Here is a 121,896-nt window from a genome sequence, read left to right on the forward strand (position 1 = left end):
GTTCAAGTTTCCAAGGAGCAATGCGGTCTGGGACACAGCTGTCAGAATACTTTGAGATTCAAGAAAGTCCATCATAATGAAAGTGTGCTGAGAGGTCCTGGGGAGGCAGGCTGGTTTGTGCAAAACCTGCACTTTGAAGTTCTGACAGTAAGAGGAGTTAGCAGTTCATGCACCCCTCCTGTCTTCTCACATCGATTTGTGCATTGCCGTCTTGTCATAAGAATCACAAATACAGATGTTTTTGTCAGATCCCAAAGCCTTAAGGTTCTATATCTGACCTAACTCCAATAGACTTCCAGCAAGTTAAGTTCTGTTGATCAGTCAGTCCAGTTGATCAGACTCTCATGGCTGGCATCATCCTCCGGACTTCGCCTGGAATAGCAGATTGGAACTTATTCAGAGCTTTGTGATGATAGTAACTTGTTCACAAGCAGACCTTATGTTTGCTAGTAAGATTCTCAACGTTTTTTTAAGCTCCACAGTTCCAATCTCACCAGCTAGATTCCTCTCCTTTCTTACCACTTTGAGATTAGGTCAAGTCTGTTTTGATCAATGCAAGCAAGTAATCCCATCCATTCAACCATTTGTTCATGAAGTCATCCATCCATTTAATTCCCCATTCATCTGCCAACTGTCACACACTCATTTTCAATCCATCTATTTCTCCATCCATCCATTTTTTTTTTTTTTTTTTTTGTGACACAGAGTCTCACTCTGTCACCCAGGCTGGAGTGCAGTGGCACAATCTTGGCTCACTGCAACCTCCGCCTCCCTGGTTCAAATGATTCTTGTGCTTCAGCCTCCTGAGTAGCTGGGATTATAGGCACATGCCACCGCACCCAGCTAATTTTTGTCTTTTTAGTAGAGATGGGGTTTCACCATGTTGGCCAGGGTGGTCTCAAACTCCTGACCTCAAGTGATCCACCTGCCTCGGCCTCCCAAAGTGCTGGGATTATAGGTGTGAGCCACTGCGCTAGGCCATCCATTCGTTTTTATCTATCTGTTTACTCATCCATCTAATCATCTCCCTGCTCACTCACTCTTCAGCTACATTCAAGTTCCTAGTCCCCAAAGAGCTTGTTTGATATTTTTATTGTTATCCCATGGACATGGACTCACTACATGGTAGCTATTTTATGATTACTTAATCAGTTGAATCATTATTTGCCAAGATTTGGGGGCTTTCTCTGTGCGGGTATTACTGAGGATACAGTAATTAGCCTGAATTGAATCTTGAAGTTTGAGTAAGCGTTTTACAGGTGAAGAAATTACAGTTGATTCTTGAATAACACAGCACTGAACTGTGCAGGTCTACTTATAGGAGGATTTTCTTCTGCCTCTGCCACCTCTGAGACAGCAAGACCAAGCCCCTGCTTCCTCCTCCTCCTCAGCCTATTCAATGTGAAAATCACAAGGATGAAGACCTTTATGATGATACATTTTCACTTAATGAATAGTAGGTATATTTTTTCTCTTATTTATTTATTTTTTTTCCAAACAGGGTTTTGCTCTGTCACCCAGGCTGGAGTGCTGTGGTGTGATCATGGCTCACTGCAGTCTCCATCTCCTGGGCTCAAGTGATTCGATCATCCTACCTCAGCCTCCTGAGTAGCTGGGATTAGAAACATATGGCACCGTGCTTGACTAATTTTGTAATTTTTGTAGTGACAGGGTCTCGCTGTGTTACCCAAGCTGGTTTTGAACTCCTGGACTCAAGGGATCTGCCCACCTTGGCCTCCAAAATTGCTGGGATTGTAGGCATGAGCCACCATCCCCAGTGGCTCATGCCACCCAGTGGGTGGGTGGATAGATAGATAATTGTTTTTCTAACTTTATTGTAAGAATACAGTATATAATGCACATAACCTACAAAATATGTGTTAATCAACTATGTTATCAGAAAGGCTTCTGGCCAACAGTAGGCTATTAGTAATTAAGTTTTGAGGGAGTCAGAATTTTTGTGGATTTTTGACTATGTGGGGTTGTGGGAGAGGTTGGCACTTGTAACTCCTGTGTTGTTCAAGGGTCAACTGTAGAGCTAAGTGTGAGAAAAAGCCTTCCAGGCACAAGGAATAGCTAGTGCAAAGTCTTGGAGGTGAGAGCAAGTGTGGCTTATGGGAAGCTGTGGGTAGCTTCTAATGTCAGGGTAGAAGGATGGGAGGCAGAGAGCCTCCGGCAATCAAGGCTGGAGAGATGAGAGAAGGCCAGTTGATAAAGGGTGTTGTGTGTCATGCCCAGAAGTCTAGAGCTGTTGGAGGAATTTCAGCTTGCAGCTGCATCTGAAATTGACTTGACTTCTTTGTTCAAAACCAGAAATGGCTGATCTCTCCAGGTTCAGTCGATGGAAGATCTCAGAGACACATTTCATAGACTGGGCCTGGGAACCAGGACTGCCGGACTGCGGGGCCAGTGTTTTCTTCTACCACCCTGTGCTTCCACCCCTCCTTCTGACTCATTCTCCTTTTCCCCATATCTAATCTCTTTCATCCCTCAGTTTCTAAGACAGGTCTGTAAATCCAGTCAGAGCTCAATAAATGTTTGTTGAATGACTCACTGATTCCTGTGGAAGACATGTACATGTATGTGTGCACGCACCTGGAAGGCCTCTTTGAATTTCTTCCACCATTCCAGGCCCACTTAGAGCTGCACTGGTAGAAAGGGAATGGATTAGCAACTGAAAAAATCAGGCTGTGGGCTCTGGGTCTCTCACTGACAGGTCATGTCTCTTGGCCAAGTCTCCACATACTCTCCAGGCCTCTGCTGCTGCACATCTGTGAGATGGAATTGGTGGCCTCTGACCTGGGGTAGTTGGGAGCTGTGGATAAGTCCATGCTGAGAAAAGCCTTTGTTGCTGTAGAGTGCTGTACATTCACAAGGTAATCTTCCCACTCCTCTCCTAGTTTAGGAGACTGTCATGTTGTATTTGTTTTGTTCTTGTTTTGTTTTGTTTTTAGACTGAGTCGCTCTGTTGCCCAGGCTGGAGTGCAGTGGCGCAATCTCGGTTCACTGCAACCTCCGTCTCCCAGGTTCAAGCAATTCTTATGCCTCAGCCTCCCTAGTAGCTGGGATTACAGGGGCCGCCACCACACCTGGCTAATGTTTTTGTATCTTTAGCAGAGACGGGGTTTCACTATGTTCACCAGGCTGGTCTTGAACTCCTGACCTCAAGTGATCTGCCTGCCTTGGCCTCCCAAAGTGCTGGGATTACAGGTGTGAGCCACCGCGCCTCATATTGTATTTGGATAATGAAAAACCTCCTCCATGCTGCTGTATCAGTCATGGTCCCAGCAGGGTACAGAGGATACCTTTGGGGGTATTTAATAAAGCAACTTTTATGGAGGGTTAGTAGGGTTTGGGAAAACCAAAAAGCAGTACTTTGAGACTGATAACAGAGGGCACCTCATCCACTCCCCCTGGCTTGAAGGGTCAAGAGGAAGGAGAGAGGGAGAGCAGGGGATATACATACCAGCCTTTCTCCTCACCTCCCATCTCCTGCCAGTGTCTTCCACAGGCAGAACCTGACCAGAAACCAAGGTCAAGGTTATCATGAATGTAGTCCATGAAGTTCAACTGCCTGGGGCACAGAGCAAAGTGCTGAAATGTACAGAGTGGATCTGGGGGTCAGATGAGAGGTGTCCAGCACCCCATCCTACTCACATTTGTTCTCCCTCCCCTCCAAAGATGTTCCCATTGCTATAAGTGCCTTCACAGCCCCCTCTTTATCTGGCTCACTCCTACCTGTCAGCCTTTCAGTCAGGTCTGCCTCCTCCAAAAAACCCTCCTGGAGCTCCTTTCCATCTGGGTTTTTTTTTTTTTTTTTTTTGAGACAGAGTCTCACTCTGTCACCCAGGCTAGAGTGCAGAGGCCTGATCTCGGCTCACTGCAACCTCCAACTCCTGAATTCAAGCAATTCTCCTGCCTCAGCCTCCCAAATAGCTGGGACTACAGGCACGTGCCACCATGCCCAGCTAATTTTTGTATTTTTAGTAGAGACAGGGTTTCACCATGTTGGCCAGGCTGGTCTCGAACTCCTGACCTCAGGTGATCTGCCTGCCTCTGCCTCCCAAAGTGCTAGGGTTATGGGCATGAGCCACCCCGCCTGGCCCCATCACTGTATTTGTCATACTGTGGGGATTGTTTGTTCTCTGGGAACAGGAACTCGATCTTTCTTTCGCCACCTCAAGCCTGTGCCTAGCACAAGATCCATGTGAAGCAAACCCTAGAAAGTGTTTGTTGCTCCGAGATGAACTCTGTGACCTTGAAGCACAGTGCCCGGTGGGTTTCTCCTCTCCTACAAAACTTTTGGCGGTTCCCCATTTTCTGCAAGTCATAAAAATCCCAAACCCCTTTCTCTGCTGTCTAAGGAGCCTCACCATCTGCCCTCATTGTCACATCTCTGACCGCCAGCGCCCGAGACAACCAGTGGGCTAAGTTCAGGGATTCCTGTCTTCCGTTACCATGTGTTGGATTGCTTGTGATTCATTCCCACTTGGCTTGTTTTGGAAATTAGCATTTCTCGGTGATGCACCTGATACAGGGTCACTTAGGCAACTCTGATAGTTTGGGAGAATCAGAATTGACAACACAACAGTACTTTAAACACACATTCTCCTCCCCATCCAAACACACTTATCTCTTCTATTACCCAGATAATGGGCAGTCCTTTCCAGTTCCGTGCTGATAAGCTGCTAATAAGTCTCTGCCTGACTAGTTGTCTTGCGTGGGGTATTGGACAGGCAAGAGAGAGGTCTGTGGATTCATTGGTTACTTCTTTCAGTAGCTGTGACCTCATATGAGAACCTTTGCTTCCTACTTTTTAAAAATTATTTTTTTGGGGCTAGGCATGGTGGCTCACGCCTGTAATTCCCAGCACTTGGAAAGGCCAAGGCAGGAGGATCTCTTGAGCCCAGGAGTTCAAGGCCACCTGAGCAACATAGTGATACCCCATTCCTACAAAAAAAATTTAAAAATGGGGCAGGAGGATCATTTGAGCCTGGGAGATGGAGGCTGCAATGAGCTGTGATTGTGTCACTGCACTCCTGCCTGGGTAACAGTGAAATTCTGTCTCCAAAACCAAAAAAATTTTTTAAAATTTTCTTTTCTTGTATTATAGAGGACTAAATGTTACCTATTTTTTCAAGAAAAGAGTCATATTACCCTCTTTCTGGGCAATCCTGGAGACCCCATGAGGATTTTATGCAGACACTTTAAATGGAATAGCCTTAAGGAAATGGAGTCCTTGCTGTACTGGAGGCATCCCACTTTTTTTTTTTTTGAGATGAGTCTTGGTCTGTTGCCCAGGCTGGAGTGCAGTGGCATGAACTCAGCTCGCTGCAACCTGGGTTCAAGCGATTCTCCTGCCTCAGCCTCCTGAGTAGGTGGTACTACTGGCATGTGCCACCATGCCCAGCTAACTTTTGTATTTTTAGCAGAGATGAGGTTTCACCATGTTGGCCAAGCTGTTCTCCAACTCCTGACCTCAAGTGATCTGCCTAGTTCAACCTCCCAAAGTGCTGGCATTACAGGCATGAGCAATTGCGCCCAGCCTCCATTTTGCATTGCCATTAATTTTCTTTTCTTCTTCTTCTTTTTTTTTTTCTTTTGAGACAGGGTCTCACTCTGTTGCCCAGGCTGGAGTGAAGTGGTGCAAACAGAGCTCACTGCAGTCTCAACCTCCTAGGCTCAAGCTATCCAGCCACTTCAGCCTCCCAAGGAGCTGGGACCACAGGCATGCATCATCACACCTGGCTACCTAAAAAACTTTTTTTTTTTATAGACAGGGTCTTCCTATGTGGCCCAGGCTGGTCTCAAACTTCTGGGCTCAAGCAAGCCTGCCTCAGTCTCACAAAGTGCTGGCGTCACAGGCATGAGCCACCACACCTGATACATTTATTTTCTTAATTATTTATTTATTTTTGAGTTTTGTTTGTTTGTTTGTTTGTTTCTTTTAGACTGGAGTCTCATTATGTTGTCCAGAATAGTCTTGAACCCCTGGGCTCAAGTGATCCACCTGCTTTGGCCTCCCAATGTGCCGGGATTATAGGTGTGAGCCATTGCATCTTGTCCTATTTCTCAAAGGCAGTAGATTCCATTTCATTTTGTCTCTGCTAATGTGGGGCAACCGTGTGTGCATATGTTATGTGTGTTGTATATGCAAATTTGTATTTAATATCAAATGAAAGTAATAGTAGATTTCCCAAGTATCATTTATGCTCATTTCTATGACTTAGAAATTAGACTTACCATCAGATCTTGTTATTTAATGCAATAACAAAGACGCCTATGCTATAATATCACAAATTTGGTTTTGAGTATTTTGATGGTTGGATTTTTACACAACCTTTTCTTTGTCATCTTTTTTTTTTTTTTTTTTTTTTGAGACAGGGTCTCACTCCGTCGCCCAGGATGGAGTGTAGTGGCGTGATCTCAGCTCACCATAACCTCCGCCTCCCGGGTTCAAGCGATTCTCTTGCCTCAGCCTCCAGAGTAGCTGGGACTACAGGTGCCCGCCATCAAGCCCAGTTAATTTTTTTATTTTTAGTAGAGATGGGGTTTCATCATGTTGGCCAAGCTAGTGTTGAACTCCTGACCTCAGGTGATCCGCCCACCTCAGCATCCCAAAGTGCTGGGATTACAGGTGTGAGCCACTGCGCCCAGCTTCCTTTTTTTTTTTTTTTTTTTTTTTTCAGGTGCAGACTCGCTCTGTTGCCCAGGCTAGAGTGCGATGGCGTGATCTCAGCTCACTGCAACCTCTGCCTCCCAGGTTTAAACAATTCTCCTGCCTCAGCCTTATGAGTAGCTGGGATTACAGACGCCCGCCACCATGCCCAGCTATTTTTTGTATTTTTAGTAGAGACAGGGTTTCACCAGGTTGGCCAGGCTGGTCTCGAACTCCTGGCCTCGTGATTCGCCCATCTCAGCCTCCCAAAATGCTGGGATTACAGGCGTGAGCCAACGCACCCGGCCGCAGCCTCATTTTTCATATATTTTAAATTACACATACTATTATCATTGTTGCTTTTGTAGAGTCAATATTCACTTATGTTTGCCCTTTTCCTTGCATTTCCATTATTTCATATGGAATTATTTTTCTTCTGCCCGAAGAATCTTATTTTACCTTCATTTTAAAAGCCTGTTTCCTTTTTTTTTTCTTTCTTCTTTTCTTTTTTTTTTTTTTTGAGACAGGGTCTAACTCTGTCCCAGGCTGAAGTGCAGTGGTTGGTATGATCTCAGCTCATTGCAACCTCAGCCCACTGCAACCTCAGCCTCCTGGGCTCCAGCAATCCTCCCACCTCAGCCTTTCAGAGTAGCTGGGACCACAGACGCGTGCCACCACGCCTGGCTAATTTAAAAAATATTTTCAGTAGAGACAGAGTTTTGCCATGTTGCCCAGGCTGGTCTCAAACTCCTGGGCTCAAGCAATCTTCCTGCCTCAGCCTCCCAAAGTGCTGGGATTACAGTCGTGAGCCACTGGGCCTGGCCAAAAACTGTTTTCACTGGGTATGGAATTTTAGATTGGCAGTGTTTTCTGCCCTCGTCCCTTACTCCCAGCCTTTAAAAGATGCTAATATGTTGTCTAAACACATTATTTTGAAAGAGGTACACCGAAAAACACAGACACACAAACTCTAAAATCCCTTAAGAATCCAGTCTCAGATTGGAGAAACACCCTCAGGGGAAACAGCTAGAACCCAAGTTTCTGATTACTGTTAACCACAGATGCTCCAGGAAAATCAGGAAGAAGTTTAGAAATGCAAAGCAGGGGAAATTACATAAATATATACATATATATACATATACACATGAATATAATAAAACAAATTTAGAGAAGCAGAGGAAGGAGAGGAAGAGCTTTGGGGCTTAAATCCCGTCTGCCTTTGGCTCGTCCTGTGATTTTGAACAAATTCCTTCACCTCTTTGAACCGTAGTATCATCTGTGAAATAGAGATAATAGTACCCGCCTTGTGAGATGTAGTAATGGTGACAGGAAAGAAATATGGCTGGGCATGGTGGCTCACACCCAACATTTTGAGAGGCCAAGGGGGAAGAATTGCTTGAGTCTAGGAGCCCAAGACCTGCCTGGACATCACAGTGAGACCCATTTTTTTTTTTTTTTTTTTTTTAGATAGAATCTTGCTCTGTCACTCAGGCTGGAGTGTAGTGGCATGATCTCGGCTCACTGCAACCTCTGTCTCCCAGCTTCCAGAGATTCTCCTGCGTCAGCCTCCTGAGTAGCTGGGATTACAGACACGCACTGCCACATCCGTCTACTTTTTTATTATTAGTAGAGACAGGGTTTCACCATGTTGGCCAGGCTGGTCTCAAATTCCTGACCTTAGGTAATCCGCCTGCCTCGGCCTCCCAAAGTGCTTGGATTACAGGCGTGAGCCACTGCACCCAGCCATGAGACCCCATTTTTACAACAAAATTAAAAAATTGGCCCTCTGGTGGAGCACACCTGTAGTTCTAGCTACTCAGGAGGCTGAGGCAGGAGGATTGCTTGAGCCCAGGAGTCTGAGCCTGCAGTGAGCTATGATTATATCACTGAATGCCAACAAGACTATCTCTAAAAAAAAAAATAAAATGGCGGGTGCTGTGGATCACACCTGTAATCCCAACACTTTGGGAGGCCGAGGCAGGAGGATCACTTGAGGTGAGAAGTTTGAGACCAGCCTGGACAATATAGCAAGACCCCATTGTTTACAAAAATAGTTTTTTAAAAATTAGCTGAGTGTAGTGGTGTACTCGTAGTCCCAGCTACTCAGGAGGCAACATGGCAAAACCCCATCTCTACAAAATACAAAAAAATTAGCTGGGCATAGTGGTATGGGCCTATAGTTCCAGCTACTTGGGGGGCTGAGGTGGGGGGTTGTTTGAGCCCAGAAGTTCGAGGCTGCAGTGAGTTAAGATCGTGCCACTGTGCTCCTGCCTGGGCAACAAGTGAGACCCTGTCTTTAATAAAAAAGATATATGTGATGTGCCTTCTGCTGAGCCTGACCCTGCCTGACACAGCCAGGCCAGCTCATGAAAAAGGAAAAGAGGGAAGGAGGAGAGTGAGCTTTGTGCCTTCTGGGAAGTCAGAGGGGTAGGAAGTCACTTAACCTCCACACATGACAACCTAGGGACAGTCCCCATGAGCCTGAGAGGATGCTGACCACCAGGAGTCTAGAATGCTCAGAGCTGGCACGGGGGGTCTGAACAACTGAGAAAAATCTGCTTGCTTGAGTGCCAAGACCTGGGCTCTTCAAAGGATCCTGGTGCCCTGTGGTGGTCAGACTCCATGAGGCACTGAGGTTAGACTTAGTCTGCTTCTTCTCCACTTAAGGGAAAACAGGCCGTTAATGGGGCTGCAGTGGTCGGGCCTGGAATTTCAAGGTCGTGTGGGCATCTTGTCCTCGTCTCACCTGGGCCTGCCTGAGGCTGAGGCCCTGGAGATCCCCAGGCAGCAGGCTCAGACAGGGGTCACACTGGATGATCCTACGTGCTTTGCCGGTGGTCACTGCCAAAGGACTCCTAGGGTGCACAGTTTTTAAGAAGGCTCGCTCTCTCAGGGGGACCATCCCGCACTTGCATGCCCTTGAGAATGAGGTCCTCCTTAAATATTCACTCTGGTTCTTCTCCTGCCTCGCTCAAGTCCAGGCCCTGGGTCAAGAAGTGAGAGGTGAACTCACAAGCCAGCTGTTCCCAGATTTGGCTTCATACTGAACCACCTGAAAAGCTTGTGAAAATGCAGAATTCCTCTTGAATCTGAATCTCTGCAGGTAGGGCCTCGGAATCTGTATATATCAATATCCTCTTGGGTCGTTATCACAAGGCCAACCCCAGGCAGATCCAGGGATGGCCCTTGCAGAGCACTGAGATTTAGGTAAATTCTGCAGATCTTTGCAGTTTACGAATCACTTTTCCATGCACAGAACTTATTTGATTTTCACAACATCTAGGGCATTTTTCAAAGAGGAAAATCACATCAGTTATCATGTTGCAGAGCCAGAAGCAGCACTCATTTATTCAATCAGTCATTCCCATTTTGCAAACATAGCTTAAGTGTCTACTGAGCCACCAACAAGGAAATTGTCACTTAGTAGTGAATACACACACATACACACATAGACTACTTAAAATACAATGGCTGACCGGCGCAGTGGCTCACGCCTGTAATCCCAGCACTTTGGGAGGCCGAGATGGGTGGATCACCTGAGGTCAGGAGTTCAAGACCAGCCTGGCCAACATGGTGAAACCCCGTCTCCACTAAAAATACAAAAATTAGCCAGGTGTGGTGGCGGGCGCCTGTAATCCCAGCTACTCAGGAGGCTGAGGCAGGAGAATTGCTTGAACCCGGGAGGCGGAGGTTGCAGTGAGCCGAGATGGCACCATTGCACTCCAGCCTGGGGGACAAGAGTGAGACTGCATCTCAAACAAAACAAAACAAACAAACAAACAAAACTAGGGCTGTGGAGCTCACAGGAAGGAGAAGTAGGGAGTGTGTTGGGAGGAGACCAAGCAGGTTTCTTGGAGGAGTACTTGGATCAGGTTTTTTTTGTTTTTGAAACTAGGTCTCACTTTGTTACTCAGGCTGGAGTGCAGTGGCTGGATCTTGGCTCACTGCAGCCTCGACTTCCTGGGCTCAAGCGATCCTCCAGCCTCAGCCCCCACAAGTAGCTGGGACTACAGGCCCGTGCCACCATGCCCAGCTAATTTTTTTTGTATTTTTGTAGAGATGGGGTTTTGCCATGGTGCCCAGGCTGGTCTTGAACTCCTGAGTTCAAGCGATCTGCCCACCTCAGCCTCCCAAAGTGCTAGGATTACAGGTGTGAGCCATTGCGCCTGGCCTGGGTTGGGTTTTGAAGGTTGAGCGTGATTTCCCCATTTGTGGAAAGGCATTCTTGCAGCGGGAACTGCACATACAAAGTTGCGCTTTGTTGGGCTTGAGAAAGCCTTAATGTATTCAAGGAATGATAAATAGGTGAAACAGGGTCTCGCTATGTTGTCCAGGCTGGTCTCAAACTCTTGGGCTCAAGCAATTCTCTCGCCTTGGCCTCCCAAAGTGCTGGGGTTACAGGTGTGAGCCACCGCGCCCGGCCCCCAGTGCTTCTTAAACACAGTGTGCAAGTAGATTACCTGGGGATCTTGTTAAAATGCAGATTCTGATTTCATATGTCTGGGATGGGGCATTCTGCATTTTTAACAAGTTCCCAGGGGTATGCAGAGGCTACCGGTCCCTGGATTATACTTGACGTAGAAAGATTTTAGGTAGCTATACTTAAAGTCAGTGTGGAAGATCGGCTGAGGAGGGAAAAGACTAGACACAGGAAAAATATCAAACAAGGCACTGGGGGTGGTGGCTTCTTAAGAACACTGTTGCTTCTCCCGTTACTTTTGGAAGCAGCCCCCATCAGCCCTGGGTTATGTCATCCCCTGTATTTTTCCCTCCCAGAACAGGGCAGGGGATGGGAGGGGTCAGAACTCAGCTGTGCGCACGTCTGTACAGCTGGTGAATGTCGGCAACTGACATCACAATGCTTCTGGGGGATCGTCACAACCTATTGATATTCACTCCATCACAGGACTTGGAACAGTTTTGCTAGCAGAAAATACGACTCTCTTCTATGCTGTGGTAAAATAGTACAACCACAAGGCCAGGATCCATAGAATGTGACCAGCTGTTTCAGTGGTTTTCTGTTACTATTTGTGAAGTCTTCATTCTTGTCATCTCTAGCAGAAGAGTGGTGCCAGTTGCCAGAGGTTTGAGGAAAAAGAAGTCATGGGAGAATTTACATTTCAGAAAATTCCATTCATTGACTTAATTATTTCTGGGAATTCAGAAAAGACCACCATGATCCTTTAGCCGCGAAAACACTTGGGCCAGTTTTGGAAATGCTAGAATCCTGCAGGAGAAGCTTTTGAGAAATTCAGTACTGTGCAGTGTTGTAACCCGAATACTTTGCTGGTATGTGAAGTTTTTGAAATATTGAACAGTGCTATAGCAACACAAGGTGAAATTAACACAGAGAGTGAAAATAATTACAACCAGAGAGACAGTTATCAATCTCGCAGTCATCACCTTGCCACACTTACTATACATGTCAATATTTTATTTTATTTTATTTTTTTGGTTTTGTTTTGCTTTCCTGGTCCTTATCCTTAGGCAGATTTATTATTATTATTATTATTCTGAGGCACTGGCAATAACATTCAATTCTGTGTTCTGCTTTTTCTGCTTAACATTGCAGCATAACTGTTTTTCCATGCTGTTACCCAGACCCCATTAGAAAGTTCATGGGCTGTATAATTCACTGGCTAGATGTATCATAGTTTATGTAAACCTTGCTATTGGCCATTTCAGTCATATGATGCCATTAAAAATGGAATAAGCAACATCGTCAGTGGGAGTGTGAAATGGTACAACTCTTTTGGGAAAGCGATTTGGCAATCTGTATCACAGGCCTGAAATATGTTCATTGCCTTAGAGCTCGTCATTCCACTTCTGGGAATCTGTCATAAGGAAATAATCCAAAGTGCAGACTTGGATTCATGCACCGAGATTAAAACTTTATATATAATAGAGAAAAGCTTGAAATAACCTAAGTGTTTGAATATAGGAGTAGCATTATGTAAATGATTATATACTGCTCAATGGAATATTATGCAGCCATTAAAAATGTTTATGAAAAGTTTATAAATGAAAAATGCTTACATTATGATTGAAGTAAGCAGGATGTAATATTTTATGCTATGGTCCCAGCTGTGTAAATACAGGCTACTAAGTAGGCAGAGAAAAAGTTTGCAAGGAAACACACCAAAATATTAATAGTAGGTGTTGGGAATAGGAATGATTTTATTTTTCTTTCAACTTCTCATGGCTTAAGAAAAACCAAAATAACCTTTATTTTGTTCGGATAAAAAGTTAATGCTTTCATTGAATAAAATTGCAAGCATTAAAGAAATATGTCATGTAGAAAGTTAACCCTTATTCATTGCCCTGTTTGCATTTCTCTAACACATTTTCAAAATTAATTTATTATGAGAATATCAGACCAGACTATTTTTGAAGAAGTTGTACATATTCTTTTTGTCTTGTAGAATTCTTTTGCTTTTTTTTAAATACATGTATCCTAAAACAAATTAAGTTCTATATAATGCAATTGTAGTCAGCATTACGATATCTAGACTTTTCTTTATAAGAAAGAAGAGGAGAACAAGTTCAGCTACTAGGAAAACAGACCTGATTTTGCTTGATATCAAATAGGCATTACTATCAAGTCTGGAATTTCTTTTTTTTTTTTTTTGAGACAGAGTCTTGCTCGGTCACCCAGGCTGGAGTTCAGTGATGCGATTTCAGCTCACTGCAACCTCCGTCTTCCAGGTTCAAGTGATTCTCCTGCCTCACTCAGCCTTCCAAGTAGCTGGAATTACAGGCGTGTGCCACCACGCCTGGCTAATCTTTGTATTTTTGGTAGAGACGGGGATTTCACCATGTTGCCCAGGCTAGTCTCGAACTCCTGACCTCAGGTGATCCACCCACCTCGGCCTCCCAAAGTGCTGGGATTACAGGCGTGAGCCACCATGCCTGGCCAAGTCTGGAATTTCTTAGATGTGGAGTAAAGTCAGTCTGTTAACCAGGTCCTTGTTATTCTAGATAATTCTTATTGATTCCAAAATTGTTTTTTCTGAGAGTTCCTTCAGAACGAGGTCATACGAGCTTTACATTTCTCTTTCTCCCATATCACACGGGGCTCGCTAAGTAGTAGGCACACAATTAAACTTTGCAAAAGGACTGAAAGTTTGACACATGATTCTTTCTTCTCCAGGAGAAAGGGTTACTGAGAGATCATATTCACAAATCAACGTGCAATAGTGAAAAAAGATGGCAACACTGAAGAACCTTACTGAATAACCCAGTATGGACCACGTATTGTAATAGGCACTTAATTTCTCTCAATCCTTTCGATATCTCCTTGAAATAGGTACTATTAGCCCTCAATTTACAGATAAGAAAACTGAGGCTGAGGTTTACACAGCCAGTGAGTGGGGCAGACAGGCTTTTAATCTATTAGTATATCTGTCTGACTCCACAACCTCTGACCTTTCCACGGGGCAGGAGAGGCGCCAGATGAATGACTCAGGAAATAGGGTCATAGGTTTCCCTCTCTGAGGCAAGTGTACTTTCATGCCAGGCAGCTAATCAAAGGTCCCTGTTTTATTTATTATTGTCTGGCTATCTTCTGTTCTGCATTCCATGAGCCAGTAAGCTCGTAAAGGGTAAGGCATTTTCTTTCTTTCTTCTAATAACAGTACATTGGCACCTCTCTGCCCAATTAGAGGATTGAGTTCTATTCCTTAGTCTACATGCTGATGTCTGTGCCTGACCAACATAATCCCTCCCCTGAACAATATAAAACAGACCAGGGGCTGGGCGCCATGGCTCAAGCCTGTAATCCCAGCACTTTAGAAGCCCAAGGTGGGCCTGATTGCTTAAGCCCAGGAGTTCGGGACAACCTGGGCAACGTGGTGAAACCCCATCTCTACAAATAATATAAAAATTACCCAGGCATGGTGGCACACACCTGTAGTCCCAGCTACTCAGGAGACTGAGGTCAGAGGATCTCTTGATCCTGAGAGGTGGAGGCTGCAATGAGCCGTGATTGTACCACTGCACTCCAGCCTGGGTGACAGAGTCCAACCCCGTGTCAAAAAAAAATAAAATAAAGCAAAAAACAAAAAGCAGACCGAGATGCTTCCCTACCAAAGAGCACTGAGAAATGATTAGCTTCCCCATCCTTGTCTTTCCTGAGCATATCTGCTTCATGTCACCAGGTAGTGACTGTCCATTCGAAAGACAGGAGAGGAGCAAGCGCAGAGAGCTAGATTCGTGGAAAGAGTAACACATTCAAAGGGCATAACTCTGAACTCATTTACTTAAAAAATTTACGGCCGATTTTCATTATTTGTGGCAGCTGTTTTCTGTAAAGTTGCAATGAACGCTGAATTACTGAATACTAAACGGTAGCTCCCAGGGGATATACTGGGTAAGGTCCCTTTGAATCTCTGGTCCCAATGTTTTCACCCACCAATCAATATGTAACTGTGTCGTATGTGTGCTTCTGTTTAAAGACACCTTATTTAGGCTGGGCGTGGTGGCTCAGGCTTGTAATCCCAGCACTTTGGGAGGCTGAGGTGGGCAGATCCCCTGAGGTCAGGAGTTGAAGACCAGCCTGGTCAACATGGTGAAACCCTGTCACTACTAAAAATACAAAAATTAGCCAGGTGTGGTGGCACATGCCTGTAATCCCAGCTACTCGGGAGGCTGAGGCAGGAGAATAACTTAAACTCCAGGAGATGGATGTTGCAGTGAGCTGAGATCGCACCACTGCACCCTAGCCTGGGTGACAGAGCGAGACTCTGTCTCAAAAAACAAACAAAAAAAATAAAATAAAGGCACCTTATTTAATATATCTTGTTGATTCATTAACATTGAATTCACAGCCTACAGCAATATAACGAATGCCTAAATAAAGCTTATTTATAACGCACATCACAGCCTTCTTAGGCTTGGGAACACCAGACAGCACTTCAGCACTGTTCCTGGAGACCACGTTAAACAGCCAAATTACCAACAAAAAGCAGAAACAGCTGGGCGCAGTGGCTCATGTCTGTAATCCCAGCACTTTGGGAGGCTAAGGTGGGCAGATCACCTGAGGTCAGGAGTTCGAGACCAGCCTGGCCAACATGGTGAAACCCATCTCTACTAAAAACACAAAAATTAGCCAGGCGTGGTCGTTTGTACCTGTAATCCCAGGTACATGGGAGTCTGACGCAGGAGAATCGCTTGACCCCAGGAGGCAGAGGTTGCAGTGAGCTGAGATCGTGCCACTGCACTCCAGCCTGGGGGACAGAGCGAGACTCCATCTCAAAACAAAACAAACAAAAAGACAAGACAAAACAAAACAAAAAGCACAAACATATGAAAAATGTGTGTGGCACTAAATGGGTTGCAAAAAGGACACATATATAGTTGGGGAACTGAAACAAGAAGACAGAGTACCACCTTGCTAACGTCAGCTGGGAAGGTATGTGGGTGACTCAGATGTTTCATTCCTTCTCCCATGTCTGTGAATGGCCATGAAAGTGCAATAAGTTTTGATTTTGGGGTTACAAATACATTTTAGTAAGGAGGCAAATTCATAAATATGGAATCTTTAAATGAGGATTGACTGTAATTGCATCAGTGACAATTGCTGAATTAGACATCTGGTGGGCTATTGCATTTTTTTGATATTTGCAAGGCTGGTATAAGATAAACCTTAAACTCTTAAGATGACAACTTTTTTTTTTTTTTTTTTTGAGACAGGGTCTCGCTCTGTCACCCAGGCTGGAGTGCAATGATGTGATCTCGGCTCACTGCAACCTCCACCTCTGGGGTTCAAGAGATTCTCCTGCCTCAGCCTCTCAAGTAGCTGGGATTACAGGTGCGTACCACCACACCCAGCTAATATTCGTATTTTTAGTAGACACAAGGTTTCACCATGTTGGCCAGGCTGATCTTGATCTCTTGACCTCGTGATCTGCCTGCCTCGGCCTCTCAAAGTGCTGGGATTACAGGCGTGGAGCCACCGCACCCGGCTGGAGATGGGGTTTCACCACATTGGCCAGGCTGGTCTTGAACTCCTGACCTCAGGTGATCCGCCCGCCTTGGCCTCCCAAAGTGCAGGGATTAGAGGCATAAGCCACCGTGCCCTGCCTAAGATGATAATTTTCCCTCCAATTCCCTAGATATGGACTGAGATCCAAAGTCTGGGTAAATAAGAGAAAGAGGACAGGAACTTTCTTCCTCTCAGTAGCCTCCTCCCATTCCCTCTTTCCTGAATTCTTTTCTTTGAGAGAAATCATATTTAGGTTAAGACAAAAAGAACAATAGTGCGTGTAAAGCTTCTGACCTCACCCAAAAACATTATAAAATGAGCTATAAATCCAGGGAACACAATGTCTGCACATTCTGCAGCTTTCCAGAAAATCTAGGCCAGGCAACTGGAGGGGATAGGATGGGAAAGTGGGGGCTGGAGAATAATTTCTCACTCCTCCAGTGCTAATAGTCTCTGCAATAGGATCCTATTTATTTTCTTATTCAGTTCCCAAGAGCCTGTGGAGTGGGCACACAGCAATTATTGGAGTTAAGCAGAAGGTTGAGCTACATAAAATCATCTGGCTACTTAGCAGCCAGCATCAGAATCCGGGTCTTCAGATCCCACAAACTTGTTTTGTTTCTTTGAGTTTTGAGTTGGAACCAATTGAATCAGTCCCAGATGTTGATATCAGTGCATCTGTAGTTGAGAAGATAAACAATTCTTTCTAGGCCTTGAGAAATTTGCAAAATATTTTACTTTTCTACACTTGTTTCTTGAACACCTACTATATGCAAGAGGTGGGCACTGGAGTCCAAAGGTGAGTGAACTCTGACCTCCACCATGGTGGAATTCTTACTGCCCAATAAAAAGACAATGTCGGCCATAGACATCATGCACCGTCTAATGGCAATTTAGTCAATGACTGACCGCGTGCACGATGGTGGTCCCATCAAATTATCATTGTATTTTTACTACACCTTTTCTTTTCTTTTCTTTTGAGATGGAGTCTTGCTCTGTCGCCCAGGCTGGAGTGCAGTGGCGTGATCTCAGCTCACTGCAAACTTCGCCTCCCACATTCAAGTGATTCTCCTGTCCAGCCTCCCGAGTAGCTGGGATTACAGCCGCCCACCACCACGTCTGGGTATTTTTAGTAGAGACAGGGTTTTACCATATTGGCCAGGCTGGTCTCGAACTTCTGACCTCAGATGATCCGCCTGCCTCAGCCTCCCAAAGTGCCGGGATTACAGGCCTGAGCCACTGTGCTGGGCCCCATTTTTACTATACCTTTTCTATGTTTAGATGTGTGTAGACACACAGATACTTAGCATTGTGTTATAATTGCCCACAGTATTCAGTACAGCAACATGCTGTTTAGGTTTGTAGCCTAGGAGCAAGAGTTTATGTTATACAGTTTAGGTGTATAGTAGGCTCTACAATCTAGGTTTGTGCAAGTATACACTATGATGTCCGCACAATGATGAAATCACCTAACAACATATTTCTCAGACGTATCTGTCATTAAGCAGCAAATGGCTGTATGTAGTTTTCAATTATCTAGTTGCCACAATAGAACTGAAAAGAAACAGGTGAAATTAATTTAATACTATATTCCTTTAACCCAATATATCTAAAATATCATTTTCACATTTAATCAAAATGGAAATTATTTTACTTTTTTGAGACAGGGTCTTTCTTTGTCACCCAGGCTGGAGGGCAGTGGCCTGATCATAGCTCACTGTAACCTCAAACTCTGGGGCCAAGCGATCCTCCTGCCCCAGCCTCCCAAGTAGCTAGGACTACAGGCCTGCATGACCACACATGGCTAGTTTTTTTTTTTTTTTGAGACTGAGTCTCGCTCTGTCACCCAGGCTGGAGTGCAGTGGTGTGATCTCAGCTCACTGCAGCGTCTGCCTCCCGGGTGCAAACAATACTTCTGCCTCAGCCTCCAGAGTAGCTGGGATTACAGGCGCCTGCCACCATGCCTGGCTAATTTGTATTTTTAGTAGAGACTGGGTTTTGCCATGTTGACCAGGCTGGCCTCAAACTCCTGATCTCAGGTGATCCACCTGCCTCCGCCTCTTAAAATGTTGGGATTACAGGCTTGAGCTACCACGCCTGGCCCCAGCTAATTATTTTTATTTTTATTTTTGTAGAGATAGGGTCTTGCTTGTGCAGGCTGGTCTCAAACTCCTGGCCTCAAGCAATCCTCCTGCCTCGGCCTCCCAAAGTGTTGGAATTACTGACGTGAGCCACTGCATCTGGCCTAAAAATGAAAATTCATAATTAGATATTTTACATTTTTAAAAATCTGTACTTGCAAAATTCAGTATGGATATTACACTTCACAGCATATCTCAATTTCTACTAGCCCCTCTGGTGGGGCCCCGTGGCCACATGCGGCTAGTGGCTACCATATTGGGTGGCAAATATCTAGAGGGGAGATATTTCTAAATGTATTTGAAAACCACTATGGGCTCCTGGCCATAGCGAAAACCTGCACCTGTAGCACCGGGAAGGGAGAAGTTCATCCTACCTGGAAATTGTTTCTCAAAGCTTTCCAGAGGAGGGGGCTTTTGAGTTGGACTTGATTGCACTCAGAAGAGCAGGTCATCCTTGGAAAGGTAGGATCACCCATCTGGTGGCTGGTACAGGTGGATGGCGGTGGTGGGGGCTCTTTCTTGAGCCAGTTTGGTTCTGACATTCTTAAGATTGGCTTGAGTTTTGCAGCAGGATTGAGTCCTAGGAGGGGCAATCAATTTTCAGTTCTAATGCATTTGCCCAGGGCTGCATATTAGAGCTGAGTAAGCCAATCGCTGCTATCTAGATGCTCCTTTCAGAGTAGTGCTTCTTTTTTTTTTTTTTGAGACAGAGTCTCGCTCTGTTGCCCAGGCTGGAGTGCAGTGGCGCAATCTTGGCCCACTGTGAGTTCCGCCTCCCGGGTTCATGCCACTCTCCAGCCTCAGCCTCCGGAGTAGCTGGGACTATAGGCGCCCACCACCACGCCCGGCTAATTTTTTTTGTATTTTTAGTAGAGACAGGGTTTCACCGTGTTAGCCAGGATGGTCTCAATCTCCTGACTTCGTGATCCACCCGCCTCGGCCTCCCAAAGTGCTAGGATTACAGGTGTGAGCCACCGCGCCCGGCCTTCAGAGTAGTGCTTCTTAAACTCAAGCAGCACCTGCACCTGGCAGGCTTGTTGAAACACTGATTCCTGGAGCCAATCCCCAGAGTTTCTGATTCAGCAGCCCCAGAGTGGGGCCTGAGAATGTGCATTTCCAACAGGTTTCCAGGGATGCTGATGCTGACAGTTAGGGAACCAGTCTTTGTGACCATTGATTGAGCAGATGAGTAAAGTCATCAAACATTCATTCAACAAACATTTTAAAATTAGTAGTCTGTGAGAGGTATTGCTTCAGCATTGGGGATACAGCAGTGAACAAGACAAGTGAAGGCCCCTCCTTCAGTGAAGCTTCCAGCATGGACATAAATAACGGACATGGTGGGTGACTCAGGGATCTGAAGCTGACCTGATCAATAATATCCCACTGTCAGCTCTGCGATTTTGATAGCTACAGAGATTACCATCTTTTGGCATCCCAAATTATTTCTATTCCCTAAAAGAAAAATCTGTCCAAAGGGATATGCCATTTAATGAGAACCTACTATGTGATAGAATTTGTGCCAAGGGTTTTGCAAATATATTTGCATTGCATTCTGACAACATGAGAAGCACCACTGCCTGCTTTTTTATAGCAGAGGTGACTGAGTTTCAGAGAGGCTGGTTAAATACCTTGCCCATATTTCTACAAACTAGTTTATGGTGCAGCTATGATTTATCCATGGTCTTTTTGTTGGTTCATGGTATTTCCTCGATCTGGTCCTCTTAGCAACATTCCCCTACTCCTCCATTTTTTCTAATTAACTCCTCTTAATCACTCTTTGGATTCCTAAACAAGTATTGATTTTTCAGGAAAGGATTTCTTGACTTTCTGGGTAAGTTTCAGTGGTATACTGATCTCTTATTTAATTTGCAGCGAAGGTCATATGATAGCTGCTTAATAAAATTTGCTGATCGAATGAAGGAGCTAATGAATTCAATAAAATCAGGGAAGGCTTCTTGGAGGAGGAGCACCTTGCTCCAGTGGGCTGAGAAGACATTCCATGAGACCAGAGCAAGGAGAGGAGTGGCCTGGCAGCTGAAGCCAGAGACAGACTTGAACCTGGAGGTATGAAAGCCTGTGTGGGGGATCAGGTAGTCTGTACAATCTTGGGGCTTGGTAGGTTTCAAGTGGAGGCCACACTGCGGGGAGATTGTAGGGGTTGACAGGGAATTCTGATTAAGCTATTTCAGGAAATAGCCCCGGAATATTTGAGGGCAGCCAAACCACATGTATTATTTGTTTCTGTTTCAGAGGAAAAGCTCAACAATTTAGGGTTCTGTGATAGGTGCATGGGGAAGGGGGTAGGGAGGAGGAAACATTGTTAAGGTTCAAGCTCCAAAACTGTATTCCTGGGACCTAGAGTCCTAGCTCTGCCCCTTCAGAGCATGTGATTAAGGCCAGGCATGGTGACTCATGCCTGTAATCCCAGCACTTTGGGAGGCCGAGGCAGGTGGATCACAAGGTCAGGAGTTCGAGACCAGCCTGGCTAACACGGTGAAGCCCCGTCTCTACTAAAAATACAAAAAAATTTAGCCGGGTGTGGTGGTGGGCACCTGTAGTCCCAGCTACTCGGGAGGCTGAGGCAGGAGAATGGCGTGAACCCGGGTGGCGGAGCTTGCAGTGAGCTGAGATCGCGCCACTGCACTCCAGCCTGGGTGAGTAAGCAAGATTCCGTCTCAAAAAAAAAAAAAAAAAAAAAAAAAAAGAGCACGTGATGATGGGAAAGTCACCTAACCACTCTGAAACTCAATTTCCTTCTATGAAAAATAGATTTTTAAAAATCACTAATTTATTGCATTTTGGTGAGGATTAAATGAGATAATATAGCATTGATGTACCCAGGATGACGTCTGGCACCTGACAAGCATGACAAATAGTAGCTATTGCCATGAAGATGAGTTTCCTCTTGTCTCTCCTTTCCTTCTCTCTTCTCTCCCTCTTCTTCCTTTCTTCACACATGCCCATGAGAAGATTTATAAGGGGTTCTGAGCAGAGCCCTGGAACTGGTTCTTGGCATCTACGCAGATGGGACATCACAGAGGGGCTAAAGGACGGAGCCTAGGGCAGCAGGGTGAGGCTCAAGGTAAAGCCGGTCATAGCCCGGGGCATCCAGATCATTCACCTTTTGGCATCCCAGTTTCTGCATCCGCATCAGGGTCACCATAATCCCAGCTGATCATTATTGCTACTATTATTGTCTCACTGCCTCAAATTCCTAATCTCCTCCCAGGAAATAATGTAGCAACTACTGAGGCCAGCAAGGGGCTGAGTCCAAATCAGATGAATACCATAGAACATGCTAATCTGAAGGGAAGTTCCTGCCTGGAGTAGAGGCCGCATTGCACTCACCTCCACACGAAACCAAAACAAAAAAATCAAGAGAAACAAATGATGCTTAAAACAGGAAAATCTTTCAGAGTTCACTTGGCTGCAGAGTCTTGTAGGGGACAGAATTACGGTAAATCTAAAAATAATGCCTTGTGTGCTTTTTCATTAAATGCACAAAAGTTTTCTCTTTTCTACTTGCCCAGGGAACAATATAATCCAACAAGCATACTTTGCCTGGTTTCTTTGCGTAGGACCCAGAAAAGCTCAGGGGAGAAAGAGTTCCTGAGATTGTAGTTTGTTGCTTGAAGATCAAACCCAGAGAAAGTTATTTTTATACCTAGTCTTTTTTTTTTTTCCTTCTCCTTTCAACTGTGTGGTATTTATCCTAGAATTAGGGGGTTGGTCTTGTTAAACAAAATATTTTTTTCCTTGATTTTAAAAGGAGTACATGTTCATTATAGAAAATTAGAGACTACTAAAAAAAAAGAAGAAAATGACATCTGTCACTCAAAGCTAGCCATGGTTAATGCTTCATGACTTTTTTTCTTCTAGACTTTTTTTTTTTTTACTATGCTTCTTTCATTTATTTTTATTTTTGAGATGGAGTCTCACTCTGTCACCCAGGCTGGAGTGCAGTGGCATGATCTAGGCTCACTGTAACCTCCGCCCCAATGGGCTCAAGTGATTCTCATGCCTTAGTCTCCCGAGTAGCTGGGATTACAGGTGTGCGCCACCATGCCTGGCTAATTTTTGTATTTTTAGTAGAGACGGGATTTCACCGTGTTGGCCAGGCTGGTCTGGAACTCCTGACCTCAGGTAATTCGCCCACCTTGGCCTCCCAAAGTGCTGGGATTACAGGCGTGAGCCACTGCACCTGGCCAATGCTGAGTATTGTCAGACTTGTCAATTTTTGCCTTTCTGGTGGATGAAAATGATATATCTTTATTTTAGTTTTCATTTTCTTGATTTGTTAATAAAGTTGAATGCCTTTTTAAAAAATCTTTTGCTATTTAAATTTTCCCCTTTTTTGAAATGTCTCTAGTGTCTTTTGCCCATTTTTCTGGCAGGCTGTTTATCTTTTTTTTTTAGGAATTCTTTATGTACTCCATGTATTATTCCTCAGTCAGTATTGTCAGTATTTTCTATCAGTTTTGGCCTTGTTTTTTCACTTTTCTTTTTTTTTTTTTTTTTAAAAAATACAACTTTATTTCTTTTACAGATGAGGTCTTGCTCCATCACCCAGGCTGGAGTGCAGTGGTATGATCATAGCTCGCTGCAGCCTCCAACTCCTAGGCTCAAGCAATCCTCCCACCTCAGCCTCCTGAGTAGCTAGGACTACAGGTGCATGTCACCATGCCTGGCTAATTTTTTTTTTTTTTGGTAGAGATAGGGTCTTGCCATGTTGCCCAGGCTGGTCTCAAACTCCTGGGCTCAAGTGACCTGCCTGCCTCGGCCTCCCAAAGTGCTGAAATTACAGGCTTGAGCCACTGCACTGAATCACATTTTTGAATTTATTAGTTTGATGAAGGTTTATGCTTTTTTGGAGTGTCTTATTTAAGAAATCTTTCCTTACCCTGAAGTTATCAATATCTTCTATATTTTTCCCCCAAATTTAAAGTTATGCTTTTTATTTCAGTCACTATAATACCTGAACCTGATGTGTGTTTGTGTGTTTGTGTGTGTGTGTGTGTGTGTGTGTATGTCTGTGTTGATAAAGTAGGGATCAAAATTTTATTATATCTTCCATCTGAATAACTGGTTGTCCATAACCATTTATTGAATAGTCCATCTTTAACCACCACCAACACACAATGCAAACTCTTTCCTATCATAGATATTTATAAATGCATGGGTCCATGGATCTGTTTCTGGGCTTAATTCTCCCCCAATTAGTGTATATCTCTCTCCACATATCAATACTATACTATCTTAGTATTTATAATTTTATAACAAATTTTGATATTTCACAGAGCAAGTTTACCTACTTTGTTATTCTCCCTCAAAATTGTCTAAATTACAATCACAATTTATATTGATTGTTTAAATTATTTGCCATTTGCTCTTGATCATTCATTTCAAATTAGGTGTTCAAGTTCCTTGGAAAACTCTGCTGATATTTTCATTTCAATTGGATTGAATTTGCAGATCAGTCTAGGAACAGTTGACATCTATATACCAAAACTTCCTATTCATGAACAGAGTTCCTCTCTCTTCTTCCATTTGTGTCTTTAAAAATGTCATTTAACAAGTTTTATAATTTTCTCCACAGAGGTCTTGCACATTTTTTACTAGAATTATTTTTGTTGCCATAATAAGTTTTTGGTTTTTTTTGTTTGTTTGTTTTGTTTTTTGATACAGAGTCTTGCTCTGTCACTCAAGCTGGAGTTGCAGTGGTGTGACCTGGGCTCGATGCAACCTCTGCCTCCTGGGTTCGAGCAATTCCTATGCCTCAGTCTCCCAAGTAGCTAGAATTACATGCGTGTGCCACCATGTCCGGCTAATTTTTGTATTTTTTTTTTTTTTTTAGTAGAGACAGCATTTTACCATGTTATCCAGGCTAGTCTCAAACTCCTAGCCTCAAATGATCTGCCTGCCTCGGCCTTCCAGAGTGCTGGGATTACAGGCTTGAGCCACTGCGCCTGGCTAGTAAGTTGTATTTTTAAAATTACACTTTTAACTGATGGTTATTTGGTTGTAAAAACGTAATTGAGTTTCATTTACTGATAACAATCTTGTTAATTTTCTTATTCTTTCTAAGCATTTACAGTTTTTATTGGTATTTGAATATTGTCTGTAGACAATCATAATTTGGGAATAAAGAATTTTTGTACCTTTCTTTTATATGCTGACTATTAGGGAAATTTTTCTAATTATTCACCATTAAGTATAATATTTATTTTGGATTTTTGCAAATATTCTTCTTCTAGTTAAGGACATTCCTTTTTATTTCTTTACTTCTTTTTCTTTCTTTTTTTTTTTTTTTGAGATGGAGTTTTGCTCTTGTTGCCCAGGCTGGAGTGCAATAGCTTAATCTTGGCTCACCGCAACCTCTGCCTCCTGGGTTCAAGCGATTCTCCTGCCTCAGCCTCCTGAGTAGCTGGGATTACAGGCATGCGACACCATGCCTGGCTAATTTTGTATTTTCAGTAGAGACGGGGTTTCTCCATGTTGGTCAGGCTGATCTTGAACTTCCAACCTCAGGTGATCTGCCCACCTCTGCCTTCCAAAGTGCTGAGATTACAGGCGTGAGCCACTGCGCTCGGCCCTACGTGATTTTTTTTTTTTTTAAAAAAAAGCTTAGCAAACTGAAGTAGAAAGAAATGGCGGGGTAGTGAGCCCCGTATGGAGGCTGCAGTGAGCCGAGATTGCGCCACTGCACTCCAGCCTGGGCAACAGACCAAGACTCCATCTCAAAAAAAAAAAAAAAAAAATCATCTATGAGTGTTGAATTTTAAATAGCTTTTTGTGTGACAGCTCATATGATCTTGTCATTTATCTCCCTTAATATGTTAAAATGATGAATGCCCAAAATGCATACCTAATTTAAGCCAAATTTGGTCATGTGAACTATCTTTTTTTTTTTTTTCATGATTGCTGGCTTTGATTTACTAAAATTTTGTTTGGGGACTGTCTAAGTTCACGTGAAATATTGACTAATGATTTTTCATTTTTATATTACTTTGCCCTATTTCAATAGCAAAGCTGTACTTTTCTCATCAAATGAGTGGGAAATTTATTCTCCTCTTTCTGTTCCCTGCAAGAGTCTGAAGTGATATGTAATTACCTGTTCCTTGACATTTAGTTGGAATTTGCTTTAAGAACTACTGGGCCTGGGCTGGGTGCAGTGGCTCATGCCTATAATCCCAGCACTTTGGGAGGCTGAGGCGGGCCGATCACTTGAGGTCAGGAGTTCGAGACCAGCCTGACCATCATGGTAAAACCCTGTTTCTACTAAAAATACAAAAGTTAGTTGGGCATGGTGGCACTTGCCTGTAGTCCCAGCTACTTGGGAGGTTGAGGCAGGAGAATCACTTGAGTCTGGGAGGTGGAGGTTGCAGTGAGTTGAGGTAGGGCCACTGCACTCCAGCCTGGGTGATAGAACGAGACTCCGTCTAAAAAAAGAACAAAACGAAAAACCAACCTCCCCTGCCAAAAAAAAAGACGACTAACTGCTGGGCCTGGAAGTTATTTATGGAATAGTTTTATAGATTTAATTTATAATAAAATATATTTTTTAAATTGACATATGGCTGTGTGCGGTGGCTCACACCTGTAATCCCAGCACTTTGGAAGGCCGAGGTGGGAGAATCACTTGAGCACACGAGTTTGAGACCAGCCTGGGCAACATGGCGAGATTCTGTCTCTATCTATTAAAAAAAAGTTGATATACAATATTTTTTTTGATAGATTTAATTACTTTAATGGTTAAAGGAAGACTCAAGTTTTCTAATTATTTTTTAGTCAGTTCTGGTAGAATTCTTTTCTAGGAATTTTTCCATTTTATCTAAGTTTTAAAATTTATTGGCATAAAGTCATTCATAGTATGTTTTATTATCTTTTAAATCTTTGCTCTATCTGTAATTGTTCATTCCTTTTATTATTTGTAATGTTATTTTTTGAGCCTCACATAATTTTCTTATTGATCATTCTCACCTAAAATTTATCAATTTTATTAGACTTCATAAAGAACCAACTTCATTAAAGCTCTCTATTTTATTTTTGTTTTCTATTTTACCAATTTCCGTTCTCATTTTCTTATTTTCTTATGTCTACTTTCCTTGGGTTTATCCTGTGGTTATTTTCTTTTTTTTTTTTGACACAGAGTCTCTCACTCTGTCACCCAGGCTGGAGTGCAGTGGTGTTATCTCGGCTCACTGCAACCTCTGCCTCCTGGGTTCAAGTGAGTCTCCTGCCTCAGCCTCTGGAATAGCTGAGATTACAGGTGCGCATTGCCACACTGGGCTAATTTTTTTGTATTTTTAGTAGAGACGGTGTTTCACCATGTTGGCCCGGCTGGTCTCAAACTTCCGACCTCAGGTGATCCACCCACCTCAGCTTCCCAAAGTGATGGGATTACAGGCGTGAGCCACTGTGCCCGGTCCTATCCTGTGGTTATTTTCTAATTCCTTAAGTTGGATGTTTAGTTTATTACATTTCAGCATTTCTTGTTTTTCTAATCTAAGTTTTTTTGTTTGTTTGTTTGTTTGTTTTTGCTTGATTGATTGATTAAGACCAGGTCTTGCTCTGTCACCCAGGCTAAACTGCAGTGGCACAAACATGGCTCACTTGAAGCCTCAACCTCCTAGGCTCATGTGGTCTTCCTGCTTCAGCCTCCCAAGTGTCTGGGACTACAGTCATGAGCCACCACATCCTGCTAATTTTTTTATTTTTTGCAGAGACGGGGGTCTTACCATGTTGCCTGGGCTGGTTTTGAACTCCTGGGCTCAAGAAATCTGCCCATTTTGGCCTCCCAGAGTGCTGGGATTACAGGTGTGAGCCGCTGCACCTGGCCATCTAAGCATTTACAGTTACAGATTTCCCTCTCCGGTGTTGATTTAGTTGTGTTCCATACATTTTGACGTACAGTATTTTCACTGACATTCAGTTCTAGATATGTTATAATTTCCACTTTCATTGCTTCTTTGATTTTTGACTTATTTAGCTATAAGCTCATAAATTTTCAAAAGCATAAGGTTCTCTTTGTTATCTTTTTGTTATTTATTTCCAGCTGAATTGCTCTGTGGTTAAACACTGCATATATGCAATGTTTCTGAATTTTGCTGGATTTGCTTTATAGACTGGTAGACAAGATTTCATGTGTTCACGGAAAACCATATGGATGACACTATATATACATTATCCTGACTCCTCAAGAATTCCCAAATACACAATAATATTTATTAAACAAATGAGGAAACTGAGGCCAAGAGGGGCAAATAGAGAAGGCAGGTGTTAATTCAGGTTGATTTAACTCAAGCAGTTTTTTTTACTTATGTAACTGCTTAATCAGTCATTTGGAAAATAAGATAAAAGAATCTGGGATTATTGGTAAATATGAATTTAAGGGCTGTCTGGGGATTTGCTCTTGTGATATTAGTGCTAGCTCTTTATTTATTTATTTATTTATCCATTCATGATATCTATTGAGGGCTCCCTGAGCTGGACTCTGGACCAGGACAGGAATCAGGCATTTATCCTTGTGAACTTCATGTGTCTTGACCTGCTTCTTAGCATTATGAGATTATTTATTTATTTATTTATTCTTTTTTTTGTGACAGAGTTTCACTCTTGTTGTCCAGGCTGGAGTGCAATGGCGTGATCTCAGCTCACTGCAACCTCCGCCTCCCAGGTTCAAGTGATTCTTCTGCCTCAGCCTCCCAAGTAGCTGAGATTACAGGCATGTGCCACCACACCTGGCTGATTTTGTATTTTTAGTAGATACGGTTTCACTATGTTGGCCAGGCTAGTCTCGAACCCCTAACCTCAGGTGATCCACCTGCCTCAGCCTCCCAAAATGCTGGAATTACAGGCATGAGCCACTGTGTCCGGCCGATTATTTACTCTTTTAGTGAGATACAAAAAGAATCTCCTAGCAGTCATGTGGAGGAAACTGTTGAATAAATAGAAGTTGCAAATGCCAGTAATGACCAGGAGCTAATTTCACTCTCTGATTGTTGTGGTGACATTTCTATTATTGCTGGTCATTGTTGCATATTTTTGGCCTCTGCCTCTTCCAAGTCTCTCTCCCTACCTCCTGGTCCTAGCTACCGCTCTGGTTTCCATCTCCAACTCTTTTTTGGAAAAGTTCACCTGATCCCATCACTGTGGTTTTCTCATGAGCTAATGAAGAAATGCCTCGCACCTGATGAACACTGGCTGTTAATCAGCAGCAGTGCAATTACTCTCACACCATCGTCCTTACTACAAATGCCTTCACTGCCTTCTCATTGTCCTCAAATTAAAGGCCAAGCACCTTAGCATGACTCATGGAAACCAGGCCCTGCTTTCTCTCGGCCTCAATTCTCACCACTTTCCCACCCTCCCTAGTCCAGCCACAGAAGCTCTTGCAAGTTCCCAAATGCTCCATGCTCTCTCGACCACAGCTCTTTGCACAGGCTGCTTTCTCTGCTAAGAATGCCCTTCTAGGAATCCAGGCACTGCATCCCAGGACCCAGGCATTCACAGACGACAAACCCAGAGAGGCAACTTTAAAGGGGCTTGGTTCTCAGAAGTTTATCCCAGTTGGGCAGAGTGTGTGTGAGTCGAATGCTGGCTGCTGGCTGCCTGTGAGCTGCGTCTCTAGCCCTAATTTTGCCTCTATTTCTTATCTTAACTGACCCTCGACTCTCTGCTGAGGATACCGTTTGCCCTTGGCCTTTGAGAGTTAAGGTTTTAAAAAATTCCTGACTCCAGATGTGGAGGCAGAGGCTGCCTTCTCCTGCTTTTCATTGCCACTTCCAGATCCTTGCACACCTGCCACTGTTCAGCCTCCCTCTCCTCTCCAAACCTTCACTCACATTTCATGCAGTGACTCTGCCTCTAGGACCAGGCAGTGGCTGGGTGCTTTCTCATGTGGTAGGTGTCTCAACACATCTTCCCAAACCACCTTGCAGGAAAGTTATGCTTACCCCTGCTTTACAGATGGAGAAATTAGAAGCTTAAAGAGGTGAACTTTGCTCAAAGTCTTGGCCAGGGTTGCAAACTCACACCTGCTTCTGAGTCTGTGTTCTTTCCCCTATTCTGTGGTCTTGGAAAGTTTAAGGTTATGTCACTGCTGATACTAAGTGGTGACCACGGGCAAGTCACTGGCCTTTTATGGACCACAATTCTTTCATTTTAAAGCTGGGGAGACCCATATCTATCTTCCCCTTTCATGGGGTTGTTGGATATTTCAAAGCCACTAGAAAGCTCTTTCTAGAAGACACATGAACTTTAAAAGGCCAGTTGAAAGGTCCAACCCTCTGGCTCACTCACTGTCCAAAATGGGATACACCTCTGAGAGACGAGCCCATTTAAGGTCGCCTCTCTGCATTTGTCGTCTGTGAATGCCTGGGTCCTGGGATGCAGTGCCTGGATTCCTGGAAGGGCATTCTTAGAGAAAGCAGCCTGTGCAAAGAGCTGAGGTTGAGAGAGCACGTAGCATTTGGGAAACTGCAAGGGCTTCTATGGCTGGACTAGGGAGGGTGGGAAAGTGGTGAGAATTGAGGCTGAGAGAGAGCAGGGCCTGGTTTCATTTATTTATTTATCCATTCGTGATATCTATTGAGGGCTCTCTGAGCTGGACTCTGGACCAGGACAGGAATCAGGCTCTTGTCCTTGTGAACTCCATGTGTCTTGACATGCTAAAGTGCTTGGGCTTTAATGTGAGGACAATGAGAAGGCAGTGAAGGCATTTCTAGTAAGGACGATGCTGATGAGACTAATTTCCCTGCTGCTGCTAACAGCCAGTGTTCATCAGGTGCAAGGCATTTCTTCATTAACTCATAATGCACTCAACAGCCATTGTAAGTGGGATAGATGTTATTCTCATTTTAAGGTGAAGAAGCCATGAGAAGACTAAGTTCGGCGATGTTAAGTAACTGACCCAAAGTATACACAGGTGGTCTGTTGTTGACCCAGACTTCAACCCAGGCTATCTGACTCTAGGGGCCACTCTCTTAACCCCGCCCTTCTCCTCAGTGGTCGGAGCTGAAGTATTATCTTGCTTGATTTTTCAGTTTACCTTTTTGAGAGTTAAATCTGTGTGGAGGAGGAAAGGAGGAGAGACTAGAAGCGGAGAGGCCCTTTGGAGGCTCTGGTTCAGGCAAAAAAGGATGGTGAGTTTAATCTTGGGAGGGGGGGTGACTTTGAAATTTGGCAAGTTCAAGAGGCTTTAGGAAATTAGAATGAATAGTACATTGATCCATTCACTCAGCAGCTACTATCTGTCTGTTTAGAGGCAGGATCTTGCTCTGTCATCCAGGCTGGAGTGCAGTGGTACAATTATGGTTCACTATAACCTCAATTTCCTGGGTGCAAGTGATCCTCCTGCCTCAGCCTCCCAAGTAGCTGGGAATACAGTGCGTGTCACTACTAAAAATTTTTATAGAGATGGGTTCTGTCTATGTTGCCCAGGCTGGTCTTGAACTCCTGGCTTCAAGTGATTCTCCTGCCTTGGCCTCCCAAAGTGTTGGGATTACAGGTATAAGCCGCCATGCCTAGCCATCTGTTTATTGAGCAGCTAAGATGTGCCAGGCCCAGAAATGGCCAGGCCTGGGTTGGGGGGTGGCCCAGAAAGATTGCTGGTCTGTGAGTGAGAGGGGTGAGTCAAAAGTGACCTCACCAGATAAGGAGAGTTCTTCCTGAAATGAAGGTGCAGCCCACACCACTGCCTGAGGCAGAAGGAGTTAAGGGGAGCCTCCTGGAAGGGTCCCATCCTGCAGGTGAGAAGCGAGGGCCATCTGCAAGTGGGGCCGCCTGTAGTTTCCACCTGGCTGTGATGGGTTCCTTTTTGGCTCAAGTTGAGGTTTGCTTTGGCATGATTCCTCATTAATTACCCTTGGAGGTAATTCTGCAAATGCCAGTAATGACCAGTAGTTAATCTCTCTCTCTCCTGCTTGCCTCGCTTCTTCACTTGTTTTTTTCTTTAATGGGCCATCCAACCTTGTTGGAATGTTTACCAAAGCAGGATAGTTAGAGATGTAAATAAATGAATTTACCTTGTCTAAAGGATCTGGAGATAGAATTAAGGTGAGAGGAGTAATTTACAGGTGAATAATTACTTGGAAACCTCAGCAGAGAGACTGCTGGCGTTCTCTAATTATTTCTCTTCTCCCAATTTTCTCTTCTTTGAACTGCCAGCACGGGGGTGTACAGGGGTGGCATGGGGGGCTGGAGATGTTATTCTGGATTTCCCCTTGTGATTGTGAAATTCCTTCTGGGGAGGGCCTTGCCAGGATGTAGGGTTGTGACTTGCATGGCACTTTCACACCATGACTTCATTCAGATCCTCTGTGAGCGCTCTAGGTGGATGGTATGGCTAGCCACATTTATGGATGGAGAAATTGAGGTTCCTATATGTGAAGTCATTCCCCACAAGCCACACCACGGATCAGTTGCGTATTGTGGCTCAGACCCAGGTTTCTGACACTCCCCCCGCCCTACAGCTGCCTATAGGGCTTCCTCACCTGCCAGGCTGCCTTCTCCCTTCCCCAGGCAGACCCTTGACCCCTCCCAAACACCCCAGGCCGCGTGGAGCCAAAACGTTCTTTGGCGAACAACCTGCTCCGTCTTCCCTGTAAGCTAGTGGCCGCGCCCCTTCCTTACGCAGCTCATTTTCCATTTTAAGATTTCCTGTTTGAACTAAAGGGCAAAGATCTCAGCAGTATCAGCCTGGAGCCGGGCTTCTGTGTGTATAAAGGGGAGCCCTGGTCCCTGCCCTCTGTTTGTCCACTGGCCTTATCGACGGAGCCCAAGTCCCAAGTTCAGAGGCTTCAGTTCCTTCCCGATTTGCTGGGTAAAGTCCGGCCCTTCCGTGCGGGCGGCCAGGGCGGGTGGCCAGCCTGGAGCCAGCGGTCATTTATGGCCGGGCAGCGCTTCCGTCCTGCCTGGCAAGCCACTGGCTGCCGCTGACAGACGGACGGACGATGGAGAGACAAGGGCTCTTGGGGGTGCTTTCTCTTTCCCGTCCTTCCCTTTGTCCTCGGCTGAGGGCTGAACTCCTCTGGGGCTCTGCTGGCCTGGCAGCCATATGTCCCTGTAAATAGGGACAGACAGGGAGGAGGTCTGGGTTCCCTGAAGCCTCCTTGAAATTACATCTTCTTATGGGGTCGATTTGGCTCTCCAGGCCAGCATATACACTCACACTCACACACATATTCATGCTCAAGCACACACTCCCGGATAAAAACCGAGGCTCTCTATAGCTGAGTCCTTTCTCAGAGACACTGAGCTGGTGCCATTTTTATGGGGGATAATAAGAACTGTATCTTGGGAAGAACAGCACGTTAGTTCCAAGGTCCTTTCATCTCCTATGTCTCATCTGATCTGGAGGAAAATCAGGAGTCATCCAGATAGTTATCACCTGCATTTTACAGATGAGAGAAACTGAGAATCGGTGCCTTCATTTAATCATCCCTTTATTCAACGGGAGTTCCTAGGGAGCTTGCATCCACCAGGTGCTAAGGATTAAGAGGTGAAGTAGGTACAGTCCCTCTTCAGGTTGCTCAGGAAGTCAGTGATTGCAAGGCGGGGCACCAAATGCCCGAAGCAGCACCCTGGGGTGCCATGGGAGGCGGGAGTCAGGGCATGGGTTGGGGCTGGGGAAATGCTCCCATAAGGTTTGTCCAAAACCCCTGTGAAGCACAAGGAGACCCGGAGAAGGGCTGTAGCTCTTGATGGTGTGCACAGGACACATCCTACCTTTGAGTCTAGGCACAAATTGTGCATGAGGCTCTCTCTGTAGTGAAAGTCAGCCCTAGAGACACAGTGGAGAGGCTTCCTCTATTTGTGAACTGCTTTATCTCCAGGGCCTTAAATGGAGCACTCGATAAATATTTGCTGTTGAATGGACGCATACTACATACACACGTGCACACACAGTGCATGCCACTCTATCTCAGAGCTATAGAACCTACAACCTGAAGGAAGCTTCTAGAATAGTGCAGATTGATGGCTGGGGGCAGATCCAGAGTCAGAGCCATGGTGACCTGATTCTGGATCTCATATGCATGCCCTGAAGACCATGGGACTAGGTATTGAGGCACCCAAGTTCTGGTCTCCTTTACAATAGCTTTCAACTTTGTGTGACCTAATTTTTTTCCATTGCAAAGTAAGGAGGCCCTGTTGGCTGACCTCAGAAAGCCCCTTTTTCTGCTCTAACATTTGGTTAGTCTGGGAATGGGCAAATGGTACTAGGCAGGAATTTCTCCAAGCTGAGGAGAGTCCTTCTCTTTCCAGCCTGATATAGCAGGCTTCTGTCTGTTCTCCCTTGCCAACCCTCGTTGCCAGAAAAATGTAGGCCCCGTGGTCACTGCTGCTGGCCCTCTGGGCTCCTGTCTGCCTTCCCTGCTGCCTGCTGGCATGCAGGGGTGAGGGGCTATCATGTGGCTATTCTCCCACCCCCAGGCCCAGCCTCCCCATTCACTTCATCAGAACAAGGTGTCTGGGAACTGAGGAGTCTAGGGGTGACAGGGTGTCACTAGGCTCTTCCAGGCTGTGGTCAGCCCAGAGCCCCACAGCCCCAGAGCCTGTGCAGAGTCCTGCCTGGGGACTGTCCCATCTGGCCTGCCCTTCCGCCTTCCCTCTCATGGCTGCCGATGTGTGGTCTGCAGTAAATTTCTCTTGAGGCTCAGAGACTTCAGCAATGGCTATGAAAGATGTGGAGTCCCCAGTGTGCCCTCAGCCTGCAGCCATCATCTTTTCTGGGAAGTGGCACTTCAAGAGGTCATGGGGAAAAACTGTCTCCATCAGACCTCCCCACCGGGCAGCCTCTCCCACTTTGAGCCTTTCCCAATGGCATCCATGCCCCTTCCACATGATTTACCTCCCCTCCCCCACGGTGTTGTCCTTTTCTATCCCCTCTCTCTGGGAGGGAACACGGGACAGTGGAACTTGAAGTTGGAAAGACCGGGGAGTCTTTAAATCCCAGCCCTGCTGCAAATCAGCAGTATGACTTGAGCCTCAGGTTTTTCATCTATAAAATAATTACTTTTTCCCAGGCTTGTTAGGAAGATTCTATGAGATTATAGTGCATTAAAGCTCCAGGCAGGTAATAGTAGTGAACAATACTGTAGAATTAGCTGTGTACTAGGCACTGTTCCAAGCATTCCTCAACCCTAGGAGGAAAGGACTATTTACTCCCATGTTACAGGGAGGTTAAGTCATGGCCCAAGGTCAGGTAGCTTGTAGGTGGCAGAGCTGGGGTCATGAATCTAGAAGACTGGCTTGTTTTTGTTTTTTGAGACAAGGTCACTCTCTGTTGCCCAGCCTGGAGTGCAGTGTAATGGCACAATCATGGCTCACTGCAGCCTCGACCTCCCTGGGCTCAGGTGATCCTCCTACCTCAGCCCCCTAAGTAGCTGGAACCACAGGTGTCTGCCACCACACCTGGCTAATTTTTGTACTTTTTATAGAGACAGGGTTTCACTATGTTGCCCAGGCTGGTCTCCAACTCTTGGGCTGTTCTCTAACTCTTGGGCTGAAGCAATCTACCAGTCTTGGCCTTCCAGAGTGCTGAGATTACAGGTGTGAGCCACTGCGTCCAGCAGTCTGACTCTTAAACAGTTCTTCACAACCTCAAGATGCGTGTGCTTGCTGAATGTTTCTTGGGTCCAGTTGCTCCCAACTAATTTGGGAGCTGCGAGCATTTGCACTGATGAGACTGATTCGTTTTTTTTTTTTGGGGGACAGAGTTTCGCTCTTGCCGCCCAGGTGGGAGTGTAGTGTCGCGAACTCAGCTCGCTGCAACCTCCACCTCCCGGGTTCAAGTGATTCTCCCACCTCAGCCTCCTGAGTAGCTAGGGTTACAGGTGCCCGCCACCACACCTGGCTAATTTTTGTATTTTTAGTAGAGACGGGGTTTCGCCATGTTGGCCAGGCTGGTCTGGAGCTCCTGACCTCAGGTGATCCACCCACCTAGGCCTCCCAAAGTGTTGGGATCACAGGCATGAGCCACCGTGCCTGGCCAGATGAGACTGCTTCTTAAGCCATCTTGGGCGTTTCATTCACCCCTTTTCTCCCTTTGTTACCTTCCCACATCCTGTCCACACATCAAGGGCTGGGATCTGGCTCCATTTTCTAGTTCTGTACCCAGGAATGGGAGCAAAGCACCTTAGGCCAAAGTTTTAAGAGGCATAAACTGAAGCAGCGTTTGTTTTTGGGGTCTGCCATTTAAAAGGAGGCCAGAAAATGACCTCTGAGTGATTCAATTCAGCAGACACTAACATGACAGGGTAGAGGCTGCTGCCACAGAACTTACAGCCGGTGGTGTTGCTGGCAGGATCCCCCCAACCCAGGCTAGGCTGTCAGGAGCAAGAGGGATGCGTGTCTTAGCTTTAGCACCTGCAAGCACCAGAGGCCAGTCTGGAAGGGAACTGGGAAACCAGATCAGAGAGGAAGAGGCTGTGCCCATTTCACAGAGAGGAAGGGTAAGGTTTAAGGCCCAGACCCAGCACTCTTGACTTGGTGATTTCTTTGACTCCTTTCTTCCTTTTACATTTTGTCTCTATTTTTTTTAATTTTAATTTTTAATTTTATTTTTTATTTCCATAGGTGTTTGGGAAACAGGTGGTATTTGATTACAAGAGTCATCCTTTAGTGGTACACTCATCACTGAGTAGTATACACTAAACCCAATTTGTAGTCTTTTATCCCTCACCCCCACCCCACCCTTTTCTCCAAGTCCCCAAAGTCCATTGTATCATTCTTATGCCTTTGCATCTTCATAGCTTAGCTCCCACATATGAGTGAGAACATACGAAGTTTTTTCCATTTCCTGAGTTACTTCACTTGGAATAATAGTCTCCAGTTCCATCCAGGTTGCTGCGAATGCCATTAGTTCATTTCTTTTTATGACTGCATTATCTCTCTTTTCAAAACTTCAGGAGAGAGAAGAAGGCCCCAGCAACCCATGATGGGTGGAAGTCCCACATGTAGATAGGGGCCCTGGACGGAGGTTGTTGCCTGTTCTGTGAAGGAGCATGAGGAAGGGTGAGGATGAGGGAGTTTTAGCAGCAGGAGAGGAGATGAAGTGACTTGCTCAGGGACACAGAACTTTTCTGCTTCCAGGAAGACAGTATCACTGTATCACTTCTCATCTGGCAAGCTGAAGGCTCCTTCTTTTTGAGACAGAGTCTTACTCTGTCTCCCAGGCTGAAGTGCAGTGGTACGATAACAGCTCACTGCAGCCTTTACTTCCCAGGCTCAAGTGATCCTCCTACCTCAGCCTCCCGAGTAGCTGGGACCACAGCTGTGCACCACTGTGCCCAGCTAATTTTTAATTTTTTTTTTGTAGAGACAGGATCTCACTGTGTTGCCCAGGTTTGAGAGGGCCTTCTGAGCAGAGAGTTTGAGGCAACAAACTAGAAGCAGCACAGTGAGAAGCACTTGTTCTGGGAACGCAGAGCCTTGAGTTTGCGGCTCTGCCACAAAGTCACTGCATGGTCTGGAGTGTGGTTCTTCCTGTCTGGACTCACCTGTCCCAGCTGCATAAAGACACCCCTTCCACTGACCACACGTCTCCAGGCAGATCCAGGCTCAGGCTCAGTCAACCATTCTCATGTTTTTTTTTTTTTCCTTGAGACAGGGTCTTGCTCTGTTGCCCAGGCTGGAGTGCGATGTAGCAGCGTGGTCACGGCTCACTGCAGCCTTGATTTGCTGGGCTTAAATGATCCTCCCACCTCATCCACTAGAGTAGCTGGGACTACCAGCACACACCACCACATCTGGGTAATTTGTAAAAATTTTTTGTAGAGACGAGGTCTCACGATATTGCCCAGGCTTATTCCCGTGTTCTTGCATTAGGGATCAGGGTACAGGAGTAGTTACAGGCTGGGGAAGAGAAAATCTTTATTTTCTATTTTCCAATCATTTAATTCTTCTGTGAGTCTGCTCCTGTAACATCTACTGCAGGTGAGAGAGTTTCCTTTTAGTTTCTAACAAGAAATGCATAGTTTTCTTCCTGTGACTTGAAATAGAAAAAAGAAGACAGGGGTAGTGATAGAATGCCTTAGCTAGGACAGGGGTGAGATTGAAAGGGGAACCTCAATTCTAAGGCAACATTGGTTGTAGGTCACATTTTTAATTCAATACTCGCCTTTACGGGACGGGGAAGGAAGATGCATTGTCACCATGAGCATCTGTGGTAAGTTGTAACCAGACTTCAGAAATGGCCAAATGTGAGAAAAAAAAAAAAATAGGTGTGTTAGGATGGAGGAAATATGATATTTACTTAGAAATGAAAATTGATTGCCTTTAACTTACGATAAGATAATTATGTTCCTCTGAGTCATTGTCATGCATTTGTGTTCATAAACCTCCCTCATTAAGTAGTAAGGGTACGCATTTTATCTTAATTCGTTTTTTATAGGGCTGTGAATTCCTGCATTTATCTACCTTTGTTTTCCTGTGTAGACACAAGGCTGCCTGGCCTCTCAGAGGTGAGATAACTTATTATCTAGCAACTATTTCCCTGGAGCCCAGCCTGAGCTGAAGTGGGCTTTCATTTCTCCTCTTACTGCCTTGCAGTGTAACTTTGGGTACACTTTATCTGCCTGCCTCTGTTTTCTGGTCTGGGTGAAGTTAATATATTAAGTCTCTCATAGGGCTATTGAAAGGATTAAATGAGATATGGTTATATCACTTCTATGAAGGAGGAGCTGATGCTGCCTAAAGCCCATGCATCAACTCAGCCATTCCTCTCTACTGTCTCAGTTAACAAGAATGGCCCATGTAAACATGAATTGGTGTTGGGCTGATAATGTGGTCTCCTGAGAAGGGGCAGGAGAAAGTCTCTGAGAATGGAGCCAATTCCGATGGAGGCTCAGAGATCGCATTGCCTGGGTTCAAATCCTTGCTTGACAACTCACCAGCTGCATGACGTTGAACATACCATCATGTAACTCTTTAGGTCTCAGTTTTTTCATCTGCAAAATGGGAGTAGTAATAGTATGTACGCGATAGAACAGCTGTGAGGATTCAATGGGAATATCAAATGTGTGTATAGAATTTAGTGCAATCAAATAGAGCTCTATTAATTTTTAATCAAGATATGTGCCAGACCTTGTACTAGACACTTTACATATATTAGCAGCTGACACCAGCAGGTTCCCCTAAAAGCTTGAATCACCTCTCCTGGGTCTGATCTTTGTGGAGGATCCTGGGTTAAGATGGGAGCTTTGGTGATTGCTGGAGAGCTCCACAGGGCAGTGGCTCAGCATTGTCAATCTCTCCTTGGGCAAACCCTACCTTTGTGTCTGAAAAAGTCACTTCTAATAGCAGAGTCCCTTTGAAACGCCTTAAGTTTAAGGGAGACAGGCCAGTACCACTTGTTGGATAATCTCTAGGTTCCCAGCATCTCAAAATACTTCATATACTTCAGCTCAGTCGGTCCTTGTGAAAACTCCACAATGCCAATGTTATTGTCCCATTTTGCAGCTGAGGGACATCATAGTGTGCGGTTGTTAAAGACCACGGGCTCTGGAGCTATACTCCTTGGATTCAAATCCAGGCTCTTCCATCAACTAACTGTATGACCATGGGTACTTGACGTCTAAGATCTGTGCCTCTGTTTACTTTTCTGTTAAATGGGAATAGCAGCCAAATTTCACAGGTGATAGTGGGAATTCCATTAGCTATTTAATGATTCCCCATAAATGGTAGCAGGAGGCTGATGCTGCTGGTGAAAAATGATCAGAAAGGAGAAGTCCCAACCAGGCGCAGTGGCTCACACCTGTAATCCTAGCACTTTTGGACACCGAGGCAGGTGGACCACCTAAGGTCAGGAGTTTGAGACCAGCCTGGCCAACATGGTAAAACCCCGTATCTATCTACTAAAAATACAGAAATTAGCTGGGTGTGGTGGTGCACCCCTGTAATCCCAGCTACTTGGGAGGCTGAGGAAGGAGAATCACTTGAACCTGGGAGGTGGAGGTTGCAGTGAGCTGAGATCACGCCATTGCACTCCAGCCTGTGGGACAGGAGAAAGACTCCCTCTTAAAAAAAAAAAAAAAAAAGGAGAAGTCCTACATCTAGGGTACTTAGCCAGGAAGAAGTAGAAGTAAGTCTGCAGCCTGGAATCCAGATAGGCTTGACTCTAAAGCTTATGCCCTGATCAACAGTATTGTGTTTTCCTCCTTAGCTGAGCTTTCCTAATCAAATTAGTTCTAGACAGAGCCCAGAGGCTGCTGAAAGGCCACCTTTATAGGTGGAAGGCAACAGTAGCCGCTCTTATGGAGCTACTTCTCAATAAGGACCTAGCACAGACCTAATGACTCACACTTGATCAAGGAAAACAGTTCACAGACCATCACAGGCTAATTCTTCTGGTCCATGCAGTGCAGGCATTCAGGGATAATGTGTCTGGCTTGTACCACTGATGAGAGAATTATGTGGCACATTTGCTCTTTTTTTTTTTTTTTTTGAGATGGAGTCTAACATTGTCACCCAGGCTGGAGTATAGTGGCGAGATCTCAGCTCACTGCAACCTCCGACTCCCAGGTTCAAGTGATTCTCCTGCCTCGGCCTCCTGAATAGCTGGGATTACAGGCGCCTGCCACCATGCTTGGCTGATTTTTGCAGTTTTGGTAGAGACGGGGTTTCACCACATTGGTCAGACTGGTCTCGAACTCCTGACCTCAAGTGATCCGCCCACCTCAGACTCCCTAAGTGCTGGGATTACGGGCGTGAGCCACCGTGCCCGGTCACGTTTTCTATTATTATTATTATTATTATTATTATTATTATTATTATTATTATTATTATTTTGTCACCCAGGCTGGAGTGCAGTGGTGTGATCTCAGCTCATTGCAACCTCAACCTCCTGGGCTCAAGCAATCCTCCCACCTCAGCCTCCTGAGTAGTGAGATGACAGGTGCATGCCACCATGCCCAGCTAATTTTTTGCATTTTTTGGAGAGATGGGGTTTTGCCATTTTGTCCAGGCTGGTTTTGAACTCCTGAGCTCAAGTGATCTGCCCACCTTGGCCTCCCAAAGTACTGGGATTACAGGTGTGAGACACTGCACCTAGCCTGCACATTTGCTATTTTTGTAGACTCTTTTAGGGGATGTCTGTCCTTTTAGAGAGAGAGAGGAAGAATATGCAATCCAGGATGGAGGAATAGACTGCAGCCAGCATGTCAGGAGGGGATAGATGGAGAGGGCGAGGAATGATATTTGGGTACCTGCTCTATGTCCAGCACAGAGCCAGGTGCTTCCCTGATTGGATAGGTACTGTCTCCCCACTACCCCGCAGAATAACTCAGGGAGCTGCAGGGCCTTGTATAAGGTCACACACAAAGAAGTGGTGGAGTGACTGTTTCAGTCCTCCTGGTCTGATTTCAGTGTCTTTAACACCCCAAGACCTTTTTCACCCATGCCCTGAGCACATGCTGGTCTCTGCCTGGAATTTCTCCCATTCTGGGCATACTGCTACATTCTAAAAAATTCTTTCTTTAAGCTCTACGTTTGCTTCACAGTTTCACCACACATGCAATTATTTATTTATTTGCCTTTAAGCTTGGGGGGTGCGTGGCGGACAGATTTCCACAATGAAATGTAAATGACAAGAGAGCAAGGCATTGTCTGCCTTGTTCATCCTATGGCCCCAGCACCTAAAACAATGCTTGGCCCTTAGTAGGTATTTAATATTTCCTTAATAAAAAAAAATAAGAGCAAAGAATCTGACTCAGAGTCCAGGTTTATTAAAGATATAATTTACTGGCCGGGTGCGGTGGCTCATGCCTGTAATGCCAGCACTTTGGGAGGCCGAGGTGGGTGGATTACCTGATGTCGAGAGTTCGAGACCAGCCTGGCCAACATGGTGAAACCCCATCTCTACTAAAATCACAAAATTAGCTGGGCGTGGTGGCGCATGCCTGTAATCCCAGCTACTCAGGAGGCTGAGGCAGGAGGATTGCTTGAACCCAGGAGGCAGAGGTTGCAGTGAGCCAAGATCGTGCCATTGCACTCCAGCCTGGGCAACAAGAGCAAAACTCCTCAAAAAAAAAAAAAAGAGAAAAGAAAAGATATAATTCACTGACCACAGAATTCACCTAACAGTGTATAATTAAATGGTTTTTTAGTGTATTCACAAAGTTGTACATTTTCGTCACCCCAAAAGAAAACCTTGCATTCATCAGCAGTCACTCCTTATTCCCCTTCTCCCCCAGTCCCTGGCAACCTTGATCTACTTTCTGTCTGTATGGATTTGCCTGTTCTGCACCTTTCACATTAAATGGAATCCTATTATATGCCCATCAGTTGATGGGGATGTGGGTTCTTTCCATTTTTCGGCAATTGTGGATAATGCTACTATGAACATTCGCATACATGTGTTTGTGTGGACATGTGTTTGCATTTCTGTTGGGTATATCCCTTCATCCTGCTGCTTCTTTTATTTATTTATTTATTTATTTTTTGAGACAGATTCTTGCTCTGTCACCCAGACTGGAGTGCAGTGGCGTGATCTCAGCTCACTGCAACCTCTGCCTCCCGGGTTCAAGCAATTCTCCTGCCTCACCCTCCTGAGTAGCTGGGATTACAGGTGTGTACCACCACACCTGGCTAATTTTTGTATTTTTTAGTAGAGTCGGGGTTTTGCCATGTTGGTCAGGCTGGCCTCAAACTCCTAACCTCAGGTGATCTGCCCGCCTCCTCCACTCAAAGTGCTGGGATTACAGGTATGAGTCACTGCGCCCAGCCTACCACCTTGCTTCTTAACTCTCTTTTGACAGCCAATGATAGAAGCCTCTCATTTGAATGGGCACAGCCTGGCTTTCTGGGAGGAGCTAATCTGCCTTTCCTCCTATTCCAACTGCGTCTACTCAGGATTTACCCTCCAAGGACATCTCCAAAAATGCTGGGGCTGGGGGAATCTGAAGCCTTCCCATCCGTGTGGCCTGGCAGGCATGCTAGCCTCTTGGCTTGGAGTCACCACTTAGCACCTCACCTTTCCTCTTTATAGAGGGAGAACAAAGATCGAAATGCCTCGTCCCCAGACAAAAACAGACACAGCATTTTAATGATTAACACTGTAACCGTGTTATTGGCCTGCGCAGGCCTCTTGCCATCAGTGAGGCAGGAACAGCCCTGCTGCCTCTTGCTCTAAACCCCAGGGGGAAGGGTAATTTAATAAAGATTCAGTGCTTCCCTGTGAAAGTCCCAGGACATACTTCCTCCTGCCATTGAGAGGTTGCTTGGTAGGTTCTGGGCATTTCTGAAACTCTCCACTGTGACCCACAGTGTATGAGCCTTTTTTACCTGCCCCCAGGTGCTCTGCTGGGTACTTTTCATCTATTATCTCATTTTTTATTCTCCCAGTCACCCAGCCAAGCAGCTGGACCTATCTCCATTTTACAGTTGTGGAAGATGAATCCAAGCTTTAATCTTTCATTCCCCTGCTAGACCAAGGAATGCAGAAATACCTAAAGAAACATCTGGAAGTAAAAGATGCTGCCACAAAGAAGTTCAACTACTTCTTTGTCTCTTCCTTTTGGGGTGATTTTTCTTTCACTTTACTTGTTCTTGTAAAGAATCTTCCTACCTTTCCATTGCCCCTTCCCTCCCACCCACTCTACCCCTGTCATTCTCCTTAGTTGATCTGGAGTGGATGCAGAGGGACCTACATTTGTTTCAGCATAATTCACTCGTCAGCCTTTTATTCAGGTGCTGACTTATCCGGTTGTAAATTCAGTCATTCATTCCATGCTCATTTCCTGTTCTCCTTCTATGTTCAACACCAAGCTCCATGCTGTGGATTCAAAGGTGGTCGTGGTGTGGTCCAGATCTTCAAAGCCCTCATAATCTAGTGGGGAAAGAAGAGATGCAAGCAAGCAGTTTCTAATTAACATGATGAGAGCTCCTAGAGAGGGACTTACACTGTGTTGCAAGAACATAAGGAACAAAAATCAACCTGAAGATAGGCCAGGCACAGTGGCTCACATCTGTGATACCAGCACTTTAGGAGGCCGAGGCAGGTGGATCACTTGAGGTCAGGAGTTTGAGACCAGCCTGGCCAACATGGCGAAACCCCATCTCTACTAAAAATACAAAAAAATTAGCTGGCCATGGTGGTGCCTGTCTGTAGTTCCAGCTACTTGGAAGGCTGAGGCAGGAGAATTGCTGGAACCCGGGAGGCAGAGGTTGCAGTGAGCCAAGATTGTGCCACTGTACTCCAGCCTGGGTGACAGAGCAAGACTCTGTCTCAAAAAAAGAAAACAAAAACAAAAACTAACCTGAAGAAATCATGGAAGACCTCCTAGAGAAAGTGTCACGAGAGTTGGGAACTGAAGCAAAAATAGGAGTTTATTAATTTCTCTTTAATTCCTTTAAAGACCATATCAGTGGTCTAGACCCACCTGCTTCCAGTCTCCTGCATTTAAGCAGACATTCTCCATGTCACATACCTGGCCTTTCCTGACAATAGCTGTTGAGACCAGAGATTGACCTCAGGCCCCAAGTAAGCTAATTCTTAGATAGGCTGGAGATCATTGATTAGTGGCCTGACTTGAAAAGTTGAGCTCAGCCAATCAGATTCCTTCTTCGGGAAGTTAGACTTGGGAAGAGAGGGATGGATCTAGTTGGTGCTGGTGCTGCATTTGCAAATATGCAAGGTAGAATTGGGAAGCCACAATGATTGTCTACCAGTGAAGGTGTAGGGACACTAAAGCAACAAGGAAACAGGAGACGCCTAGGGAGAAAGCAGAGATGTAGCGAGGGCTAGAGAGTCCAGTGACTTCAGAAACAGAAAAAACATTAGGAGCTGCCGGGGGTGACAATGTTTCTCAGTCCCCACTGTGGCCCTTCCTGTCCTGGAATGTCTGCATGAGACCACTGAACAGCCCCACATACATTCCCCGTCCTTTAAAAATGAGCTTAAATGAGCCTTGGTTCTTGAAACCCAGGGTCTTAGCTATAACAATATTCCAAAAATGTTTTCATGGAGAGCAGGGCTTTTCTAGTTGAGTAAGAAGAAGAGAGAGGTGATAGTGGAACATTCTAAAATAACCAACGTTAGCTCTGAGAGGGTGGGAGGTTCAGTTTGGCTGGGCCTAGAGTCAGTGATGGGGCTGGTAAAATCTGGAGCCAGACTGGAAGGGCTTTGAGAAGACACCTTCGTCTTCGTAATTTATGGTGAAATTGTAGTAACAACAAGTCAGTTCTACAAGTAACACTAGTAAATCAGGATGCACAAGACAGGGCTTTGCCAGGAATGAGCCCATCCATTTCCCTTTTATTCCTGGCCTCACTTTATAGGTAGTTCTCATCAGAGGCATTTTATCTTGGCTGAACTTTTGGCAATGGCAAAGCTGAGGGAAATGCTTTTTTTTTTTTTTTTTTTAAACAAGCCTCCACCTTTTTACAGGCCCCTCTTGCCAGCACTTTCTGTTATCAGGAGCTGGGAGATTTCATAGTTCTCATTTGTCATTGAACTAGAGTGTTTTCCTGTCCTGCCTCTTCCCAGGGGTGTTGACCTTGGAAAAGTGACTCAGTCTCCTTGAATCTCATTTTCTTTACTTGTAAATGAGGGTAATTATATTTACCCAGCTGAATTCTAGGGTGGTGCTTTTCCAACTTTCTCTGGGGAACCACCAGGGATTTTTTTTTTTTAATTCATTTATTTATCTTTTTTTTTTTTTTTTTTTTTTTTTTTTTTTGAGACAGGGTCTTGCTCTGTCACCCAGGCTGGAGTACAGTGATGTGATCTTGGCTCACTGCAACCTCCACCTCCCAGGTTCAAGTGATTCTCCTCCCTCAGCCTCCCGAGTAGCTGGGACTATAGGTGCACGCCACCACACCTAGCTAATTTTTGTATTTTTAGTAGAGACGGGGTTTCACCATGTTGACCAGGCTCGTCTTGAACTGCTGACCTAAAGTGATCCACCTGCCTGGGTCTCCCAAAGTGCTGGGATTACAAGCTTGAGCCACCACACCCGGCCTATTTATTTTAATTTTTTATTTTTCAATCCGTGATGAACCAGTACAAGCATGCAGCTTGGGCCATATGCAACCTGAGTTCAACAGCACCCAAACTAGTCTAGACCCCATTCCAGAAGACAAGTCTGCTAGTCACATGCTTGAATGTTATTGCACTGTTAAAACACTAGAGAGGTTTCTAACATGTTGCTTTCAATTCTGTGTTTATTATTGTGAACTGGAAACGCGTAGTTCGCAGACTAGCATCAGTCCATGGACCAGATTCGAGCGACACTGCCTTAGTAGTCTTACGAAATCCAATCAAGGCAACTTATGGGGTAGGGCTTTGGGACTGAGGGTGTGCTTTATATGTAACTTGCATATGTGAACCGTGTTTATGGGATCATAATGTAATGCCGATCTCATGTTTCCTGAATGTTTGTAACTCTTTCTTTGTCTTCTCTGGTTATATTCTTGGGCTGACAATGTTTTCTGGTATGTCCTTTTCTCTTTGCTTGTGACTTGGCATTCTATTCTGCACTGGAACACAGTATGTCCGCATACAAAGGCTGCAGGTTTTAGAGTCAGGGTTGGAGCTAGAATTTGGGCTCTGATACTTTCTAGTGATGAGATGTTGGACAAATTGTTTGATTGTCCCTCAACTTCTGCATTAATTTAATTTAACTTAATTAATTTATTTTTTTGAGACAGGGTCTGGCTCTATCACCCAGGCTGGAGTGCAGTCATGATAACTTGGCTCACTGCAACCTCCACCTCCTGGGCTCAAGCCATCCTCCTACCTCAGCCTCCTGAGTAGCTGGGACTACAGATGTGTACCGCCACACCTGGGTAATTTAAAAATTTTTTTAGAGATGGGGTTTCACTTTGTTGCTCAGGCTGGTCTCCAACTCCTGAGCTCAAGTGATCAACCCACCTAGGCCTCCCAAAGTGCTGGGATCACAGGCTTGAGCCACTGCCCTCTTTTCTATTAACAGAGTGCTGATAATACCTAGCTGGTGGCTATTGTGAGAATTAAATGATTTAATGTGAAAAACCATGTCTTGTGTCTAGTAGGTACCCAGTAAAGCAGCTTGCTTTGCTCTTGTACTCTGATGACATTTTTGTCTGTCTTACATTCTGTGTGATTTGGAGGCTCAGGAAGTGGCACAGGCAGGCTAATAAACCATGGTGGCGGCAGCATCATAGATCGTGATGTCAGCATAGCCCCCATACTTTGCTGTTGCCCCAAGAGGAGCCAGAATCAAACACTATGGGTGAGCTAAGTGCTGAATCCCTTCTCTTTAATAGTGTCTCTACCTCAAGGGACCCCTGGAGCCCACACAGCCACAGAGTCCCAAAAGGTCCCTGCTGATGGGGCTCGGGCTATTGGGCACAGATGCTGTTCGGTGCCTGTCCTTTGCTTAGGGCATTCTTCCCAGCTGACAGAGCCCTGGTTTAGTCATGGAAGGTGTCTCTGTCTCCAGCTCAGGGGTGAATCTTGATTAGTTTAACCAGTAACTGCAATCCCATGTTCCCTTATCAGTAATGAATTTTGGGGTGGGTGTGTCTCTCAGTACGGCCTGAGACTTAAAGTCAAACTCCTAGGCTCAAGTGATCCTCCTTCCTCAGCCTCCTGAGTCGCTGGGACTACAGGCACACGGCACCACACCTGGCTGATTAAAAACAAAAAAAAAAGCCCGGGTGCGGTGGCTCACACCTGTAATCCTAGCACTTTGGGAGGCCCAGGTGGGCAGATCACGAGGTCAGGAGTTCGAGACCAGCCTGACCAACATGGCGAAACCCTGTCTCTACTAAAAATACGAAAATTAGCTGGGTATGGTGGCATGCGCCTGTAATCCCAGTTACTCAGGAGGCTGAGGCAGGAGAATCACTTGAACCCAGGAGGTGGAGATTGCAGTGAGCTGAGATTGTGCCACCGCACTCCAGGCTGGTGACAAGCTAAAACTCCATTTCAAAAAAAAAAAAAAATTAAAGCAGGGAGCTGATGGGAGGCACCTGGAAAAGGTTTCTTCTACTCTTACCACTAGAAGATTCAGGCTTTTTCTGCCTCTGGATGTTTTTCAATCCAGATGTGAGGTCTAGAACTGTGGCAGCCCTCTTGGGACCATGAGGGGAGCCAGTCTAAGAACAAAGTTGATATGTTGAGACATGGAAAAAACATGGATCCTAGATGAAGTTATTGAATCAGCTCTGAAGTCACTCCACCTCTGGCCTTTATGGTGTATAAATTGGACAAAATGAACTTGTAATCATTGTGCTAGCACTCCGTATCAAAATCCTCAAATAAAATGTGAGGAAATGGCTTTGCCGGTACTGTGCAATGCTGAAGGCAGAGTGATGTTTGAGAATTCCTGGGCATGGACTCTGCTTTCTTTCTGCAGTTGAGGAAATGGACTCATTCATGTTGTGTTTAAACATTCCCTTGAATAGAAGCCATAGATGTTAGAGTAAATTCTATTCTAGTGACATGAGCAACGAGTAAAAAAGAGCAGTGACATAGCCCTTTGAATCTCATTAGAAGCCTCACTAAGATGTGTGCTGTGATCTGCACCTGACTGACTGACGTGTTATTCTGAATTCAATAATATTCTCTACCTTTGAATAATTAAAACGGGGACTTACTATAATGGGTAAGGATGTGTAGGGGTGTGTGTGTGTGTGTGTGTGTGAGTGTGTGTGTGCCTCTTCTGTAACTCACCTGAAATCCCTGTAGTTGTTCTATTTGAGGTAATACATTTCCTAATAATTCTTCTTCTTTCTTCTTTCTTCTTTTTTGAGACAGGATCTTACTCTGTCACCCAGGCTAGAGTGCAGTGGTGCAATCATAGCTCACTGCAGCCTCAAACTCCTAGGCTCAAGTGATCCTCCCTCCTTAGCTTCCTGAGTTGCTGGGACTACAGGCACACGTCACCACACCCAGCTAATTAAAAAAATAAAAACACTTTGTGTGTGTGTGTGTGTGTTTAGAGCTGGGGTCTTGCAATGTTGCTCAGGCTGTCTCAAACTTCTATACTTTAGTGATTCCCCACCTCAGCCTCCCGAAGTGGTGGGATTGCAAGTGTGAGCCACCATGCCTGGCCTAAATTTCCTAATTCTTTAAGTCGCTTTAAGTTGAGTGGCTTATTCTTTGCTCTTGAAAACACCTTAATTGATATATGTTCCAACTGTGAGTGTTTGGCCAGTGGGTTCAGGGGTAACACTGGGGTTAGGGACACAAAAGCATATGCTTTCTAAATTTTGCTCTAAGTTTTCACAGTGAATCTGAGAGATCATGTTTGAAATAATCCAGTCCATTCTGCCCTTCATTCATTTGTTTGTTTGAACCTGTTGAGTGCTTCTCATGTGTCAACCACTGTGCCTGGCACTGGGAATGCATTGGAGAAGCGGTCTTGCCTTGGGAACATCATGATCTAATTGACAAACACTTTGGTGGCTCTGCCTGCTAAACTCTCTTACAGGATTCTCAATATCTTGGAAACCATTTATGTGTCCCTTCAAGATTTTTTTTTTTTTTTTTTTTTTTTTAGACAGAGTCTCACTCTGTTGCTTAGGCTGGAGTGCAGTGGCGCAATTGCGGCTTATTGCAACCTCTGCCTCCCGGGTTCAAGCGATTCTCCTGCCTCAGCCTCCCAAGTAACTGGGATTACAGGCACCTGCCACCACGCCCAGCTAATTTTTTGTATCTTTAGTAGAGATGGGGTTTCATCATGTTGGGCAGGCTGGTCTCGAACTCCTGACCTCAGGTGATCCACCTGCTTTGGCCTCCCAAAGTGCTGGAATTACAGGCATGAGCCACCGTGCCCGGCCCACTTCAAGATTTTTAATCCATCTGAGATGTGCCAGGGAAGGAGAGACTTGTTTCTGTTGTCATTAGAAAACCCAGGTTTGTGTGGCGCTGGTTTCAATAAATGTGTCCATCATGTTGGTCAGCAAGAACATCACGTTGGGAAGTGTAATAGCCATAGCTTTTCTTTACATGCTAAAACACAATAAATATTTACATTGGAGGCAGAAAGTAACCACATATTAAATATCTGGGTCTCAGATCATGGGTTATTGGTTTTCAAATGGGCATTTTTTTCAGCTTTATGATCCACCCTAGTGACAGTGGTGATACTTCTCTATACTTCTGTGCAGGTCCTGATGTGTATTCACTGGCTCTTGTGTCCTTATCTTATCTAAAGCATTGTAGAAGAGAACAAATACATCTAATCTTCAGGACAGTGCCTTTGCAGGTGGACAGGGATAGCATATCAAGCACTGAACACTTTGAGCCGGGGAGGCTTTGAGCTTGTGATGTCTTCAGGGAAATGAACATGTGACATGGGGGAATAAGTCTGTTTTTTTTTTAATTAATTAATTAATTAATTTTTTTTTGAGATGGAGTTTTGCTTTTGTCACCCAGGCTGGAGTGTAATGGCGCGATCTTGGATCACCACAACATCCGCCTCCCAGGTTCAACCGATTCTCCTGCCTCAGCCTCCCGAGTAGCTGGGATTACAGGCATGCACCAACACGCCCAGCTAATTATGTATTTTTAGTAGAGACGGGGTTTCTCCATGTTGGTCAGGCTGGTCTTGAGCTTCCGACCTCAGGTGATCCACCCACCTCGGCCTCCCAAAGTGCTGGAATTACAGGCGTGAGCCACCATGCCCGGCATAAGTCTGTTTTTTATACAACAAACGAATGACTAGCATCTCTGTGATAGCAGTAAGTCCCAGAACATGGGTCTTCTTCTTTTTTTTTTTTTTTTTTTTTGAGATGGAGTTTTGCTGTTGTTGCCCAGCTGGAGTGCAATGGCACGATCTCAACTCACTGCAACCTCCGCCTCCCGGGTTCAGGCGATTCTCCTGCCTCAGCCTCCCAAGTAGTTGGGATTATAGGTATGCACTACCATGCCTGGCTAATTTTTTATTTTTATTTTTTTTTAGTAGAGACAGGGTTTCACCATGTTGGTCAGGCTGGTCTTGAACTCTTGACCTCAGGTGATCTGCCCACCTCAGCCTTCCAAAGTCCTAGGATTACAGGCGTGAGCCACTGCACCCGGCCCAGTCTTCTTTTTCATCTCTCTGAAACTCGTGCTTTTGCTTCTTAGAGGAGAGCCCCACTTAGGACCTGGCCCTTTTTTCTCATCCTGCATGTTGCCCCTCAGAAAAGAATAATTGAACCAGGCACAAGAGAGAAGGGCTTTTGGTGGATGGAGGATGGCGGTTTTGGCAAAGTGTTCATTTTTCTTTTCTTCAAGCTCAGATGAGGAAACCCAGGTAGGTTGTGAGATGGTATGAAGTGTATGTATTCATCACGAGGGCCCCCACGGGGGCGGAAGGCAGGAGCTGAACTCCTCCCTGGTGTTCAGAGCTGGGGTTGATTGCATGGAGTGAGGATTCTTGGTAAGTGTAGAGTCCAGGCTCTACCCTTGATAATTGCTCCTTCTCTTCTTTGTAGCTTTTACTTGTATTGCTTCTACCACATCATAAACAGTTTATTATATTTCCATTCAATTAAACCCAGGTTTATTGAACTAGATTCAGCGATAGGTACAAGGGACATTGAAATGAATCAGACACTAGTCCTCGCGAGACTCATGAACTAGGGGGAGAGACTGACAGATTGACAGCCCAGAAAACTCAGTATCTAAGTGTCCCTATAAATAAGACACACAGGGGCTAAGAGAGCACAGAGATGGGGCTTCTCACCAGCCATGAGAGGTCATGACGACTTGGGGAACAGTTAGTTCAGTGTGACTGGAGCTGAGTGTCTGTCTTAGTTCAGGCTGCTATTAGCAAATTACTATGGACTGGGTGGCTTAGAAAACAGAGATTGATTTCTCACACTTTGGGGACTGAAAATCCAAGGTCAGGCTGCCAGCATGGTCAGGTTCTGCCACGGTTCCTCTTCCAGGTTGCAGACTACCAACTTTCTGTTGTAGCCTCTCACATGGCGAAGAGAGGGTGGGAGAGAGTTCTCTGGGTCCCCCCGATATTTTTTTGAGACAGTCTCTCTCTGACGCCCAGGCTGGAGTGCATTGGTGCTATCTCAGCTCACTGCAACCTCTGCCTCCTGGGTTCAAGCGATTCTTTGCCTCAGCTTCCCAAGTAGCTGGGACTACAGGCACACGCCACTGCCCTTGGCTAATTTTTGCAGTCACAGGGTTTTGCCATGTTGGCCAGGCTGGTCTCGAACTCCTGATCTCGTTATAATACTCCTTATAATGTAATGATGATTAGCATTATGTTTTTATTGTAATTGTCATTATGATTATTAAATTTATGCATCAAACATTTATCCTAGTTCTGAGCTGTGTACCTCTGAATCCAAGATCCCATTGTAACTTTACAACAGCTCTAGGAGGTTGGCATGATTCCTACAGCCCAAACATTCTGCAGCTTTTCATTCTGAATCTGGTCATTTTGCATAACTCCACATTGCCTGTTTATTGTAAAATCAACTTGTAAGGAAATAAAAAGCACAAGTAAAATAACCCTGGATCTATATGACTTCCACATCACCTGTTTGTTTTTACACCCTCCCTTCCTGTAGTGATCCACATGTGTTTAGATTTTGATTACAGGTATATGTTCATTTTTAAATATAGGTACAATCTGTATGATGTTATATCCTTCCTTTATCACTTAACATTATTTTCTATTCTATATTGCCATGTTTTTCCTTTTCTTTTCTTTTTCTTTCTTTTTTTTTTGAGACGGAGTTTCACTTTTGTTGCCCAGGTTGGAGTGCAATGGTGCAATCTTGGCTCACCGCAACATCTGCCTCCTGAGTTCAAGTGATTCTCCTGCCTCGGCCTCCTGAGTAGCTGGAATTACAGGCACCCACCACCATGCCCAGCTAATTTTTTGTATTTTTAGTAGAGAAGGGGTTTCACTATGTTGACCAGGCTGGTCTTGAACTCCTGACCTTGTGATCCACCCGCCTAGGCCTCCCAAAGTGCTGGGATTACAGGCATGAGCCACCACACCTGGCCTATATTGGGACATTTTTCTAATACTTTATAATTTTCTCTGGCTGTAGTAGCTACCTTGTGGATATGCCATTATTCACTCACTTAAAGACGGCTATTTTTTGAACATTTTAGATTATGGCGACTATCTATGTCTATGGTGTTTTGAAAATTTCTTCTGAGTTGACTTCTCGGAGTAAATTGTCAGGAGAGGAGTTATTAAATTAAAATGTAGTCAACATGTATTTGTTGAGCACCTGTTTGCTCCAGGCTATGCTCAGTAGCTGGAGGCACAGCTATGAATGGGACAAACATGACCCCAGTTCTCCTCAAGCTTTCATTGCTCTGGGGGAGACAGAGACCAAAGGGATAAGCAAATAAACAAACAAAATAATTATGGGCCTGGTGCAGTTGCTTACACCTGTAATCCCAGCACTTTGGGAGGCTGAGGCAAGAGGATCACTTAAGCCCAGGAGTTCAAGACCAGCCTGGGCAACATAGTGAGATCCTGTCTCTACAGAAGATTAAAAAATTAGCTGGGCATGGTGGTGAATATCTGTGGTCCCACCTACTTGGGAGGCTGAGGTGGGAGGACTGCTTGAGCCCATGAAGTCGAGGCTGCAGTGAACCATGTTCATGATACTGCACTCCAGCCTAGACAACAGAGCGAGACCCTGTCTCAAAACAAAAACAAAAATATACACAAAAACAAAAACAAAATCAAAATAATTATGCATTGTGATAGTGCTGTGAAAAGATAAACAAAGTGATGGGATAGAAAATAATGGGAGAGTCCACTTGGATAGCTTTCCTGGCAGCCACTCTGAGAAAGGGTCATTTGAGCTGAGACCCAGAGAATGAGAATGAACTGGCCATTCAGAGTGATCCGCCGAGAGAGAGTGCTCACGTGCAAAATGGGCACCTGAACATATGGAGTGGGCTTGATCTGTGAGCAGTGTACAGTATACAGACAGCCACACGTTTCAGTGTAATCACTTGCTCCAAAAATCTGGATTCTGTTTAGTGAAATTATTTAATTCTTCTCTCCTGACTCCTGTGTGGCCTCCTGATGCGTTTCTCTGTTTTCACTTTTGTCCTTCTTCAATCAATTTGCCACTCAGCAGCCAGCATAACTGTGTAAGCGTGCATCATGCATGAGCTGCAAGTTTGAGAAACCCCATAGTAACCCTGTCTCAAAATATTTAAAAAAAATAGCATTTAATGGCTTACATAGCTGAAAAGTCTGGATACATCTGGGTCCAAAGGGTCAAACTATAGCTCAGGACTTTCTCAGCTCTGCTTGCCTCTGGGAGTTACTCTTATGCATGCTGTCCCCCTGTTGTGGTAAGATGGGCACTAGCAGTTCAGTTTGCGTCTTTACCAACAGGTCTGGCTGAAGTCTTGTTTATTGGCCTGGTTGAGCGACATGCTGGGAGTGGGTTCGTGAATTGGTTGGGATGATGGAGAGGCGGGGGGAGGCAGTAATCAATTAGCCAAGCATGGATTTCTGGTACTGCAGAGGGAAGTCAATACCATCCAAATCTCATAGGATGAAAAGAAAATAGCATTCTACTGCAAGAAGAAGACGTGGAATGCTGGGCAGGCAAATGCAAGATGATCTCCATCATCATCTCCACCTCTGTCTTCATCTCCACTTACATTTACCTCTGTATCTACAGAGAGATTCTCCTCTCTCACTCATTACACTGTAGCCACACTGGCTTCCTTTCTCATCCTGGAAGCCCTGAACTCCCATCTGTCTCCAACACTTGGCACATGTTCCTTCTCTCTGCTTGGATCGCTCTTGGAATGACCCTTCAGCTCTTAGCTCAAATGACTTTTTCTCAGAAGCTTCCTTGGCTGTCTTTCCCTGGCTGTCCATTCAGGTGGGACTACTTCAATTAATTTCTTTCTTTCTAAGAAACAGGATCTTTTTATTGGCCAGGCTGGTCTTGAACTCCTGGGCTCAAATGATCCTCCCACCTCATCCTCCCGAGTAGCTGGGACTACAGGCATACACCACTGCTCATGATCCCCAATTAATTGCTATTCCATCACCTTGTCTGTCTCTTTGTTTGCCCCTTTGGTCTCTGTTTCTCTCACCAGTATGTAAGCTTGGAGAGGATAGGAACTGTGCCTGTCCTGTTCCTTGTGGTTTCTCTAGCTCCTCAGACACCTGGAACATAACAGGTGCTATGTGTAGAGTAAATCTGTATAAAGTAACGGAATGAATAGATGGACATTAGTGTCTTCAGTCTTCCTGGGTTGTGATGAAGTCACTTGCTTAAATAATATAGGTTTAGACCAGGGTCCCAAACTCAGAGACCAGGAGCCACCAGAGCTTAAGCTTTGTTCTTGTTGTTGTTGAGACAGTGTATTAGTCAGGGTTTCCTAGGGGGATAGATAGATAGATAGATAGATAGATAGATAGATAGATAGATAAATTAAGCATTAACTTACATGATCACAAGGTCCCACAATAGGTTGTCTGCAAACTTGAGGAGCACGGAGTGTAGTCCGAGTCTCAAAACTGAAGAAATTGGAGTCTGATGTTTGAGGGCAGGAAGCGTTCAGCAAGGGAGAAAGATGTAGGCTAGGAGGCTAGTCAGTCTCACGTTTTCATGTTTTTCTGCCTCCTTTAGATTTACTGGCAGCTGATTAGATTATACCCATCAGATTAAGGGTGGGTCTGCCTTCCCCAGCCCACTGACTCAAATGTTAATCTCTTTTGGCAACACCCTCACAGACACACCCAGGACCAATACTTCGCATCCTTCAATTCAATCAAATTGACACTCAGCGTTAACCATCACAGATGGAGTCTTGCTCTGTCGCCCAGGCTGGAGTACAGTGGCACGATCTCTGCTCACTGCAACAGGCACTTCCAGATTCAAGAGATTCTCCTGCCTCAGCATCCCAAGTAGCTAATTTTTTGTAATTTTAGTACAGATGGGGTTTCACCATGTTGCCCAGGCTGGTCTTGAACTCCTGGCCTCAGGCGATCTGCCCACTTCGGCCTCCCAAAGTGCTGGAATTATAGACGTGAACCACTGTGCATGGCCCAGAGCCCAAGCTTTGACTTCAGAAGTTTTAGTTCCTAGCTTTGTTTTCTTTCCTACCTTGAACAAACCAGTAGACCTTTCCTCTGCTTCAGTTTTTTTCCTAGCATTAGCACAAAGATCCTTACCTCCTGGGAGTAGGGGGAGTGGTGGGAATCAAAAGTGATGTGAGATGCGTCTGGATTTTATAATCTGAAGGGTGTTATGCTAGGGCTTGTTATTGCCAATAGATGGATGAACCGTCTGGGGGTGGGATCCCAAGCCACCCCCACTTTGTCACTCTTTCTCCTCTCCCTTCCTTGCATGTCTGGTTTCTAGCTCTCTTATATCCTTATATATTAATCAGTTTATTTGCCAAATATTCACTGAGTGGCTGCACTATCCCTGCCCCAGTGCTAGGTGCTGGGTTATGGTGGTGAACAAGTCTTGTTTGGGGAGTTGTAGGGGTGTATTTGTGTGTGCGTGTGAGTGTGTGTTTGCACCTGTACATGTGTGCAGTAGGGAGAGCAGAGACAGGAATGAAGGACCCCTCCCCAACCCCAGCAACCTGTTGGCTTTTTTTTTTTTTTTCAGGGGGGACAGAGTCTCACTCTGTTGTCTAGGCTGGAGTGCAGTGACATGATCTTGGCTAACCTCCACCTCCTGGGTTCAAGCGATTCTCATACCTCAGCCTCCGGAGTAGCTGGGGTGGCAGGCGTGTGCCGCCATGTCCTGCTAATTTTTGTATTTTTAGTAGAGATAGGGTCTTACCATGTTGCCCAGGCTCGTCTCAAGCTCCTGGCCTCAAGTGATCCATCCACCTTGGCCTCCAAAAGTGCTGGGATTACGGGCATGAGCTATCACATATGGCTAATTTTTGTATTTTTAGTAGAGACAGGGTTTTGCCATGTTGGTCAGGCTGGTCTCAAACTCCTGGCCTTATGTGGTCTGCCTGCCTTGGCCTCCCAAAGTGCTGGGATTACAGGCATGAGCCACCTTGCCTGGCCGTGAGGTCTTCTCACAGATTATTCTGCCTGTTTATTTGCAAAAAGGTGGGGACCCTTGGCTTTCAATGATAATTGTGTGTGTGAAGAACTGGCAGGTCATCAACTGTAATTTTTTTTAATTAAAAAATTAAGATGATCTTCAAAGGCACAAAATTAAAAACACCGGGAATGAAAATCACTAGGTTTCTCATTTGGTGTGGACACAACGGTTTGCTTCCTCTGATTTCTCCCCAGAGGCCCAGGGTATGGAGCAACCTCAGGCCAGCCTGCTTGGCTCTTCCTCATTTGGCCAGGGCGCTTGCTGAGTGTGAAGCCTTCTTCCAGGGCTCTTCATGTGAACAAACTGCATGCAGCCCTTGATTTCGTCACTGCCTGCAAGGGCTCAGGACCCTCCAAGCGTGCTTTTCATCTGGGAAATCTTTATTCTTTTATACTCTTCTGTCTGTCATCAGGATTTGGGCCTGATAACATAGTTTGAAACACTCCAGAGGTTTTGTCAAATGCCACTTTAGCTTTCTGGTGAAGACTCAAAGAATATATGCTGGGCTGAGGCTGGCACATTTATCCTTCTGGCCATTTTGGTAATTGGCTTTTGGGGAAGTGTGCTCCCCATGGGGGCCTCTCTGAAACCTCCATACTAAGGCGTGGATGGGAAAAACAAAAACCTTTCCAGAGCAAGCTGAAGGGTGAGAAAGAAATAACCTTTTTTTTTTTTTTTTTTTTTTTTTTAAGACAGAGTCTCGCTCAGTTGCCCAGGCTGAAGTGCAGTGGTATGATCTCGGCTCACTGCAACCTCTGCCTCCCAGGTTCAAACGATTCTCCTGCCTCAGGAGTAGCTGGGATTATAGCCATGCACCACCACCCCTGGCTAATTTTTGTAGCTTTAGTAGAGATGGGGTTTTGCCATATTGGCCAGGCTGGTCTCGAACTCCTGACCTGAGGCGATCCGCCCACCTCGGCCTCCCAGAGTGCTGGGATTACAGGCGCGAGCCACTGCTCCTGGCCAGAATAACATTTTTGTTCACCCCAGTCCTATCCTTTTCTGTCTGCTCTATTCACCCACGTACCTTTTGGTGGCCGTCATTAAAGGCAGAGGCTCTGCTTCTTTGGTTCATGAATTATTTGCAGAAAACTTGCTTTGCCTGGGTTCTAGACTCGTTCAACATTGGGCCTTTGGCTGTAATTCCTATCTTCGGTCTTTCTCTTGCTCCTGCCCCTCATATTGACCAATTTATTTAGGTTCCCCCAGCTCAGTGCTTGGAGTTCCCTCAGGATCTGCCTTGGACTCCATCCTACTGGCCTTCCATAGGGTTCTCCAATTCCGGAAGTGCTCTGCAGGCCTCAGTCTCTAGCCTGGACTTGCTTAGTGGGTTCATCCAAGACTCAGATGCTTACCATGGACCCAGCACTGACCAGACACCTGGAGGTTTGTTTGATCTGGTTGGCTCACACTGGGGGCAGCTTGTTCTTAGGATTCCTTTCCCTGAATCCCCAGAGGGCTTGATTCCCTACCCTTCACCCCCAACAGGTGTCCAGCATGCCTGTTGCCTGTGCTGAGGCAGTAAAACAATTCTTCAGTGCTATAAACTCAAGGGCTCACCTGTTGAAGGTCAGTGTGTTCAGAGGTGTTTTTACAGCCAGTAAACATAGCACCCATTTACAGTGGAGCACATTGGGTTGTAAATTATTTCACCGATAGCACTAGCCCCTTATTGACAGAGAAATGGGGGAAATTACACAACCACTCTATATGGTGAGAAAATGCAGTTCTGGTGATACCCATGGACTGCCTGTATCATTCTACTGATGAATTATTTCTTTTCTTTCCCCACCCCCAGCCTGTTATTTAACATTGGATTTTGGCTACAGACCCAAGCCACATTTGCTCAGTTTTTTTGTTTTTTTTCTCTGCTAGTACTATAGCCTTTGAAAGGCATTCATTTTGCCTAAGCTGGCTATGTGATGGGTGTTTCCTAGATGTGAGACTCTGTCATTGACAACTAGTGAACTTTGGGACTTAAAGGTATTTCAGGAATTGATGGGGACTACTCATGTGCTGTCTTCTGCTTTGGGATGACTTCTAGGAGCCCTGGCCACTGCTACCATGGGCAAAGACTGGGTGTTCCTGCCCCATGACTATGCAGAAGGAAACCCCAAATCACCTGCTAGCAAGCATATTCTGTTGCTTGGCACCTCGTTCTTCATCCCGTTTGCCCTTTAAGCTGGGCCCAGGACACTGAAAACTTGGAGAAGGACTGAAAAATTACAGATCATTGAACTGAGTGTCTGGTAGCTCCTGGGGAGTAGGGAGGCCATTGGATAGGAAGCCAGACACAGATTAGAAAACTGGAACTGCTATTGTCCAGCTAAGTTCACTTGAACACTTCACATCTCCCTGGGCCTCAGTTTCTTCATCTGTAAAATGGGCCTAACAGGGTCTACCTTGTAAGGGAAAGGTAAAATGAAAATGCCTGCAAAAGAGCATGGCATGTCGTATCACAGACCACACAGGTTCTAAGCAAGCTGTCCAGGGCCACTCAGCAGTTCCTCCTCCTCTCCTCATCCTGAGAAGGACTGATGGGACTGAAGAAGACCCTGGACACTCTCTCAGGGTCCCAGTGCTTGTGAGGCTGGGCATGGTGTGACATGCCCTGGAGCGTGGGGCACTCACACATTGTGAATGGGCACCTGGCCGGCCAGCCTGCCACACTGTCCTTCAAGAGCCCTGTCACAAATCTCCGCTGATCGTTCTCTGTTAGAGCTCTGCTTTACCCATGGTTTGGGTTGAATTGACCTGGGGGTTCAGGGCAAAGCCAGGCAGAGAGGAATGGAGAGCCACTGGGCCACCGAGTGCACAGGTGCTGGCCCTTCCAACTCAATCGGTCTCACAACCCTGGCGGAAGGCGCCAGAGGCTTGTAAAAGACCAGGATGTTTCTACAGGTGTTTGCAGTAAAGGGCTTTCCCTACTCCCAGACTTCAGTTCAAGACTGGTTTGGGTCTGGGAGTTTCTCACTTTCCCTAATTCCTGAACAAACAAAACAAATCCATTTTGAGCTTCTGGCTGGATTCCCTCCCCACACAGAGGAAGAGAGAAACTATGATCCACAAGCACCTGCCATATCATCCGTGAGATAGCACACTGATCCTGACAGCAGCCCCCACCCCCAGGCTGGAGTGAATAACCCCCACGCAGAGGGAACGAAGGCCCATGGAAGTGGAGGTCATGCAGTCAGGAGGTGGAAGGTGGTATCTGAACCGAGGACTTGAGCCCCCAAACCCTACACAACTTTACTGCTTCTGAGGCTATGAAGGAGAAAGATTGAAGCAGGGCCTGAGAAAAAGGCCAAGTGGATTAGTGAGGAGGCTGGGGAGAGGAGGAAAAGGGAAATATATAAATAAATGCACACAGTTATTGCCTCATCAAGGCAAATGAAGTTTGCTCATGTGGTGGGAAATTGTGAAACTTGGCTATGAAAGCTTTATGTTAGATAGATTGTGAGGCCCACATGATGAGAGTTCTCCCAGCACACCCTTTTCTCTCCAGCCTCTAATCAGAGATCCGGTTGCTGGTTCATGCTTTTCTACCCAGCTTGATCAGATTTATTGAAACAGCCATTTTTCTTACTCAACCACCTCTTCTTGGAAGTTCTGCAAACTTACAGAAGCCATCCAACCACAGGAGGCAAGGGGCAAAGTGACACACTCTGTAATTTTAGTGCCTCCTTCAGAGCCTCTTTGTTGGAGGAGTTATTGCCATCTCCATTGCTCAAATGAGGATGCAAGTGCAGAGAGTTTATGATATTTGTCCAAGGTCAAACAGCTGACAGTGATGAAGCCAGACTTGGAGCTCAGCTCTGCCAGATTCTGGAATGCATCTCTTTCCATAGTCCTTGTCTGAGGCCTGCTTAAAATATGGCATTCCCATGTATTCTCCAATTCAATTGTCATAATAACCTTAGAAATTCAGGTATTGTTGTTAGTGCCTCCATTTCACAGAGAGAAATTTCATCAAGGAGGTTAAATGCTTTGACTGAGACCTCACAACTTTTGAGTGCATGGTAGAACTTGCACCTGAATTTCATAGACTTGAACTTCCGATATTTTTTATTATACTATATTTAAAGAGCATAATCCTTCATCTTTCCATCTGCCCATCCATCCATCCATCCATCCTTCCATCCATCCATCCATCCATCCATCCATCCATCCATCCATCCATCCATCCATCTTTCCTTCCATCCATCCACCCATCAGGCCATTCACTCATTCACCCACCTATCCATCCATCCACATCCATCCATCCACCCACCCACCCACCAACCCAATCATCTTTTCAGTGCCTACTTTGTAGCAGGTCCTATACTAGGTCTAGGTAGAGTAATATGGTCATGAAAACTTTCATTTGTCTCCAGAAGCCTGTAGCCTTTAAAAGAACAGATATCCAATTACATGATATAATGCTGAAATAAGTGTGGCAGTAGAAATATGTAGATTGAGGGAGACTAGGTCTGCCCAGTTGGTTGGGAGAGGTGGTGATACTCTGCCCCTGCTTGTTGAGTACTTTGTTTTGAAAAGCATGTTTTGCATGTATTTTTCAAAATCTCCTAATTGAATGAGGCACCTGCCTCTGTGGCATCCTTGTGGGCAGTGGTTGAGCAGGAAGTCATCCTCCATGCGAATTAGGTTAATTTGGTGAAAATGAAATGAATAGCTCTGTAATCTGGGGTGATGGAAATCCCAGGGGGCACAAAGCTAAACTTGTGGCAGAAGCTGCTAATTGAATTGTGACCTTGGGTTCTAGCTGGTTACATAAACCATCTTCAGGTGAGAACTAACCGGAGCTTACCCAGCTGGCAGGGGCTGGGCTGCCTCTTCTCATTAGGATCCTGACTGCATTTCTGTAACTGCCCAGACTTGTTGAAAGGGCTTCTTTTCTTTTCTGGAGTTCGCATGTCCTAGGAGGTCCTAGGAGGACTCTGGATGGACTTCAGTGACCTGTGAATCCCTTAAATTAGAAGCAAAATTCATGTACGTGTATATGTTCCCGGAAAGAAGGGCTATAGCTTTAATCAGTTTCTCAAGATAGTCCCTGAGTGAAATAATGTAAATAACTAGTGACGTGGTTTCTTGTTCCCACTCAAGTAGAGTTTTGATTCAGTAAGTCAGGAGTGAGACCCAGGGCTCTTGATTTTATCTTTAGATTTCCAGGCGATTCTAACACTCAGTCAGTCTTGGGAACCACTGATTGAATTAGAACTCTGCTCAAACTTTAATGAGCCTACGAAGCCCGTGGGGAACTTGTTAACATACAGATTCTGATTTGGTGGGACTGAGATGGGGCTGAAGATTCTGTGTTTCTAACCAGCTCCCAGGTGATTCTGCTGGTGGGTGAACCACACTTTGAGTAGTAAGAACCTAAAGGCATGTTTGTACTTGGGTCAGTCATAGGACATTGGTTAGATTCAAGACACATCTAATTCCTTTGTTTGGGATTGAGATTAAGCACTCAAGCCACTTCCATTTGAGGAACACTATTAGAGGGAAGTTAAGAGATTTAGGGATTGTTGAGTACTTCATGGCCAAGAGTTCTATTTCCAGTCACAGTATGGGTTGTGTAAAGAATGAGTATGAGGTTAGACAGATTCAGGTGTCAATACTGGCCCCAATATTGATCACTTATGTGTATTATTTGGAATGACATCAGCTATAATAACAGAAAGGTTGACTAACAGTGGCTTAAACCAATAGTGGCTTATTTTTCATACATAACAATAAGTTATTCAGTAGTGTTGGAATCCTTGGGTCAACTGCCAATAACTGAGGACCAGGGCTATTTTGTTCTTCTGCTCCATGTCTCTAGTATGTGGCTCTTGTGGGAGAAAAGCACACTGTCAGCATCTTAGGCAGGAAGAAGGATATATTCATTGGAGTAATGTTGCCTAGCCATCCCTAACTGCAAGGAATGTTGGAAAAGAATTATGAACATTTCCAACTTCTATTCTGGAAAGCAGCAAGAGAGATTTGAGAAATGCTGTTAGGTCAGCTCATAATACTATCTTCTACATCATATGATTGTAGGCAATTTGCTGAATCTTTCTGAGCCTCAGTTTTTTCATTTGTAAAATGAGAGAATAGTTCCTTCTAGCAGTAGTTCTCAAAGTGTGGTGTGTGGTTCCCAGACCAGCAGTAACAGCATCACCTGGAAGCCTGAGTACCACCCCATACCTACTAAATCAGAAGCTCTGAGGGTGGAGTCCAGCAATCTGTGTTTCAACAAGCCTTCTAAGTGATTCTGATGTGCACTCAAGTTTGAGAAACACTACCTTAAGGATTGTTGGGAAGACTAAGATGATTGCTTAAGGCGTTCAACATTCAGAGAGTGCTCATAACACATAGCCTGGGAGTCCATATCTTAGACTAAAACAGTGTTGGAGTCTTTTTTTTTTTTTTTTTTTTTTTTTTTTTTGAGATGGAGTCTCTCTCTGTTACTCGGGCTGGAATGCAGTAGTGCGATCTTAGCTCACTGCAGCCTCTGCCTCCCGGGTTCAAGCAATTCTCCTGCCTCAGCCTCCTGAGTAGCTGGGATTACAGGTGTGTGCCACCACGCCCAGCTAATTTTTGTATTTTTAGTAGAGACGGGGTTTCACCATGTTGGTCAGGCTGGTCTTGAACTCCTGACCTTGTGGTCGCCCGCCTTGGCCTCCCAAAGTGCTGGGATTACAGGCGTGAGCCACTGCGCCCAGCTAGAGTCCTTTTTTTTTTGAGACGGAGTCTCACTTTGTCACGCAGGCTGGAATGCAGTGACGATCCTCCTGACTCAGCCCCCCAAGAATCTGGGACTACAGACACACTTCACCACACCCAGATAATTTTTGTACTTTTAGTAGAGTCAGGGTTTCACCATGTTGCCCATGCTGGTCTTGAACGTTGGAGTCCATTTTCTGAGTGCTGACTTGGAATAAGAAGTTTAGAAAATATTCAATAAAGAATTTCCAAGGTTTGTTCTGACTAATATCCAATCCTCCAATCCCTAGGATCCTTTGGAGAGCTGCTCACTGCAGCCTCGACCTCCACCTGGGCTCAAGTGATCTTCCTGCCTCAGCCTTCTGAGGAGCTAGGACTACAGGCATGTGCCACCATGCCCGGCTAATTACAATTTTTTTTTTTTTTTTGTAGATACAGGGTTCTCACTAAGTTGCCTAGGCTGATCTTAAACCCCTGAGCTCGAGCAATCCTCTAGCATTGGCCTCCTAAAGTGTTGGGATTATAGGCATGGTTCACCACACCTGGCTTTCTTTCATTATTGAGGCAGTCAGCATTCAGTTTCAGAAACGATCTCTATCTCAGTATAATGGGAGAAGAGTGTGTAGACAGACTATTGCTCTGCAGGGGCCAGGGGCCTTAAGGTAACACATACACAGACCAGTGGGGTTCCAAGCAGGGTGGAAACCCCTCTGTTGGGGCAACCAAGGAGGCTTTTGCTGCATGGAAGCTTGAGTACTGAGCCGTTCAGGTGGAGCTCCTGCTAGCAAATTCCCTCCTGGATCCTTGGAATCCAGGCCAGATAGAATGATGATGATGGTTAAATGTATGAATCACTGAGTCTGGCCAGGTCCTGCTTAAGTGCTAACTTATTTCATCTCATAGAATCTTCACATCAAACCTAGGAGAAAGGTACTATTATCATCTCTAAGTTACAAAAATGGGAACTGAGCCACCAAATGGCTAAGTGGTTTGCCTAAGAACACAGCGCTGGGCAGACAGAGGAACCAGGGGACTTAGGCCTTGCCAAGGAGGTGACAGTTGGACTGGCCTGGAGGGACTGGCCTGGAAAGAACAGCTACAGTATGGCCACAGGTGAGCCTGAGCGGGTAGACGATGCTCACCTTTCCCTGTGGCCAAGCACTGGCTGTGGGCAGGTGGGGAGGAGTAGGTGGGAGATGCCTGTCCCAGCGAGGACAGGCCAGTCCTAAAAGGGGCTTGTGTGTCCTGAGCCAAGAAGCTTGACTTTTGCCTTCTAAAACAGACATTGACTCAGTCAGGAGAGCTTGAGAAATCTCTCTCCAGGAGGCTGTGGGAGGTAGATTTTCCTTGATTGGCCTGGTCTCCCTTCTGCCCTCAGGGTCTGACTTTCCCCCTTGATCTTCTCTTAACAAGTGGGTGGTTGTGACTCTCCTAGGGTTCCGGGATGGCCAAGGAGGCCCATCTCACCAGACCTGGCCCTGAGAAACTTCACCAGCAAGGCTTTCAAATCGGGTGCGTGATTGCTACGACGTGAGTTCCCTTCCAGTAGGGCCTGCAGCTGCTCTGTCCTCCTGGATGGAGAATCTGACTCCAACTCAGCTTCCCAAACCACACACAATTCCAAGATGAGACTGGTCTTCCTCTGGGGGACCAAGGAGAAATGTGGTAATTTAGACTCTCAAAGACTCTTCCTAAAAAGCTGGGCTGTTAAGGAATCCACTCCAAGCGATCACCATCTGTGGCAGGCAGCTGGTGGAATAGACAGAACTGTTTTGACATCAGATGAACTAGAATTTGAATACTGGTTTAGTCCTGTCTAGCTGTAGGGATTTGAAGGGAAATACAGTTTTTCTTTCGGAAAACCAGGACAATAATATTGTACTAGATTTGTGAGGTTAAAGATATAGAAGGTATAGACAGCTAGGAGGTGTTGGGAGATTGGGGCTTCTATTCTTTGTTTTGCATTATTATTCTTAGCAAAGCCACTTACAGGGTGTCTGAAGAAGCATCCCTTTCTTTGGCTCCAGAGTGTGAGTAGAGTTTATTAGGGTCCCCCTGGCTTTTGGGTCCACCCAGTTTCTTCTGCAGACAATGTTTGGACTGAACTTCACTCTCTGTACAATGAGGAAACCTGTTTTAAAGGCCTCACTTGTCAAAAAAACAGCCATAAAACAGACTTAATGAGACTTCTGGATACAGCCAGGCCCATGTGATTGGCTGCTCCAGGGCAGGCAAGGCTGGAATTCAGGGCTCTGAACGTGCTGGCCGGCTGCGCTCCAGCCCCGGTCTGTGCTGGTGGTGTTCCGTGTGCTCTGTCCGCCTCTCCTTTAACTTCCCTGATAAAATGCTTACTTGGATATTGTTCTGAGATGATTGATTGTTAAATGCCCTGCAAATACAAAACTAGGCTGCTAAGTCACACTCGAGAGAAGTCCAGGAAATCCTCTAGTTGAATGTTACAGCCGGCTTCTCCTGAATAGAGGCACAGCAGCAGATTTCACCTAGCCAACCCGTTTGCTTTTTAAATGGGGAGACCGAGGCCCTGAAAGGGGAAAGCACTTACATAATATGTATGTTTTATTACAACTAAAAAAAAAAAAGACAGAGAGAAAGACGAATAGACAAGGCCCTCGTAGACCAGGAGGATGGCAGACTCACTGGATTCATGCTGGGTGGGGGGCCTCTCTAAGCTCTTTCCCCCACTCTACCTTTCTGCTCCTTCTCCTTTATTCCCCATAGATAGAGAGCAGTTTTTCCTCCTAGTACCAAATGTGGATGGTGGCATATTCTTTCCCTTTTACAGAAATATTAAATCCCCCCAGGTCACACAGCTGTGTTGTCTGGGTGGTGGCTGAACCAGGATTCCATCTCAGGTGTGTCTGATGGCCATCACGATACCACTGTAAAGCTGAGCTCATTGACTAACGCTTAGGAAGTGGAGGGCCTTACATTCTAGATTCCAACCTTCGCCTACAACAAAGGAAACTGCCGGTATTTTCCCATTGCTAGTGACCTCTGCTTTCTTGTGACCAACAAGTAAGCAAGTCAAGTCCATTTGTTAAGCTCTGTGACTCTTTTCATTGTTAGGAAAATTTGGACTTCAAAGTGAGGGAGTTTTGGGGGATGCTTGGCCTCTTTGGGACCGAGAGGGTGAGGACAGCTGTTTTCTTGTTCAATTGGCAGCCCTGGATTAAATTTCTAATTTTCTTCCTCACCTATTTCCTCCCTGTTTCCTATAAGCTTAGCCCTTTTCCTGGCACATAGTAGGTGTTCAATAAATATTTGCTGAATGAATGAATAAAGTGCATTGTGTGAACTGCTTTGTGTGAACACGTTAATTCCTCATTCAGATGTTGGCCCCTGCTTCTCAGGGACCGGGCCTTCTCTGTCCTTCCAGCCTGTGGGGCTTAGCACAGTGCCCTGGCTGGAGAAGGCATTCTGTGTGTACATACTGGACGAGTACATACATGGATAGCTTTTTAGGCTGCTGGTGCTGAATCACACAGCTGAACTTGAACCATATACAAATTTGGGACCTGCTTTTGGAAACGTTCTCATCTTTGTACATTTATAAAGGTGTTCCTGTATTTCTGACCTTGCAGCCACCGGACTTCAGCAGCAGTCATTGTTAGCTGTAATGAACTCAGCTCTCTGAGAGCATCCCACAGGGCTCATGATCTCACTGGAGGAGCACTGGAAACCAGGAGAGAGTGTGGGAGGTCTGGGAGGCAATGCATTGTCGGGCAGATGGTCCCTCAGGAGGAAATGCAGGCAGTGCCTATAGGGTAGTGCCCACCACACAGTGCTCGCCCCCTGAATGTGTTGTGCTAATATTAATGAAAATTAGTTAGAAAGAATTGAATTCAGTTGTGAGGATGGGCGATAATCACCCCTCCTCTAAACCCTCAGCAAGCGTAACATCAGCAATTTTTTTTTCCATGTAATAAGTCAGAGGTATTCTAGTCCAGGGCTGGCATGTGACATAGTGTTGGAGCCCCAGGTTCCTCCTGTGTTATTCTCAAGGTCACCTCTTTGTCCAAGGTGTCTGTTGCAGCTCCAGCCATTAAATCTGTATTCCAGAAAGCAAGAAGAATGAAAGGCAGAGATAAGTGAGAGCATATTTTAGGCACACTCTCTGGAAATTGTATACAACTTTTCCAAGTCTATCCCATTGGTCAGAACTTAATTGACTGGCCAAACACAGCAGCAAGGGAAGCTGTGATTTATTCAGGGTGGCCATGTACTCAGCAAATATCATGGGGTTCTTCTGAGAGAGAAGGGGAGAACCAATATTGGAGGGCAATTAGAGTCAGTAGCACAAACCGGAGCTTCTCTCTCCTCTGTTCCACCGTGTCAAACCTCTGGGCCCGAGAAGGTAGGTATTATCCTCAGTTTAGGTTTAAGCCACCTGAGACTCAGAGGAGTGAATGGCTTGCCCCAGGTCACATAGTTGGGTATTAAAGGAGCTGAGAACGGAATCCACATTTGCCTGGAATATGAAACCTGAGTTATTTGTGTGATTGCTTTTTGATAGAGGTGATGTTTTCCTATGAGCAGGGAGGGCAGCTATATCTGTTTGTGAGCTATGTTAGTGTCCAAATAACTTAAGAAAATGGTCATGCAGTTGTGTGCTCATGCCACCAATGTTTCTTTATGTGCCCACAATGTTTCATTTATCCTTCTCCCACTTGGCAATCTGGTAGCATCCCAACACCACTTTTCTTCTTCATCTCTGTATTTCCTGCATTCCTGCAGGGTCCAGCACAGAGCAGATGCCCCATGTATTGTTGTTGAGTGAATTCACTAATTAATAAAGCTCAGTCACAGCACCATTTGATACCCTGGGTGTTCTCAGGACTCAGGACTATGTGTCCTGAAGAACTAGACCATTCTACATGCATCAGACACACAGAGACCTCAGAAACCCAGTCCCTCCTGTGCTGTCTAGGTTCTTATCCAGTCTCACTGTGCCAGGTACCCAGCTGGATCCAGGGAATCCAGGAAGGGAAAGAGGTGCCACCTGCACTTTGCTAAGGGTGTCATAATTCCAGTTAACCCGCAAAATAGCCTTTTATAGGAGGTGGTAGTCCCACTTTCCTGGTGAGGAGACCGAGACTCAGAGTTGAAATGATTTTTCAAAGGTCATCCAGCTAATAAGGGGTGGAGCCAGGAAGCCTGTTGGACCCCGAATCTTTCATCCATGCATCATTCACTTATCCCCTTTTCAAATCCTTACAGATTTGACAAGCCAGTCATGCAAACAGTTGCTTAGCGTCACCCACACAGCAAAGACCCGGGATCTGGATAAATGAGTTAGAAAACCTGGTTTGCCCTGGTCACATATTACCCAGGCACTCCTTTTTGGCTCCTGCCTCCCAATGTCAACACACACACACACACACACACACACACACACACACACACACACACGTGCACATACTTTTTCTTCAGCTTCCAGGCTTTCTGCTTTTATGTTCCCAGCAAACTCAATTATTCCTTGCAGTGAAGTTGATGGGACTTTTACCCTATCCCTTCAGTGCCTCCTTCCCCTGGCCACCTTTCCTTTTGGCAAACCTTCCCCAGTAGCCAAGGGCTGTGTGAAGGGAAGGCAGCCCCAGGCTAAAGTGCACATGGGAGGCTGTGCCGTGAGTCAGCCTGGCTGGGAAGGGAGCCTCAAGCTTCCCGGGTTACAGGGGCCTCCAGCTCTTGGGGGTGATGAATCTTCTGGCTCACTTCAGCACACACATCAGGGGCAGCCTTCAAGTCTCGGGGCTGCCCTGCATCGTTCCAGGGGGCTTTTCCATCAGTCTTTTATTGCCTCAGTCCCAGAAGCGTGGCACATAGTGGAACTCCTTTCATAGCCAGGGAGAGGAGGGCCTGCCAGTTTAAAGGAAGGATCTGGATTCAGAAAGCCAGCGAATGCCAGAGGAGGCTTTGGTCTCCTCCAGGCCTGCACAGTTCATCCGTTTACGTTTTCAGAAAGCCCTTCATGGCCAAATCCTTTCCTACCCGCACCGCGCCCTCCTGCTCTCCTGCTGAGTTAGGAGCATGCTGGCTTTCTTTTTGTTCTTGGAACCCCCATGCTTGCTCAAGTCCTAGGGCCTGTGCTCCAGGCGGTCCGTGCCTGGAAATCTCTTCTCCTATCTCCATGTGACTGGCTCCTTGTCACCCAGATCTCGGCTTAATGACGTTTTATCAAAGGTCTTTCCAGGACCCTCAGTAGAGTAGCTACCAGGGTCCTCTCCATTGTAATGTGTATCTTTTTTTTTTTTTTTTTTTGAGACGGAGTCTCTCTCTGTCACCCAGGCTGGAGTGCAATGGCATGATCTCGGCTCACTACAACCTCCGCCTCCTGGGTTCAAGTGATTTTCCTGCCTCAGCCTCCTGAGTAGCTGGGACTACCGGTGTGCACCACCATGCCTGGCTAATTTTTGTATTTTTAGTAGAGACAGGGTTTCACCATGTTGATCAGGGTGGTCTCGAACTCCCGACCTCATGATCCGCCCACCTTGGCCTCCCAAAGTGCTGGGATTACAGGCGTGAACCACCACGCCTGGCCACATGTATCTCTTTTATGTATTTTAAAAAGCGCCCCCTCCCCTCAGTAGAAATCTTATGAGCGCAAAGACCCCTCATGAAGATAGGATGCTTAGAATCGTGGTTCAGAGGAGAAGTCAGCTGACTTTTCCTGCAAAGGGCTAGAGAGTATCTATTTGAGGCCTTGAGAGCCTAAAGGATCTCTGTTGCAACCACTCAATTCTGCCATTGTTGTGTGAAAGCAGCCTCAAAGTAAACAAATGGTTGTGGTCATGCACCAATAAAACTTTATTTAGGCCAGGCCCAGTGGCTCACACCTGTAATGCCAGCACTTTGGGAGGCCAAGGTGGGTGGATCACCACAGGTCAGGAGTTCAAGACCAGCCTGGCAAACATGGTAAAACCCCGTCTCTACTAAAAATACAAACGTAGCAGGGTGTGGTGGTGGGCGCCTGTAATCCCAGGTTCTCGGGAGGCTGAGGCAGGAGAATCACTTGAATCCGGGAGATGAAAGTTGCAGTGAGCTGACGTCACACCACTGCACTCCAGCCTGGGGGACAAGAGTGAAACTCCATCTCAAAATAAATAAACAAAAATAAGAAAATAAAACTTTATTTATAAAAACAGATGGCCTATAGGCTGTAGTTTGCAGATCCCTAGTTCAGAGCATTGATTGGTTCTAGAGAAGAAAAACTGAATTCTACCTCTGCTCCTCTTTATCTTGGAGTCTTGAGCAAGTTTCTTACCTTCTCTGTGGCTCAGTTTCCCCAGCTCACCTAAATATTGGAGATAATAACACAACTTGTCTCATGGATTGTATTGTGAGCATCATTTACATATCTGGCTTATTAGTTGCTCACATCTTCAGCATATTACGTGGTTCCTGCACAGAGTAGGGACTCGACATATATATTTGTTAACAAATGAATGGCTGAGCACCTACTAGGACCCACGCCTTGTGCTGGGCTCTGGGGAGATATTGGTGAACCAGAACTTGTTGGGGTCACTGCACTCAAGGTGGTCAGAGTTTCAGGGTTAAGGTCAAAATGGTTTTTACACCAGAGGCAGCAAAAGCCACATCCCGTGGGCAGGTGATATTGATGAGGCCGGGAGGGAGTAACGGGGCAGTGGAAAAATGAAGTGTGTATATCCCCTCTAAATTGTAGCTATGAGTCAATGCAGAACCAACTTGCAGGCACTCTGATTATCCAAAGAAGCTGGAAATCTGGATTTTTAAGTGCAGTGTCTCATTTTTTGCAAGTAGCTGACTTGATAAAGCAAAAAGAAACCAAACCAAAACAGCACCGGATGGGCTCAATAGACACAATTGCAGCAATAGCGTGTTGAATTCAGCCATCTCTTTTTTTTTTTTTTTTTTTTTTGGAGAAGGAGTCTCACTCTTGTTGCCCACGCTGGAGTGCAGTGGTGCGATCTCGGCTCACTGCAGCCTTGCAACCTCCACCTCCCAGGTTTAAGCGATTCTCCTGCCTCAGCCTCCTGAGTAGCTGGGATTACAGGTGCCCACCACCATGCCCAGCAAATTTTTGTATGTTTTGTAGAGACAGGGTTTTACTGTGTTGCCCAGGCTGGTGTTATATTCCTGATCTCAGATGATCTGCCTCCCTCGGCCTCCTGAAGTGCTGGGATTACAGGTGTAAGCCACCACATCCGGCCCAGTCATCTCCTTTTCACAACCTTATTTTATGGATAAAGAGACTGAGGCTCAGGAGGGCCACATGACTTCCCCACAGGCACACAGCTAGCATGCAGAGGAGCTACAGGTTTGAATCCAGGTTCATGTGATTCCCTAAACATGGATTCTATGCCAGTTGCCTCAATTGCCGTTAAAGGAAGAGGGAAGAGGTGGCCAAGAAGGGAAGGTATGTTTTGGTGTCTCAGAGCTCAGCATTTCTCAGAATATCATTCTTAGCCTATTTTCCAGCTTTGAGGATTGGCTGCAGGACAGTCACCTTCGGAGGGTTCACCTCCAAGGCAGTGCCTGCCCTGACAGGACCTGGCCCCTGGCCCTTTCCACACTCATCTTTGTGTTTCTCTCCAGCTTTGCCTTCTCCAGCTCATCTGTATGTGTTTTCTACAGTCTTGGCATTAGTGTCCAGCTTCCTTCAGCAGAAGAATGTGAACCTTGAGGGTCCTTTTGCCTGTCATGGCCCTAGATGACCCATGAGAGGGAGGGTGCAGGGAGGCTTGAAGATGTGACTTTCTCCCACAGTGGGGTCTAGTGGGGAGGACACTGTTTTTGGAACCAGGGAGACCTGGATTAGAACCCTGACACTGCAGCCACTCACCAGCTGGGTGACCTTGGAGCAGTTCCTTCACCTCTCTGAGTTTCAAGTAGGTGCAAGAGCCTGCTCCTTGCAGAAATGTGCTGAGATAATGTATGCACCCACCTGGCACAATGCTGGAATGCCATGGACACTCCCACATGGCAGTTCTGTTCTTTTTATCCCCCTCCTCCCCTCTGCCTGTCCTCTCCTGCTCCTGGCCCAGCTAGCCCCTGCTGTGGCTCTCTTGCCTCAGTACTGAGAGAAGTTTGTGGAACCTGGGTGGGTCTCTGCCCCTGCGTCCCCTCTCCCCAGTGCCAAGGCTGCAAGAGGAGGGTGTGGGCATAAATTACACCCATCTGTTCCCTCCCTGCTGAGGGAGGGCAGGAGGGAAACACATGGGCCTTAGTGGGTGTTGTACTTTCCATGTGCAGCCGCCAGGAACAATGGAAGGGAAGAATGTGAGCTCGGTGAGGAGTCCACCACACCCTGCCTTCCAGTCCCCTTCCCCCTTTCAGGGATCGTAGGAACCAGCTTCTTTGAGGGCCCTGCTTCTGGGGAACAGAACTCACCCTTCTTGCCAACCCAGAAGTCCTCAATGTTGGTCATGTGCATCTTCTAGTTTATTGTTGATTACTAACATTGTTCATTCATTTATTCATTCTACAAGTGTTTACTGAGCATGTACTCTGGGCCAGCCAATGCGTGGGCTAAGATTTGGAGTGAGTTTTGTGCCTTTGAAGAGCTCACCATTTAGCAGGAGAGACCACATGGAAAGCAGCCAAATTTGGGTGCTGTGGCAGAGGTGCATGTGCTGGGCTGTACAAATACAGATGAGGGACGGCTTCCCGGGGTGGTCCTTTGATTCCAGTAAGAGTTATCACGGATAAAGGGAGGGTGCGTATCAGGCAAAGAATGCATGGAGTGTTTGGAGGCGCGGTGTGCAGAGCTTGCAGGAGGCAGTGTGCGGTGAGTTGTGGGGACTCCTACGTTGTCTGATCCCTCCTTTTCTGCTGGATCCTCCCCATCAACGTTTACCCGCACTCAGGTCTCTCATCTTACAGCAAACCCTCACTCCACCTCACATCTTACTCCAGCTCCTGACTCATCAATTTCCCTCCCAGCCAAATTTTTCAAATAAATGTTCTGTGCTATGCGCATCGTCTCCATTTCCCTCCCCCTCCAATCACGCCCCAATCCACCTCTACCTTTGCTGCTTCACAAGGTCATCATGACCTCCACATTCCATTGTCCGTTGGTATTTCCCAGTTGTTTGGTTAGATTTTCTAGTGGCATTGATGACGGTGGAACATTCTGTCCTGCTGACCCTCCCTCTTCTCATGCATAGAGACCCCACAGACTCATGGTTTTCCTGCTGGAGAGCCTTGGCTGCTCCTTCTCAGCCTCCTTTACTTGTTTTCACCTTTAGCTACCAGATCTTTATACACTGGGGTTCATGAAGGCTGGAGTTTATTTTATCTGCCAGCTTTCTTTTTACTTTATCTCTTGGTTGACTATTCAACTCCCATACTTCAATTACCTTCTCTGAGCTGATAGCTCCCACACCTATTTCTTTCTGCAAAGATCTCTAGTTTCAGACCGGTAGAAATAGGAGCTTAGCTAACATTTCCACTTGAATACTGCACTAACTTCCCAAACTCAGCCACTGAGTTCGTTACCCTCCCGCAGTCCTGGTACTCTCCACCCTCCCCACCATCCCTCCATATCTTGGCACTATAAGTTCTACACCCTGGGAAACACCTCAGCCCAGGCACACTGGTATGGTTAGTCACTCTACTAAAATCCAAAGGCTAAACCCCAAATCTCTTCCATGACTTAAAAGGCTCTGTGTGATCTGACCCCTGACCTGCCTCATTGTGCACCCCTCTCTCCTTGCTCTTGGGTCCTAGACTGTGCTCCTGTACCACCCAGAGCATCTGTGCATATCATTGTTCCCTTTGTTGAGACCATTCTTCCTCCCCTTTTTCTTAACTCCCTCACCCTTCAGATATCAGATTAAACATCCCATCCTTTGCTCAGAAAAATCCATTTTTTTTTTTTTTTTTTTTTTTTGGTATGGAGTCTGGCCTGTCACCCAGGCTGGAGTGCAGTGGTGCAATCTCGGATCACTGGAACCTCCGCCTGCTGGGTTCAAGCGATTCTCCTACCTCAGCCTCCTGAGTAGCTGGGATTACAGGTGTGTGCTACCATGCTCGGCTAATTTTTGTACTGTTAGTAGAGATGGGGTTTCTCCATGTTGGCCAGGCTGGTCTCAAACTCCTTACCTCAAGTGATCCACCTGCCTCGGCCTCCCAAAGTGCTGGGATTACAGCTGTGAGCCACTGCACCTGGCCAGAACAATCCATTCTTGACGTGGCCAGAGAGGGCAATGTGACCCCCATTACACACTCTCTCAGTATTACCCCTCTTTCAGCTCTGTAGCTGTTGCAGTCGCATGATTAGTCAGTGTTGGTCTCCTCATGGAGAATATAACTTGAACACTAGCTGGGACCATGTTTATCTTATTTCCCACTGGAGTCCCTGGCCTTCACCTAGAGGGTGGGATGTGGTCAGTGTGCAATGAGCAAGCTGCTTGGGTGCACCTAAAAACAGAGGCTTTGGCCATGGGGCAGCATAGCCAGATGTGTGTTCTAGAGAGAATGTTTTGGCGGCTCTGTGGAGGATGGATGACAGAACCTCTGCCTGTGGAGGGAGGCTGGTTAGGCATTTTGGGTGAGAGAGGATGGTGGTATGGATTGGGAAATCAACCAATGCTTCTGAGGATGTCGCCATATCCCTATGAGGTAGACTCTTCACAGCGCGGAGACCGACTTCACAGGGGCACTAATGACACTGGAGGAAGTGAAGATATTTCCCAGGCTTGGGGCTTGGGGGCCTGGGTATCTGGTTGGAGAGTCCCATGTTTAGCCATGATAAATTCTGTCTTAACTATGGCAAATGTAAACCAGTCAGTGTGACTGTCGTGATGTCTTGAATATCTGGTCCTTTATATTTTTGTTAAAACTACATTTTCTGGGCTGGGTGTAGTAGCTCACACCTATAAATCCCAGCACTTTGGGAGGCTGGAGGGAGGAGGATCACTTGAGGCCAAGAGTTTGAGACCAGCCTGGCCAACATAGTGAAACCCTGTCTCTACTAAAAATACAAAAAATTAGCTGGGCCTGGTAGCAGCTACTTGGGAGGCTGAGGCACAAGAATCCCTTGAACCTGGGAGGCGGAGGTTGCAGTGAGCCAAGACTGCGCCACTGCACTCCAGCCTGCACAACAGAGCAAAAACAAAAACAAAACAAAACCCAGCACAAAAACACATTTTCTGGCATCCTCCTTGGATTCATTTTATCACCTTCCCCTGCAACCACCTCCTCGACCCCCAAGTCCTGGCAGAAAAGAGCAGGACCCATAGTGAGTTAAAGAGAGGGATACTTTTTTTTTTGAGACAGAGTCTGGCTCTGTCACCAGGCTGGAGTGCAGTGGCGTGATCTCAGCTCACTGCAACCTCCAACTTCCTGGTTCAACTGATTCTCCTGCCTCAGCCTCCCGAGAAGCTGGGATTACAGGCAGGCGCCACCAAGCCCAGCTGATTTTTATGTTTTTAGTAGAGAAGGGGTTTCACCATGTTAGCCAGGATGGTCTTGATCTCCTGACCTCAGGTGATCCAGCTGCCTCGTCCTCCCAAAGTGTTGGGATTACAGGTGTGAGCCACCACGCCTGGCTGGAGAGGGATACATTTTTAAGACTCACATAGAGTGCTGTTGCCCAGGAAAATGAACACGACTTGTCTAGGGTTAGGATGTCTGGGTTCTCCCTCAGCATGGTGTCTCACCAGCTCTGTGACCTTGGGCAAGTCCCTGTCCCTCTTTGGGCTTCCCCACCCCCACTTCTACAAGGAGCTGAAATTATGCGGTGGTTCTCAATACTGGCTGCATATTAGAATTGACTGAGGAAATTTAAAAAATACAAATGATCAGACCCTGTTCCCTAGAGACTCAGATTACATTGACTTTTTTTTTTTTTTTTTTTTTAAAGCTTACCAGCTAATTCTTAAAAGCAGTGAGGTTAAGAAGTATCCAATCACATGATCTTGGACACTATTCAGCTCGGTGAGTCTAACCGAAGAATGGCCCCATTTAGACCCCAAGGGCCCCCTGGTGAGACCTGCCTTCCATCTCTGCACTCTAAGTCACCTGCACATGCCTCGTGGTCCTGGACTTGAACTTAGGCTCTAGGGTAGCAGCAGAGGCGGTCTTCTGCTGAGGCTAAGAAGCAGAAATGCAAAGTCTGTTGAGAGAGGGGGATGGGTAGGAGCTGTGTGAGGAGGAACAGATTGAAGCTATTAACATTTGATCAGTTTGGTATTGTTCTTCTGGAGACCACAGCTTATGCGGCTGCTTAATAAATGTCTGGTCAGGGTCCAATCCAGAGCTGCCAAATGGGTGTTGCTATGGTTTCCGAGGAGTTTGTTTCCCACACAAGTTACTGCTTCCCACCCCAAACTGTGAAACACCAGAGTCTTCCCTCTGCTCCTTAACTCTGTCCCTTCCTAGAGGAGCCTGTGGTGAGAGAGAACATCTGCCTGGGCCTGGGGGACACACACGGGTCTCGTGTGACTGGCCGTCAGTGGCACCTGCCTGTGCCAGCTCCCTGAAGCAGGCCTTGTGCCTTCCCACTCTGTGCAATTTCAGGTGGGCCCATCGCTCAGCTGGTGTCATCTCAGCCTCCCAGATTTTAGGGTCTCTGCATCTGACCCTGTTGTCCTTGACTGGAGAAGAGGGGTGGTCAGAGGCTACGTTAGCAGGCAGTGTGTTTGTGTGTGTGTGAGTGTGTGCTTGTCAACACGAGCCAGTGTGGGGGTTCTCGTGACTCAACACGTGAAGATAAATGTGTGAATGTGTATGGATGAGTGTGTGTCGGTGCTTGTGTGTACTTGTCGGTGTGCGGAGTATGGCTCTGTGTTTGTCAGTGTGTATGTCTGGTGATGTATGTGTGGATGGCAAGAACTGGGAGTGAGCACGGGCAATGCTGCTAAATCTGAAAATGTATTATGACAGATTTACAATAAATGAACACTTACAAAGTCCAACATACAAACACTCGTGTAAATGCCATCCAGCCTAACAGATAAAATGTTACCAAATACAGCTTAAACTTTCCCTGCGTTCTTTCCTGATTGTATCTCCCTTTTCCTCCCTTTTCCTCCTGTTGTGAATTTGTGAATTGATCTTTCCCAGAATGATACACTCTGTTTCAATAAGTAAGCTTCTTCCAGTGTTGAATCTTTCTCTAAAACATAGTCAATGAAGTGTGAGTATGGTGTGTATGTGCGCAAGCCCATATGTTGGGTGGCTGTGAGTTGTTGGGGAAGACTGGAGAAAAAGAATTTGAAAGTGCTCTCAGCATGCAGTGGCATCTTCTAGATGTGTGACGGAAGGGAAACTTCCTAACCTCTCTGAGACTGTTTTTCATCTATAAAATGAATGAGATGAGAATGAAATTATATAAGATGTGTGAAAAGAAATGGCACATAGTTGGAACTCAACCAGTTCTGATTTTTTTAAAAAAATGTATCTATTAAAGAGGAGGCAAGGCCAGCCAACCTTGCAGAAGGAAAACAAACAAATCAGACATACATTATTCAGGGGAGGTGGAGGTGTGCTGGCTTGAGCTGGATCCTTCCCTCCCTCTCTTTTTCTTTTTGATTCCTTAGGACTTTCCTCTTTTGGAGCGGTGGTATGTCAGCACAGTGGAAATTCGAATAGGGGCAGTTTTTGTCCCAACAAAGGACTGGACTGTGATGGAAGGTCCCCTGCCTGTTCACTGCTAAATAGAACTGCATGTAAATAAGATCATTTGAGCTGTGGTGGGTTTTGAATACACAACCATCAAGGTAAATGAGCATTCCAAAGAAATCCTGGCTCTCAGACAATGCCTGAGTTAAAATGAAACTTGCTTGAAAATTAAAGCCAATGTTCAGGCTTCAGGTCATGTGAGGAAATGGGAGGCATTTGCCGGTTCATTCACCCATGCGCTCATTCACCTAGCTGCATCCTGGATTTACAAAGGTGGAAAGGATCATTCTAGCAGGAGAGAGAGAGACAGTGAGGAGTTAAAGATAAGACATTTGCTGCTATCTCGGAAAATATACAGCCTAAGTGGAAACGCACAGCAACCCTCCCTTGCTTCTGTTCTGACTGTGTCTACTATGTGCCTCAGACCGGCTAGACACCAGGAGGAACAGAGAAGCTGAAGACATGACGTGCCAACCAGCTAATGTAAAGATAGGATAAGTGTGAATAAAGAGTTGACAGAGGAGGGTTAGAAGGACACTGCCATTTATTGAGCACTCACTTTGTACCAGGCACTATGTGGGGGTCTGGTGGGTTGTGGGGGTAGCATTTAGCCTAAATTAACCATTGCAACAATTGTTGAGTCAGTATTATTATCCCTGTTTTACAGGTGAACAAACTGAGTCTTAGAGGGGTTAAGGTCTTTGCCTGGTAAACATCAGCACAGGGAATCAAATCCAAGTGTTTCTGACTTTCCAGCCTAGCACTGGTTTTTGCAAATAATTCTGTGGCAAGAACTATATGACTAGCGTGAGGTAGTTTCCAGTGAATAAGAAAGCAAGAATCTGGCCGGGCGCAGTGGCTCACGCCTGTAATCCCAGCACTTTGGGAGGCCGAGGTGGGCGGATCACAAGGTCAGGAGTTCGAGGCCAGCCTGGCCAATATGATGAAACCCCGTCTCTACTAAAAATACAAAAATCAGCTGGGCATGGTGGCGCATGCCTGTAGTCCCAGCTACTCGGGAGGCTGAGGCAGAAGAATTGCTGGAACCCGGGAGGCAGAGGTTGCAGTGAGCCGAGATCGCACCACTGCACTCCAGCCCGGGGCGACAGAGTGGGACCCCATCCCCCCGCACCCCCCCCCAAAAAAAAAGGGAGCAAGAATGTGGTACTGACATGAGTACTGAGAAAATCCAAATCCAATGCAAGATAAAATGTTTTGGTTAGCATTTATCTAAGAAAGTTTTGGAAAGCAAGTTGTATATTTGGCTTTGAAGAAGTAGTCCTTTCATTCCAGGAACCTCAGCTTTGTTATTTTCTGAGGCTATGGTTTAAATCACATATTCCTGGTACATTGTGAAGAAGTTTCTTGAGACAAAGGCAAGAGGGAAAAAATATGATCTGTCATGGCATGGGAGCTGAAATTCAAGTTTTAAAATCACTTCTAAACAGCTCTGAGCTTCTATGATTTGCTAGAATCACAGAAAGACTTATGTAGCTCAAGTTGGAGAAAGCATGTCAAGATTGCTAAGGCTGCAAAGAGATTTTTCAATTCCTTTTTAGTTTTTAAAATTATTATTAAATTAAAAAAAAATGAGCCCAAGATGAGCTCCACAGTTTCCTCAGACGGGATTAGATATGACTTTCAGGTTTTCAAAGTTCAATTCAATTTGAGTTTCCTGTGTCCTAAAAATGTCTTCAATTAAAAGCCAGAAAAAAATGTATTTTTTTCATCTTCATCAAACTGAAGAAAAAAAATGGCTGAAGGGATTTTATTCAAACTTTTCCCCAAAATTCACCTTTTGCCAAGACCCAGCATGGAAAATTTCAGCGCAAAAGGATCACTCTTTGGCAAGTTCCCTGAGCTAATGAAAACAGAGGGGCATAAAGGGAGTCTGTGTGCAGCTCTAACTATAGTGGTCACTGCAGCCCACATTGTGTGAGAAGAAGGGCCTCATTCAATAACCCCCCTTTTAAGTCTTTTTTATCATCAATATGGATGAGACTTAGATTTGACGTGGTCACCAAACAAAAGGCCCTCACTTTATGAATACAATCTGGGTAATGGCATTATTTCAAGTGGCTTCGCTCAGTTATGACTGGCTTTGGAATAGTTATTGTTGATTCATTCATTCATTCATTCACTCACTCATTCATTGTACAAGTATTTACTGAGTGCCAGCAATGTGTGAGGCACTTTAATACATGTTGGGAATGCTATGGTGGCAGGCATAAGCGAGGCAGTTCCTGCATTCGTGGGTTCGTGGGAGGAAAAGAAAAACAGATTAAATTACAAACTGTGACAAATTCTGTGAGGCAACAGAAGAGGGTGCTGAGATAGAGAAAACCGGGTTTTGTGGTGATAGGAGGCCTACATTGTACTGGAGGCTAGTGAAGGTCTCATATGCATTCATTCATAATTTAGCAAACATTTAGTGAGTGGCCGCCATGCTCTGGAGTCTATACTGATCTAGACACCATTTTTGCCTTCAAGGTGCTCCTAGACCAGTGGGAGAGCAGGCAGGTAAGTAAAAAGCTCAGATGCTGGGTGACAAGCGCTTTAAGGCAGGCATGTGCCATATCTAATGTGGAAACAGGAAGGAGATCTAAAATGCTGCGGTTGGTGGTGGTCAAAGAAGGTTTCTCTCAGGGGGAACGATTCAACAGACATTTGTGATAGTTGATGTTTGGCAAGATAGAGGTGAATGAGAACTAGGGCTGCTTTCAAGGAGTCTGAAGTCCAGTCTTGCTTCCGGAGTCACCTCTTTGAGAGCCTGGATCCTGTGGTGTCTGACCCGCCTCTCCAGTAGTAAGCATGGAGCTTGAGTCAAAAGAGGTGCTTAGTAAATAACAGGTCCCTTTCTCTGACATCTCATGGCACAACTCTTTGGATTTAGTCTAGTGGTGAAGAACTTGGCTACTGCAGTCAGATTGCATGCGTTCAAATTCCAGCACCCAGCTGTGTTACCTTGGGCAGTTTTTCTCTGCACTACAGTTTCCCTACATACAAGGCAGGGATGATAATGATACCTGCAGACTAGGGTAGTTATAAGGACTAAATGAGATCATGCTTATATGATCACTAAAGATATGACCAGCATACCTCATCCCAATGTGTTTTTAAGTGCTGCTTATCACCTTCCACAACCCACCCCCACCCCCCATTCACTCAATCCAACAATTATGGATTGAGTATTTTCAGTCTTAGGCATTGTGCTGGGTGCTTAGATTCAGAAAAATCTTGCCAGACTCCGGGGTCTCCATCCCCATAGATGGTTAAATTCCCAAATCTCCCAAAATGGAAGTTCTTTGCCTCTTCTACCCAGATAAATAGGTATTTGCTATCTCTGGATTAGCGGTGAATGTCTGTTCATTTTTCATCAGCACATCTGGTTTTTAGGTGAAAAGCTGCCAGGAATTTTGAAACATCTTGTTACTTTAGACATCAGAAGGCAGGGAGATTTCCCATTATTAAATGGATGTGAAAACTTCTTTGTGCCCCAGGGCTAGGGCAAACCTGAGATTTCATAGGTCAGTGAAAGCTCACCATCATTGTTTTTGCTTGGTAATAATTTTATTTAGGGAGGAGGAAGAAGAGAGGGTAGGGGGTTTCCAGAATGATAAAGCAATGTGCCAATGTCATGCAGTTTCGAGAGGCCACTGAGGTGGTAGGGAAAGCATTGCCCATGTGTGGCTCCATCTCCCCGAGCCTCAGTTTCCCATTGTGTAAGATAAGGATAACAGAACTTCCTGTGTAGTGTGGGTTGAGGTTTCAAGGAGAGCATGAATGTGGAAACACATCAGTGCCTTTTGCCTGCTAAATGCTTCTTGTTTATTTCCAGCCCTGCCACATGTTTGCAAATCTTTGCAATGTGCAGTTGGAAGGCAAAGTGGGGATAGAGAAGGCAGATTTGATTTGAGAGTTTGTGCACACAGTGGTGGGTCTGAGTTGGGGGCCTGGCTAGAAACAAGTGGCTTTTTTGGTGGCACCTTGTGCGCCTTCTCTTGAGACAGAGGCTCTGTAACCCCCCTCGGCATCAAACTTCGCACTACCCTCCCTTTGCCACGGCATCCTTCCTTCTCGTCTCCCGGGAGGCCGGACAGAGAACCCAGGCCCAGCCCCAGCCCAGCGAGCCTGAGCCAGACTGCCTCGGGCCGGTCTTGCTCGGCCTCCCTGGGGAATCTGGGAGGCTCAGCCAGGCCTGAGTCGGCCTGGGTCCCGAGGTCAAGGTCGGGGTCAGGGTCGGGGTCCGGTCGTACGCCCTAGCACTGCCTGCGGTGGGGCGCGCACAGTCGAGCGCGGGGCCTCCCCGCAGGCTGCGCTGCCTGCCGGGCGGCCTCGGGAACTGACCAGGCCGCGTGTGAGCGCCGGGATTCCTGATCCTGCCTTAAATATGCCGGTTATTTTTATCTCCCTACGTCAGGCAGCGAAGGCCATCCCACCGGTGGCCCAGGCGGCTGCTACACAATGTTTCCCTTTAGTCGGGAGGGGAAATGGAGGGAGGCCAGACTTCCTGATCACATGGTGCTGAAGTCAATGAAAAAAAATTAAGGGGGACCCCTCCCTTTTTCTTCAATGCCTGATCCAGATTCCCCCCTCCCCGCTCCCCCGACCCACCCCCTCTGGGCTCCGCGCGTCGGAGGGAAGCGCAGCCTCCCAGGCGGAGGGCCAGCGAGGCAGGAGAGCGCGCGCAAACATAAACACGAGACTGTTGCAGTAATTGGTGGCTCTGAAAACACTGAGGAAATGAGAGGCTTGTACGAAACATCAGCCGACAAGAAACGGGGTGATGTCAGACAGCCTTCCAGGATTAGAAACCCTTAAAAGCTCCGAGCCCGCGGCCGCTGCGGAAAACTCGGCTCTCCCGCTGTCCCGGGTAGGAAGCCGGGATTTCGCTTTTGCCCGACTCCCTCGGGGCACTCGCCCTCTCCTCTCTTCCTCGCTTTCTCGCTTTCTCTCTTTCTCTCTTTCTCTTTCTTTCCTTTCTCTCTCTTCTTTTTGTTTCTTTTCTTCTTTCTTTCCTCTTTTTCTTTTCCTTTTCTTTTCCTGTCTTTCCTCTTCTCCCTCTTGCGCCCCCCCCCCCACCCCCAACTTTTTCTCTTTCTGTTTCTCTGGCTGTCACTGTCTCTCTGTCTTCTCCCTGTCTTCTCTCTCTTCGTTTTTTTCTTTAACCTTCTTTATTAAAAAGAAAAGAAGAGGCCACATCAGAAGATTTCCATTTCTAAGGCACCTTGTACTTTTATATCTTTTCCCTCCTTTGAAACACCAAACAGGACCCAACTCCTAAACAAGTCCAAAGGGACAAGTAAAACTGGGGTGTCAGTCGCTTGAGTTTGTTATAACTTTCTCTTCTTCTCAGTGCCCTTCCTCACCCCCCTTTTCGGATTAGAAGTTCATATTGCAATAATTCGCCAACATGTTGGAAGGGCTGGAAATAAACAAAAAGCATTTACCAAGGACAACAGCCCACCCACCCTGAGATGGGGAAAATGCTTGCAAAAATCTGGCCGTTTCAGAAGAGAATATAGATTTCCTGGTAAAATATATCCCAGCCACCCAGCTAGTAACACTAGTGGCTGTTGCCCCATTTTCTGTTCATAGTATAATTAAGACTAAAAGTACTTACACGTATGTGTATACACACACACACACACACACACACACACCCTCCCTCCTCCAGGCCACAGGGCAGGGTAGCTAACAGCCAGTGAGCAGGGAGGATCTTGTACCACATCCAGCAGGAACTTGCGTGTGTCTTAAAGTTGGAGGCCAGTTACTCAGTGACATCTGTTCAGTGACATCAAAAGTGATGTCTGTCAAGCCTTTTTCTCTTCGTGTCTGCCAGGATTAATGAGGCAATGTTTGGAAAGGGCTTAAGCCCCCACCAAGAAAGGCACCCAAGACAGCTTTTCAAAGAATGATTTATGTCCAGCTTTATCTAAATAGGAACCGAAAAAGCATTTTTCTTGTCTGTAGAGCAGGTGAACTCAACACCTGACTTCTTGCTCAGGTGCATTTCAGAAGCTTTCAAATCTGCCTTATTAATTGGTCTGATACCTCTTTACCATGAAGGCACTTTTTTTTTTTTTCTTTCTTCCTGAGACCCCAGAAAAGGTCATATCAAGGCTGAGTTTGTACAACCTTGGAGGAATATGACTGGTTCCAAAGACTTGGTTTCCTTCACTGCTGCTTATGGTGAGAACAATGTCCCCCAACCTGAACCCTCCTCCCTCCCCTGCACACTCATAAATCTTGTGGTGATTTAGTTCCCCTCAATGCTTGACACTCCTAAGCTGTAGTAATTTGAGCCAAGCATACTTTCTGGTTTTATCCAGTATACCTGCGGTTATACCACTCACCGAGAAGTGGATCACAGCTCTGTTTTCAACTTCTTTTTTTTTGAGACACATTTTCACTCTTGTTGCCCAGGCTGGAGTGCAATGACATGATCTCGGCTTACCGCATCCTCCGCCTCCCGGGTTCAAGCCATTCTCCTGCCTCAGCCTCCCGAGTAGCTGGGATTACAGACATGCGTCACTGCACCTGGCCAATTTTGTATTTTTAGTAGAGACGGGATTTCTCCATGTTGGCCAGGCTAGTCTTGAACTCCCGACCTCAGGTGATCCACCCACTTCAGCCTCCCAAAGTGCTTGGATTACAGGCGTGATGGACTGTGCCCGGCCTGTTTTCCACTTCTTATGGGGACATTTTCCATCTCTGATATTTGTCTTGTGCTTTGCAATCCCAGGGGGCAGCCTCATCTCTTCCTAGTCCTTATGTTGGGTAAAAGTGTCTCTACTCCTGCCACTGCTCCACCTAGCCACTTTGGCGTCTCCCTTGCTGTTTTGTTTTGTTTTGTTTTGTTTTTTTCCTTTTGAGACAGAGTCTTGCTCTATCACCCAGGCTGGAATGCAATGGCGCGATCTCCGCTCACTGCAGCCTCCACCTTCCAGGTTCAAGTGATTCTCCTGCCTCAGCCTCCTGAGTAGCTGGGATTACAGGTGCCTGCCACCACGCCTGGCTAATTTTTGTATTTTTAGTAGAGATGGGATTTCACCATGTTGGCCAGGCTGGTCTTGAACTGCTGACCTCACTCGATCCACCAACCCGCCTCAGCCTCCCAAAGTGCTGGGATTACAGGTATGAGCCACTGTGCCTGGCCATCATCATGTGTTTATACCAAACTTCTCCCCGTCCCCTCAGTGAACTCCCCACAGCCCTCTGGGCCCCCCATGCTCTTAGATCTGCCCTCCTCTCTGCCGGGAATGTTCTTTTCCTCTCTTCACTGCCTAGTGAACTTCTTCCCACTCAAAGCCCAGATACAGTGCTGCTGCTTCTCCAAAGCGTTCCCAAGTTTTTCACCCAGAGCCAGCCTCCTCTGTCTTCCATGCCTTGCTGTCCGCTCACACTCCCATAGTGGTGTATGTTGGACTCCAGCGATCTTTTGACCTGCCTGTCTCCTTCACTGGAAGGGCTCCTTCCAGTGTGGGCTTCTCCACACAGGGATTGGGTCTTGTTTGACTTTGTGTCCTAAGAGTACATAGAGCCCTAATGCATGGAAAGGCTCAGTGAATGTTTGTTGAATGAATAAAAGAATGAATGAAGCCAGGCTTGGTGGCTTACATCTGTAATCCCAGCACTTTGGGAAGCTGAGACAGGCAGATCACCTGAGGTCAGGAGTTCGAGACCAGCCTAGCCAACATAGTGAAACCCCGTCTCTACTAAAAGTACAAAAATTAGCCGGGCATGGTGGCAGGCACCTGTAATCCCAGCTACTCAGGAGGCTGAGGCAGGAGAATCACTTGAACCCGGGAGGCGGAGGTGGCAGTGAGTTGAGATCGTGCCACCGCACTCCAGCCTGGGTGACACAGCTAGACTCCATCTCAAAAGAGAAAAAAAAGAATGAATGGACCGAGAACCCATTCTCTAGGGAAATCACAGCCTATCTGACAGGATTATGGAGTGCTCTAGGGCCTTGCACATGTCCCCCAACCCCCAGCCTCCAGAGCTCACTTCTGACTTGATTTAATGAGATGATGCAGTGATTTGTATAACTCTAAGCTCCTTCTCCCTTTGTGTCACTGAATCAGCCTAACATTATTATCCCAACCCACAAGAGGGTGAGGGAGAGGGAGACAGGCTGAAGGAGAGGAGGTGACTAGCAAAGGTTTTGTATCCTTTGCTAAGGATACAAGAAGTGGGAGAGCCAGGCTCAGGTCAACTTGAATACAAAGATCCCACCCCATCCCCACCCCACCAAACGTATATTCATGAACACACACACACATACAGACACACATACACACACAGATCTAGCCATTTGGCAGCCCAGTAATATACGTATTGTTACTATTTCCATTGTATAGATGAGAAAACTGAGACTCAAAGAGGTTAGATACTTGCTCAGAGTAACACAGCTATGTAGGAAAAACCAAGTAGGAAAAATACATTCTTATTGCCATAACAAGCAACTAGACCAAGGATTTGGAAGCAGAAGAGATAAAAAGACATGAATCCCAATGATTTGGCTTTATGCCATCTCTATCATTTTAGACAATCTTGATGGTACGAAGATGCTGGAGTCTGGGATTCTTTTTTTTTTTTTTGAGACAGTCTTGCTCTGTCGCCCAGGCTGGAGTGCAGTGGCACGATCTCGGCTCACTGCAAGCTCTGCCTCCCGGGCTCATGCCATTCTCCTGCCTCAGCCTCCCGAGTAGCTGGGACTACAGGCACCCGCCACCACGCCTGGCTAATTTTTTTGTATTTTTAGCGGAGACAGGGTTTCATCGCGTTAGCCAGGATGGTCTCGATCTCCTGACCTCGTGATCCACCCGCCTCGGCCTCCCAAGTGCTGGGATTACAGGCATGAGCCAGCACGCCTGGCGAGTCTGGGATTCTTAGGATGGGTGTGGTGGAAACACTGAGCCATCACTTTATCCAACCTATTTTATCCCCAAGTGGCCAAGTTGGGGCACAGAGTGGGCTAAGTATGAGCCTAGTGTCGCACAGTCTGTGAGTGAGGGTCCAACCTACAACCCAGGCAGATCTCACTCCCTCCTAATGTTCCTTCCTCCTAAAGAAATGTCTTGGAGCCAGGCAATTATGATTTTGAGATTATTTCCCACTTTCACGTTTGACCCTGAAGAGAATCAGAAACAAGAACTTTATGACATTGTTTCAGACATCAATGGAAAGGTGAGGTGGGCAGGAACCCTGAGACAAGCCCTGGGGAATGGCAGACATATTGCCTGCACTTAATTCTGTTTGGCAGCAAAGGCAGAGCTAGGTTTGATCTTTGGCAGAAATGACATTTCTTGGACAGTTATCTCCCTTGCATTCTTGTTACCCCTAGATGACCCATAGCCGGACATCCTCATCAGGGTCATCTTCTGCCTACATGTTGGAACTTAGGGAAATTTCATAGCTTCATTTGATAGCCAGTTACTAGCTGAGTGGGTCTAGCAAGTGATGTAACCTCTCTGAGCCTCCATGTACTCATTTGTAAAATGGGGATGAATGAAGTACTTGCCATGCCTACTTCACAAGATGTTGATATATGTCAGATGGGTCTACTTATGTTAGGAGGGCTTTGTGATGTCATGGCCAAATATAAGTTGTTAATGTGACCATTAGTGGCCATGGGCCAGCTATAAGCAGCCAGGTCAAGAGGCCAGCTTCCACAGACGGGGTGGGACAGGGTAAGGGCATAGAGGCAGAGGAGAAGGGAAAAAAAGCTATCAGGCTGGTACAAAAGCAATTGCAGTTTTTGCCATTAAAAGTAAAAAAATTGCAATTACTTTTGCATCAATTTAATGTATCTACACACTTGTTGAGCACAGTCTACCAGGCATCTTCTATTCATGATCTCATTTCAACCACACCATCAAGCTATGAAGGAGATATTTGTAGTGTGTTGAATGATGACCTCTGAAAAGTTATATCCATGTTCTAACTCCTGGAACTTATGAATGTGACCTTCTTTGGAAAAAGGGTCTTTGCAGATGTAATTAAGTTAAGGATCTTGGGATGAGATTATCATAGATTATCTGGTGGGCTCTAAATCCAATTATAGATTTTTTTTTTTTTTTGAGAAGGAGTCTCGCTCTGTCACCCAGGCTGGAGTACAGTGGCGCGATCTCAGCTCACTGCAAGCTCTGCCTCTCGGGTTCACGCCATTCTCCTGCCTCAGCCTCCTGAGTAGCTGGGACTACAGGCGCCCGCCACCACACCCGGCTAATTTTTTGTATTTTTAGTAGAGACGGCGATTCACCGTGTTAGCCAGGATGGTCTCGATCTCCTGACCTCGTGATCCACCCACCTCGGCCTCCCAAAGTGCTGGGATTACAGGCATGAGCCACCTTGCCCGGCCCCAGTGATAGATGTTTTTATAAGAGACACACAGAGGAGAGATACACAGGGGAAAGAGATGGCCATGTGAAGATGGTGTTGGAAATTGGAGTTATGCAACTCCAAGTCAAGGAACACCCAGAGCCACTAGAAGAGACGAAGAAGGGTTCTTCCTTATGTATACACTTCAGAGGGAGTGTAGCCTTACTGATATATATATACATATATATTGAGACAGAACCTTTCTCTGTCACCCAGGCTAGAGTGCTGTGGTGCAATCTTGGCTCACTGCAACTTCTGCCTCCCAGGTTTAAGTGATTCTCACACCTCAGCCTCCCAAGTAGCTGGGATTACAGGTGTGTGCCACCACACCAGCTAATTTTTTTGTATTTCTAGTAGAGACAGAGTTTCACCATGTTGCTCAGGCTGGTCTTGAACTTCTGAGGTAGGGTGATCCTCCTGCCTCAGCCTCCCAAATTTCTGGGATTACAGGCATGAGCTTCCGCTCCCAGCCCCAACTGATACTTTGATTTACAGAACTGTGAGAGAATACGTTTCTGTTTTAAGCCATGAAGTTTGGGATCATCTGTTATGGCAATCCTAGGAAACTCATGCAGATTATCTTTATCTCCATTTTCCAAATGAGAAAACTGTATCAGAGAGGGTAAGTGTTTTTTGCAAAGCCACCTAGCTCATGAGGAACTGTAACTCAGGCTCAGGTTTATCTGATTCCAAAGCCGGTACTCAGATTCTTCAAGTGGACAATGGGAGATTTCAAGGGATGCAGTGGCAGAACGCCTAGGATGAGAAAAGTCAGACTGGATAAACGGAAGAAAGCTGGGATTAGCCAGGCATGGGGGCACGTGCCTATGGTCCCAGCTACTCGGGAGGTTGAGTAGGGAGGATTTCTTGAGCCCAGGAGGCGAAGGCTGCAGTGAGCTGAGATGGCACCACTGCACTCTAGCCTGGGTGACCGAGTGAGACCCTGTCTCAAAATAAACAAATAAAATAAAATAAAAAAAGAAAGATGGAAAATGAACCTTTCAGTTCTGAAGCAGAGCTTTTAAGGCAGAGGATTTCCTGAGGAGAAATGCCCCTTCCAGTAATCCCACAAAAGGTGGTGAAGAGGGGATTTTGAGGGGAATTTTGGTGGTTGTATTTCAGAGATGGTCCCAAGGCCAGTGGTTTTGGGGAACACTGGTTGGGCAGCTCATCCATGGGGCACCCAGGCGGCAACTTTTCAGCTAAGTCAGCAAGAAGGCTCACACCAGTCTGAGCTTGGAGAAACACAGATTTCTTTCTTCCTTTTTTAAAAAAATTCATCCTTCTCTCTCTCTTTTTTTAAACATAAGCCAGGCTGGGAGGAGCCTCAACAAGGAAGGAAATCAATAGGAAATGCCTTTAGAAAATGAGATTTTTTTGAAAGCATGTCATGTCTTCATTTTTGATGCAAAGTATTGGGCCCTGCAATTTGAAACAGGAAACAGCAGAAAGCAAAGGCAGCCAATGTGAGGACATGCTGAGGTCCCTCCTTTCAGAAGCCAGCTGTAACGACAGGGCTGGCAGCAGTGGATACGGGGCCAAGTCACATGGAGGCCAGTTGAGGAAACAGTGGGTGTTGGCCTGGAGAAGAGCAGTCTTGGGCAGGACATAAGAGTTTTATTTGCACAACTAAAGGGCTGTCATAGGGCAGTGGGAGCAGGTATGTTCTGACGGGGTCCAAGGTGAGGAACTAAAACCATTGGTCTGGCTATATCACAGGGAAGCAATAGAAGAAAATAGTTAAAGGCTGTAGAGCCAGGGGCTCAAATCTCAACTTCACCACTGGTTAGTATTATTAAATTTTTAGAGACAGGGTCTTGCTGTGTTATCAGGCTAATCTCAAACTCCTGACCTCAAACAATCATCTGACCTTTGCCCCAGGGATTACAGGCAATGCCAGTGCTGTATTACGGGCATGAGCCACCTCACCTAGCCAATTTCACCACTTATTCACTTGGACAGATTATTTAAGCTCTCTGGGCTTCTGCTTCTTCATCTGTAAAATGGAGCTAACAGTAATACATTTCTCATGGAGTTATTGAGAGGATTAGATGTATGTATAGATATAAAATTAAATTTGCCCAATTCTCTCTATTATAGTCATATATAACTATCTGATACTTTTTTTTTTTTTTTGAGACGGAGTCTGGCTCAGTTGCCCAGGCTGGAGTGCAGTGGTGCGATCTCGGCTTACTGCAAGCTCCGCCTCCCGGGTTCGCACCATTCTCCTGCCTCAGCCTCCCGAGAAGCTGGGACTACAGGCGCCCGCCACTACCCCCGGCTAATTTCTTGTATTTTTTAGTAGAGACCGGGTTCCACCATGTTAGCCAGGATGGTCTTGATCTCCTGACCTCATGATCCATCTGCCTCGGCCTCCCAAAATGCTGGGATTACAGGCGTGAGCCACCGCGCCTGGCCAATGCTTTTTTTTTGATAGAGTCTTGCTTTGTCGCCTAGGCTGGAGTGCAGTGGTGCAATCTCAGCTCACTGCAACCTCCGCCTCCCAGGTTCAAGTGAGTCTCCTGCCTCAGCCTCCCAAGTAGCTGGAATTACAGGCATGTGCTATCATGCCTGCTAATTTTTGTATTTTTTAGTAAAGACAGGGTTTTGCCATGTTGGGCTGGCTGGTCTTGAACTCCTGACCTCAAGTGATCTGCCTGCCTCGGCCTCCCAAAGTGCTGGGATTACAGCTATAGATATATGTCTCAACAACTGTCTTTTGTCTGGGTGTAGTGGCTCACGCCTGTATCCTCACACTTTGGAAGGCAGAGGTGGGAGGATCACTTGAGCCCAGGAGTTGAGACAAGCCTGTACAACTTGACCAAACCCTGTCTCTACCAAAAAAATACAAAAATTAGCTGGGCATGGTAGCATGCACCTGTAGTCCCAGCTATTCAGGAGGCTGAGGTGGGAGGATGGCTTGAGAATGGGAGATGGAGGTTTCAGTGAGGTGAGCTGAGATTGTGTCACTGTACTCGAGCATGGGTGACAGAGCCAGGCCCTGTTGCAAAAGCAACAACAACAACATCTTTTTCTCTGCATATGACTGTATGGATATTTTATTTCTCTACCTATAGTCAGTCACATGTAGAGAGAAAGACAGTTGGGTTGCTCACCCATGGGTTCAACCAAACATGGCTTAAAAAAAAATTTTTTTTTTTTTGAGATGGAGTCTCGCTCTGTAGCCCAGGCTGGAGTGCAGTGGCGCGATCTCGGCTCACTGCAAGCTCTGCCTCCCAGGTTCACGCCATTCTCCTGCCTCAGCCTCCCAAGTAGCTGGGACTACAGGCGCCCACCACCGCGCCCAGCTAATTTTTTGTATTTTTAGTAGAGACGGGGTTTCACCATAAAAATATTTTTTTAAAAACCATCTTTACTGAACATGTACAGATTCTTTTTTTCTTGTCATTATTCCTTAAACAAAATAGTGTAGCAAACATAGTGTAACAACTACTTACATAGCATTTACATTGTATCAGGTATTATAAGTAATCTAGAGATGACTTAAAGTACATGGAGGATGTGGTTAGCTTATATGGCAAACCAAATTTTATGTCAGCAACTTGAGCATCTGTGGATTTTGGTATCCTCCAGAGTTTCTGGGACTAATCCCCCATGGTTACCGAGAAATGACTGAACAGCTCTTGGAACAGTACCCTGTAGATGTTAGCTATTTTTAGCTCTTCTTGGAGAAACCAAGGAAGACTTTCTAGAGGACACAGAGCTGGGATTTAAAAGGTGGATATGGGATACATCTGAGCAAGGGCATGGCTAGGAGGAGGGCTGGCAAGCACAGAGGCGAGGAGAGACCCCTCCTGGTATGTTGGGCTGCTCCATGTAGTGTAGCATCCTGTAGGGAAAGCAATGAGAGATGGGGTTGGAGGAGCTGCCAGGGCTGGTTCATGGAGAGCTGAGCATCTGAGTTAGGAGCTTGGTCCTGTAGATCAGTGCTGCTTAAACTTGAGCATGCATCAGAATTATCTAGAGGGCTCATTAGAACACACGCTGTTGGGTCCCACCCTTAGAGATTCTGACCCAGTCGGTCCGGGGTGGGGGTTGAGAATTTGCCTGTTGAGCAAGTTCCCAGATGACACTGATGATGCTAGTCCAGGGAACATCTGGAAACCATCCCCCTCCACTGCAGGTGGAGAACTTTGATAACTCCTGCTGTAGATCCCATAGGCAATGGGAGGATTGAGCCAGGTTCAAGGGCAGGTCTCAGGAAAAATGCACTCGGTCTTGCTACTGCTGAGGCCGCATGAGCAGCCACCTGAGACCAGAATGGAAGAGTGTCTAGAGGTGGAATAGCTGGGGCTGGCATCCTCTGTTCTCTGAGAACGGCTATAAGCCAATTTTGTTAGTAGACCCGGTGGAAGCAGAACTCAGTAGGCATGCTCCAAGGGCAGGGTGGCAGCTGGGTGCCACTCCAGGCCACTTCACCCTTGATTTTCTGCCTTTATTAAGGGTAGCCATGGAAAGGGTGACCTACTTCCTGGGGATCCCAGGGATAGACATCTGAAATCCAGACAGCAAAAGGAAACCTCTTAACTGCTGCTCCTCCAGACCCACGGCCCATGGCCTGACGCCTACCTGGGTCCCTGTCAGTAACTGCGGCGGCAGCTTCCTGGATTGCTGAGGCGGAGAGGACACCGATCAAGGCTTCATCCCACCCTCTCTCTCTGTCAGTGCTGGGGGAAAAACAATATTTAGTTAGTTAAACACCCGGCTGCGGTTTCATTTGAAAAGCTGGATTTGATTAGGAGACTGCAGGGATTGATTTATGAGGACAGCTGAAAAAAAGAACAAGCATAAATATGGAGAACTCACCCAAATGATGACTAAGAGAGGACGAATATACAGAGTCCTCACAAGTGGAGACGGAAAGGACTTATTAAGGTTTTTGGTCCCATATCGGGTTTATGTAGTCACAGTTCCTGACGGTATTTTTCAAGATCTCAGCCTAGACCTGTTTTAAGTCAAGGGGTACATTAGGTGTGGAGGTGCCCACTTTTCCTAGGAGATTTCCACCTCTGAAAGAAATAGTTTTTCATATATATATAAAATGGATATATTGTATGATATATTGTAAATGAATATATTCTATATAATGATATGTAATATATATGACATAAAAATATATATGAAATATATATTTTTTTCTTCCTGTAGCAGCCTTGTAAAGGGATATTCACTAATGCATTGTTTGAAAATGAAAAATTGGAAACAGTCTAAGCTGTCCATCACTGGGGGGGATGATTAGATAATGGATCACTTACCCAGACTGTGGAATTGTTAAGGGGTGGTTTACAAAGAGTGCTGTAGTTCTGGGTCTGTACATGCAGTGATCTCGGGTGCAGGCAGTAAGATTCAGGAGAACATGTAGGGTTGGTCCCTTTAATATAAAAGCAGGCCAGGTGCAGTAGCTCATGCTTGTAATCCCAGCACTTTGGGAGGCTGAGGCGGGTGGATCTTCTGAGGTCAGGAGTTTCAGACTGGCCTGGCCAACATGGCAAAACCCCGTCTCTACTAAAAATACAAAAATTAGCTGGGCATGGTGGCAAACACCTGTAATCCAAGCTACTCTGGAGACTGAAGTAGGAGAATTGCTTGAACCTGGGAGGTGGAGGCTGCAGTGAGCCAAGATCGTGCCACTGCACTCCAGCCTGTGCAACAGAGTGAGACTCAATCTCAAAACAAACGAACAAAAAAAACAAACAAACAAAATAAAGCACACACACACACACAGAGTCACATATTTCTCCTATGAACAAATATGGGGATAAACTCATAGCCGAAGGCTTGGAGGGATGCACATCAGAATTAGGAGAGTGGTGGGATGGGTGAGTTTCAAGGGAGGTTTCTGCTTTGTATGTAATGTTTGAGTGTTTGCTTTGAGATGTATTGATGTATTACTTTTATAATTAAAAAATGATTAAAAACATAAGCAAATCTTTCCCTGAACTCCTATGGGAAGAATGACGAGAACCGCAGCTCCGGCCCCTCCATACCTTTCCTCAGGACCTCGGCAGTGTCCTTTGCTCTTCAGCCCATAGGATCTATCTCTTGTCTTTGGGTCCTACTGGTGCCCACATGCTCCAGAAGTCCCTCCCCCGGCCTGCCCTCCAAGACTTAACCTGGCCTTGACCTGAGCGTCATGTCAGTGTCACCCATGTGACTGGCCTCACCTCGTCTCACCTGAGCCCACACAAAGCTACTTCCTGGGGCATCTTCAAGAAAGCCCCCAGGGCTCCAGCTCTCCTCTTGGACTGGCTCTTGTAGTTTGGCATGACCCCCTTTTCCTTACCTCCCTCTCTACCTCCCCTCCTTCTCTCTACTGGAGCAGAAGAAGTGGGGGTGAGACCACATAAGCCACACCATCACACAAGGACACCCTCCAAGGTCCCACCCCACTGGGGGTCTCTGCACAGCCCCAGCCTACCTCCCTTTTTTCCTTCCCAAGATGTAACGCTTGTCTTACTGGCCCACTGCCTAGAAAGTGATGGGCAGTTGTTAACTTCTGCACTGATTCCAGAATCTCATTCCTGGGAGGTCTGGCCTGGTGGTGCCCACAGGTCAATGGTGGGCAAAAGAGAGATCTTCTGGGACACTCATGGGATCATGTTTTTCCACTTCCCTCAGTAATCTAGCCAAAAAGCACACAAGCTGAAAGCGCCTCGCTTTTGTCATTTGTAAGCTGAGAAGGCTGGCTCTGGTGGTTTCAGAACTTGCCTCCAGCTCTGACATCCAGTGTTTCCTTGCATGCCTTTGTTGGTGCTCACCTCTCCAGTGTGGCTCTTGGACCATCTGTCTCATTCCAACAGCAACCCTGTGGAGCAGGCAGGGCCGCTCACATTTTCCCCGTCCTACAGTGTATGGAGATAGCCTGCAAAGACAAGGCTTAGAGATGTCAAAGATGGCCCAAGCTCATTCAGCTGGTATCAGAGTCCTGGGCAGGAATTTGCACAGAAAGGTCTTCAGAGAGTCTATTCAGAAGTAAGAGTTTCTCTGGTGGGTAAGAGGAAAAGGATCACCCAGGCAGGGAAAGAATTGCATAAAGGAATTGGGGGTGAGAGGACGGGAGCATGGTGATTAGCTCAATGAGGCTGCAGCAAGGGAGTATGAAAAGGAATTGGATGGAGAGGTCATTGGGACACCTTTCCGTCTCCTTATAAATAAGTCTACCTCAAATACTTCCTCCTCCAGGAAGCCTTCTGGCAATGGTGTACTGGTAAATGTTAAACACTCATTATCTTTCCAAAAATGAAATAAAATAAAAAGCCTTTATTTATAGTGTTGGCCAATGACCCCCTCCAGTCTGATATCAAGTTAGCAAAGTGAAGTTACTGAATGCTCAGGAAAAAATACACAGTCAGCTCTGGGAAGTAAGTAAGTGCCACCTCGAGCACACCACAAGGTTACTAACTCTTCTCTCTGCCCCGAAACTTGTGGTGGCCTCTGTGGCTTAGCAACTATCACATAGCTGAAATCATCTGTGTATAGGTCTCTTACATGAGACTGTGTGAGTTTTTAAAGGTTAGCACCCATGTTTTGATTAAAGGGTTTAATGATGATTAAGTGAATTGAACCTATTATTAAAATGTGTGAATACATATAACACGCTTAGAAGTGCTCATATAAGTGAAAGCTATGCCTACTAGCTGTTACCTTTGTCTCCCAGTAAAGGCCAGAAGCACCAAGATGTCTGTTGAAGGGATGAATTAATTCTTAACCTAAATGGGTACCCAAGCTCTGTTTTCCTTATTCTTCTTGTTTTTACAGATTATTTCTTTGCTGAAAATAAATTTTTAATTTTTTTTTTTTGTAAAGATTAGGGTCTTGCTATCTTGCCCAGGCTGGTCTCAAACTGTTGGCCTCAAGTGATCTTCCCACCTTGGCTTTCCAAAGTGCTGGGATAATAAGCTTGAGCCAATAGGCCTGGCCTGTCCAAAATAATTTAGAATTCTATGCAAGTTTTTGTTTCATGGTGAAAACTCTCTCACCAAATTCTTTTGGACAACAAGGGCCCTCCCAATCCATTCTGTCAACACTGGCACAATCATGGTGGGGTGAATTGAATTTGGATTCTGATGGAGGCTTCTCACTTTTTTTAGCTGGGCATCTGAGTGCTGTACCTCTCTGAGCCAAGTTTCATTATCGGAAAAAGGAAGACATGCCATCAACTTCCATGGGGTTAATGAGACCAGTAAACAAGTTTTGGAGCTGCACCAGTTGTCCTGTTCGTTTCCCATCCCCATCCCCATGTTCTACCCTTCCCTGCCCTTCTCCGTTGGTGCCTGGAAGTCGACTGCGACAGCACTCCTTGGCCTCAGCCATCCCCTGGAACTTAGCTAGTGGGAATAGCGGCAGAAGATTGGGGGCATGTGGGAGGAGAAAGACGCTCCCTTCTGGCCAGGCACTGTGGCTCACGCCTGTAATCCCAGCACTTTGGGAGGTCGAGGCAGGTGGATCACGAGGTCAGGAGATTGAGACCATCCTGGCTAACATGGTGAAACCCCGTCTCTACTAAAAATACAAAAAATTAGCCGGGCGTGGTGGCACGTGCCTGTAGTCCCAGCTACTCGGGAGGCTGAGGCAGGAGAATCACTTCAACCTGGGAGATGGAGGTTGCAGTGAGCCAAGATCACGCCATTGCATGCCAGCCTGGGCAACAGAGCGAGACGCCATCTCAAAAAAAAAATAAAATAAGGCTCCCCTTTGCTTCAGCTTGGTCTGACCAATGATACATCACACATCACAGCCTCCACGATCCAGCTCCAGCTCCCAGTGGTGGCTGCCAATCTCCTTGGGCTCCAGCTCTTAGCCAGGCATAGGGTTGAGGAGGAATTAGGTCTTCAGCCTTCTTAGTCCCAGAGTGTCTCAAAATACATTGTTATTCCATGCAATCCTACCCAGACCTTGACAAATAGTCCCTTTAATATAATTTATTTTAAGTATCCCAGACCAGTATGTCATCTGCTTTCTGCCAGTACCTGGACAATATCAAATCTGGTGTCTGGGCTGTAAGAGAGGTTTAATAATAATAACCTGAGCAGCCAGTCTTTATTCAGGATTTAGCTTGGGCATTATGGCCAGTCATTTTTCTGTTTCAGTTTTTTTAAGAACCATTATATCATTGAATCTTCACAAAGGCGCTGTGTGGGAGATATTAATTATTATACCCATTTTGCAGATGAGAAAAGTAAAGCTTTAAGGTGTTAGTGATTAGCTAAGTCATCCAGCTAGTATGCAGGGGAATCAGGATTCAAATTAGTTGATGTTAATAATACTGTTATTTGGCGAACAGGGACCAAATCTTAGACTCTGACTCTCACTGCAGTCTTGTACCCAGAAGTGCTCGGCAGACACTCGCTGATGGATGGAGGCTTGTAGTTCAGAGCCCTAAGTTTCTGCCTCATCTGTGTTTTCCGGGAGTTCTCCCTGTGGCTTCAGGGCCACACGTGCCTCTACAGACCCTTGCTTCTTGTTCAGAGAGTGTCTGGGCTGCTGTGTTCCCAAACAAGCCCTGGGGATGGAGTTTTTCTTTCATTACTTCTTGCCCATATTTCTACACACTCTGAGCTGCCAGCACAGCCTCCTTGTTCCTCCACCCTCCTGGTCACTCATGCCCACTGGTGTTTACAATACGCCTCCAGCATCTGTGGACTTCATTACAGCCTGTGCTACACCCTCTTCCTGCTCATCGGTGCAGACTGCATGAGGCCAGACTGAACACAGCTCCCCAGGGTGCCTGCCAGACACTTCCACCAGCCCTGCCAGATTCCCTTCTCTGGGGACAGCCAGCCAACCTCTAATCCAGGTGTCTCTGCAGGATAAACATTCCCCATGGGGCACCAAAGCCATATTCTGTTCTAGCCTGTGCTATAGTTAGCACTATTTGGAGAGTGACTTAGAGCATTAGTTTTGGAGTCAGGAAGACCTGCCACTTAGTAGCGCTGTGATCTTGGTTCAGTAGACTAACTTCTCTGACCCTCGTGTTCCTAGTCTGGAAAACTGAAGATAAATAGAGTTGAGAAATGGGATTGTTCCATGGAAAGCACCTGGCTCATCTTAGGCACAGAATTCATTCTCTCTTCCTCCTAAAGACCACTCTGGGGATACTAACGAGCAAGAAGTAGAGTACATTTGTCATTTATTTGCTTATTTTTGTAGTGCTCTTGACTAGGTGTTGATATATTATCAGAGATTATAAACACAATTATCCCCATTTTATAAACATTCCAAGTTCAGAGAGCTTAAGTTAATTTGCTTATATTCACCCAAATAACAGGTTGGGTTTACCATTGACCCTAATTTAAACTGACTCTCTATTTTTAATTTTCTCTTGTCATTTTTTTTTTCAGAAATGAAAAGAAACAACTAAGTGATATTCGCCTAAATGAAACTGCCTGTATTTCTTGTAAAAAGATAGTCGCCTTTGCTCTCTGCACTTTTTTTTGTTTGTTTGTTTGTTTTTTGAGACAGAGCCTTGCTCTGTTGCCCAGGCTGGAGTGCAGTGGTACGGTCTTGGCTCACTGCAACCTCCACCTCCTGGGTTCCAGCGATTCTTGTGCCTCAGCCTTCCCAGTAGCTGGGATTACAGGCGTTCACTACCATGCCCAGCTAGTTTTTATATTTTTAGTAGAGATTGGGTTTCGCCATGTTAGCCAGGCTGGTCTTGAACTCCTGGCCTCAAGTGATCTGCCTGCCTCAGCCTCTCAAAGTGCTGGGATTACAGACATGAGCCACCCCACCTGGCCTATTTTTCTTTATCCAGATATTCTCTCATGAAAGTAGTTGTCATTTGTGACTCCATAATCTCATTATCTAGTTTTCTCTGCTCCTTGGATGAGCTGAACTTTCCAAGCCCTTTTTGAGATATTGCCTATCAAGGATGAAATGCAGGAAAGTCATACTCTCAGTGGACTGACATGGGAGTGTTTATTCCGTAGGACTCAAGTCAGGACTTGGGTTGGGGCTAAAGTCGGGGATGGTCTGGATGACAGAATGAATTTGACATCATTGTCATTGTTATGCATTTTCTCCTTATTAAGCTCAGAAGTTGAGGCATGTTTAAGAGTTTCTTTCTTCTTATATCATTGTTTTATTTGAGAATTTAAATAGGGCTGTGAGCTTTCACTCACCACCATATTATGAGCTCCCTGCTGGGTCTCACTGATCTCTGAACCTTGTATGGCCCCTTCTACAGTGCTTTGCATACAATGGCGGACAAACTTGAATGAACGAACATTTATGGAGCACTCTATTGTTCTCTATATTATTCTGTTTGCTTGCATGGATAGCGGTGGACACTGGTTCTGAACCTGATTGGACCTTCCGGCTCTACATGTAGTGCTTTCCTCACACTTCAGCTGTCCGGCAATATCTCTATCAATGATGGTTGTTGAGCAAGATTTGTCTTTTCTTTTAAAGACTGCCAGTGATGTCATATATGGTGTTGGGGGAAGGAAGGTGAATAAGAAATATATAGAGAGGGCTGGGCGTGGTGGCTCAGGCCTGTAATCCCAACACTTTGGGAGGACGAGGTGGGTGGATCATGAGGTCAGGAGATTGAGACCATCCTGGCCAACATGGTGAAACCCTGTCTCTACTAAAAATACAAAAATTAGCCAGGAGTGGTGGTGTGCACCTGTAGTCCCAGCTACTCAGGAGGCTGAGGCAGGAGAATCACTTGAACCCCGGAGGCAGAGGTTGTACCACTGCACTCCAGCCTGGGCAACAGAGTGAGATTCCATCTCAAAAAAATGTATATATATATACAGATATATATACACACACAGAGAGAGAAAGGCAATTTTGGAAGGAGGGTGAGTGAAGCAGGCATGATCTCTCTTCACAGACAGGATTATAACGAGCCTCAGTTGACTGGGTGGTTCCCTCGGCATGTGAGAGTAAAGAGGTTGAAAGAAACCAATGTGTTATCATGGGAACTGTCCCAGTTTTATAATCTTCATTTATTAAAAGGGCTGAAAATGAACACATGGAGAGCAGGGAAAATTCAGTGAATGGGAAGTAATGCAGGCTAATAATTTAAATACAAGTTTTGAAGTGGGAAATCAGAGAGTGGAGAAATATTTTGAGGAGTCTTTGAGCTGCTCAAATTGCTTTTCCTGGTTAAGAAATAATTGGCTGCAGGTGAGGAAAAGAATTACGGTTCTGTATCTGAAAAAGATGCATTGAGGTTAGTGCTTCTTGGCCAAAAAGATATCAACCAAGGAGCATCTCAAGGAGAGGGGGAACGGTCCTCTGTGCAGGATGGCCACTTGTCTGAGCAGGAGATGCCTGACAGAGCTCCTGGAAGGTGAAAGGACCTGAGGTGAAATTGTTGATGGAATTAGTCTGATTGCAAAAATGGTCACAAATTATTCCCCACCCTGTATGTATATCCCTGTGTGATGTAACAGCAATTCCTCTCATCAGGAGGTGACATCTATTTCTCCAGCCCTACCATCTTGCCTTGGCCATGATTCCAACATGTGACTTATTTGGTCAGTAAGAGAGTAGCAAATGTGATGCAGTCAGAGGCTTGAAAAATGCTTCAGGTTGAGAATTGCCTTCTCCTGATGCCCTTGGTTACACTGCAACCACCAGCACATGAATAAGCCCTGGGCAGCCTGCTGGATGACAAGAGACACATAGCCCAGTTGCTTCCATCACCCTGCTGAAAGCCAGATGTCTGAGGCTGCTGATGGCCAGCAGATCTCAGGTAAATGAGGGGGCCCAGTTGATTCCACATGGAATACATGAGCTGTCACAGCTGATCCCCACTCAAACTGTTGACTCTCAGAATCATACACAAATAAACAGTTGTTGTGTTGAACGCTAAGTTTTGGGATTATTTGTTATACAGCAAAAACTAACTGATGCAAAGTATACGCAACAGATGGCAAGCAGCAAGTAGGGAAAGAAAAATGCACTTGACATAGGTGTAGATCAGGAGTTGGCAAACTATTGCCCATGAGCCAAATACAGCCCACCACCTCCTAGGAAGTCATCCTGAAAGTCAAATTATATAAAACAGTGCATAAAAATATATATAGAGAGAAGGGTAATTTTGGTGTTAAAGATTATTTACATTTAACATTTTTATAAACATTCTCCAATTGCCTTCCAGAAGCTGTTTTGACTTATACTCTTACCAATAATGATTAGAGAAAATAGACACTATTGATGTGTAACATAGATCATTTCATCTCCCAGAACACAGAGGATGCAACTAGAGGAACAGAAATAAATTTATCTTGCAAGGAGGAACTGGGTTAACCTTGGGAGAAATTGACCATGTCATTTTAGAGTTCCTGATAGTCTAAGGGAACAGTGAAGGTGCTGTTTGGAAGACAGGTTCTACAAAGCTCTTCAGAGGCTGAAAAGATAAGCCCAATCTAGGCTGATGAGATATCAATAGAGATTGATGTCAATTTCTGCATCTGGGCTCAAGTAAACAATAGCATTAACACATGGTGGGAACCCAGTGACTTCAACACCACGAGGTGTGAAAAAGACCAGGGAGCTCAATAAGAATCAGCAGTGGGGTGTGCCTCCATCAATGCTAGTCACACTATTGGCTGCTTGGTGAGTGCTCCCTTCTACTCTGGGCTGCTGAGACCATATCCACATCACTGGGTTCCATTCTGGCTACTGTACTCTGAGGGGGTGAAAATTACCTGGGTGGGAGAAGGTGCTTTTGAGGAGAGAATGTAGGATGCTGAAGGACTCCAGTTCATTTCATTTGGAGAAATTTTGAATGTGCCAGGAAGCCTTAATTTAGAGAAGACTCAGAAGGGACGTGAAAAGCATTTTTCAGTATTTGTGTTTTACAGTAAAAATATCTTTGTTATTTTTTAAATTATAAAATTATAGATAATACAAAAAGGTGAACACAACGAAAAAAAGGTAAAGAAGAGGCTGGGCTCAGTGGCTCACGCCTGTAATCACAGCACCTTGGGAGGCCGAGGTGGGCAGATCACGAGGTCAGGAGCTTGATACCAGTCTGACCAACATGGTGAAACCTAGTCTCTACAAAAAATACAAAAATTAGCTGGACATGGTGGTGCACACCTGTAGTCCCAGCTACTCGGGAGGCTGAGGCAGAAGAATTGCTTGAACTTGAGAGGCAGAGGTTGCAGTGAACCAAGATCATACCACTGCACTCCAGCCTGGCTGACAGAGTAAGACTCCATCTCAAAAAAAAAAAAAAAAAAAAAGTAAAGAAGAAAAAACAATTATCTTGAATTGTATTATATAAGAGGAATATTACTGATATCTTGATGAACATTGCTCTAGACAGCACACTGCAAATACATGCACATACAATATACATATAATTTTACATAAAAGGTGATATGGTTTGGCAGTGTCCCCACCCAAATGCCATCTTGAATTGTAACTCCCACAATTCCCACATGTTGTGGGAGGAACCAGATGGGAGGTGATTGAATTATGGGGGCAGATCTTTCCTGCACTGTTCTTATGATAATGAATGAGTCTCACGAGACCTGATGATTTTAAAAACGGGAGTTTCCCTGCACAAGCTCTCTCTTTGCCTGCTGCTATGTGACTTGCTGTAAGATGTGACTTGCTCCTCCTTGCCTTCCGCTATGATTGTGAGGTCCCCCAGCCATGTGGAACTGTTAAGTCCATTAAACCTCTTTCTTTTATAAATTGTCCAGTCTCGGGTGTGTCTTTATCAGCAGTGTGAAAGCAGATAAATACAGAAGGTGTAATATTAATTTTTTAATTACTCAACATTATGTAATGGACATATTTCAGTGTCAACTAGGTTATCACATTTAATAGCTATTTAGAATTTCATTGCATGTTTTGACCATAATTTATATAACCAATTTCCTATTAATAGAAATTTAACTGTTGGGTGGCTCCTGCCTATAATCCCAGCATGTTGGGAGGCTGAGGTAGGTGGATCACCTGAAGTCAGGAGTTCGAGACCAGCCTGGCCAACGTGGTGAAACCTCATCTCTACTAAAAATGCAAAAATTAGCCAGTTGTGGTGGCTCACATCTGTAATCCTAGCTCCACGGGAGGCTGAGGCAGGAGAATTGTTTGAACTTGGGAGGCGGAAGCTGCAGTGAGCCAAGATTGCGCCACTGTACTCCAGCCTGGGCAACAGAGTGAGACTCCAATCCCCACCCCCACCCCCCCAAAAAAGAAATTTAACTGTTCAATATTTTTGCTATTACAAGTGAACAATTAGATCAATATCCTTAACTTACATCATTGTTCATTTGGCTAGTTATCTTAGGATAAATTCCTAGGAGTAAAACTTCTGGATTTAATAGTTACACAATTAAAATTTTGATGTTATTAAACTGTCCTCCAGAAAGATTAAATCAATTTGCACACTGTGATGATCTTGTTTTTATTTATATTTTTATAGCACCTTGGTGCATTTGAATATATATATATATATATTTTTTGACAGAGTCTTGCCCTGTCGCCCAGGCTGGAGTACAGTGCTATGATCTTGGCTCACTATAGCCTCTGCCTCCCAGGTTCCAGCAAGTCTCCTGCCTCAGCCTCCTGGGTAGCTGGGATTACAGGCGCATGCCACCACACCCAGCTAATTTTTGTATTTTTAGTAGAGACGTGGTTTCACCATGTTGGTCAGGCTGGTCTCGAACTCCTGACCTCAGGTGATCTGCCTGCCTTGGCTTCCCAAAATGTTGGGATTAAAGGCGTGAGCCACTGCACACCAGCCTGAATATTCTTTTATATGTTTAGTACCATTGTATTTCTTATTTATTTATTTATTGAGACAGAATCTCACTCTGTCGTCCAGGCTGGAGTTCCAGGGTAGGATCTCGGGTCACTGCAACCTCTGCCTCCCAGGTTCAAGCGATTCTCCTGCCTCAGCCTCCCGAGTAGCTGGGATTACAGGCACCTGCAACAACGCCTGGCTAATTTTTATATTTTTAGTAGAGGTGGGGTTTCACCATGTTGGCCAGGCTGGTTTTGAACTCCTGACCTCAAATGACCCACCCGCCTTGGCCTCCCAAAGTGTGGGAGTTACAGGCATGAGCCACCATGCTCGGCCTACCATTGTATTTCTTAATTTATGAATTTCCAGTTAATACTTTTTGCCCATTTTTCTGTTGAATAAATTTGTGTAAGTTTTTTGTAAGTGTAATGACATTTTATCTTTTATATATGTTACACATACATTTTTCCCCCAGTGTGTCAATTAAACTTCTTCATGGTCATTTGCTTGTTTGTTTTGGTTAATCGTTTTTGCTTATTAAAGTTTTCAATTTTTACATAGCAATTCTATTCATTCCTTTCATCCTTCATTATATGTAATGGTTGTCATATGGAAGAGGATTAGACATCTATGAAGAAGACAGAATCAGTCCAATGGGAGAAAGTTGCAGCATGGCAGATTTTTACTAAAATAACAAACAACTTTCTCCCAATTAAGACTGTGAGATACGGAATACGCTGTCTCGCAGGTAGTGAGATCTCCATAATTAGAGGCTGTTAAGCATGAATTGCATGACCACCGACAGTGATGCTGTACTGGATGAGGCCATATGGCCTCTGGCATCCTTAATTATTTACAAGGCAGATTTTTAATGGAATGCCAATAATGTAATTCTAATTGTTTTTCCCAGAGAACTTTTTTCAAAACTGCAACACCATGCAAAATTTGGGGTTTCCAGGAGCAGCTGGACCAAAGTTGATGTGGCAGATCAGGCAGCACTAAATGAAAATAGCTCAGAACCACTGAAAATTATAAGAAAGCATACCAGGACATTGTTAGTGGTCATATGCTTGTCATTCATGAGTTTTACTTTCATCACCATGCATCACCTTCCAGCCACAGAAATATCCACTGAACCATACAAAGCTCATAGGAGTTGACCTCTCATAACTGGGAATGCAGGTGGATGTAGGCAAAACTGACTTCCTAGCATAAGTCAATTGTGGGCATGGCCAAGTCTTTTGAGAGTAACAGAGCAAGGTGGTGCCAGGCATGAGTATCGAAGCAATCTAGTATAATACTGCTATTGTAAAATTGGTAGAGCTGAATTACATAAAGGAGAGGAAAGTTCTCACTAAATAAGTCTCAGAATAGGATAAGGCCCTATGAGTCTTAATCCATCTCACTATATAGTTATTCCCTTTTTGACCTTGCGTTACTACTGCTTGATAGGCAGAATTGGAGAAAATAGGGTCAAACTTAGACCTGCAAGAATGCTTTTACTTTCTATGAATATAAAGTAATTGAATGAATAATTACATAATTGAATGAATTATTACATTCATTCAATAATGTATAATGAAACACTATGATGTGCAAAGCATTGGGAATTCAGCAATGAACAGGAAAGATAGCAGTTCACAGCCTAGAGGGGAAGCCACCTTTAAACAATTAATGACATCATAGGTTGTGAAAGATACAAGGTGCTCGGGTCGTTCACAGCCATGGCACTGAAACCTGTCCAGGATATCAGAAAAGGCCTTCTGGAAAGACTAAAATTAAAGCAGAGATTTAAAGAAGGAGGAAGAGGTGCTGCCCATGAGAAGGGAGGACAGGAGAAGAGAATAAAATATGGGGCTGCACAAGTATTTCAGGGGAATAAAAACACCTGTAAAAATCCAAAGCCAGAGAGAAATTTAGATTCACGCCTCTCTGGAGTGGTATTAGGCTGTTTCTGATGCATGTGATGTAGTAGCAAGAACCAAAATTTAAAATGAGAGTTTGGCTGGAGTTTGGTTCCCAGCCTTGCTAGTTCCTGAGCATATGACCTTGGCAAATAACATAATCTGTCTTCAAATAACATAATCTGTCTTGACCTCAAGCTTCTCATCTGCCAAATGGCGATAATAGCACCTGCTCCACAGGTTGCTGTGAGAATGGAATTAGCTAATAGATACAAAATTTTGGTCAGTGTGGGGCTAGGTTTTAAATAAGCCTTACTGAAGCTGTCAGTGACCAAAATCTATTCTTTTCACCTAGCCCAAATCTTTCTTGCTATCTGTGAATATACATCAACTGGATTGGTTCAACAGAGTTTTACTCAGTTTCTACTTTGGGTCATTGTAGATTCAGGCACTGTGAGAATATGAAAGAAGTGTGCCACAGGGATCGAAAAGTAGAAGTTAGTTTGGAAGAGAAGGTTAGTTTAAAGAGGTGTTTGTCTCTTAGTGTTTTGTTGTTTTTTTTTTTGATTTTTTTGAGACGGAGTGTTGCTCTGTCGCCCAGGCTGGAGTGCAGTGGTGCGATCTTGGCTCACTGAAACCCCTCGCTCCCAGGTTCAAGTGATTCTCCTGCCTCAGCCTCCTGAGTAGCTGGGATTACAGGCACCCGCCACCAAACCCAGATAATTTCTGTGTTCTTAGTAGAGACAGGGTTTCACCATGTTGGCCAGTCTGGTCTTGAACTCCTGACCTCAGGTGATCCACATGCCTCGGTCTCCCGAAGTGTTGGGATTACAGGCGTGAGCCACCGTGCCCAGCCTATCTCTTATTTTGTATGTATATCTTCAACTCCATCTGGTCTACGAGCTTCCGCAGGAAAGGATCTATAAAATAGGTCCTCTCTTTAATCCCAGTAAGATTCCCAAGTGTCTGATTTAGAGTAAGTGCTCAGCAAATCCCAGTTAAATAGAACAATGAAAGTTTGGGAATTTACAGCAGATTTTAAACGGTAGCAAACACATACATAGATTAGAGGGGTTATCAGAAGGAAAACCTGTGTAAATCAGGGAAGGTTTATAGAGGTAAGGTTGGAAGGTTCAGCTTTTGTAGATGCTGTCAAAGAACTTTCAAAGTAGTTGTACCTTTTTATTTTTCTACCAGCAATGTATGAGAAATGAATATAGAGGGTACTTTTAGCCTTTTTAATTTTAGCTATTCTGGCAGGAGAGGAGAGATATTCTATCATGGTTTTATTTTGCATTTTCTTGGTGACTAATGATTTTGAGCATCATTCCATATGATTGTTAGCCATTTGAATATCCTTTTTGTAAAGTGTCTGTTCAAGTCTTTTGCTCACTTTCAAAAATTATATTGACTATTTTTATATATTATGAATGCAAGACCTTTGTTGGATTTATGGACTGTGAATCTCTTCTCCGAGTATGTGGGTCAACCATTTACTGTTCATGGTCTCTTTCTATGGAAGAAGTTCTCAATTTTAACAAAAACCAGTATGTCGATTTTTTAAGGGTTAGTTCTTTTTGTGTACTATTAAAGAAATCCTTACCTAATCCAAGATGATAAAGATATATTCCTATTTTTGTTTTAGTTTTATTTTAGGTTTGGGGGTACATTTGAAAGTTAGTTAATGTAGGTAAACTCATGTCATGGGGGTTTGTCTTACAGATTACTTCATCACCCAGGAATTAAGCCCCCAAAATATGGGACGCTTCACAAATTTGCATGTCATCCTTACAAAGGGGCCATGCTAATCTTCTCTGTATTGTTCTCATTTTAATAAATGTGCTGCTGGAGCAAGCACAAACGTTTTTTAATGAAATCTTTTTTCCTCAATCAAAAAGAAATGCATGAATATGGTTTAAAAAATTCAAAGAGTCTGAAGGATAATAAAATTACAACTAAATCTTCTAATTGTCATGACCAAGTTCTCCCCAAAGGCAACCACTATTAACACTTTTTTTATACAGGCTTATAGATATTTTCTAGATATATATTTATAAAAATATATGTATGAATATTCCTTTTACTCATTCACCAAATGGTACATATTAATAAGGCTGTCCTGTACCTTGCTATTTTTGTTCAACAGTGTATCTCAGCGATTTTTCCCTATTGACCCCTTTGAAATGACCTCACTCCTTTTAAAGGCTTGCAGATAATTGTTTTGTATACAAGCTTTATAATTTAAAGCTACTGACCCCTCCTAAAGGGATGAGTTAGGTTGTGTTTAGTCTTTTCTTATGACAAACAGTGCTGCAATAAACATCCTTGTGCATAGGACTTTGTGTGAGCAATGAAATGACTTGTTCCAAGGGTATGGATGTTTATAATTCTGTTAACTCTGGCCAAATTATCAAAAAGGTTATATTGGCTTATATATACTCCAGCAGCATGTGAGGGTGTATTTCCTTTCTCTGGAGGGGTAGAATTTTTTTTCTTTTTTTTTTTTTTTTTTTTTTTTGAGATGGAGTTTTGCTCTTGCTGCCTAGGCTGGAGTATAGTGGCATGATCTCAGCTCACTCTCACTGCAACCTCCGCCTCCTGGGTTCAAGCAAGTCTCCTGCCTCAGTCTCCTGAGTAGCTGGGACTGCAGGTGCCCGCCACCACACCTGGCTAATTTTTTTTTGTATTTTTAGTAGAGACGGGGTTTCACCATGTTGGTCATGCTGGTCTCGAACTCCTGACCTGAGGTGATCCACCCACCTCAGCCTCCCAAAGTGCTAGGATTACAGGTATGAGCCATCGCACCCGGCCGGATTTAAATAAGAAGAGCAATGAAGAGAACACTTTTCATAGAAGGAACAGCATAAACAAAGGCTTACAGTGGAGTTTTCCAACCTCGGCACTATTGAGTGTTTTGGCTGAATAATTCATTGTTGTAAGGACTGTCCTGGACATTATAGGATGTTTAGTGGTATCCCTGGCCTCTACCTACTAATGCCAGTAACAAGCCGCCCTCTCTGCCCCTTAGGTGTGACAACCTAAAATGTCTCCAGACGCTGCCAAATGTTTTGTGGGGGACAAAATTGCACTGGGTTGAGAATCATGACTTAGAGGTTGGGATGATCAGGGGTCAGGCTGTGGGGGGATTTGTGTTTGTGTGTGTGCATATGTCTATACAAGTGCACAGTGAGCACAGGGTAAAATCGAGAAGGCTGGTGGGGTGTTAACCCTAGAAAGCTTCAGAGTTAGTCTGAGGAGAGATGTATTTCTTCTCTTGCTTTCCTCTCCTTTCATAAAAAACCACATGGCGGAAACCCATCCCTTTTTTTTTTTTTTTTTTTGGTTAGGAGAGAAAGCCACACACTAACCCTTCATCCTCTTCGTTATTACTGAGCAACCCAGGGCAGGCGCTTTAAGTGCATACAGGTTGTTCATGATCTTTAGTATCATTGTAATCTCACAACAACACATGGGTGTCCTGATCAACATGCGAAGGGCTGGTCTACAGATGGGGAAATAGAGGCTCAGGGAGAGAAGTTGAAGCCATTGTCCTTTCTGGCCCTTGTGTGGCTGCATGTCTCCACAGCTCTACTCTGACAGGCTTGAGCAGCCGGCTTTGCTGCTGCCATCACTGAAAGCCCAGTATAAAGTCATTTGGATGATTTTAGTCATTATTTCCATCATCTGTTGAACCTCGGAATAGGCTTTAAGTCATTATTCTTTCTCTCCTCACGATTTGGTTTATTTTTGGAAGTGAAATCAATGGATTGTCTTTTGCTTTCTTTCAGAAACCTCTTTGCTGCGTTTCTAACCACACCCAGGAGTAGGCATGTGGTAGATGCTCATGGAATGTATGACAGCCCCTCTCTGGCTCAGTTTCCTAATGGGCCAGATGATAACTACGCTCCTGTACTGTGCAGGTCTCATTGTGTTATTATTAAGTTCACTGCTTGGCAGAGATAACATGTTAACTCATAGTAATAAATAACTATGAATATGTGACTTCAGCTTCTAATACAGTACCTAGTCCATAGTAGGAGCTCAGTAAATGTTTGTTGAATGATGAAGTATATAATCACATGGTTATCTGGGAGCAGTACCACCCAGGCAAGCGGAGCACCTGCCTTAGGTCCTGGGCCTCAGGTGTCTTGCACTTTATTTATTTATTTAATTTTTTTTCTTGAGACAGAGTCTTGCTTTGTCACCCAGGCTGGAGTGCAGTGGCACGATCTCGGCTCACTGCAACTTCTGCCTCCTAGGTTTGAGTGACTCTTGTGCCTCAGCCTCCCATGTAGCTGGGATTACAGGCGTGTGCCACCATACCTGGCTAGTTTTTGTAATTTTGGTAGATACAGGGTTTCATCATGTTGACCAGGCTGGTCTTGAAGGGGTCTTGTACTGTAGAATGCTGTCCTTAACATCTTCTAAGCCCTTCCAGTGACCAAGACTGGCCAAGGCCAGCAGTGCCAACCAGACAGGGTGCTCTAGGCCCAACCTCCACCATGTCAGCCCCTGTCCCTGTTTTCTCTCCTTTGGAATGCTCTTCAATTCGCTTCTTAGTACAGGGGGTCGACCAGATGCCCTAGGAGACCTCTAAGGTTTACACCTATGAGATTGTCTCAGGGACCCCTGACCAGGCCCAATTCCAAAAGGGCTACTGGGAGAAAGGATCTTTACTTCCAGCCAGAGAGTATTTCTTTTGCAGTATCACATGAAGTTGGGTGATCAGAATGCTGCTTAAAGATTGATTTTAGGTAACTCAAATTATTTATATATACAGGGACCCCACAGAAAACATTTGCATAGGCCTTCACATGCCTTAGGGCTAACCATGTCTAATAGATCATCATTCATTCATTCAGGCAGTCATTCAATGAATTCATGCCTTCAACTGACCCCTCAATTAACTAGTGTAGGCCCTATGATAAGTGCTATGCTATTATTATTATTATTATTAGCAGAGTGAACACATGCATCGGACCCCAGGCAAAGAAGTGGAGAACACACCCAGTGTGTGAGTTGGTTAGCAACGTACAGTAGGTCATTCCCACAGAGGACATAACATTGGAACTTAGGTCTTAAAGAACGGCCAGAATTTTTCCAGGAGGGACACGTCATGTTTACGGAGGAGAAAATAATTCTATGGGTCTAAAGGCTGCAGAGAGGGCTGGGAAGAGATGGCACACGAGCTGGAAAGACAGATGTGGCCACAACATGAAGGACCTGTTGTCAGGCTGAGGTTTCTGCACATCTTTTCTGAAGACATTAGAGAGCAATTAAATGTTTTTTAGCCAGGAGGGAGATGGTTAGATATCTAGATTAGAAAGTTCATCCCAAGGGCTGGGTGTGGTGGTTCACGCCTGTAATCCCAGCAATTTGGGAGGCAGAGGCGGGCGGACCACATGGTCAGGAGTTCAAGACCAGCCTGGCCAACATAGTGAAATCCCGTCTCTACTAAAAATACAAAAAATTAGCCAGGAGTGGTGGCAGGTGCCTGTAATCCCAGCTATTTGGGAGGCTGAGGCAGGAGAATCACCTGAACCTGGGAGGCGGAGGCTGCACTGAGCCAAGATTGCGCCACTGCACTCCAGTGCGAGACTCCGTCTCAAAAAAAAAAAAAAAAAAGAGAAAGTTCATCCCAATTGGCTGTGGGCTGTGTGGATATTGGGTTGGAGGAAAGCAAAACAGGAGTCAAGGTGACTCCTCTGGAAGGTCCAGCCAGGTACAAGGCAACCAGCGCCTGGTGAAATGTGGCAACCCCAAGAAAGGAGGGGCTGGGAAGTCACAGATAGTTCCCAAACTCTGAAAGATTCTGAGAAGCAGAGTCAATATCTCCTCTCCACGAGGTTGGCTTCTTTTGTAATCCAGCTGCCTGGCTGAGCACTTTCTCTTTTCTTTCCTTCCTAATCACTTTCCCCTTCTCTCCTAATCTGATGACATGAGACCAGCTGTTGAAACAAGACTCTCTTCTGGATGGAGAGGAAGCTGAAATCAACAGTATCCTAGGCAGTCCATGCTTAGGAAGACCTTCCCAGAAAAGCCTGCAGAGCCTAGGTGGAGGCAGGGATTATGTGTTCAGTCTGCATGGAAAAGCTTCTGGACTTATCCCAAGGGGCTCGGCTGAGCAGTTCAGAGACCTTCAGAGTGGCCTCAGGCAGGTGGCCCCAGCTTCTTCGAGAGCGCAGGAGAGGGGCCTGTGGTTTCTCTTTCATGACATGCACCCACTGCGCTGGTCCGAGAACCCCCTGCAGGATTCGTCTTCGCCCCAGGGTGTATGGATCCCCATCAGGACTGGTTGCATCTCTGGAAATGACCTCAGTCTTTGGAATATTTGTTCTTTTTGGCTTATCAAACAATGTCCTCATTTTGCCAGAGGAAAAGGGAAAGAGACTCTCTGAATGAGCAGGCCATCCTTTGTTCTGGGCCCATAAATCTGGCGCGAGCACATGTCCAGCTTTCCCGCCCCCCACTGCATCATTGTCCCACTGCTGATTAATAGGTCAGAGCTAACTTTAAACTGGCATTTCCTGACCAGCCCCTCTCCCTGCCTTCGACCCTGCCTGGCTGTTCTTTAAAAATCTGCTGTATTTTAGAACATGGTTTCACTCTGTCCCGCGGCCTCCGCCTCACACTGTGTTCCAAGGTGACTGCGTTAAGTCTGGTCAAAGCAGTCTGTGCTATTCCTGAGTTGGCAGAATAAGGGCTGAGGCAGAGGGGTGGGCGCACAGCTGAGTTCGGACTGTCTCAGGGTGTTTGAGCCACCGCTGGCCTATCTAGTCTCAGAAGCACATACCAGGGCATGATCAGAAGGGCTGCGTGGAGAGAGGATGTGACAACAAGTATGACATGGTGTTTTATTTTGCCTTTGTTTTTCTTCATGTCCTGCGACTGTGTGGTGTCTCAACCATGCAAAATAATGTAGAAGAGTGGGTCCCAACATGAAGATGTTCTTGATGTTGACTGAGAAAGGTAGGATACAAAAGTTGAGTATCTCTATTATCTAGCCAGATAGTTTTTATGGTAACTATGTTGTACTTGGTTAACAAGGAGGTATTCCTCAAAAGTGGCTTTAGTTTGAGTTGTCTCTTTTGTTTTGTTTTTGGAGATGGAGTCGGACTTTGTCATCCAGGCTGGAGTGCAGTGGCACGATCTCGGCTCACGGCAAGCTCCTCCTCCTGGGTTCAAGCAATTATCATGCCTCAACTGCCCAAGTAGCTGGGATTACAGGCACGCGCCACCACATCTGGCTAATTTTTGTATTTTTTGTAGAGATGGGGTTTCACCGTGTTGACCAGGCTGGTCTCGAACTCCTGACCTCATGATCCGCCCACCTCAGCCTCCCAAAGTGCTGGGATTACAGGCGTGAGCCACCGCGCCCGACCTGAGCTGTCTCTTAACTCTGGGCTAAGCCACAGCATCTCCACCTATGACTACAACCTCCTGCTTGTCAAGAACCCAGTTAATAAGAATTCCAACGGCATTTCCTACCTTAGGCAGTCAGGCTGAAAACCAGCTCATGGGACAGTAACGGCCACATATTGAAAACCTACTGATATCAGGCTGCAGCAGAGGGAAGCTAAAGCATCTTACGCAGATTATCTCACTTAGGAGTTGCAACAACACATTGTTATCCCCACATTACAGGGAGGACATGAAATTCAGAAGAGGATAAGAAGCTGGTCCACGGTCATACAGCTAGTCCGTGAGAGTGGAAATGTCAATCCAGGTGTTTCTGATGACAGTAGCTGTGCTCTTCCTAGTGTTCTGTTTTCCTGATGGCCAACCTAGGATTCCAAAAACAAAATTACCTTGCAAAATGCTCAAGAAGCAGCCAGGCACGGTGGCTCACGCCTGTAATCCCAGCACTTTGGGAGGCTAAGGGGGGTGGATCATGAGGTCAGGAGTTTGAGACCAGCCCGGCCAACATGGTGAAACCCCGTCTCTACTAAAAATACAAAAATTAGCCAGGCGTGGTGGGGCATGCCTGTGATCCCAGCTACTCAGGAGGCTGAGGCAGGAGAATCGCTTGAATCTGGGAGGTGGAGGTTGCAGTGAGCTGAGATTGTGCCATTGCACTCCAGCCTGGGTGACAGAGTGAGACACCATCTCGAAAAAAAAAAAAAAAAAAAAGTTAAAAAAAAATGCTCAGGAAGCTCAGCGAGAGACAGACCTTCCGCATGTCTGCATCTGCTGGTAACTGAGAGCCTGGCTGGAAGGCCGGGGAGGTTGAAAAAGTGATGAGTTCCGCTGTGCAGCCACAGGGGTATCCCTTACACTCAATGAATATGCCTCTTTTACTTCAGCTTGGGGTCTGAGACAACTGCGTACTTCTGGACCCCTAAGCCTTTCACAGTAGTGACATCAAGGATAATGAAGCGCACAGAGCTCTCGTGGCCTGTTTCTCTGTTTTTCCCCCACATTGTCAGCTGCCCAGGAAAATGGATTCACCGTAAATAAACAGGCTCCCAAGCATCCAACAGAAACAAACAATGAGTGACATTGAGCAAATCTAGTTAGTATCTTCAAAAATCCTGGTTTTGGGAAGCCCTAATTCCTTCCACATTTCAATCACTGGACTCTTGGAATTAATAGTGTTCTAGATTGGTGGCACAAAAGACTGAGATACACTGAAATCACTCATGAGACATTTTTTTAAAAAGGCAAAATAAAACAATCTGTTATCCTTGTCACACACCCTCTTTCTGTGCAGTCTCCCAGTGGTGTTTAGGTGTGATCATCCAAGATGAGATGTGCCAGAGTTACTATTGAAACTTTTGAAATTATGATATCCAAAAAGAAAAATACAAAAACCACCCTCAATCTCATCACAAAGATAAATCTGTTGTTGACATTTTGGTGTATTTTTCTGTAGTGTGTGTGTGTGTGTGTGTGTGTGTGTGTGTGTGTACACATCTATCCATAGGGCCAGACAATAGATACACCATTATGCCTTCGAATCCATGAGGCACTGGTTCTAGGACCAAAATCCACAGACATTCAAGTTCCTTATCTAGATAAAATGGTGTAGTATTTGCATATATCCCATGCGCATCCTCCCATATACTTTAAATTATCTTTAGATTACTTTTAATACCTAATACAATGTAAATGCTATGTAAATAGTTGTTATACCATATTGTTTAGGGAATAATGACAAAAAACTCTGTATGTGTTTAATACAAACAAGGCCATCCTTTTATTTATTTATTTTAATTTTGTTTTTTTTTTTTTTTTTTTTTTTTTTTTTTTTTTTTGAGACGGAGTCTCGCTCTGTCGCCCAGGCTGGAGTGCAGTGGCGCAATCTCGGCTCACTGCAAGCTCCGCTTCCCGGGTTCACGCCATTCTCCTGCCTCAGCCTCCCGAGTAGCTGGGACTACAGGCGCCCGCCACCGCGCCCGGCTAATTTTTTGTATTTTTAGTAGAGACGGGGTTTCACCTTGTTAGCCAGGATGGTCTCGATCTCCTGACCTCATGATCCACCCGCCTCGGCCTCCCAAAGTGCTGGGATTACAGGCGTGAGCCACCGCGCCCGGCCTGTTTTTTGTTTTTTGTTTTTTGAGATGGAGTCTCTTTCTGTTGCCCAGGCTTGAGTGCAGTGGCATGATCTTGGCTCACTGTCACCTCCGCTTTCCAGGTTCACGGAATTCTCCCTGCCTCAGCCTCCCGAGTAGCTGAGATTACAGGTGCCTGCCACCATGCCCAGCTAATTTTTTTTTTTTTTTTTTATGGAGTCTCGGTCCCATCACGCAGGCTGGAGTGCAGTGGTGCGATCTCGGCTCACTGCAATCTCCACCTCCTGGGTTCAAGTGATTCTCCTTCCTCAGCCTCCCAAGTAGCTGGGATTACAGGTGTCCGCCACCACACCCGGCTAATTTTTTTATTTTTAGTAAAGATGGGCTTTTGCCATGTTGGCCAGGCTGGTCTCGAACTCCTGACCTCAGGTGATCCACCCGCCTCGGCCTCCCAAAATGCTAGGATTATAGGCATGAGCCATTGTGCCTGGCAGCCCCCCTAATTTTTGTATTTTTAGTAGAGGCGGGGTTTCTCCATGTTGGCCAGGCTGGTCTCGAACTCCTGGACTCAAGTGATCTGCCTGCCTCGGCCTTCCAAAGTGCTGGGATTAAGGAATGAGCCACCACGCCCAGCCGATTCTAAAATATTTTTGATCTGGGATTGGTTGAATCCATGGATGCAGAGCAGAACCCCCAGATACAGAGGGCTGACTGTACTCAAATAGGATTATAATATACATACCCTTTTGTATGCTGCCTCACTCAGTCAACATCAAGAACACCTTTCTGCATCAGTACCTTCTTCCACAACATCATTTTGCATGGTTGAGTAGTATTCTGTTACATGGATGTATCATAACATTTTAAACCCACTTCCAATTTTGCTGACTACCGATTTTGGTTAGTCTCAAGCATTTATTTATTGAGTCCTTTCCATGTGCTGAATGCTTTGCAAATCCAATGACTTGATGGGAGGCAGTGCCTGGTGATGGAGAGGCTTCCATTCAAATTCCATCACTGTTCTTTACTAGCTCTTTGACTAAGTTACTGAACTTCTCTGGGTCTCAGCTACCTCCTGTGGAGAATATGGGTAATGGTACTCTCCTTAAAGGACAATGGTAAAAATGAAGTGAGAAAAGATACAGAGTGTGGCCAGCAAATGGTAGCTGTCACTGCTGCAGTGGAGGGTGTCCTGTCCCACTTGAGGGAAAGTGGTCAGAGACAGTGTCTGTGTGGGACTCAGAACCCAGGGTTAGCCCTGAAGGGACACAGTTGGGCTGAACAGACAAAGTGGGGAGACTTGCAAACACCTGCTTTGGAATCCATAATCCATTGCCCTGGGCCTCTGCTTTCGTTATCCAATATGGAGCCAGGAGTCTGGGGAAGGACAAATGGTAGAGACTGCAGTGGAGAAGTGCTATTGACAAATTTGTTGGCATCCGGGCACTGAAGTGGGAATAGGAACTGTGGACCTTGCCGGCTGGGTTTGCTTAAGGTTATGGTGCTCCAGGTTGACTGTGGAGGTGACTCTAGGCCTTTCAGCTTCCTCCAGCTAAGCATTAGATAGGAGTTAAGGGCTTAGGTTGGAAAGTCTCAGACAGATCTAAGATCCAGTCCCTGCTCTGTCATTTCTCTGATATTCAATCTCCTTATATATAAAATTGAGACAATAATACTTCCTCGGCTTGTTGTGGTGGCTCACACTTGTAATCCCAGCACTTCGGAAAGTGGAGGTGGGTGGATCACCTGAGGTCAGGAGTTCAAGACCAGCCTGACCAACATGGTGAAACCCCATCTCTACTAAAGATACAAAAAATTAGCTGGGTGTGGTGGCGCATGCCTGTAATCCCAGATACGTGGGAGGCTGAGGCAGGAGAATTGCTTGAACCTGGGAGGCGGAGGTTGCAGTGAGCTGAGATGGCGCTACTGCACTCCAGCCTGGACGACAGAGCCAGACACCATCTCAAAAAAAAAAAAAAAAAAAAAAAAAACCAGCCTCATAGGGAGGCTATGAAGATAATGTGAGCTAATGTATGTGAAGCTGACACCAGCTCAGGGCTAACCTGAAAACATACAATAGGTGGTGACTGCAGGTTTTCTTATCTACTTGTCCTACTTTTCCCACCTGCTCAAAGAAGCTGTACCTGCCGGGCATGGTGGCTTATGCCTATAATCCCAGCACTTTGGGAGGCTGAGGCGGGCAGATCACCTGAGGTCAGGAGTTCAAGACCAGCCTGCCAACATGGAGAAACCCTGTCTCTACTAAAAAATACAAAATTAGCCGGGCGTGGTGATGCATGCCTGTAATCCCAGCTACTTGGGAGGCTGAGGCAGGAGAATCACTTGAACCCAGGAGGCGGAGGTTGCGGTGAGCTGAGATCATGCCATTGCACTCCAGCCTGGGCAAAAAGAGCGAAATTCTCTCAAAAAACAAACAAACAAACAAACAAACAAAAAACAAAAAGCTGTACCTTCCAAAAAGCCTCTCCTTGGTTCATGCAGATTTTGCCAATGGCCTGGTGTTTAGAGAGGAGGCAACGGCAGGAAATCAGGGATGAAGGGAAAAGGGAGGACGAAGTCTGAGCTTGAATCCTTCAAACAAACCTTGAGATTCAAGGTTCTGTTCCAGGCTGGATAGAGACTACTGGGAGATGGCTATGATCTGTGACCACACAGCTGGTGTGAGACTCGGGAGAGATGCTCTGAAGAAAAAAATAGCCCAGCAGCCTTGGGATTTTACACAATTTTTGCCTGGAGAAAGGATGCAAACCCAGACAACTTTTTGAGGTTTTTCTCCAGGATCTGCAGATGGCTTTAACACCAAGGCAGTGGTTCTCAAAGTGTATTCCACAATGAGATGAGCACAAACACTGAGAGCAAATGAGTGCATGGGAAATTTTGTAACTATTTGACAGTCATGTTATGTGTGTTCAATCTAATATAAAAAGGCTGAGTCTGTGTGTATTTTGTATGTCCTTTAAATTTTTACATTTCTAGTAATTCATTATGTTTTACAAATAATGTTTACAAACTAATCTGTGCTAGATTAGTTAATTAAAGCAAAACAAAACAAAACTTACCCTCCCCAAAGATGCATGGAGAAGTGCTGCTTCGGGCCACTCTATAAATGTCACACATTGCTCTCCCTGGAGTTCCCAGCATTTTCACTTTCAGGGGCAAAAGTGAATGATGTATCAGAAAGAGCCCTTGGTTCTTGGCCTCCCCACGCCAGTCTAGCTGTGTGGTCTTGGAAAACCTCCCCTATGATCACTTTCATTATTTGTAAAATGAGGGTAATAAAACCCACCACATGGGATATAGTGAGATTCAATCTAGGGAAAGAGCATAATTGGATCTCTGGCCTATGATAGGTACTAAAGAATATTTGTTCCTTTTTTCTTTTCCCTTTGCAGTTTATTTGCATGTAGAAAAACTTAAGTGTTCTGCTTTCTTGGTCTCTTAAAAAGTATTTCCACCCATCCTAGTCTTTGCTTGTCCTAGGCTAATGGTGGTTCTTGCAATTTCCATCATAATGGTTCCAGTATTTTACATACATTTGCCTTTCCTTACAATGAGCCTGCTAGGCAGGAATAGTTTTTTTATTTTGAAAAAGAGAAAAGTGAAGTCAGAGAGTTTGAATGGCTTGCCCAAACTCATAGGGCTGTGACCAACAGTTGAAATCCAGGCCTGTCCAACTACTCAGCAACTTCAGATGGGTGTCCCTTCGTGGCCTTGACTTTCACAGTCACTGGCCCTCCCTTTCTCTTACCATTTTCTCTTTCATGCATAGGTAGTTGTTCTGAGGGCAATGGTCAGATGTTCAGTAAGCCCAGGAGGATCAGGGACACTTGTGATCAGAGCCAACGGTGTGTGGGGATCGGCAGCCTTTGCATTTCAGCAGTTACTGCAGCAAAGAAACAGAGAGGAAATCAAAGTGCATAGGAATGCCAGGGCCTCCCTGCTGCTCCCGCCCCATCTGCTCAGGTAGGGTCACTGAGGATGTTTCAGGATAGGTCTTCTTTCTTGACTCTGGAAATGAAACTCCTGTCATGTTTAGCTGTGGACACATCTGCCATGCAGCTGGTCTTGTTGCACAATGTATGCTTCTCACCAGCTCCCTCTGGTCTTGCCACCAGCAGGGGACACGATCCTTTTTCTTGCTCAAGGCTGAGCTGCAGTGATGAAAATAGACTTCCCCCAACCTACCCCAACCCGGTGAAGAGAAGTGGTTCTACTGTGCCTCTGTGAAGGATCTGCTGGATGGGGGTGATGGAGGGAGCCCCTGCTAGAAGGTCAGAGAGAACTGGGTTTCAGTTCCAGCTCTATCTGATCTTCTTGCCAAGCTTCTGCTTTCTCACTGGTAAATGGAGACAAGAATATGACTTATCTCATGGTGGGAATTAAGTAGGTAAGGTTTATTGTAGGGCCTGGTCATAATAGCAGCAAACCCTTCTAGGATGCAGACACATTGTCAGGCACTGTTCTAGGATGTTACCAGAAAGGGGTCCCAATCCAGACCCCAAGAGAGGGTTCTTGGACCTTGTGCAAGAGAGAATTTGGGGCAAGTCCATAAAGTGAAAGCAAGTTTATCAGGAAAGTAAAGGAATAAAAGAATAGTTATTCTATAGGCAGGGCAGCGGTGTGGGCTGTTTGACTGAGTATACTTATGGTCATTTCTTGATTCTATGCTAAACAAAAGGTGGATTATTCATGAGTTTTCTTGGAAAGGGGTGGGCAATTCCCGGAACTGAGGGTTCCTCCCCTTTTTAGACCACAGAGTGTAACTTCCTGATGTTGCCTTGGCATTTATAAACTGTCATGGTGCTGGTGGGAGTGTCTTTCAGCATGCTAATGTATTATAATTAGCATATAATGAGCCGTGAGGATGAGCAGAGGTCACTTTCATGGCCATCTTGGTTTTGGTGGGTTTTGGCCAGCTTCTCTACTGTATCCTGTTTTATCAGCAAGGTCTTTGTGACCTATATCTTGTGCTGACCTCCTATCTCATCCTGTGACTAAGAATGCAGCCCAGTAGTTCTTAGCTTTATTTTACCCAGCCCCTATTCAAGATGGAGTCACTCTGGTTCAAACGCCTCTGAGATAAGGGCCTTGTTTATTAATTTATTTCATCCTCACCACAAACTTTATGGGCAGGTGTTATTATTATCTTCACTTTGAAGAAGAGGAAACTGAAATAGAGGAGGATGATGTAATTTACAGTGAGTAAGTGACGAACCAAGGTTCAGTCTGGGAAGCCCGCGTCTTTAGCTATGATCCCATACTGTATCTCACTACGGTGTGTGGTAAGCCAGTGCGTGTGAAGTCCTTTCTATTCCCTTAAGCAAGTCACGTTTTCCTGCCAGAACAGGATCTGTCCTATGAGAGTTGACACATGAAAGCCAAATACGAAAAATCAGGGTGGAGATTCACAGTCACCTTAAAAAGATTCTCAGGCCAGGCATGGTGGCTGACACCTGTAATCCCAGCACTTTGGGAGGCCAAGGCAGGTGGATCACAAAGTCAGGAGTTCGAGACTAGCCTGGCCAACATGGTGAAACCCTGTCTCAACAAAAAATACAAAAATTAGCCAGGTGTGGTGGCATGTGCCTGTAGTCCCAGCTACTTGGGAGAATCTCTTGAACCCAGGAAGCAGAGGTTGTAGTGAGCCAAAATTGTGCCACGACACTCCAGCCTGAGCGACAGAGAGAGACTCAGTCTCAAAAAAAAAAAAAAAAAAAAAAGAAGAAGAAGAAAAGATTCTCCCAGAACAGCAGGACTAGTCAATAATGGGACTGAGGTATTTATGTACTAGAAGAAGGAGTGGAACATTGAAAGGGGTTTCACCATCCATGAAAGGCAGGATATGAGGTGAAGCCAGAGTCTTGACCAATAATAGACCTTGAGAATGATCATTCCAAGGACACAACTACCCCTATTGAGTCCATCTGCCATAGGAAAGAGGATGTTTGATGGGGATGACTTGAGTTGCTGGTTTACCTGACAGCTGGCTCTGTCTCTGTGTAAATAAATGCACATCCATCTCTTTGAGCTTGGTTGATATGAATCGTCTTTGAGAGACTAATCTATTCTTCTTGTTCTAATCAAATCAGGTGGGTTTTTTTTCTTTCTTTTTTCTTTTTTCTTTTTTTTTTTTTTGATGGAGTTTCACTTTTGTTGCCCAAGCTGGAGTGCAATGGTATGATCTTGGCTCACTGCAACCTCCGTCTCCCAGGTTCAAGCAATTCT

General features: G+C 45.5%; 1 long non-coding RNA gene and 1 pseudogene across 9 annotated transcripts, besides 6 other annotated features; one reads left to right on the plus strand and one right to left on the minus strand.

Moving 5' to 3' along the window:
- The first annotated feature begins 11,538 nt into the window (after positions 1-11,538).
- Positions 11,539-110,077, plus strand: LOC105376205 (uncharacterized). Of its 9 annotated transcripts, none has more exons than XR_930217.2 (9): positions 11,539-11,947; positions 13,809-13,964; positions 20,657-20,848; positions 30,829-30,927; positions 38,178-38,247; positions 64,394-64,603; positions 64,926-65,002; positions 76,356-76,429; positions 109,927-110,077. It is a non-coding gene; the product is annotated as an uncharacterized LOC105376205 (long non-coding RNA). The 9 variants fall into 9 exon arrangements; XR_930218.2 differs by lacking the exon at positions 109,927-110,077 and adding an exon at positions 78,034-78,242; XR_930216.2 differs by lacking the exons at positions 76,356-76,429; positions 109,927-110,077 and having other exon boundaries at positions 64,926-66,772.
- Positions 32,101-32,626: an enhancer, noted in NCBI's record as "H3K4me1 hESC enhancer chr9:110349632-110350157 (GRCh37/hg19 assembly coordinates)". NCBI's record gives its function as "activates a minimal SCP1, AML or CMV promoter by ChIP-STARR-seq in naive and primed H9 embryonic stem cells {active_cell/tissue: H9 hESC(naive and primed)}" and the evidence as "EXISTENCE:reporter gene assay evidence [ECO:0000049][PMID:30033119]".
- Positions 32,627-33,151: an enhancer, noted in NCBI's record as "H3K4me1 hESC enhancer chr9:110350158-110350682 (GRCh37/hg19 assembly coordinates)". NCBI's record gives its function as "activates a minimal SCP1, AML or CMV promoter by ChIP-STARR-seq in primed H9 embryonic stem cells {active_cell/tissue: H9 hESC(primed)}" and the evidence as "EXISTENCE:reporter gene assay evidence [ECO:0000049][PMID:30033119]".
- Positions 77,050-77,687: an enhancer, noted in NCBI's record as "H3K27ac-H3K4me1 hESC enhancer chr9:110394581-110395218 (GRCh37/hg19 assembly coordinates)". NCBI's record gives its function as "activates a minimal SCP1, AML or CMV promoter by ChIP-STARR-seq in primed H9 embryonic stem cells {active_cell/tissue: H9 hESC(primed)}" and the evidence as "EXISTENCE:reporter gene assay evidence [ECO:0000049][PMID:30033119]".
- Positions 81,763-82,311: an enhancer, noted in NCBI's record as "H3K27ac-H3K4me1 hESC enhancer chr9:110399294-110399842 (GRCh37/hg19 assembly coordinates)". NCBI's record gives its function as "activates a minimal SCP1, AML or CMV promoter by ChIP-STARR-seq in naive H9 embryonic stem cells {active_cell/tissue: H9 hESC(naive)}" and the evidence as "EXISTENCE:reporter gene assay evidence [ECO:0000049][PMID:30033119]".
- Positions 82,312-82,860: an enhancer, noted in NCBI's record as "H3K27ac-H3K4me1 hESC enhancer chr9:110399843-110400391 (GRCh37/hg19 assembly coordinates)". NCBI's record gives its function as "activates a minimal SCP1, AML or CMV promoter by ChIP-STARR-seq in naive H9 embryonic stem cells {active_cell/tissue: H9 hESC(naive)}" and the evidence as "EXISTENCE:reporter gene assay evidence [ECO:0000049][PMID:30033119]".
- Positions 94,633-94,805: a silencer, noted in NCBI's record as "fragment chr9:110412164-110412336 (GRCh37/hg19 assembly coordinates)". NCBI's record gives its function as "represses an EF-1alpha promoter that drives an FKBP-Casp9 reporter gene in an ReSE screen in HepG2 liver carcinoma cells {active_cell/tissue: HepG2}" and the evidence as "EXISTENCE:reporter gene assay evidence [ECO:0000049][PMID:32094911]".
- Positions 107,890-107,996, minus strand: RNU6-996P (RNA, U6 small nuclear 996, pseudogene; annotated as a pseudogene).
- Positions 110,078-121,896: the final 11,819 nt, after the last annotated feature.

Source organism: Homo sapiens, chromosome 9 (genome assembly GCF_000001405.40).
Source record: "Homo sapiens chromosome 9, GRCh38.p14 Primary Assembly".
NCBI classification, from domain to species: domain Eukaryota; kingdom Metazoa; phylum Chordata; class Mammalia; order Primates; family Hominidae; genus Homo; species Homo sapiens.